We start from the raw sequence: 144,179 nt of genomic DNA on the forward strand, positions 1-144,179 counted from the left end.
AAAGTTAGGACAAAATTTCATATAGTTTTTTGAAATTTTCAAAGTTTTAGATTTTATTATGTGAATAAATAGATGTGACTATTGGATTTGTATTCTCAAGGGGTTTTGGTGACCCTTGGAATCTCATGAATAGAACACTTTTTGGCTTGCTTCAATTCTGTGTTTACCTTGTTCATGTAAACAAATCCACAATACCGCATGTTCTCACTCAAGTGTTGTCATTCAAATCCATAATTTGGATCAGTGGTATTAGAGAAAGTTCGCTCATGTATGTCATATCACACATAATCAACATATCAAAGATTGGGGTTGGAAACAAGGAATCCTTCAGACTACCTTCCTTTGAGATGCACACGATCGCAAATGGCTAAGTTGGAGACCGACAATGAAATTAAAGTGTTGGTTGCAAATGCATTAACAAAACAACATGAAGAAATGATGGAGCATTTCAAGAAAATGTTGGAAAGTCATGGGTCACAAGAAAACATACCATTCATAGGGTATACACCATTCAAGGTGCAAGTGAATTTAAATATACCCACATTTCAGGGAAAGATTGATGCTAATGTTGTTGATGATTGGGTTTCAAAATTGGAAAGGTATTTCTCTATCAATCAGTTCTCAGATGAAGAGAAAATAACTTTTTCTCTTCTCAAAGATAAAAATCATGTGAAAGATTTGTAGGAAGCGAAGTTAGCATCCAAGGCAGCAAAAACTGGCAGTACTTTTATCTTTGATAAAAAACCCACATGGGGAGAATACTTTCCAGTGGATACATATGAAAAAAAATATATGCAGTGGCAATTGCTTCGATATAAAAAGGACCAAACTGTGCAAGAATATACTAATATGTTTCATGCTTTAGTAGTAAAGATTGGTATCAAATATTGTGAGAAGCATCGAGTTATGAAATATCAGATTGGACTTCATAGGTATATCCAAATTGAAATGGAATTTCTGAACATAGAGACTCTACCTAGTGCATATAAATTTGCTACAAAAATTAAGGAGAAATTCAAACAGAAAGGAAGGAGGGATAACTTTGCAAACTATGAGATTTTGCCAAGATCAAGAGGTAGTGGAAAGCACAAATAAGAGACACAAAATAGATAATAGGAATAAACTGTATTCTATCAAGATGCAAAATATGATCAACTATATCATTACAAGATATAGATTGATTGCCTGTACAAACAATATAGATGAGCCTGCTTATATAGGCAAGGCTAGGGATATGTGAGCACACAAACATGACATGTGGCTCAATAAGAAACAAGAGTAGGCAGGAAATAGGTGTGGGTAGGTAGGAGAAATAATATGATAGTCCACATGAGGCAGATCACCCACTGACTATGGAGTGTAACAACAAGATAAGTCCACAAAAGGTGGAAATTCTCTGACACACACTATCCCAATATGGCACAAACACCCAAGTGTCTCATACCCAAACTACTATGAAATGCATGTACCTAAGTAAACTTAAGTAAGGTGTAATGATATCCATGATAAATAATTATTTACACCAACACTCCCCCTTAAGCGCAACTTAGGTGAATGCACTAAAATCTACAATGCAACTAAGCAATGCAAGATGGGTCCTGGCTACGAGGCCATGTTAAGTACCCATGTACAAATGTAAATGCAATCTCCCATAAAGCAGGGAAAGAGAGAAAAACCCAATGGGAAAAAACCCTCCCCCAAAAAGAGAGATGATGAAAGCACACAATGCTCTCAATGATGAATGAGAAGAACAAAACCTCATATGAGGAAAAAGTCGCCCCCCATAAGAGAGAAGAAGAGACCATGAAGACCCTCCCTCAATGTCGAATCTCTTGCAAGGATGGTCCAATGATGCTGACCAAAATACCTCCCCATAAGAAAGAAAGAGAGCCAATGCTGCACCAATAATGTCGAAGTGTGATAAAACCAGGTACCAAGTTGATGATGATGAATCACTCGTTGAAACAAAAAGAAGATCAGGCATGCAGACAACCTGCTATGAGCATCATCTAGATACTCAGAAATAACAGAAATGTTGGTACAATCCAAGTCTCATTGGAGCCATGCACAAATGTGTATAATCTAAGTCTCAACTGGAGTGATGCACCAAGTCTCACAACATATTTCTAATCTATGTGTACAAGAGGATTACATCAAATATATCAACAATGACAAGATACAAAGAGATGTGGCACTTTATGATAGTGTGAGTACAACATTTTTCATGAAAGAGCATACATCATGATAAAATATTCAAATGTGGAAACATGAAAATGATGCCACCAACAAAGAAGCCTCGTAGAATACTACAGATGAAGATGCCTCCAAATGAAATTTCACCAAGAGATATAAATGAACAATCGACCCCCCATAAAAAGATCATGTTGGCACTTGCAAATAATAGAAAAGTGAACTTCTGATTTAAACTTTACAACTTCTCAAAATGAGATATAAGAGACTTCAACAAATACTGCTAGTGATCTAAACTGAGATCCAAGCAAAATACAAGTACCAAATATGCTAAGAATGGCCAAATACTAAAAGTACAATTTCTACTCAAAATCACCGCAAACAGATGGCATATGATGAAAGTATATGAAAAATTATGCACTTTCAAAAGAAATGGCACCTGAAAAGGAGTCCATATGAGCCCAAATGAAGCCTCCAAAGTTGTAAAAATTAGGATTTCATGATTTCTAAAAAACCTGTATCCGAAAATCTGAAAAATCCTACACCATTATATAGATCACAAAATTCTACCCCAAAACAAAAAAAATTGCTCCAAAAAAGGAGTCTGGATGAGTGAGCTATCGCTATTTGAAAATTGCCCGCAAAATTATAATTTCTAGAAAATTTCCGTCGTGGTTTCAAACTTCAAATGCCTCAAAATTTGGCCTCCGAGGTCCAATTTGGATTAAAAAAAGGCAAAACTAACTTTATTGGACCTCCTCAATCCAATGGTGACCTCATATTTCACCCATCAAACTTCAATAATAACCTGCAATAGAAAGCTCCAAAATGCAAACCCCAAATAGCATCAAATTTCTCTCAATTGGCAAGCCAATGACACTCTAATGGTTCTCATACCATGTGAGACATGGACCAGCTCTGATACCATGTGATATTTTTCCAAGATCAAGAGGCAATGGAAAGCACAAATAAGAGAGACAAAATAGATGATAGGAATAAACTGTATTCTATCAAGATACAAAATATGATCAACTCGATCATTACAAGATATAGATTGATTGCCCGTACAAACAATGTAGATGAGCCTGCTTATATAGGCAAGGCTAAGGATATGTGAGCACACAAATGTGACATGTGGCTCAATAAGAAAAAAGGGTAGGTAGGAGAAATAATATAATAGTCCACATGAGGTGGATCACCCACTGAATGTGGAGTGTAACAACAAGATAAGTCCACAAAAGGTGGAAGTTCTCCTATAGACACTATCCCAATATGGCACAAACACCCAAGTGTCTCATACCCAACCTACTATGAAATGCATGTACCTAAGTAAACATAAGTAAGGTGTAATAATATCCATGATGAATAATTATTTACACCAACACAAACAACAGATGGAAGGGTGAAGGTGGACAAACTACATGGAAACAAACCTCCAAGGAATCTTCTCCCAATTCACCAACGAAAAAGACATGGGGTATGAAGAAGAAGCGAGAAAATGGTATGTGGTGTGAATTCCATAAGAGTCCCTCTCATAACATAAAAGATTGCAGAACCATAAAAAGCTTAATGATGGAGACACATGAGGACAAGGCGGAACCTAAGGTGGCATAATTTTGCACAGAAGAAAGTCATGAATAGGTCATTGAGGTTGAGCCATATGAAACGGTAGCTACTACAAAGATATTACCCCAGGAGGATGAGGAGAGATTGTTCCACTCACAGATGTGGGTTAGAAGAAAAGCCCTGCACTTTATTGTTGGTAGTGGAAGTCAAAAGAACCTAATCTCAGTAGAGACTGTGAAAAGATTGAATCTGAAAACAATAGCACACCCGCAAACCTATTCAATGGGATGGGTAAGTCAAGGGAGAGATATCCAAGTGCACCAGCAGTTTTGCCTGTCATGCTCTATAAAGCCATTCAAAGATGAGGTAATCTATGATGTGGCTCATTTAGATGTTTGTGATTTTCTGTTGGGACAACCTAATATGTACCAGCACAATGGTGTTTATGAGTTCAAACCTCGCAACGTGACAATCAGATTAGGTGATTAAAAATATTGAATACCAGAGGTAAGCCCTACATACACTACCTCTTTGATTAGTGCTAAGCAATGTAAGAGGTTGGTTGCCAAAACAGGAACATTCTTATTATTGATGATTTGTTCTGAAGAAGAGAGAAAGTCAGTATATAATTCCCGTGCCATCACAAACACCACAACCCTACAAAAAAGATCAATGGATCAAATTTTGACAAAATATGAGAAACTATTTAAGTTACCAACTGGGGTACCTACACACTTCCAAGTGAGACACACTATTGATTTGATACCAATAACTCCATTGCCTAATGAATTAGTCTACCATAGATCAGTATTCGAAAATAATAAAATTAAGAGGCAAATACAGGAATTGATTGAGAAGGGACATATCCATCCAACTGCATCACCCTGTTTTAGTCCCATTGTTCTGGCAAATAAAAAGGATGGAACTTGGAGAGTTTCTATTCACTATAGGGCCTTGAACAAAATTTTAGTCAAAAATAGGTATCCACTTTCTCGGATAGGTGACCTCTTGGACCAGCTTAGAGGGGCCCGCTTCTTCACAAAAAATGATTTGAAATCGGGATACCATCAAGTACCAATTGACACATCTAATGTGTGGAAGACAACTTTCAAATCTAAAGAGGGATTATTTGAATGGCTAGTGATGCCTTTTGGTCTAACAAATTCCCCAGTGACATTCATGAGAATGATGAACGATATACTGAGACCATTCACTGATTCCTTCGTGGTGGTATATCTAGATGACATACTCATCTTCAGCAAAACTTGGGAGGACCATTTACAACATGTGGAAAAAATTCTCTCAACTTAACAAGATCATGGGCTTTATGTAAACAAAGAAAAGTGCTCCTTTGGTATATAGAGTAACATATACTTAGGACATGTTATTGACAGTGAGGGTGTTCATGTTGATCTGGAGAAGATACAAGTGATTAAGGACTGGCCATCTCCTAGAAATCTGACAGAGTTATAGAGTTTCCTCGGGTTGACAAACTTTTATCGCAGATTTATGTTGGGGTTTTCCCATTTGTCTTGGCCTCTAAATCAGTCATTACGGAGGGGAACACAAGCAAATTTTAAATGGACAGGTTCTCAACAAGAAGCATTCGAGGAGTTAAAACGAAGGTTATGTTCTGCACCAATTTTATCTCTTCCTGACCTACAACAGTCATTTGAAATACAAACCGATGTATCAAAATATCCCCTAGGAGCAGTCCTCATGCAACATGGTCACCCAGTTGCATGTCATTGTTAGAATTTTTATGATACAGTGCATCAGTATACCACTTACGACAAGGAAGTGTATGCTATTGTTCAAGCCTATAAATAGTGGAAACATTATATTTTGGGTAAGGAGATTGTCATCCACATAGACCACAAACCTCTTCATTTTTTGCAAACACAAGGAAAGTTGTAGAATGATCGACATCAACAATGGTTAGCCTATCTTCAACAATTTCATCTCAATATTTGCCACAAGAAGGAAAGAGCTAACAAAGTAGCAGAATGTTTGAGCAGTCCTCCGATTGCAGCTATAAGTATAGTATTGGACTCCTATGGTCATCAAACTGAAACCTGGGCTTTCCTATATGAGAATAATGTTGAATTTGCAAATGTTTATAATCAATTGGTGAAGGAACATCAAGTGAATAACTTATATTTGCAGGATGGAATGCTTTGTCACCTTGGCCAAATCTGTGTGCCCAATGCAGAACACAAAAAGGTGATATGGGAAGCTCACTATAGTAAGGTTGGTGGTCATTTTGGCATAGGTAAGACTACTACTATACTTCAGAGGAATTTTTATTGGCCAAAGTTGAGAAATGATGTCATTTCATATATTCAAGCTTGTACCGCATGTATTATTGCTAAGCCCACCAATCGTAAACTTGGCCTATATTCACCTCTTCTTGTTCCTGAAAAATCTTTGCATTCAATTTCTATGGACTTTATGTCTAATCTTCCTACCACCAAAAGAGGCCATGATTGTGTGTATGTTGTGGTAGATAGGTTCTAAAAAATGGTAGTAATACTGGCTTGTAAAAAAACAATTTCTGCAGAGGACAATGCAAAGCTTTTCTTTGAACATGTTTGTGTTCATTTTGGTCTTTCGAATACCATTATCTCAGATAGGGACAACAAGTTTCTTAGTAAGTTTTGGTCTACATTATGGGAAAAGATGGACACATAATTAACAAAGTCTACTGCTTTCCATACTCAAATAGATGGCCAAATAGAGGTAGTGAATCAGATGATCATTCACATCCTACGCATGTATCACTCAAAAAATCCCAACACATGGGATGAAAGTCTTCCATATGTTAAACATAGCTACAACAGGGCAATTCACAGTTTGGCTAGTCACAACCCATTTGAGGTTTGTCTTGGTTATCAGCCACTTGCACCAATGGATGTTGCCATACCACTTAATCCAATTTGGTTCCATGTGTTGGTAGGGAGGAAGATAAGGCAACCTAGTTCATTGATAGAATTCATCATCTGCAACAACAAGTTCATGAAATCTTGGAGCATACCAATAAGAAATATAAGGAGAGACATGATGATCATCGTACTCTTCATAATTTTCAAGTCAGGGACAAGGTGTGGTTGCATATCCAGAAGGAACGATTGTAGGGTCTCAATAGGAAGCTTCGTCCTCTGTGTTATGGGCCATACACAATCATAAAGTATGTTGGTGATAATACTTTTGAGCTTAATCTACCCCCATTTTTGGGTCTTTATCTAGTCTTCAATGTGGAATTCTTGAAGCCATATTTTCCTCCATTATTAGATGTTGCAGATGTGGCAAAAATAATTTCCACTATAGAATTAAATCTAGATGCAACCTCTCCATTCAAACACTAATACATTTGGACTAGATTTTCGACTGAGGTTTCCGATGGAGAAGGTATATTGTGGTCAAATTTGATTTTTTTTGAAAAAATGCCCGCATTCATCATAATTCCGATAGAAATTTCCCATTTGGTTTTGACGAAGAAGGCATGAGCAATGAGCATTTTCTTTTTTTCAAAAAATTTCTCGGGTTTGTCGTAATTCCAATGACAGTGGCCATTACAAAATAAAAAAAGAGGTGGGGAATTCATTTGTGAATTGCAATCCCACTTATGCGTCCATGGCGACTTCAACCCCCAAGAACATCAAACCCACGTCGAAGGCAATCCTGCACAGGAGGTAGATTCAAATTGCCCTAGTTTTTAATTTCATGTTGCAAAAAATATACCTGTGGTGGTTAATTGTCCTAGTTTAATCTCATAAAACCATAGAACTGTGATTGAGGAGTGAGCGTTCAATTTTGTAGCAGCAATCCCTTCCTCCTGTATACGCACGTGTTGATTGTTCACATGAGATCACATCTCTTTGTTGCATTGTATCAAACAATTCACAAGCCTTGTCCATGTTTCCACATTTTGCATTCATGTCAAGCAGGGCATTTGCAAGTACAACACCTAACAAAATTCCTCTATCTGTTATGCTTTGATGGATGTCCATACCCTGTTCCAAAGCTCCCATTTTTGTACAGGCAGGGAGGATGGTGGCAAAGGTTGTGGAATTTGGCTTTATACCTTCCAATTTCATTTCTTGAAAGTGTCTAAAGCCTTTTTGACAAATACATTTTGTGCATATCCAACAATCGTTGCAATCCACAAGACAACATTTCTTTCAAGCATTCTATCAAATAGTTCACGTGCCTTGTCTATGCTTCCACATTTTGTATACATGTCTACCAGAGCAATTACAACTACAACATCTGACAAAATTTCTCTATCCTTTATGCTTCGATGAATGTCCATACCCTGTTCCAAATCTCCCATTTTAGCATAGGTAGGGAGGATCGTAGCAATGGTCCTGGAATTTGGCTTTACACCTCCCGATTGCATTTGCTTGAAAGTTTCTAAAGCCTTCTCAACAAATCCATTTTGTGCAGTTGCAACTACATCTGACAAAATTCCTCTATCTTTTATGCTTTGATGGATGTCCATACCCTATTCCAAAGCTCCCATTTTGGCATAGGCTGGGAGTACACTAGCAAACATAACCAAAGAAATGCAATGATCAGCTCCAAAGACATCAAACCACTACTAACAAAACCAAGAGTCTAAAATATGATAGGGAATAGTGAGAGCTGTCCTGAAACAAAATATTTTATTTTCAATTTCAACTAAAACATAATTACTCAGCCATTTAATGTTATTAATAAGTGTTTAACTTATGAAAGAGATAAATGGTTGGCCACAAGTACATGAGTTAGTAAATGCACACAAATAAGTGAATTTGATATTTAAAACTATCTACAATAAATTCAATTCTTGTCCATTAGTCATTTATGTTTGCAATAAGCATCTTTCTTTGTTTTTCTTAATCTTTATTCATAGTTATGTGCATATTTCACATTCTATAATTAGAATATCAATTGCTATGGCTAAACACTAGCATGATGTTTGTGTTGTGGTATAGATGCATGGAAACATAATTATGGGATTGCTATATTATAGAGATCATAAATATAGATATCGCATATTAGTTCTAGCTCTTCTTGGATTGAGTCTAAAGTTGACATACAGTCATAAAGCCATTATTAGCAGATCTATCCATTTCTAGTAAAGACAATTGAGAAAGTCATTTTGATACTGAGAGTTTCTTATCTGTTTACCTATTGATCATTATTAAGCCATAATATTTAGGTCTATTTATCTCTCTTGCAAAACCTCTGTAAGTGTCCTAGATTGTCCCTACTACTCACTCTTCAATGAAATAGTGGAGTTCTAAAGATTTGTTGCACAAGATGGTGTTGAACATATCAACAAGGCTAGCATGGAAGGCATGTTCAAGATTCCACTTGTACAACTTACAACAAATGAGTTATTGATAGAAGAAATTCTTGAAATAGGAATACAATCGAAAGACAAGTAAGTACATACAAACCTCCTTAGTTGAAAGTAAAATCTGTGTATAAAAAGAGTACATTGAATCCTAATCCATAAACACAATAGAGATACCGATGGAGACTTAATTGGATGTAGCATATCGCACCAAAGTTGTTAGAGTATGCTAAGCTAGTACATAATGTTTCCTAAAGCCACATTAGTATTTTACCCAAATCATTATCTACCAAAACTAACTATAGTAATCCTTTTGAGGATTCATTTCATGGTGCTAGATCTTCATTTAGTTCCACTTCTTGTTGTAGAAAAGAACAGTTATTTCTTGAGGTAGATGAATATCACATCAACAAAGGACAAGACCCTTTCTAGAATATAACAAATTCTACTCCAACAAAAGATCATGGGGGTTTTACTAGAGATATTGAATTAGAGATAGAATTCTACTACTACATTAAAAGCATTGGCATGTTCTTCATTTATTGATGTAAACTTTCTATGACGCCACCACAACCAACAAAGGTGTAAAAAGTTGTTTGCAATGCATGGATTTTTTGGATTGTCCTTTGAGAAAACAAAATTAAAGTATGGAATCCAATAAGATGCTCTGTTCACTGATGATAATTTCTTTTTTCTTGCCTGTGAAGAAAGACCATGTCAGACAATATCAACGAACAAGAAAATAAGGAGACAGTTGCTAGATTGTGGTCTAACTTGAAAATAAAAGGTGATGGAAAATGTTATTGTCCGTGCAAAATTTGTATGGGGTTAAATACTAGAAGACTTCTAATCAAAACATCAAAGAAACATTGTAGGCTGCATGGTCACATTGAAGGTGGACATGATTATCATCCATTGGTAATTTTTTCATTATATCGTGGCGACAATTTATATACATAATAAATCACATGATGATGAGATCATGATCATGGTTTATTTATGTTTATTAATTTTATATAGGTCGAGCACCCTAAAGCACATGGTATGGATCAACACAACCCTGAGAATATGATTTTTGAAGTGGACGAACATGGAGGTGTGACTATCGAAGCTAAAGATAATGATCCCATGGAAGATGTTGATCATGAGCCAAAAAACATAATTGAAGATGATGGTACAAATACATTGATCCATGACTCATTTAGTACTCATGTAGTTGATCATGATGATGAAGATGACCTTGATGTTGTTCATGATGTCCCTCTACTTGAGAAGGCATCTGACGCCCTTTACAAAGGCTCGCAGGCAACTCTTCTCTCCGCTGTATTGTTGTTGGTGAACTTCAAGGTTATGAATGGTTTATCGAACGTAACAATGTCACATATGTTAAGGTATGTCATATATGTCATAATAAACTCTGAATCATGTTGTACCATTAATATTCTTTATTATAACAAATTATATTTTTTTGCTATAGATTGATAGGTGAGTTTTTGTTACCACCATCAAATATTCTACCTCGCTCATACTGAGAATTATTTGCCGTTATGAAAGATATTGGAATGGAGTATCAAGCAATGGATGCTTGTCCCAATGATCATATTATATATCACAAACAACATGAATATCAAACTGAATGTTTTGAATGTCATATCAGTAGATATCGAATAGATCAAATAACAAAAAGGGTTCCTCTCAAGTTTCTTTTCTATATTCCCATTACTCCACATATGCAACAATTATTCAAGTGCACTAGCTTGGCACAATTTATGGATTACCATGCACGCAATAGAAGTCGAGATGACATTATTCGAATACTTGCGGATGGTTCAGCATTTCTGGACATAGAGGAAAAGTGGCCACACTTTAAAGAAGAACTTCATAATCTCGGGCTTTCATTGGCAGCAGACGGTGTCAATCCATTTGGAGAGATGAGATCTATTTACTCAATGTGGCTTGTTTTTGTTATCAACACTAACATTCCTCCATGGATGTCAATAAAGAGGGAGCACATAATGTTGGTAAAGATTGTTCTAGGTATTTTATCATTTAAATATACTCATTTAAATTTAATTATGAATATTGCAGTAAAATGGTCATAATAATTATGTAATGTTTTTATTCATTCGATTAGGTAAGTACCAAGTTAAAGACATGAATGTATATATCGAGCCTCTTATCAACGAGTTGCTGGAGTTATGGAATGGTGTCACTATGTATGAGATCTCTAGACCAATAGGACAAAGACAATTTCAATTCCATGCGATGCTTCTATGGACAATACACGATGCCCCAGGGCTAACACATTTTTGTGGTATGTTATAGTTTTTAAGTTGTGCATGAACATTATAACTCAAAAAATTATCATATTTAATCCAATTATACATTATCTTGTAGGTCTTCAAACAAAGGGAAAATTTGCATGTCTTGTTTTTGGTCCAAAGATGAAATCTCGTCATTCAAAAAGTTTAGGAAAGCAAGTGTTTGATGAGTATAGGAACTTTCTCTACAAAAATCATAAGTATCGAAATACTGAAAAACATCTTTTCAATGGGAAAGAAGAGAATACATCAAAGCCACAAAGAATGACACCTCACCTGTGGAAGTTGGAATATAATAGAATTAATCGCCAAGGTAATGCCATTCCATCTATTGGTTTGTCATAAAACATCTTTTCTATTTTGTTTTGTTTACTGATGATGTGATTGATGATCATGAAGGTCATGAAGGCATAAATGACCACCTTCCTAAGGGAATAAAAATTTATCCCCGACAATTTAGTAGGTTGCCCTACTACGAGCAGTTACAAATTGTTCATTTGTTTGATAGTATGCATATTGGAAAGAATATAACAGAGACAGTATGGAAATATTGGATGGAAGGCATGACAAAGAAAAAATTGTCAAAATATGTAGTGACATTCAAGATTCCAATCATGCAATGATAAATGTCATTCAATCAAATAGCCATAGAGACCAGATTAATATAAGTGAGCTTCCTTGGTTATTAATGGACCAGCAAAGAAATGCTATAAAAGAAGTCATACAAAAAATTTGATTTCCCACAGGATTTGCTGTGAACATAAACAATCTCATATCAAAGGAAAGTGAATTTGGGCCAGGGATGAAAATGCATGATTGGCATACCTTCATTAAGGTAATTCATGTTCTTGTGTTTTTAGTATTTATTTAAGTATTGCGCGTACGTGTACTTTTCATTATGTTACAAAAAAATAAAAAGATAATTTTATAATTGTTGCAGTACGTTCTACCTCTATCTCTCCTAGACGACTTCGACAATAATGTCAAGCAAGTCATATATGATCTTGGAAAATACATGAGGTAAGTAGTGATATTTGTTTAGTTTGTTGTATAGATATTATATTTGAGATTTGTTTTACTTGTTATGTAATATATTTTTTTATGTCTTGAATACCTTGTAGGTGGTTGTCATGTAAAGAAATCCATAAAGACGATATAAAATATTGGAAGAGAACAATTCCTCATTGAATGTGTGAAATGTAAAAGTGTCTACCTCCAGCTTTTTTCAATGCACAAGAACACTACCTTATACACCAAGTTGAGGAGATTGAATTGTGTGGACCTATACACACTAGGTCAATGTGGATGGTTGAGAGACACTTGAAATTTTTAAAAGCTTTGGTTCAACAAAGAGCACATCCTGAGGGTTCTATGGTAGAGGGATATATGGTATACCAAACTATGGTGTACATTTCTGAATATCTTCCTAAGTTTGCAGCAAAGATCCACATGGATCGCATTTGGGATCCCAACTCCATTAACAAATTCGAAGGGGAGTACTTGACAGGGAAAGGTAGATTGAGGAAAGTGAGAGGTAATTATAAGATGTTATTGTAATTAATTAATTCTTAATCTTCAAAATAAATCGATTGTAAGACGTCTATTTATTTTTTGTACAGTTCGTCGAGAGTGGGATGCACTACATTTGTATATTGCAAACAATCTTGATTGGATGACAGTATGGATTGAACGTTGTCAACATTCTGGACGCACGTTAACATGGGAAGGTGTGGCTTCATTGGTTAAAGAAGCACATCGTAATGGAGATTCCAATGTTACGCAAAGGGAAATTGATTTAGCATATGGTTTAAGAGATAAACAGGTACGTATAAATTTATTAATCATCCATATGTTTATCAACTCACAATACAATAAATTTTACATGTTTGACATATCGCAGGTCAAACATCACAACGCTATGTGCTGCAATGGTCATAAATTTTGCATAAAAAGTTGGATGACATGAAGAAAACTTGTGATTCTGGCATCACTGCAGTCTTTTAGGTGACAAACATTTCATCGAGAAATGACATTCATCCTCAACATTCTCAAAATTGATACTATGGCATTTTGGATGATATACTTGAGTGTGACTTTAATTCCTTCAAATTAGTTTTGTTCGTCGTCAAATGGTACAGGCTACAATTGAATAAAAATGATCCTGATAGAACTGTTATTGAACATGATAATGGTTTTATAATGCTAAATATAGGGTGTCATTTGAACCAGTTGGGGATGAGCCCTATGTTCTTCCAAGCCAATGTGAGCAAGTATTTTACTTAGAGGTTCCACATAAACCGGGTTGGTCAATTTTTGTTAGACATAATCCAAGAGGAAGGCCAATAAAGTATAATGTGATGGAAGAAGAAGATACCGAAGAAGTAGAAGATGAAGTGGATGATGATCATGATCGACAATTTCTCAATGATGATGAAGAACAAGAAGAAGAAGAACAAGATGATGATGATGATGATGATGATGATGATGACGGTGATGGTGATGGTGATGGTGATGGTGATGGTGATGGTGATGGTGATGGTGATGGTGATGGTGGTGATGGTGATGGTGATGATGGTGATGATGATGGTGAAGACATTGATGATGATGATGATGATGATGATGATGACAACGACGACGATGACGACGATGATGATGATGATGATGATGATGATGATGATGATGATGATGATGTTGGAGATTTTTTATTACCTATGTGATGGATGGTGATTTATGATATGTATGTGATGGATTACATGTTTATGATGACACATGATATGTGATGCTAATTGTGATGCTCAATTACATATATGATGACACATCATGTGATGCTTTTGATGCTTATGATACGTATGTATTTATTGTTTATCAACTTACAAATGTAGTAATTCTTATGATGCTTAATTCATGGTGTTGATTTCAGGTATAGTTCCTGTGTGATGTTGTCACCCTTGGTGGGAACAGGTCGTTGATTACAGACATTATCAACCATTTAGTTGAGGATCTTGCATAGTCTACATAAAGTAAAGGTAAGGAATTAAAAAATTTACAATGATTTTGATGACAAGATCTTTTTATTATTTAATACTCTTTTTGTCTACAAAGTTCATGTTGTGTACTATGTAATTTCGCCAATGTTTTTAATACTTTTTCTTTGTCACATGTCGACATGGATCCATCACATATCGCAGATAGAGATGTAGCTTGTGACACTTCTACCGAGTAGGTAAACCTCATTGTAATTGTACAAATTAGATAGAAGCAAACTGTTACATTATTATGTTCTTTTTTTTAGTGATTTATACTAATTTTGTAATCGTTAATGATATTCTTGACACAGATGGATGTTTGGGGAAAGGGAAAGGGAGTTGCAGTACCTGAGCACCTTTCTATGGATGTGGAATCATTAGGGTTAAGCAATGATGACCTTGAAGATCCCATAGACCTTGTGAAATTCTTTTAAATGCCTCTTATAAAAATTAGAAAAGAGATTGTTGCTTTGGTATCCGTGCATCCTACCACTGATGAGATACAACAGAGGGTGGAATTATTGTTTAAGACAACAGAAAACTTGCAAGTAAGAAGTAATGAAAGCTTTAATTATAACAAAAGTTCAATAACGGTTTATATTTTATTCTCTTTTATATCATTAACTAGAATATGTACGTATTATTTTTACAGCAATTTTTCTACCCTCATGAAAGTCGTTCCCATGATTAGGGTGTTGCAGGATCTTCAGGTGATGACGATTTTCTTGTATTATCACTTGCTTGGCTTATCACTCTGAGTACCCAAAACACATCATACTTGATACTGTCAATTTTCAAAATAAAGGTTCATCCTTGTTTACAATTCTTTCACTTTTCATATATTTAATGTTTGATATATTTAATGTTTGATATATTTAATGTATTATTCTTTAGGTGCTATCAATGTTACTATGCAAATTCCGCCACCGCCTCATCAAAGATCACCCTCACCTGTATTGCTGACTGCAATGTCAGCAACACGTAGCATGCAGACATCCTCTAGTGCACGTCATATTGGCCTGCCCACTGTTGGTAGATCCCTCTTTTGCTCTATCTTCTATCATGTGTTTATTTCCCTTCAAGCATTCTTCCTTGAATTCTAATGCCATTTCATAGTGGATTCATTTTTTGCAGGAGGAAATGCACATGAGGATGTGCCAGAGGTGACTACTGTTGATAACATACCATCATTTCTTGGATCTTCTCATATCGCTAGTACGGGAACATTGCAGGCCACATTGATGGTGAGCGACGAAGAAATGCTTCCCTTAAAGATACAAAAGATTCCAGGTATTTTAAAATTATTATTATATATACTCTAATTGTAATTTACTTTATGATCACTCATTTTGGACTAATGATCCCATGAATTTTTTGCAGGCAATGATATTTTCTATAAACATCTTAGTGACATTGCATTGCTAATATTTGGGCCCACCATACGTAAAAGGTGGTACCTATATCAATCTGAAGAAATCTTGCTTCCAGCCCCTATTTTTCTTCATCAGTTATCTCATATAGGCTTTTGTATGTAGAATTTTCTCGGACCAGAAACTCTATCTGATCTTGTTTCAGTTTAGCGACATCCAAATTTAGTTTGGTTGTTGTTTTAGGGTCAGTCTTTCCAACCTGCTGCACCATCAAATGTCCAAAAGCTTCTTCTATATCAACCAATATAGGTCTTTTATTTTTGGGATAGATAGCCCATTGTAGAAGAGCCTTCTGATCTGGATCATATCCTGATCCTCTAAAGAGTTTATCAATCTCTTTTGGCATCATTTGCCTACTTGGGTCGTTTTTCTTGAGGAATCCATCAAACAACAAGGTAGAGTTCATGTCCCATCCAGAGTATAATAGCACACCAACTTCCTTAAGCAACTGTCTTCCCTTCTCAGGTGTCATTTCTCTCATTACAAGACCCATCTCCTCTTGTAACTTTTGAAGCTGCTGCTCTTCTTCACTATTTCTCATGTTATTCCTAATTTGAGATCCTTTATGTTGATAGAGGAATGTGGTGAACTCCTTGGAAGCAATGAAGTCACTATCAGCAATGAAATCCTCATTCTCCAGGAATCTATTATTAGCCACTAATCGGACATTTAGTTGTCCTATTGCCAAGTCTATCGGTGTATCCTCTTCATAACCAGGGGGGTAATCCTCTTTAGGAGTGAATAGAATGATGCTATATGTGGAAGCAGGAGACATATGAACCAAAGGCTCTATATTCCTAATAGTATCAATGTAATCCCTAAAAAAATGAGGGAGGACTCCCTCAAGTATTTCTAATTCATGCTCCACAAGTTTGATGGACAACTCCAAGGGGTCTTCAATCTTTTGTAGCACGTTCTCATCCATTTTCCTTCTAAAAATCTTACATTTATAAGCCTGCATTGCTTTCTCAAACTTTATTCGCTTGACTCTAGCCTCTTCTCTGCCAATGTTCTTAATGAGGTCATCCGGTAGGTAAGATTTATGCTCTCCAACCTTCAACTTTTTTGATGATCGGGCTATCCTTATGTATCCTTCAGGATCGAAATTGGGCCTTGGATCCCCCATAGCCATACCATAATAATCTAATTTTGTCTGCAGCAGGCCATAACTCTTTGAACTTTTCACAATAAAATCTAAAAATAGTAACAACCCAAGTACAATTGATTGTTTCCCATGGCTTGTCAGATGTTTTGTACTCACTATTAATAGTTGCCTCACAATTTCCAGACAAGCCACTCTGTTAGGGACTATAAGTGGTAGTAAGTATGGTCTCCCTTTAAACCCATATACCCTGACTTGTGTGCAGTCTGAAAAACAATACCAATTTCCCCAATTGTGTTCAATTGAGGGATGTTCAGTGAAATCTTTTGGTCTTAGGAATCTTTGAACCTCTGGTGCAAGGGCATGATCGCATAGGCATCCCAACAGTCTATATAATGGCTTGACAAAGAACTCCTCAAAATGCCAATATTGATTATTCGCATACCTCTAGTCCCATGAAGAAACCCATAGTTGCACTAGTTTTCTCATCACAACATTGTCATATGTCCTGACACATAACTCTTCTGGCCATAACCCTTCATCTTGGCCCACATACAATAGCATATGCATAAGTAAGGAATATTTCTTGAAATGAACATTGATGACATCCCCCTTTAACTTTTCTAACCCATGATTCAAAACCTCAACCAAATAAGCAGAAAAATCAAAGAAGCAAGCTTCCTTAGATTGCAAATCGGCATGAATGACTATGGCTGCAATATCCATCAAAGGATGGGCTTTTATCCCTAGCACTTGGGCAACACAGTAATAGGTATACTTGAAATATGGATGGAAAGAGTTGACATCATAAGGAGTTTTGTCATTCTGATCTAGTGGCACTAAGGACCCTGCATTCCTAGGTCTATGTATAGGGAGTCTCCACGTTTTGTAAATGTGCTCTAGGTTAAAATATTCACTTGTTAACTTCTTGAGGTCAATCAATTCTTCAAATCCCCAATCCAACTCGGACACGATGTCAATAACCTCCTTTCTGATTGTAAGAATTGGTTCACCCATGTAGTTATATATGGTCCTGGTTCTAGGGTCATAATTGTTTGCCAATGCCTTCATGAGCTCCACATTCACGAATACATTAGCCACAACTAACCTTCCTAAGTTCAATCACCATAAATTGTTGATAGGTCGAGGGGCAACTCTTCTATTGTACCCATATATGAATAATTCATACCCTCTCAATTCTGTCCATATGTCTCCAAGATCCTCAAACTGGTCCTCCAAGCCTTCCTCATCAGCTCTAATCTTCTTGGACCTCAAACTGGATGATGGGCACTAGTCAATCAGGTCCTGGGCCAAAGAACTCCCTACCCTTTTCTGTCTTTTAGGTTTTTCTTCTGTAGTGATAGGTTCTTTTCCCTTTCTGGTCTTATTAGTTTTAGATGATGATTCCACTTGAATTTTAAAAAAGAGGTCTGTGTGCAAACAACTTACTTAGAATTACTGAGCTTTATCTATGAATTCGCTCAATTCCTTCTTTCAGTTCATCACCTGTGAATTCCTTAATGCTGTGTGCTTTGATGTTGATCCACTACTTATGGCATATTTAATCAGTTAGTAATGGCCATTTTGGACAACGGTCACTCGGGCACACATTCAAATTTAATGGCGATGTGACCTTTCGTGGGATTTTTTTTCTGATTTTCATGGCAATCAATAATCATTTCGATGAGGATATGTCTTTCGATCATTTGTTTCTTTAGTCCATCGATCTCTTTGTTTCTATTGACAATACTTTTGTTTCGAATATTACTTCGATCAAGTATTTTTTCCCTTCATTGAAATACTGTATTCGGTCAGTATGGCTATCTCCTCATTGAAACATATCTGATATCCATCGGGTCTTATGTTGAAGAAACCTTGGGCTTCAGTGTGCTCCTTTATTTTTCCATTGAAATACTTCTTTCATTGATATCACTATGCCCTGTCCATGAATGAGTCTATTATCTCACCGATAAAGCTACATCGACAAAACCACGCATATCGAGAACATGCCTTTTAACCTCCTCAAAACCTATATCCTCATTGATATCTTTTATCGATATAGCTTCCTTTTGTCTGATCGATATTATTCTTTTAATGAAAACGCTCCTTTCGGTGGGTCCTTTTTATGTTGCACCGATAGTATTATTTCCTCAAGAACTTTTCCCGTTGATGAAGACCCTCTCTGCTTTCTTTGATATCTTTTGACGATGAAGTTATTATCTTCGGTGAGTCCTTTCTGGAATTCATCGGTGTTTCCTTCCTTCGATGGCTCTTTTATATCGATGAGACATCACTAGGTCTCATCCATCTGAATTCAAAAGGTATCGATGAGACCCAGCAATGTCTCATCGATATAAAAGAGCCATCAAAGGAAGGAAACGCCGACATCAATAATAATTATTTTTTTTGATAAATATTATCATCATCAAAATTATGACGACTACCAAGCTTTTGATCGACGATGTAATCAGCGGATATACAATGTCAGTAGAGTCCATTGGATTGTCGTATTTCTGATGGGTATGGCATTGTCAACTAATCTGATGCTGAGTTTTCGACGGTTGATTTTGTCGGCACTAGGAAGAAAATTTGTCGCAAATCCGACAAACAGCCATTGGAAATTAGCTCCGAATGTACTAGTGAAATGTGATCAGATTATGGAAACCATAGTGAAAACACTCAAACAACAACAGATCTATCTGTACAAAGTGGTTTGAGCAGGGCAGATTGCTCTACAAGGAAAGTGGTTTACCAGGGAGGAGATTCAGTTACGTTTTCCTCATCTCATTCAAGGTGTTGATGCAATGGGGCCCATTTCTTTTCAAGGGGTAAGTAATGATCCGAAGGAAATTTGAAATATTGAAACTAATATTTTCCATGTTTTTTCTAGTTTTTCTATATGTTAGTATTTGGCATTTTTGAAGGCCTTCGGGGCATTTCCAGCCTTTGAAACTTTGGCCTATCCCTTACAACATTGTTGTAGGTAGTTCTTTCAGGACTTCACCTTAAGCTCTTGGAGACCTTTCCAACAAGTTAAATGACTCGTAATTTTGAGTTCGGAGTAGAAAGTTATGCCTAGTTAAAGTTAGGACAAAATTTTATATAGTTTTTTGAAATTTTCATAGTTTTAGATTTTATTATGTGAATAAACAGATGTGACTATTGGGTTTCAATTCTCAAGGAGTTTTGGTGACCCTTGGAATCTCATGAACTGATATATGTTGAATTTTTGAAATGAATAGAACACTTTTTGGCTTGCTTCAATTTTGTGTTTACCTTGTTCATGTAAACAAATCCACAATACCATAGGTTCTCACTTAGGTGTTGTCATTTGAATCCATAATTCAGATTAACAATAAAAAATGGTGTTACATTCTTCGTTGCCCCACTCTTCTATCGTGTTCCATGTTATTTTCTTTTTTTGTTAGTCCCAAAAATTCCTCACTATTCCACTTCTTTACCCCCACCATTCCACTGTCTATTTCCCCCATTGATAACTATCAACATTTGAGAGTTACAAGAAAAAACCATTTGGAGAAGAGGAGTCAACATGTCAAATAAGAGCCAAAACTTAGCAATGAACACAAACCAAACAAAATAACAAAAAGAGATAAACAAAGGAGTAAATGCTCCTACATTAGATTCCCCGGGCAAGAAAAAAAACCGTACGCTCTAATGCATGAGTTCATTAGCAAAAATGATTTTGTCTTTCTCTTCTTCCAGTGTTTCTCTGGAACAATTGTCATATTTTTCCAACATTGTTTCAAACTTATCTTCTCACCATAAATTAAGTGACATTCACAATTTTTTGTCCACCTCCTAAGTATTCTTGCTCACTTAACAACACATAAATTGATACAAACAATTTTATGAAACTTAAAGATTTCCATATCTTCTTGTCTTTATCATCTTCCCTTCAACTACATCAAAATCTATTGCATATAAATATATTCTTACTATCCCTTTCTCTCATTCACATTTTTGGACTCTTACCATCCCAAATGAAAATAAAAAATCATTTACATAGCATGCAAATAAATTTACCTCTTGATTCTTTAGTTATAATTGTATTATCTCTAGACATAATATTCCTATTCTCACCTTCATCAACCATCTTTTCTAGACATTGTTTTTCTATTGCCAACATCTGCAACAATAAATCATCTTTGTCTTCACCATTCATTGCAACGTCTACATACTCTTTCACTACAAGAATAGTTCAATCTTTTGCATTCACAATTGCATCTTCTGTGCTTTTGGCAACCTCTACCTTTGTTACAACTTTTGCTTCTTCCTTTTCAACTGTTCCTTTTTCCTCTCCACTCTTCATGCCTTTATCATATAATGATTTCAATGCTCACTCTTGCTTCTCATTTCTCTTTTCCAAATTCTCATGTTGTCATGCTTCTAACTTTTCCAACCTCACACTTATATTCGTAATCATGAAGTAAATCTTCCTCTTTCTATTCTTTCCCTATTTTTCCCATACCACAAGTCTTCTTACACTAATATCCATCCTCCTAATTGTTGCAATCCTTTGTACATACTCGACAATTTGCACTCACACTTCTTCTCTCCTCTACCCGTAGGGCCTAGCATAGACTGCCTCCATTTGACATTTGGCCTACATACTTTGAACCCTTAGCACTGATAATATTACGATGACAACCTATTCCAAACACCAACAAATGCAAACTAATTCTATCTACAATGGAGACTACAACTCGGAAGAAAGAAATCAAACTCTTAAAGTAACAATAATTTATAAAATAACTAACTATTTGTAGAAAATGGATACACATGAAACATTGTCACAAATCAGCAAAGAAAAAACCCAAATTTGAATGATCATATTTTTGTGGCCACACTCAGATAGATGTCTAAAAACATTAGTTTGTAATATTATTATCACATAAGATGCAAAAAAAAAGGTATTCCTTGCCATTGGAAGTGAATTCACTCTTGTGGGGAGGGGGGGGGGGGGTGGAATCAGAGTGATAGAATTGTTTTCTGACTAAATAAGAGTGCACAAATGAACCCCATCTTTAAAAAATTATGAGAAGTATATGGAAAGAGGGAATAAGACACTGCTGAAGATGCACAAATAAAATTCATAAACAAATCATATTAAAATAATTCTAGCATTGTTCCATTAGATTGTGAACATACTAATTTGAGCTTTTGAATAGAAACAACAATTCAGCCTTGCATGAATGAACACATTAACATACAGACAATGATTAAATAAAGACAAACTAAAATTATTAGAGCATCACTTTTGCATGATTAGAATGAAGAACATAAACAATCATCACATAACACATATACTTCATCAGTGGAAAAACCCTCATGGGGTATAAAAAACAACTTGAACCTGTATCCTTTATTCCAAAATAATCATCAACTGATTACAATGGTGGAGTTGATCTCAACACCTCAAACCAATCCTTTTAACAATAGCACGATCTGAATTTGTAATCAAGAATGGTCCTACAAATGCATTATGTTTGCAGTCCTATTACTATACTTGAATACAAATAAATGATATTTTTCAATGAATCTAACACAAGACCACTAAATTTATAGTGTCACTGAAAAATGCCTCTATTAGAAACAATATTCTTTTTTTTTCAAAACAATGACAATAGAGGTTTTCAATCTTTTTCAATGCTATTTAGAATGATCAAAACCCTTGTTAAATGCCTTCATTTTGCACTATATTTTTTAGTTTATCATAGAAACTTTTACACTTTAAGTATCATTAACTGTCAACCCGAAAAGAAATAATAAACTCTATTTTATATCATCTTCGAACTAGGGTTTCAGTAGTTAGGAGTCTCTCTTTCTATTACAACTGCATGCCCCCTTTTTTTTTTAAAAAGGAACATTTTAAAAGAGTAAAAGGATCAATTAACACCGAGATATTTCTTTCTCATATTTTTAAAATCAAAATCAGAAAAGAGTAACCCAATCTGAAATGTTACTAAACCTTTTTCCTTTTTCCATTAAATCAAACATCAAAGAAGGGAAACGACATTACTTCTATCACTGCGGTTGAAAAACAAAACCCATAAAAACACTGGTTTACCTCCACTTTCAACTCATTGCTAGTCCACTTAACAATTGAGCATCCAGAGTAGACAATCATCTTAGGAGCCCAACAATATCAATAATGCTTTCATGATCCTGTAATACAGAACTATCATGGCGACTAGGGTTCAAAGATCCCTTCAAAGAATACATATTTAACATCTCTTTGTTTCTCTTATTTGAAAGACCCTATTTTCTCAAAACACATAATGCTTTCAATTCCACACCAAAAGAATTCATTTAATGACATGTCATCGCACTAACATCACGTGTCTCACTAATTATAAAGTTGTCAACAGTATGAGCTCTATTTTTATCGAAAAAAATGTCATCTAAAATGTGATGAAAACCATCTTCAAAAACATATGGTAAGTCTCACAAAATAGACATGTGCTTTATTGACAATATAAAAGCATAAAATATAATAACATCTGCAAGTGGCATGACCATATGTTTCAAAGAAAGAGAGAATACATATAACCAATGATGACTTAATTAAGTCAATGCCACTCTATGTCTTACAATGTGATGGCGAAATGTAAGAACTGAGACAAGCATGCCATGGTGAAGTAATCATGCTATATGAATGAAAAAGAATAGAAGCAACATATTAGCAAAAACTAAAGTTGTCATGAACTATATTTTCAATAATATGTTATTAGGAAAATAATGTAGGCTTTTTATTATGAACAGAAATTGGAGTGAATATGAACAATTATTTCGATGATAATGTAGTTTGTATGCAAATGATAAGAAATGATTTATGTACTTTACTCATGCAATATGCAATTAGATGGCTAGTATTATCTTTATTGGGGATCATCATTACTAATGAATTATTGAGTGCAAGTAATGCAGGAACATGCAAACAAAAATGAAGGCGAGAACAAGACTCGGGAAGAGTTGTTTTAGCTTATGACTTCGGTAGACTAGAGGAATCTTACAAACCATAATAGAAAAGTTTGTTTGTTCATTTGTGACTTCGCCAATGCATGATTTTGAATAAAATGATATGAGTAATTGGTAATCGTTACATTGATTTCCACTATAAAAGTGAAAATTAGTTGGATATTTAGAGTTATGAAATATATCGACTTAACATCCTTATTAAAGATGATTTAGTGTTTCTAGCATAAGATAATTCAAATATAATTTTTACTTATGATTGACGTGCTTACAACTATATGGAATTCGTATGCATGAATTTTCAATAATTGTTTTATGTCATATTTTAAAGTGATTAATATAATTTTGTCAATTCGAAATGATAGGTTTATAAATACGCATGTATATATATTATCATATTTATTTTAATCCTTTTTGCATTAAATTCAATAAAGTGAAATGTGATATATATAAAATTAATTTATTATATATATATATATATATATACATCCTATTAATTTACTAGATTGTCTTTGTAATATATATATGTCTTATATATCAAAGTCGTGTTTTTATTATTAAATGTTTTATGCATCATATAGAAAACATGGCAGGTTGGGTTGGTTATCTACTATTATAAGTCGATAGTCAAGGTTGGTTAGACACATAGTATCCACGACATATCAAAGTCTGCAGTTAACTTCCATGACCCACAATAGGTGACTTGGTAGTTAATTCCCTCTTCCCATGGTGTTAGTTGTGAAGTCGATAGTTAACTCAAACTTCTTCATGATCCATGGTGAGAGGTGGTTGACTCAGCTCTCCACGACTACAGAGAATGGTAGTCAAAGTCTAAAAACCCATAGATGTGTCGACAAGGTAGATAGATAAGAGGTAGGAAGATCGGTGACCAATTATCATGCTTCGTTGGTTAAACTGAACTCTTGCTAAGTCTAGGAACCTGTCAACCATAGAAGCCAGTTTCATTGACAAATATGCAACAAGTAGAGTTCTAAACTAAGAGAACCTTTAGTTTTTACATAAGGTGTCGAAGTCATGGCTAGGTCTAAGCCAAAGATGTAGCAGCTAATGTAGAGGGAAAATAGTATAAGTAGTAGCAAAGGCTCGAGAAAATACACAGAGGAAGATAGGAAGAAGATCAAAAAGGAAGAATGATAGAAGATCGACAAAAGAGATTAGAGAGGAAATTTTAGAAAAGAGATAGAAAGAAGAATAGAGAGGAAATAGAATAGAGGAATAGTAGAAGAATTGACAGAGTATTGTGAACCATCATCCAAGAGAGGAGTAGGTAGATTTGAGGAGAAAAGTGAGACCTTCACCTCAAGCCATAACAAAGCATAAGGAGGTAGGATCTACTTCTATTTTTGGTCAATATGCATTTAGAAAGGATAGTGAGAAAGTCGTAAAATAGTGCAATGGTTAGTAGAAAGGGGTTTGATTAAGACATTCCATGATTAGATTAAATTTGCTTTAATATTCTTTTGAATAGTCATATAGGGGAATACATTATGAGGTTCATGGGATGAACAAGACTATGAACATGCATGTTAACTATTAAAGAATGGTATTTAGTGCTTATGGGTTACAATAATTAATATTTTAAAGAATGTATACTCAATATAACTCATTTATATGAAAAGATTCATACTTGCGCTACACCTTCTTTTATTTTAAATTTAGTTGATTTACTTTTTTCTTTAGAAATGAAATTATGTTTGCTTATCAAATTTGTGTGATAGTTAATCAATGAAAGATTGTTTTCATATATGTGTGAATGTACTTCCATGAAAGAATGTTTCATTTATGAACGAAAGTAATAGGAAGGTTGTTAATTCTATTAGACAAAAAAAATGTTTTCTTTATGACATTGTATTCTTGATTTATATGAACCCAGCTAGATAGGCTTGTGTATGGGGAAAGTTACCTTCCGGGATGGGTGCCAATATGGAATCCTAGAGAGAATAGTTTTCTTTTCCAAACTATCTATTTTTGCTATGCATGGCATTAGACTCGGGTGAGTAATCCAATTGAATAAACCATTGAAATAGATGGAGTTATTTTATTTAATCTCTCTACCATATCCTTGATTGATATTAATTGTTTCTTAATAGAATTAGAAAAATGAAAATGCTTGTATCATCTAGGCATGCACCAGATTCCATCTTGTCTTTCAAATTCTTTTGCTAAGGAATTCATGCAAGGTCGGGTATTCTTGATTGACCAAGAATTCCAAGGAAGCATAAGTTTAAAGGTTGGGCAAAAAAAGATCCTGGTTCTTGTTCTCATCTTCATTTGAAGGACTGAATTGAAGTGACTCAGATTCAAGATCAATAGACACTCTCTCTTTATTTTATGTTTTGTTTATACTTATGGCAATAAAAATCCTAAGCATGGTATAAAGATATGTAATGAGATATTTATACATTTCATTGTTTATGAAAATTTCCTTATCTTCTATTGAAATCTATTATTGTTATTTCGATTTAACAAGATTGGGTAAAATTTTAGAATGAAATAGAATTATTATCTGATTTATGAGTTTGTTTATGAATAAAGAGTATATTATGTATGATTTGGATATAGAATAATTTACGTCTTTACAGAAGTGAACTATATACCTCATGCACCTGCAAATGAAGAAGTCACCATGAGCTTGTGATCTGCACAAGTACCAGAGCATCAATCCCCCAAGAATGTCACATCTGAAAGGAAGCACTGCACCAAGGCAGAAAAGGAAACTAAATCATGTTGAATCATAAAGAAAGTAATCTGAGCCATGACAACGTTGTCATATTAGCAACACTATCACATGTCACTTGAACATATCAACCCATCCAAACTGATAATACCAATGATGAACCAAACTGATAAGCCAAGTTGTGAAATCAAGGACAAATGACAAAAGAAGGGCAACAAAGTCCCCCTTTGTACTTGATGGCAAAACCAGAGCCAAAACCAATGCCAATACAAATAGCCATTTGTAATAACAATGCCAATATAAATAACCATCGATAATAACAATGCCAATGAAACCAAAGCCATAGCCAATGCCAATACAACTAACCATCTATAATAACAATGCTAATGAAAGCAAAGCCATAACCAATGCCAATACAAATAACCATCTGTAATAACAATTTCAATGAAACCAGAGTCATATAACCAATGCCAATACTCCACCTTTTTGTCACAAGGACAAAGGGTGAATCAGAAAAAGATAGAGATGAACAATAAGAACAACTACAAGATATATCAAGGAGCTATCAATATACTATCAAATACAATAGCAGGAGGCTACTGTTGGAAAGTAAAGCTCCCCCTAAACCAAAGAAGAAATTAATGAGAACTGAGATTGAGAGGCAACTCCCAATCATAACCAAAGCCTTTCAAATACTTCTATAGCCAAGGGATTTGTAAATATATCAACTACCTCAGCTTGAGTAGGAACATACTATAGGGTAACTTCATTAGCCAACACTTTTTCATGAAGAAAGAGTAACTTAATAGCAATGTGTTTCATTCTAGAGTGCATAACTTGATTTTTGGACAAACTTATAGCACTAGTATTGTCATAGAATATAGGAATAGGTCTGTCAACAGTAATACCCATATCCAAAAGTGTTTGAGTCATCCAAAGCAACTGAGTATAACTAGATGTAGTAGCAATATATTATGCTTTTATTGTATAAAGAGAGATACAATCCTATTTCTTGCTATGCCATGCGACAAGACAATCACCAAACCCAATCGACATCAATATAAGCCATTAAAGTAAAGTTGTCATTTTTACGATACCACAGGACAAAACCAAGAGTACCCTTAATATACTTAAATATTCTTTGCACAACTATAAGATGAGACTGTTTAGGAGTAGATTGGAATCTAGAAACCATACAAACTATCTATATTAAATTGGGTCCTGATGCAATTAAGTATAAAAAACTGGCTATTGTTGACCTGAATTCAATTTGATCAACATCGGCAGATTCATATGCTTTAGAAATTTTATAGCTAGTGACCATAGGAGTACTTATTTTATTACGATCAGCCATTTGAAACTGTTTTAACATTTCTTTTGCATACTTTGTTTGAGATAGAAATATGCCATGTTCATGTTGAGAAACTTGAAGACCAAGAAAGAATGTTAGTTCACCTAACATTGACATTTCAAATTCAGATTTCATTATCTTGGAAAATTTCTGAGATAGTGCATCATTATTGCTACCAAAGATAATGTCATCAATAAAAACTTCTACAACTATAACATCATCACCATCTTTCTTGATATAAATATTGTTGTCCACACTACCTCTGATGCAACCATTTGCTATCAAATGTGAATCCAACCTTGAGTACTAAGATCTAGGAGCTTGTTTAAGACCATAAAGGGTCTTTTTCAAGCTATAGACATGATTAGGTTTGTCTTGAGCAACAAACCCTTCAGGTTGTTCTATATGTACACCTCCTCTTTGAGAAAACCATGTTAAATTTTTTGAAACAAGAGTATGCTAAAATATTTTAATTAACAATGCGAGCAATAGGTGAAAAGGTTTCACCAAAGTCAATACCTTCCTATTGAGAATACCCTTTACACACAAAACATGATTTATTTTGTACTACCTTGCCACACTCATCCAGTTTGTTCCTGAAAATCCATTTGCCGCCAATTACATTTCTATTATCATGTCTTGGCACTAACTCCCAATTTTTATTTTTCTCAATCTGGCTACATAGCTTTCAACCAACAATCATCAATTAAAGCATCATTAACAATCTTAGGCTCAAAATCAGTTACTAAACATAAATGTTCAGCAATTTGAGCTTGTTCATCAAGTTTGGCTCTTCTTCTTGTTAATATTCTTGCATCTCTAGCTCCAATAATCAGATTTTGAGGATGCCTCTTGGTAATAATCCTGGAGGGTGTTGTTAGGATTCCCACAGATACTGAGAGGTGGGGGATGAATTAGTATCTAACCGGTGAAAATATTTTCTTAACTTAAAACATGTAGAGCATATCAATAATGTATACTAGTAAACATAAAGTAATGCAATAAACAAAGATAATAGCAACCACATGAAAAACACACCATAACACAGTAGTTTAACGAGGAAACCTAGTGTAGGAAAAACCTTAGTGGGATTTGTGACCGACAATATTCACTTACTGGCCAATAAGAGAATATTACTGCTACAATAGGGGCCTACACATATAGGAAGGCCAAGTGCCTAGAGCTCACTGCTCAATTACAAAATGTGAAGTCTCGCTGACTTACAAAATGGATTATATAAATCCAATGTCTTGTACTACTTCAAAATAGCATCTACTATGCCAGATTCAGTACTGCTTTATAGCTCTACTTTATACATAAACCCTTAACCTATAATTCGCATAATAGGTCTGCCTTATTTCGCCTAATAATCTCCTTCCATCTTTTTACATTATTACTACAATGTTCTACAATGAACTCTTATATATATGAGTCATTTTACAAATTTTCAAGTCAGCTTACAATGATTTTACAATAATTAATAAAATATATTACAAACAAAATTCTTGTCGGCTTATGTGCTGGTATGCTTCCTTTCACTGTCGGTGTCAGTGGTCTGTGTGCCTGTGTAGAGTCTGACCTTGCTAGTGCTGCTATCATAGGATTGTAAGGTTGCCATCAATGAAAAAACCTTCAATCACCTACAATGTCTCATTGGAGTGTGCATTTGCCAACAATCTCCCCCTTTGGCATTGATGGCAACACTCATGAGAAAAATCCATAAACTGTCATCCAAAAAGAATCTGGTGGAATTGACTTACCAAAAGTTTAGTACCACAAGAATATTTGTTACCAAAAGAATATGTGTACTCCCCCTAAGTTGATGAGTCATTTGCTAATTATTTTTCTCATTCCACTACTCCCCCTTTGGTATCAATGACAAAGGTTGTCAAAGTGTCAATAGAGTGTGGTTTCCTATTTCATCCTTGTAACCAGTTGGTTACAATCGGAAAAAGATCTGCCAAAACTAGATTCAGGCTCTCAATGAAATTTTTTCTATCTTTTATTGTGGCCTCTGTCCTCTGAACTGTACCAGTGAGGTGTTGCATTTGCTCTACTGGTGTTTTCTGTCCTTGAATCAAAGCATTAGATATTTCTTTTCTTAGGGAGGCAAGGTAGTCCAATTTTGGAATTAGTCTCCATTTAAGATCTTTAGCCTTACCTTTTATTCTTTCTTTTTCTCTTTCCAATTTTAGTAGTTCTTCCTCAAAACTTGTTATTTTCTGCTCAAAAACTAATAATGAATCAGATGAATTAATGAAATTATCAACTAGTTGATTTATTTCTTCCTGTATCTTGCTGATCTTCTAGTCTATATCAACTGTTAAAAAGTTAGTTTTACATGTATCCCTATACAAAGTTTTGAATTCCTTCAGTGTACTACATAGTTCCGGTAGAAGTGTGTCAAATTGCCTTGTACACTTCTTTATTTCCTCTTCAAAGAATTTGTGTTTTTCTTTCTCTAATCTCTCCTTGAATGCTTCCTCTTTTACTTGTTCAACTATCATAGTGTTGTTAGTAATATACTTAGACAAAGTGTCAAGTTGACTCAAAGAATATTTATTATCTATATTACATTTAGGTGCTATCATTTTCAAAATTGGAATGGTATCATTTATTGCCTTGTATGCTTGTAACTACAATCTGTTATTTTCTTTATGGAATCCAAAAGAACTTCTGTTACATTAGTTGGTTTGAATTTTACACTTGAAGGGCCAACACTCTGTATTCCGCTGATGGGAGCAATTTTCTTGCTTATGGTGACCTCTGGTAGGTCAGTTTGTGTTTCCATTTCTTTAAGAAAAGGTTTGTATTGCTCGGTTGTTTCCGGTGGCATTGAATCTGTGTGAACCTGTTGCTGAGAGGGATCATGTTGCTCTGAGTGAGCCTGTTGCTCTGCTTGTTTCTCAATGTTATCATCTATTGGTTTACCTTCTGTATTATCTGTTACCAGTGGCTCACTAGCCATATCTGTTTTCCCTATTGAGTCCTTATCTACCAAATATTAACTTTCTAAGTGTCAACGTCAACTGTGTATAACACTTCAGAATTGGGATTTGTGTCCTCTTGTGGAATCTCCATACTCTCACTAGCCGGTTGATTGTCAGTGGTAACTACCGGTGGAGTATCCAGAGCTGGCGGGGATAGATTATCTGTTATTTTTATGCTAGGTGGTCCACCAACCTTGCCTTTTCCCTTATCCTTATCTTTTCGGTAAACTTTGATGGGTTTAGGGTTTCTATATTCTTCCTGCTTTTCCTTCTCTATAGGGAATATGTCCCATGCATTAGCAGTTTCCTCTACAACCTCATTTACTCTACCAACCATAAGTGCTATATGTCGGTGTGCAGTTGAGAATGCTGATCGGTTAGCTTCTGAGATTAGATCATCTATCTCTTTTGGTGAGTTGACTTGGTATACAACAAGTAGTTTTTCAATTTTTATTTTATTATCAAGCTCTACAATAGCTTTCCTTCTAGCTTCAAGTCTTTTAAATAGTTCTACCAGTAATTCATCCACAACTTGCATAAAAAATTTCTTGTAAATGTCCAAATGTAGGATTACACTATTTTCAACTTTTTCTTTGTCATCAACTGATAATGAATCATATAATTTGTTGATGTTCTTTAGCTTTCCATCCTCTGTTATTTCATCTAGAAGTTTGTCAATTGGAGCAATGTTTTGTTGAGTCTTTTTCTTGGGTGTTAAGTTTTTCTTCTTTGGAGTTATCTTCTTAGCCGGGGGCCTTACTGCCTGTTGTTTTTGTCTGGTTCTTCTAGGAGAAGGTGTAGATACCAGTGAAGGTTCTCTTTTTCTCACAACTCTTTTAAATGCAACTGGCATATCACTTTCCAAAGAAGTTGCAACCAGTGAAAGGTGAGTTTCAGGTTGTAGTGCTTGTAACTCATCTTCAGTAATACCGGTTTGTTTAAGTACATCTTCCTTGATAGCCTTAGCCTACCTAGATCCTCTTATAACTATTGCTTCCAACTTCTTTACCCTTTTCTTAGATTGAATTTGGTTCTCAATAGTCTCTGCACTACCAAATACCTCTTCTTTAGGTTCCTTGGGTGCTTCCAGAAGGGCTTTTGCATATGTTTCAATTATGTGATCATCAGTTTCATAACCCATCTTAGTAACCCAAATTGTTCTTGGGATAACTACCTCCATCCAAATTTCATCCTTCTTAATTAAAAAATAGATTTCATCCTTATAATTATTTCCAATTGCTTGTGATAATCTGACTCTATTATTCATCTAGGCCTTTAATGCTTGAAAGTAGTCATTTATGTTCTTTTCTTTGTTCTCTCCCATGTTATTTAGTAAATTAGATAGTTGTTTGCCTACCAATATATCAAAACCAATATTTTTGTTACCAATATCGGGCACTTGTTTTGTTATGTGTAGCATTAAACAGACAAGTAGGTTTCCAAATCTAAATGTCCCCTTTTTGTCTTTCTTTATCTTTTCGAGATTGTCAATTAGTTCATCTTTAAACCATTCACACACATCTATTTTTTTGTTATCTTTGATCATATCATAGGCACTCTTTATGCATAGGCTCGAGACTGAGCCTGTTTGCGTGTGTGGTTTTGTAGCCTAAAATCATGCTAATGAATCTGACATGCATGTCAGTTACATCATTTACCCTTAAAGATCTCTTATCAAATGTCACACCTGTTAGGTTAATCACTAGGTCATTTGAGACCTTCTTTGTCTTATCAGGTCTGTTATTGGTGGAGGGTAACCCTATCACAACTTTGACTGCCTCTTTAGTGATTTTGTGAACTGAGTCTAACCAGAAAAATGCACCATGTACCCTGCTTAGAACTATCCTTATAACTTCCTTAGGGAAATCTGGAATACTTAGAATTTCAGTGAATCCTAGGGTTTCTACTATTTTGTGCTCAGGTTTAACATTACCGGAATCATCACAAATTACAGTCTTATACATGCTCTTGATTTCCTCATCACCTAATTCTTCTATGTGAAAATGAATGTACATTCTAGGGTCTTTAGCAAAAACTACTCCTTTAGGGATTTGAGAAAAAGCACCAACATTGTCATCTTTCTTAGCTATTTCGGGAACTAACTAAAATACGGGTCTAGGGCACTTGATTAGTTCGACTATAGTAGGGTTTGCTATGAATTTAGGAACAGATGAAGAAACCATGATTATAAATACCTTTATCTACCTTAGGAATGATTGCTTGCTGAATTGCTTCACTTCTCTGCTCGAAATGCCTTTGCTCTGGAATTTTCATGCTCTTCGAATGTTTGAATGCTCGTTTAAGTGAAAATGGAGCCAAAACACTGATTTATAATATTAATTTTGCCAACCACCACATTCAAAGCTTATCGGTTAAGTAATGACTTAACTTATCTGTCGGTATAGAAGTAATTTCAACTTCTCACCATCAACCGAGGGACTAATAGCATGTTTCACATTTGATTGCCAAACCCTCAAGGGAATTTTCTTCAGTTAGATGAAGAGTCTCTTGCTGGTGGAGTGTTACTCTGTTCTGCTAGTGGAGGAGTATTCCTATCAATATTTAGTTCTGATTTCCTGATCCATTGTTTTGAGAATTCCTACTTAACTTCTTCAACTTTTTCTTTTCCTTTCAAACTAGGACCTTTCTTATTTACTGGTGAGGACTTGCTTCTACAAAATTTTGCAATATGTCCAATCTTGTTATCGACATAACAAGTCACATTATTTTTCTGAATAGCTTTCCCATATCCTATGCCGGTTTGTATTCTGCATTGATTAGATAGATGTCCAAATCTTCCACAAATATAATATCTTACATTCATTCTGCAATTTCCAGAATTATGACCAAATTTGTTGCATTTTGAACATTGATGGGTGGGTGTATTGGTATTCTGATATTTTATAGATCTACATTGATTTTTTGTATGACCATACTTGTTATAGTTAAAGCATTTACCATTAAATTTATAATCAATAGGTTATCTTCCCAATTTGCTATGATCCTGTGTGTTTGCAGTATTGGAGCTTTCACCAGTTTGAAAGCCAAGTCCACAAGTGTCACTATTAGGTTTCTGATTCTTCAACAAGTTACCAAGTTCTTCTGAGCTTTTCTTGATTTTTTCTTTGTGTTGATTTGTAGTATCCAGTTCTCTTTCTAAGATTTCTTTCTATCTCATAAGTTCATTTGAGTCATTCTGTGTATGCATCAAATCATTTTCATAGCTAAGTCTTGTGTTCTCATTTGCAGCATCAATTAGTCTTCTAGTCAAATCTTCTTCATTCTTCTTCCTATCTTCAATTTCCTTATAAAATCTCATAGTCATATCCTGCATCTCATTCTTTGTTGTCATGTTCTCTTGTTTCAGCTTGTTTATCAGATCACTAAGAGTTTCCTTTGCATCATTCTCATTTTGCATCTTTTCACAAAGTTCTCTTCTCTTATTTCTTGCAATGGTAATATTTTCTTGAAGTGCTTGAATAATATCATGTGCTACCTTTATATCATCTTCAAGTTTGATATTTTTTAATTTTTCTACATCATAGTCTGAGAGAGCTGCTTCTAATTGCTTCATCAAGTTTTCCATCTCTACCAGTGTCAAGATCTTCCTCAAGTTGTTAGGCTTCTGAAAATAGAGGACCAAGCTTTGATACCAATTGTTAGGAATCCCATAGATACTGAGAGGGGGGGGTGAATCAGTATCTAACCGGTGAAAAGATTTTCTTAACTTAAAACATGTAGAGCATATCAATACTGTATAGCAGTAAACAGAAAGTAATGCAATAAACAGAGATAATAGCAACCACATGAAAAACACACCATAACATAGTAGTTTAACGAGGAAACCCAGTGTTGGAAAAACCTTGATGGGATTTGTGACCCACAATATTCATTTACTGGCCAATAAGAGAATATTACTGCTACAATAGGGGCCTACACATGCAGGAAGGCCAAGTGCCTAGAGCTCACTGCTCAATTACAAAATGGGAAGTCTTACTAACTTACAAAATGGATTATATAAATCCAATGTCTTGTACTGCTTCAAAATAGCATCTACTATGCTAGATTCAGTACTGGTTTATAGCTCTTCTTTATACATAAACCCTTAACCTATAATTCGCATAATAGGCTGCCTTATTTCGCCTAATAATCTCCTTCCATCTTCTTACATTATTACTACAATGTTCTACAATGAACTCTTATATATATGAGTTATTTTACAACTTGCTAAGTTGGCTTACAATGATTTTACAATAATTAACAAAATATATTACAAACAAAATTATTGTCGGCTTCTATGCTAGTATGCTTCCTTTCACTATCGGTGCCAGTGTTTTGTGTGTCGGTGTAGAGTCTGACCTTGCTAGTGCTGGTGGATTGTCTTGCCGGTGTCATAGGACTGTATGGTTGCCATCAATGACAAATCCTTCAATCACCTACAATGTCTCATTGAAGTGTGCGTTTACCAACAGGTGTAGATAGAGGTGTTGTTGATTTATAACTTGATGCATTCTCTTGCTGAGAGTTATCTGCTACAGCAAATTCAGGAGATCTTCCAAGTGCTAAAGCAGGCTCCTCCTCAACATCCTTATTATCTAGAAACACCTTCTCATCAAATGTGCCATTTATAGATTCAACAATCTTATTCAGCCTTATATTGAAGTATCTATAGGGTTTACTATGTGTAGAGTATCCTAAAAAAGATACCCTCATCTGATTTAGATTGAAAACTGCCCAAATTTTCTTCATCCTTTTTGATAAAACATTTACAAACAAATTTTTTTAAGTATTTAATAGTGGCAAAATGACAATACCAAATTTCATATGGAGTGAAATTAGACTTCACTCTAATTTGCACTCTTTTTAGGATGTAGATTGTTGTATGAACAACTTCTTTCTAGAATCTATGAGGTAACTTGGCTTCATCTAACATTGTTCTAGCCATTTCTTTCACAATTCTATTCTTTCTTTCAACAACCCCATTCTGCCAGGGTGTTTAGCATACTGCCTTTTTATGCCATGATTTTCACAATAATCAATGAACTCTTGAGAGGTAAACTCACCTCCTTTATCATATCTCAATCATTTAAGTTTAAAATTTGATTCCTTTTCAACCATTTTGAGAAAGATTTGAAATCTTTGAAAGGCCTCTAATTTGTGTCTAAGCAAGGTTACCCAAACCAATGTTCTAGTGTAGTCATCAACAAACAACATGAAATATTTTTCACCATTGATATACCCTGTCCTAGTGGGACCACATAGATCATTGTGACGAGTGTTCCTTGGATTTAAAACTCACTTTGGTTTGCTTGCCTTTCATTCACCTTGAACAAACAACATTGTTAGGTTTACTTAGCACTGGTAAACCTCTTACATTCTAATATTTACTAATTCTAACCAGATTCTCAAAATTTATGTGGCCCAAATGTTTGTGCCACAGCCAATTTTCCTTGACTTGACCCATAAGACACATACGTTCATTTCTTTCATGATTGGATGAGTCAACAAGATTATATATGTTACCATGTGTCCTTAATCTTGTTGCAGTTGTTTTATCATACATAGTTTTGATTGCACAATCTTGTGAGTTAAATGAGACACTATATCCATTATCACTGATTTGGCTAACACTTAAAACATTATGTTTAAGACCTTCTACATAATACATATCATGAATAGGTGTATCATCATTAAGAAGTAAAGACCCTCTATGTTTTATTCAAATCCATGCATTCTCACCAAACTTTACAAATCCACTAGCATAGTCTTCAAGTTTTAAGAACTTGTCTTTATCCCCTATCATGTGGTTGCAGCAACCACCATCAACAACTCACAAATTTTTCTTATTAGAAAGAAAAGTAGTTTGAACAAGCATGGATTGTTCTATGTCATGAACAAGTTTGGGTCTCCAAACCTTTTCTATAGTAGGGTTATTTGGTTTGCACTGTCTAGAGCTATGACCAATAGAATTTCATTTAAAGCACCTGATTATACTGGGAAGCCCAAAAGATTATTTGTGACCAAAATTTGGTGGTCTAGACATCATAAATTAGCATGTATTAACTTTGTGACCAAATTTGTTACAAAAGAAGAAATAACCATTGAAGAAAAAGTTGAATCTAAAATTGTTCTATTTGTATCCACATGACTAGTTTTTGTTACCAGTTGTCACATTCTGACTAGCAAATTTTGAACATTCACCTGGGTCATCAAACTGCTTTTGTTTTCCAAGCATATTATACAAATTAATTATTCTTTTATGCTCTTCCACTTGCTTTGTAAGAGAACCTACTTGTTGCTTGAGTGCTTGAGTCTCCTTTTCTTTATCAACAAGCAGTGATTTGAGATTCTCTACAACTCTTCTAGAGTCATATATCTTAGTTTGCAAAGAGACAGTCACATTATGTGATCTTTTCTCTTGAGCAAAAAATTATTTCTTGAGTTTTTTAATCTCTTGAAGGGCACAGAGCAGTTCAACTTCAAGATTTATCTCACAATTTTCTTGATTTGACTGATTGTTCATTTGACTATCAAACTTACTGCTTAAATTTTTATAATTTTCAATTTATGTCATGAATAAGGTTTCACCTTCATCTCCTAAAGAGACGTATGGCTCATCGTCAGAGTCCTCTTTCCTAAATAGGATCTTTTTCTTTTTGAGATTATTGAAGTTAAATTTATTTTTAGGACTGAAGACCTTTTTCCTGTAATGTTTTTCAGTATGATCATCATCAAGGTTTTGATCAGCATTAGGACATTGGGCTACAAAATTACCAGCCTTACCATAGTTAAAACATTTGAGTGGCATTTTTCCTATATATTTATGTTTAATCTTTCTCACTAGGAGAGTCTCTAATGTGTCAGATAGGTCTAATTCACTATCAATAACATCTTTCTTTTTAGTTTTAAAGGAACCTTCTTTCAATGATGAACTTGCATTATCACTTTTCCTTGCTCTCATTTCAAAAGTTGTTAAAGATCCTTGAAGATCATCTAAGGTAAGCTTATTAATTTTTTTCTTTTCTTCAAGAGCTAAAGCCTTAGTCTTGTATTTAGGTAGTAATTTTCTAATGACCTTTTTGACCACAGTGAATTCATCAACCTCCCCACCTAACCCTCTCATGCCATTTACAACTTCATCTATTCTCAATAAATATTCAACAATTTTTTCATCATCTTTCATTTTCATTTCCTCAAACTGAATTTTTTAAGTCACAATCTTTGATTGTTTAACCTTTTCATTTCCTTGATAGATATTTTCAAGTTTTTCCCAGATTTCATGGGTAGATTTACAATGCATGATTTTAACAAAGACATCTTTTGTTAAACCACACAAAATTGCATGTTTGGCTCTAGCATTCATTTCATATTATTTTTTTTCATCAAGAGTATTAGGAATGGTAGAAGGAACAGTGTACTTGGTACAAAAAATGTTCCAGACATCAAGATCTATAGAGATCAAATATGTTTCCATTCTGATTTTCCAAACTAGATAATCAGTTCCATCAAACAATGGAGCTCTAGTAACAGAGGACCCCTCTTGAACATGTGACATGATCAAGACTTCCAAGACCGGGATCAATCCTAGGAAAGACCTAAAGCAATACCCTATGCTCTAATACCACTTGTTGGAAGTGGATTCACTCCTAGGAGGGAATCATAGTGATAGATTTTTTTTCTGACTAAACAAAAGTTCACTAAAGAACACCATCTTAAAAAAATTGTGAGAACTATATGAAAAGAGGGAATAAGACAATGCTAAAGATACACAAATAAAGGTCATAAAAAACTCATATTAAAAGTATTGTAGCATTGTTCCATTAGATTGTGAACATAATAATTTGAGCTTTTGAACAGAAACAACAGTTCAACCTTACATGAATGAACACAATAACATACTGACAATGAACAAATAAAGACAAACTCAAAGTATGAGAGCATCACTTTTGGATGCTTAGAATGAAGAACATACACAATCATCACATAAAACATATATTTACTGAGTGGAAAAACCCTCATGGGGTATAGAAACCACTCAAACCTATATCCTTTATTCCAAAACAATCATCAACTGATTACAATAGTGGAGTTCAACTCAACACCTCAAACCAATCGTTTTAACAATAGCACAGTCTGAATTTATAATCAAGAATGGTCCTACAACTGCATTATGTTTGTAGTCTTAATACCATACTTGAATACAAATAAATGATATTTCTCAATGAATCTAACACAAGACCACTTTTCAAAACAATGATAGTATAGATTTTCAATATTTTTCAATGCTATTCGGAAAACTCAAAACCCTTTTTAACTGCCTTCATTTTGCACTATATTTTTCAGTTTATCACATAAACTTTTACACTTTAAGTATCATTAACTGCCAACGTGAAAAGAAACAATAAACTCTGTTTTATATCATCTTCGAACTAGGGTTTCAATAGTTAGAAGTCTCTCTTTCTGTTATAACTGAATAGCCCCTTTTTTTAAAAAAAGGAACATTTAAAAAGAGTAAAAATATCAATTAACACCTAGATATTTCTTTTTCATATTTTCAAAATCAACATCAGAAAAGAGTAAACCCAATCTGAAATGTTACTAAACCTTTTTCTTTTTTCCATTAAATCAAACATCAAAGAAGGGCAACGACATTACTTCTATCACGGTGGTTGAAATACAAAACCCGTAAAACACTCCTTTACCTCTGCTTTCAGTCCACTTAACAACTGGGTGTCCAGAGTAGACAATCATCTTAGGAGCCCAACAGTATCAATAATGCTTTCATGATCCTGTAAATGCAAAACTATCATGGCAGATAGCGTTCGAAGAACCCTTCAAAGAATACATATTTTACATCTCTTTTTTTCTCTTATTCGAAAGACCCTATTTTCTCAAAACACATAATGTTTTCAATTCCGCACCAAAAGAATTCATTTAATGACATGTCACCACACTAACATCATGTGTCTCACTAATTATAAAGTTGTCGATAGTATGAGCTTCATTTTTACCAAAAAATATGCCATCTAAAATGTCTTGACAATTGTCTTCAAAAATATCTGGTAAGTCTCACAAAATAGACATGTGCTTTATTGACAATACAAAAGCACAAAAGATAATAATATATGCAAGTGGTATGACCATATGCTTCAAAGAAAGAGAAAATACATATAACCAATGATGACTTAATTAAGTCACTATCGCTTTATGTCTCATAGTGTGATAGCAGAATGTAAGAATTGAGACAAGCATGCCATGGTGAAGTAATCATGCTATATGAATGCAAAAGAATAAAAGCAAAATATTAGCAAAACTGAAATGAACTATATACCTCATGCACCTACAAGTGAAAAAGTCACCATGAGCTTGTGATCTAAACAAGTACCAAAGCATCAGTATCCCAAGAATATCACATCTGAAAGGAAGCACTGCACCAAGGCAGAAAACCAAACTTAATCATGTTGAATCATAAAGAAAGTAAGATGAGCCATGACAAAGCTATCATATGTCACCTTAACATATCAAACCATCCAAATTGATAGTGCCAATGATGAACCAAACTAATAAGCCAAGTTGTGACATCAAGGACAAATGACAAAAGAAGGAAAACACTTGCACCATTGATTCCCTTCTACCTTCCCTCTCTCCTACCCAACTCCTCGCAGCAATCGATGGCACTTGCTTCTCTGTATGATCATTTTTAAAGTAGAATACTACTCACTCCCTATTTTTTTTTCCATTTGGTGTTCATTTACTCTAACCTAAGAAATCTCTCTCTCCCTTTGTTCCAACGATAAATCTGACGATAAATAAACGGTGTTTCATTATTTACTACCCCAATCTTCTTCCATGTTCCATTTTATTTTCTATCTTTTTCAGTCCCAAAAATCCCTCATTGTTCCACTTTTTTACTCTCACCATTCCACCGTTAGTTTCCCCCAATGTCCATAACTATCAACATTTAAGAGTTGCAAGAAGAAACCATTTGGAGAAGAGGAGTCAACATGTCTACTGAGAACCAAAACTTAACAAAAAACACAAACCAAACAAAAGAACAAGAAGACAAAAATAAAGTGAATATTGTAGCATCATAAGTTAAGACAAAAAAGCACATGTAATGGATTATTTCTGTAAATCTATCCACTTGTTCAACTATGTTAAATTATTGTATCAAATTGTGTAGTTGATACATACATGATTTTTTTAAATGAAATGAGGATGTATATAAGTTGTTGGGATACTAAATGAAAGAGTTATATAAGAATGACTTAGATATTAAATAAAAATGGGTACATAGAAGAACCCAACTACCAAGTAAAAAGATACATAGTTTGTACATTTTATTTAACAATGTGACATTTAAAAGGTTGCATTTTTGTCATTAGAGTTGTGCAACTTTATTGGTACTTATGGCCCATTACTAATGGGGCATCGGTGCATGTAAGTATTGGTCATTTTGAGGTAGTTGTAGTGCACAATTATTGGGGCATCGTAAAGTGGGTATTAAGGAACACTTTAAAATGACCACTTTTTGACTTTTGCATGCACAATGGATCCCATATCATGGGCCAATACTACTCAAAGGTCAAAATAATTGCTGGAAGCATCAAGTCACATTCAAAAATAACAAAAAATTACCAAAATCTAATATATTATTTAGGATTTATGAGCGCACAAAGTCAGGTACTGCTAGTATGCTTCCCTAAGTCAAAAAAATATTTTGTGTAATTGTAGATTTTGCTATCATTATGAACATGGTTTATATCAGAATATAGCAAAGAGGGTATATGGAAACATGTAAGTGTATTTTTTATTATTGAACTAGGAAGAACTAAATGGCATAACAATTTTAGTTAAGATTTTTAATAGTCTAAAAATTTATTGAGATGCAGACTTCCAATAATGTATTTTTCTTTCAGGGGACGAGAAAACATACTATTTTTCTTTCAGAAGATAAGAAAACATACGATTACCCAAGTGTGCATCAGATTATCAAGAAGAAGAAGCAATTCCGAATGTGACAAAATTGTATTTGGAAAGGAACATAATAAATGTCTTTATAATATCACCATTACACATAAAACCTTCAAATTCTCATTTTATTACGCCGAAGGCATCTCCTATTTGAAATGGACTGCCTCTATTTTCAACATCTATGGTTGGTATCATCTCTAAGCCTATGCAAGACGATTGAAGGCATCAGAGCCCTCCATTATTGTTGACGGATTTTAATTATTTGCAAATTCAAACCTGTGCATCTAAATGGGCATTGGACCGAAGCTGAACGATTATCCATTAATGCATAAAAGTCATAGTTTCATCGTGGATAAGACCATATTGTAGCGGCCCCAAAAAATATCATCAACAGATTTGAAAGTTTCCAAACAGTGCAGGTTCAAATCTGTTTTTGTCCGTTAGATTTTAGATATTTTTGTTGACTGTACTATTTTCGTTTCTTACAATTCTTTTAATGCAAACTAATGCAGTTCCTTTGCACGCGTCCATTATGTTTTGCATCGATGGTTGTGCTTTTAAAACTGGCAAATACAATTAACTTTTATTGGTTGATTGATTCACGATGTTCAATACCTTTATCTGTGTTTTTTATTTGAAAGTTGTTCAAAAGCAATGGTGCCCAACGTAGAGAAGAAGCCCATCAAATATAAGACTACCAAAGAGAGGAAAACAGAGGGCGAGAAGACTCCCATAGAAAGTAGCTGAGAAGAAAATGGCTCACTTTATAAAATTTAGTGCCATTTAACGAGATTGAGTGTTGTCAATTTGGTAGAGGCATTTAGTTTGGATTATTGGTTGTGGGAGTAAGCCCCTTGTCTTGCAGTTGGCTCTGAGTTTTTTTTGGTTATGTTTGCTTAGATCTTGAAACCCCTTGTCAAGTAGTTTTGTATACATTTATTCCTATTTCTATTGGCAGATCTTGGGGAATAAGATTTATAAGTACTCTCGTATTTGTGGGAAAATTTAGTGTTTTTGACTAACACCGGTGACCATTCACTGATAGCTGTCAAGAAATGTCTGAGAGGAAGATTACAATTTTAATATTCTTAGAAATAAAGATGTTGTTACGAATTATTCTAAATTCTAGAAATTTGTGTTTATATATGGGTATTATGTGATTTTTATAGGGATTTAGATAATATTGATGGCTATATTTTATTGTTAAAATAAAGAAACTTTTGTTCTATAGTTCTATGTACATTTATTCTTTTCTTTTTTTCTATATAGCTTTCAATTTGGTGGTCACTTATAATCATCATAATTTACAATTTTAATAATAGTTTTCTCACTTTTTTACATATATTATGTGTAATTTGTATTGGGAGTTAAACAATTTTGATGGTTATATATTTTAGAATTCTAAGTTAAACATATTGGTGGTGATGTGAAAATATGTATATAGGTGTCGATTGTATATTCTAGTTGTAGGTATTGTATCTTTGGGTTAAAAGAGATTGACAATGATACGAAAAATGTGTATATTGGTGTGAATTGTAAATTATAGTTGTCCGTATGATATCTTTGTCTAAGTTAGAAGAAAGATTTAATTTTTTATGTTTTTTTATGAGAATGGAAATATCTTGCAAGTCATGTAGGTTTTAGGACACCTTTTATATGAAATGATGTTTAAATATATTTATTTGAGGAAAACTTATTTGATATTAGGATTAAATTTGTTGGAAGGGTGAACTCTTGTCTAACAATAGAAATTTAATTTGGGAAAACAAATCACTTGAAATAAAAATTGAATCTAGGTTAGTTGAGTCTTGGAAAGGAAAAAGATGTGTAACATATGAATTGAACTTAAGAAAAAATGTGTATATCTAAAGAGGTGAATTATTTAATTAATGCTATTATACTTCCACAATCCATGCCTATATCATATGCAAGCTTCTAGATTTAATTGAGTGCAAGATTTTAATCATCAACATTTCAAATCACACTCTGTGAATTATTTAGTTATTGTAATGAAATTTATTATCTTCCATAAAAAATGAAATCAAGTTACTTTCAAGGAGTAAGCCCATTTACCACTCAACTACATTATGTAATCATGAATTGACATTTAAAGAATAAGTTCTTATAATTATGAAAATTACATGCCTATACTTCTTTTCTATATATTTTTTAACAACTTCAACGAGAGTGTTGTGAACACAATGCTTAGCTTAAAAATGGCATAGTCTTGCCTAAAATTGGTTTATGACATCCTATATCTTGATCCCTTCCATCATTGATTCCTATGGATTTATCTATGTTCCTTAGACGTGTTCTTCATTATCGATCAAATATGTCAGTGTGTACTTGAAACAAGTCAATTCTATAGTCATGAATATGAAACTTTTTTTTATAAATAAAATATTTAAATTATTGTCTTGTCAATCATTTTACAAGTCATTACTAGCTAACTTAGCACATTTTATGTTAGTTTGTGTGCTTTCAATTGAAATCATTTAAGAATTATCAAGGAGCATGCTAGAGTTTTATTGGTACGGAATTTATGAGATAATATTAGAAGCATTTATTAGGAAGGTATCAAAGAACAACATCATAGATTTGTTCTAATATTTCTTGTTTTCTTAAGAATTTTATTTGAAATATGCACAAAGTGGATTCATAGAAAATTTCGTGGAAACTTTCAAAGAAAATGCAATGAAGACGTAAAAAGTTGGTCCCAAAAAAATCTATGCTTATCTTCTCCTTAATTGTACCTTAATTGTACAAAAATAGAAGATCTATAATAAGATATGACATCTACAATAAGATCATGGAAGAAGATTTGTTTAGATGTTACTTCCCTCTGTTTCTTACGTCCTCTCTTTTTGTTCTTTATATCTCTCTATTTTTTCCTCTATTTGCTTAACCACCATTCCTTTCTCTATTGCAAACATAACAACAACCTATTGGTAATAGATTTTGATTGTCTTCCTCGTTCAAAGGTTTTCTCTTAGTTGTATTTCAACTTTTCTAAGAGTATGCATCCTTAATTTCAAACTATCACTTCTTTAGTGAGATCATTTTGCAAAAACATCATTTATTAAATGGCCTACCAATTGACCTCATGTATTGCACAAATGTATATTAAAAATATACCATTTTTTCCTTATTTGACCTTTAGACCATTTCAGCATGCTACTTTTTTATGTCAAAAACATATATTTATTTGAAATGGCAAAGCTAATTTTGCAATGTGACAGTTCCTAACATAGCAGAGGCATCCAAGACGATCACTGTTAGTTTAAAAATGAGTAGAGAAAACACATAATAATGAATCAAAAATAGGAAAAAGAATAATAGACACAACAAAGAACTCAAGACACAAGATTTAGTGTTGTTCACCACTAAGTGGCTACGTCCATTAGAAAGGCAGGGAGAATTTTCATTAACCAATATCCAATACTGCACAGTACATCATATATGGGTTGCACACAACCATTTATATAAACATATCAAATATGAAATGAAGATTCTTCTGAGGAAGACAAACAACCATGTGACTGTTGGGCTTTATATACCCAACAATCTCCCCCGTGAAGTCCAACCGGTATAGCCTGTAACATTCCCTGCATCTCCATTCCATGGCTCCTACTACAACCAGCTCTTGGGAAGATTTTAATATTGCCAAACTCTGTTCATGAATAGTGTGAATTAATCTTCTCCAAGTCAAATTAGAGTTAAAAACATATTCTCTAACTAATCCATCCAGTAATCCATAATCAGGAACACTACTATCTACAAATGCATAGTACACTCCTCCATCAAAGTCTCTTTCTCTTGTGCTCCCCCGTAATAGAATATCTAGAAGATCACCATTATTAGATTTTAATACCCAAATATAAAACTCTCATACAGGTGTGAATAGCCTACAAACATCACTCCCAATTCTCACGGTTGCCTCACTGCCCACATCTAGAACATGCTGACTCTCATTAGGCCCCATGACATCCAACATAAACAAATCAAATGAATCATTACTACTGCAATCAAACTGGCCAGATTGGAACCCATGTTCCCTCTTCATTTGACCAACACCAGATGCAATATTCTTATGCAATTGGGCTGCCACGAGATATGATTTTGAGCTTCCAGCTACAAACCTTGCACCAACGGGCTCCATATCAAATGAATTTGTTATATTTTGTGCAGAAACTTGTGGAGTACCTACAATCAATGCATTCCACTCTGCCTCTATTTTTGCAATCTAGAGCAATAAATCATCACTCTTTTGTTCTTTTTGAAATTCATTTTCCTCAAAGACCTTATCCTCAACCTTTTCGAAGTCTTCTGGATCTTGCGCAGCCTTGAGCCAGAGCCTCTCTCCCGCCTCCATGAGCTCTATAATCCCTGCGCTCCTGGGATATTCAATCTCCAAACACCCCGAATCTTCTTGTGGATTCTTTCCACCAAAGAAAGACTTTCCTATCAACAAGGCATACATTTCTGTGAGGAAAGAGTCCTCTGTTAGGAGCTTCCCATCACTTTCCTCTTGCTGAAATATGGTCTCTTCAAAAAAATCCCATTCTTTCTCAAAGTTATACTTTCCAATATTCATGATGCAACACAGAACCATCAACTTCTGGTCCATAGAAATCAGTTTGTCTGTGAGTAAGATATTCTCATCCTTCAACCTCATAAATTTTTCTTTTTCATAATCCTCCTAAGTCTTGGTCTCAACTTCCTCAACTTCAACCTCACTCACTTCAACATCCTCCTCTTCAACATCCTCTTCTTCAGTCAAATCCAGAAAATCTTCAAACAACGAATACTTCAAACCCTCTTCTTCCTCAGCCGAAGTCTCATTTTTCTAGCCATCCCACCATTGAACATGGCATTTTGTTTTAACTTTTGCTTGCACAATTTTACTCTCAACTGAGTCTAAATTTGCAAGAAAATCTTCGATGACTGAATCGGTGTCATCATCTTTTGGCTGCCTTTTAGCCTTCTCGAGAAACCAACAATTTCTTTTGACATGGCCTCGCTTGCCACAATACCAGCAACTAATTTCTCTAACTTCGAACTTCTGCATTTTCTCGAGAATTTTCAATCTTTTATCTATCTACCTTTCCATCTCTGCTCAAGCACTTCACCTAAGCTCTCATACCAATTGCTAGTTTAAAAACGAGCAAAGAAAACACATAATAATGAACAGAAAACAAGAGAAAGAATAATAGAGACAACAAAGAACTCAAGACACAAGATTTAACATGGTTCACCACTAAGTGGCTACGTCCATTAGAAAGGCAGGGAGAATTCTTATTAACCAATATCCAATACTACACAGTACATCATATATGGGCTGCACATAGCCATTTATATAAACATATCAAATATGAAATGAAGAGTCTTCCGAGGAAGACAAACAGCCATATAACTGTTGGGCTTCATATACCCAACATCACACCACTCTGCCTCGTTGGATTTCGTCCTTTTTTCCTTCTCTCTTCGCTGAGTTCAAGTCTACTTGCACTCGGACGGTACTAACGATAACTGATTATTTTGTCACAATTTGGCCTGTCTTCCCATTCCGTTTACCTGAAATACTCATTACCATCATTTCCATTTACATGTAGAACGTTGTTAGATGTACGATCTCTTCTGCTGATTTTTTTTTTAACTTTGTTCCCTACCCACCACTTTTTTTAGGTGTACATTAGGCATAGTGTGAACAGATCATCACACGCCAGTTTTTCATATAGTGGTGAAAGTTGAAGGTTATCCGCCGACCAAGCATCACTGGCCAAATCAGTGCCCATTTTTCCTCACTGGTGTGTAGGTGCAATTCAATCAATGCATTATATAGAGTTCGAAGTATATGGACACATTCTGTACAAACAAACAATCGATTGCGCCTTATCTCGCCAGTTTAGTGTCCTCTGAATTAATGCATTTTATAGTAAAATTTGTTTGATTTAAACCATATATATTTTGTCTCAAATGATAGGTAATGATTATTTAGATATTGAATATTTCGATGATTATAGAGGTGTTATATGGTCTGTAATATAATGTGTTTTCCTGGCATATGTTTTCTAATGACAGGTCATAAGAAGCCAATGATTCAAGGGATGGATGATAGAAGTTCTCAAGTCAAGGCTAGAAGCATTTCATAGACAAACATGGCCTGTATGTTATTATAAAAATCTTCTTGTTTCTCTCAAATTAAATTCAATTTTATGTGAAAATATAATCTCTAAAATTCAGTTTTTAATTCCCATTCAATTCTCATTCAGTCTGCTTTTTTTTCCATACCTATTAAGATTTCTCAAATTTAAGATAGATGAAAACAAACCAGGCTTTTAAAGTCATAAGATATATTGAATGATTAAATGATACACTCAATTAGATATAGAACACCTTTGTCATTTGTTCCATCTTTTTAGGATTTCGTTACTTGACCATAGCATTCTACTTTACAGATTTAATTAAATTCTACATGTGTAATTTATTTGGAGTTTAATGAGAATTTCTATAGGTGTTAATTATTTGGAGATTAGTAAATTTTAATTAGTTATCAATGCATCATCTTAAATATTTTGAGAAAAAAATATACATCTGAATTTTTATTATCTTTGTAAAATTCATTTCAGTCATTATCTCACTCTAAATTTTCAAAAAATAGATATTATCATCCACTGTATTTTATGAACAATATCTCTATGGCCAATTTTTTAATTTTCAATTGAATAAATACATATTTTAAATAATTTATATGTTTAATATATAAATCTTATGTATACATTCCTCATTCAAGAGGTTAAAAATAATAGATACACTCAATTAGATATAAAATGGTTAAGAAGATACCAGCTTAAAACTGCACATTTAATATAAACTCTTAACTTAACATTAAATTAAATCAAAATTTCAACAAACTAATCATTCATAAAAGTTTAATATACAAACAACCTTAATCTTTTGTACACGTAGGATGCGTTATGCCATTAAACATAATGACAAGAGAGAAATCAAAATTTCAAGAGTCATATATAAACTTTAAAATACAATTAACCTCAAGCTTATAGACAAGCAGCTACATTACGACATTAAACACATGATAAGCGAGAAAGAAAAAGATCCATGGCACAGGAAAGAGACACATTATAAGTAGGAACCTTCTTAAAGGACTGACAAAAGATATTAGTAAGCTATCATCGAAGCCAAGAAAATATGTGACAAAGCCAGCGATAACAGAAGATAGTGATACTACCAACACTACAAGACATAAAATAAACCTAAATACATACTCGCTATCATTCTATGGAAGCCAAAAAAAAGCCATCCTTCCCAACTTATACTGTACCAGCTAAAAGTTAAACCATACTTATGTATAACAACACTGAAAAAATGGAGAAAACGATTACCACCGACCACGAACTACAGGAAAATACTCAGAACAAGATATTTTTTCTCGCTTTTCCGGTGGAGGAGGAGCTCTGAAGAGAGGCGTTGAAGAAAGCTTTGCTGGAACGCTTGTAAGCCCAGCTTTCCTAAACACCCACAACTTCCTGTTGTCGTTGGACCAGATTATGCCATTCTCATCTTTATATACCTCGATAGGGGGGAAATCAGAGGCCTTTATCAAACCCTTCTCCATTTGCTGGAGAACCACCGTCAAAGACGATGGTTTAGGTATGGTTTCATAGCTCTTGGTGAAGTTCCGGGAAATAGAATCTTGACTAAATCTCACTTCTTGCCGATTCACGTTCACTTCCTCAAAACTCATCTTCCCAGATTACCAAATCCTACTCAAATTTCCTAATTCGCCTTCGTTGCAGACTTTCAGACCAACCTTGCAAATTTATAGAAACTCGAAAAGGGCGGTTTTTGAAGAGTAAATATGCATCAGTCATTCTTGTCTATCCAAGTTGCTACTTTAATTATTGACTCTGCTTTGTGTCAAAATGATATTGCATCGTATTCTGCTGTTTCCATTTTGAAAAGAGGAAAGATACATGGTGTACCTGGATATCTCTTGTGACGGTAAAAAAAATGGTATAATTGCTACTTATTTTTTAAAATACCATGTGCTTGAAGACATCTGTGAATTCATTCTGTGTACTACGATGCTCTTTCTAATCTTGTAAATTTACCAAAAATAAAACTCGTTATTCAACATTCACGAAGAATTAACTGGCGCCTTCACTTATAGGGTTAGTAGTTCAGCAGAGGACAACAATTACACAATTTTATCAGTATTTACTAATTGTTTCAACATGTGAGACAAATCTAATGATAACTCATCTCTATTCATAATATTCCAACCTTGCATACAATCAGAAACTCATTTTGATGTTTTTAATAAGATTTTATATTATATTTGAAAACTTTTTTAACATTCAATCAAAAATAATATGGGTACCATTTTAGTTTCATTTATAATGATGATGGAGCCTTGCTTTCAACAAGACTTTGATCCATGGTAGACTCATTAAGAACCATTACACTAGCACACCAAGAGTCTATTGACCTTATTTCATTACTTAAATTTTAGTAATAGATTGACCTCATTTCATTACTTCAATTTTAGTAAAAGACAATAATTTGCAAATGAGAACATGAATCCACTTCTCCCCATCTTGCTTGATTACAAGTATTTCACAATCATGTTGTTGTTTTATGTTATGGGTTAGGGTTCAAGAATGTGGCTATTTTCCTAATATTTATGTAAAATTATATTTTAATTAGTAATATTTGTATTATTCATTAATGATAAATAATTTAATTGGTATTTGTGTTGATAGTTTTGAAGAAAATTAATTTAAATAGAAAAAATATTAAAAGAAAATGTTTGTTTCTTAATTTATTTTTGTATTTGATTTGAGATATTATTTTGATATATCGATAGCATTATAATTAGTGGATTTTTGTGCAATGCCAAGCTCAAATATAGCTTTGTTTGTACTTAACTCTGCTTATTACTTATTCATGTATTTGTGTGCATGCAATCATAATCTAATTAAATTATTTAATTGTTAGTTGTTAATATTTTCAAATCCACGACCTAATTTTATTCCTAGCATTGATCTAACTTGATTGTCTAACCCAAAGTCACATTTTTATCGGCAGGCCATCCTTGCAACCAGGATCTTCATCCACGTACATGCCAAATTAAAATAAAGCATTTGATTCAACTACCCTCCTTTAGCATTGTAGTCTCAAGCTAACTACGCACCAACATTTTCTATTTTGTGTTATCTCCGTGCACAGATAGATATTCATTTGCATATACTTTATATGCAAACAATAGAAAAACCATCTCTTAATGCAAGGACGTTCAAGAACAATTATTAGCATCTTATATTTTAAAATCAAACATAAGATCTAACACGTGAATTACTTAGCAATCATTCTAAAACCCTAAGAGTGTGAAAGACAAATGAAACATCATCATAGATCAAGTTCATTGTTATGGAATGAGGTGAAAGTCGTAACTTGAATTCAAAATTTTAAATTCAACTTAACACATAATAGAAAATAATATTGTGCTTCTAATTTTCATTCACAACTATCTAGAGCATCATCATATTTCTAAGGTGCATAAATCTCATTGTCATTATCAATTGGCATCCATTCTATTGTCACAAAAGCCATGTAATCTCTATATCTTCATTTACTACTATTTATAGCATGATTGTACTTTCTACTTAACATTTTCTAATAAATTACACACCTCTATTTACTCCTAAATTCCCAAGCTAATTTGTATTTAGATATTTATAATACTTTAATTAACTCAAGGTTCTTCATATTATTTATTATTTTATTGTACCTAAAAAACTTACCCAGCCTTATCCTATAATTAGGATTTTAGATTTTTAATTTCAACAACTTTTCAAATATAATAAATTTCATTTTTCTCTTAATAGTCATTGATACATCTATATCCCAAGATTTTGTGTTCTCTTGCCTAGTTTATCTCTGCCTAGTTTATCTCTTCTGAACCTGCACACCCTAGTTTGTAATTAGGTTTTAATTTGCATATTTAAAATTTAATTTAATTTGGGGCTGACATTCCAAGCCATGAAAAGTTGTATGTCCTTCTTTGATGTCATTTAATTCTTACATCTAAGGTTTATACACTTTTATTCTTGTACCTTTTATAAAGCCTAGATCCTTACATAGAGCCTTGTTGTTCAAGCTATAAATCACCATAGTCTTCAATTCTTTTCCTCTATCTATGATTTCATCATTGAAGATGACATGTTTATATATTTTGTATATGATCCCATCATATTTTATTTACCTAAAAAAAGGTATCATACGAATGAGATCACATTATCCATGGATACATTATACGACCACATATTTTCTTTTCCTTCATTTAGGGTTTTTATTATCATGTTTTCATCATTAATAAATACCCTTACTTCTCTTCTCCATGGTTATGGCATGCTGCTAACTATTTCACCAAATGTGATTAGCAAAATACTACATTAAAATTGGTAGTATATTTCTTACAAAATAATATTATAAGTAGGTTTTATGTGTCTACATTAGTTACTATATATAATGGTTTGTCAAGCAAGGTTTAAGCCCATGCATTATTTAATGATATCAAATTTCCAAAATTCATAATTCGATATGATTCTAGATTTTTGGATTCAATTGTGTAATATTGTTTGAATAACGTTTTGAAACACACTTTATGATCCATCATCAAAATACAAGAGAGATGAGAAAAATAAAATGGATGGCTCACGCAGTATGATCCAAAATATTATTCAAAAACTATTACACAATTAAATCTAAGAATCTAAACTCATTCATTATACCAATAATTAATTAGCACCAAAGAAGGATGGAGAATGGAGTATGTCTCTTGATTCAAAAGTCATTAGTAAAATAATAATAAAAGATAGTATTTTATTACTCTAAATGTATGACTTAATGTATTTCTTAGGTAGAGCTAACTAATTTACAAAGATTGGTTTAAATGTGTTATTAGAGGTAAATGTTAAAAAGTGGTATATGGATTTAATTCTTGAATCAATTTTACTAAACACTTAGGGTCAGTGCAAGAAGTTGAGTCAACTTTTTGGTTAGAAAGTGTGTGTTTTCCCTAATTTTTCAGATTTTACCATATTTGAGCCGCGTTAGTAATACAAAATATAGCACTCGGAGTCTAGTTTCCAAATATGTAATTTTTTTGAATACTGGGATAATAGAAATTGACTTTTAAAAGGGATTTCTAAAAATTACTTTTTAAAAATATTTGTTTCAGGACCATTCAACCAACACTTTTATTTGTAACACACTAAATACTGATGAGCATATTTTTTTGTATTTTTAAAAAAATATTTTTTTTGTTATTGGCCCTAATTGTCATTTTAAAAACTTGTCATGTACAACCCACATAATTTGACCTAAACTTATCTTTTTTTGAAAAAAAAAAATTTAACTAGAAATTTTTTTGGTGTAGATTAATGAAATAATTTTTTTCAAAACACATTAAAACAAAAAAGTTATTAAATAAACAAAATCAATTAATATTTCAAGTTTATCGACTAGATTGAGTATAAATTAATTAAAAAATAAAGAAAATAATAAAATTTGTAAAACAATTATATATTCAGAATCTGCACAGTGTAATCTGAAATGGGTTTTAATTTCGTCAAAAAATTCTCTAATAATAGACATGAAAAATTTGGTAGAAGTCGGTATTTGAGCATGTCATTGATACAAGCTTGCACTTCCAGGTCCAACTCTAAGGTTTGGGCATTCCATGCCTTTCTCGAACCTATACCCGATGTAGATGGTAGGCTCTATTTTCAAAATTTAAGAAACGGGGCCTCGTTTTAATAAACGAGTCCTCGTTTTGAAAACATGGCCCCATTATGTTTTTTACTTAAATAACAGGGGCCCGTTATATTTCTAATCAGAAACCTTATTTTTATTTTCACCTTTCGTCCCCAAAGCATAACTGGCCCCTGTTCCTAGAGGCACGCTTCCCAATGTGTGCACTTCCCCCTAAGTGGGACTCATGTTTATGCACTTGTCCCTTAAGTATTGCATAGTATGATACATATGGAGAATAAGGTGATGAAGGGAAAAGTTAAAGTCATGTACTAGAACATTAATTTATTATCCAAGAGAGATGGAGAATGGTGTGTTTGCACTGATTTGTCATCCATTAATTAAATAAGAATAAAGTATATACTCATATTACCCTAAATTAATGACTTAATGTATTTCCTAAGTAGACCTAAATAACTTGAAAATATATAACTAAATAGTAGATATCACAAAATCCAAATTAGATAAAAGGATGAGTAGAAAAGTGCATTCAAGAAAAACAATGGGTTGTACAAGTGGCTCATTATGTCATTTGAATTAGCTAATACACTAAGAACATTCAAGAGGCTAGTAAACAAAGTGTTGCAACCATTTCTTGGTAAGTTTATTATATTTTGTTTGCATGAGAACAAATAAATAGAAATTGATGCATTTGAGATAAGTTTTATAAATATTGAAAGGAGAAAAATTCATAATCAACTTAAAAAATCTAGTTAGATGACAAGAGGGTTAATGTATTTGGGCTTTGTATTTTTTCAAAAATAGTTTGTTGATAAAATCTACAAGGTGAATATTATTATGGAGTGGCCATAACTAAGGATAATCTTTGATGTAAAAAAATTCCATAAAATGAGATTTTACAAAATAATATCTCAAAATAATAATCATAATAATAATAAATGTAATAAAGATGTTTTTTAACTGTTAACGTAGAAAGTTATATAATAATCAATTCCAGTATTGTTAAATTTTAACAAGGTATTTCAAGTGGATTGTGATGCAAGTAGAACAATGATAGGTGTTATGAGCCAAGAAAGTAAGTCCATTGCATATTTTAGTGAGAAGTTAAATGAAATAAACAAGCCTTCAATTTATGACTAAGAATTTTATGAAATTTTAAATCACTTACAAACTAGAGGCATTGTTTACAACCTAAAGAATTTGATATATTCATATATCATTATGTGTTATAGTCTATCAAGAACCAATATAATTTGAGTGAAAAGCACAAGAAAAGGATTACTTATTTAAATATTCTTGTTTTAATGTGTGAGAGTAGTGGATCAAATTTGGAAGTCAATAAATTTAGTAAAAATGTTTTCATAAATGAAATGAGTAATATATAAGTGGTTGGGCTTAACTCCATAGAGGAGATGTATATGTATGGCTCAAATGTGAGAAAAAATGGGTAGCATCTAGAGGGGACACCATCAATAGACTTAAGAAAAATTCCATCAAGAAAAATCAAATGCAAAATAGGAAGCTTAATAGATGGTTGACACCGATCAGATTTTTGATTGAGAAATTCTTATACTTTATGCTCATGCATCTATATAAGGATGAAAACATGCTAGTAGACAATATTGCCAAGAATGTTGCTAGTGGGACCTAAGGGGTGGTGTTGGAAAAAGGTAGATTGAAGCATTATTTGAAGTATAGGTGATTTGATTATAAAGAGAAAGGAAATTATGAAGTGGCAAGCATTTATGTAGGGTTAAGACAAAGGAATTAATAGGGAAATGGGGGATCATGTGATATATGGCAAGGGAAAAGTCATGGCACCCCATCTAAATTTAGGTGATGTTTCCATTATGATTGGTAATATAGTTTATATAAGAATTGTGTGAAATATCCAAAAAACACATTATGAAGGTTAAGTGGTGGATTGGGAAAGATCAACCCACATGGTTGAAATCACTAATTTAAAAGGCAAATTGAGCTTTCATGAAATCTACACAAGGAAAATTCCTATATATGGTTGGAAACAGTGGAAAATGATTGATTTTGAGTTGCTTGACTTTGCAAGTTGACGAAAGAAGAAATTTGGACATGTTGAATCTACTTGAGTCGTCCAAATGGCATATGTCCTTGTTAGTGGAGGTATTGTTATGCCCTGCATATCTATCCCCATCATTTTTCTTTGATTTGAAAATGTGGATCCCCATTTTTTATTTGTTTGTTGTTGTTTTCTTTCCTTCTTTCCTTTTTTCCTTCTTCAAGATTTCGGATTGCCGAAACCCTGGAGTGTTGTGTTCTTTTTTTTTTCATTGTCTTGCTTCCAAATCCCAAAAACTTTACATTGTCTTATTTTGTTTGTTTTCTTTATTTTAAAGCCTCGAGGATCTCGAAAGTCATAAATCCTGGGTTCTACATGTTTTGTCTTGGTTAGGAGATTTTGGGATCCTAGAATCCCGAAGTGTGATGGTCATTCTTGTCCTTCTATCCCGAGACCTCAAAGTTCTGAAATCCTGGGTTCTCTATCTTTGTTTTGTGTTGTACCTCAAAACTCAAGAGTCACAAAGTGGCCTTAATTTGTTCTTTTCAGAGCCTCGAGATCTTAGAACCTAAGAATCCTGAGTTTCTCTGCAAAGTGTGTTGTTTGTTGACTTCGGGATTTTGGAGTCCCAAAACTCCAAAGTCATATGCATTCAACTGGTTGTACAATCACCTGAAGGGGGTATAAATAGTGGCCAAATGAGTAGTTTCAACTCATTTGTGTACTCATTCATTCCAAAGTTAGAGCTCTCCCTTTGCAATTTTTTCCTTCCACTGTACGTGTGTTTTCGTTCGACCTCCCTTGTCCAGGTTGGTATTTTGGTTTTCCATTGCGTTTTTCTCTTGTTTAGTGTTTTTTCTCACTTTCTTAGCTTAGGTTTTAGATTAGATTTCTTGTTATAAATAAATTTTATTTTTATTGACCTCTTAGAATTTGGCCTTGATTACCCACTTCAAGATTTTGGGTCCTTGAAATCCTGAAGTTTTTGATTTGCACAATGCCAGACCGTTAGAGTTCTGAGGTTCCTTTTTGCCCAAATTTTACCCACTTCAAGATCCAAAAACTCAAAAATCCCAAATCTTGTTTTAACAAAGAAGTATATCCTCTTCAGGGTTTCGGGACCCTGAGATCCCGAAACCCTTCGCGCCTTAGGAGCATAACATCTTTAGGATCTCAAAATCGCAAAGACATTTTTCGAACTGTTATGAACACTCGAGAACCCTAGAGTTCCGAAATGGATTATTTTCATTCTTTTATCTACTTTGGGGTTTGATAACCTTGAATTGAGTCCTTGTTCCATCTTTTATACCTCAGGATCCCGGAATCCTGGAATCTTGAAATTCCTTATAGATGGTTCTTTTATACCTCAAAACCCTGGAACCCCAAAGTTCCAGATTCTATTGTTTTTTTCTAATGTGTGGAAATTGATTATGTATCTTTTCTTGCTGAATAAAGAAGACTTTTGGAAGCATATACATCTAGCCAAAAGAAAACTAGAGAAGAGATAAAATTGGAGAATAATTCCCCTACGATGAAGTATTAACACTAGGGGCAGACACTAAGGTAGGTCACATTGAGATAGATGACATTAGAAACGAAGTGGCCCGAAATAGTTTAGATGCAGCATATATAATAATCAAGAGATCTAGATTAGTTGAAGTCACAATCTTCTTGCAGGCTGTGCAATCTCTTGAGATCGTATGAATTCATAATAGCTCAACATTATGATCAGGAGATGAGAAAATATGTAAATGCAGTTCATAATGTGATAGTAGATCTCTCATCAGAAATTATTGGGATGACATTTGGGATCCCTTGTAAGAATGAGGTTCACTAATCTACAGAAGAAGAGGCAACCTCTATATTCCATATGAATGCTTCTATTTACAAATGTCACATCAATGAAGCTTGGCAAGAAAAACCTAGAAAGACAAGTTTAAAGGCAGCATATATCCTGAGGGTAGACTTCAAGGACGCACCAAAGGATTTGGTAATTATTCTAAGCCATGTCTTCAGTAAGATAAATTGCTAGCATTTTCATTTGTGGATGTTCCACTATGTGCACAAAATCCTAATAGATCAAGAATATTTTTATTGGCCACATATTATCTCTAATAATCTTCATAAACAATTAACTATAGTTTTGAAAATAAAGAAGTTTTTCATGACTTCTTATGTCATATGGGTAGTAGCTCGAGCTAGTAAATACCTGGGTCTAAATAAAGAAGGCAAATTGGGAGAAGAGCTAGGGAAGAAGAAGGTTTGGGAACATTAGACTCAATTACTCATCACACAAGATAAGTTTAATTTCAAGAGGATAAATTATGCATTCATATATGCTGTCATATGCAAACTAATGAGTGATGCAGGGTATAGAATTTCACCAGAGGCTATGAAAATGATCAAAGAGTGGGGTTGTTGGTTCCTAATTCAAAATCAACGCTCTACTTACATAAGGGTAAGTGGATTTGGTGGAAGGCCTTTCCTCCTTCCTAGGTTTTGTAGTAACAAAATAATTATTCTTGATTATACATGACATATTGTGGGGTTGCAATCACTCCTAACCCTTAAACACAAAACTGGGGTCACCTTCCCTATTTCACTAGAGTATTATTCTTGTCAGAATTTGCAAGTAGCTAAGGCAGTTGGACAAGAGTTGAAGGACCTCATTTTAAAAGAATTGAATTATGCAAGACAGAAAAATGATCCTTTGGGTAAACAAAAGCAAATAATGCCTGTTGCATATACAGGTCACTAGACAACTTTGGAGGATTTTTGGGCAGACATGCATGATAGTTTTGAAGTTCGTGAGAGAGGATACCATAGATTAACAGTTCCTTTGATTAGGAACTTTAAAATAGAAACCAATCTTACCTAGGATCTTAGAGATGATAGAGATATATTAGATCCAATATACAAGGAAAAAGAGATTGATAAGAAACCACTCTCTCTCTGGTGGTCAGATCAGGAATTTGTTGGGTTTGAGGATTAGGCCAAGCATGAAAAAAGAAAAGAAGAAAGGAAAAGCTACTGACAATCCTCAAACCAAAACAACCAAGTATTATACTAAAAGGATGAGATCATAATCAAGAAAAGTACTCCTATTGATCCTAAAACTGTTGCACCAACAGTTGATGATCAAGAGCTCATGAGGCAGTTGGATGAGAAAATGAAAGAGTCTCAATTGCTTAAAATAGTTGTCGAACACAGGATTACCACTCGATTAGAAGTGATCCCTCAAGCTTTTATTCATCTCGTTGTTCCTACCATTGGAATGGCACTAGGATAGAGTATCGCACATACTGAAACCATTGAAGAACAAGTCCCTCATGTGATACAAACACCAACACCTGCCCCTATTCGAACAAAAGAGTAGGTAATTTTCATAATATTAAAATCTATTCTGACCAGGATGATGAACCTATTATAGTGATTTCTCAGAAGAGAAGGGGTGAAATAAATCAAAGGAAGCCCAATATAACTCATGAAACACCCAAGGCTCAAGAAGAACCTATGATTCAAGTGTAGCCCATGGAGGTACATGTACATATTATGGAGGAGGATTAATTGGATGAAAGGATGGTTCTCACTCCTTTCATGAATTAGACAAGGAGAACCTACTAAGACAGTTAGAGGGAGGTGAGTAGAAATAAATGAATGAATCAGAAAGGGTGTTTGGAGAGGAAGTTACTAAGATATTGGAGGAGCTAGTTAAGCAACAATAGCTAACTCTTGATCAGGTTCTTCAAGCAAACCTTACTCAATAAGTAGCTCAGCTTCAACAACGGTCACAGAATCGTCCACTTCAACACGAACAACAACAACAACAAGAAAACCAAGAACAACATGTAGAGACCCACAGGATCATTATGGAAATAATAGTACACAGAGAGGAGGAAGACACAATGGTTAAACTTTACTTTCAAGAATAAGCAGATAGTTCACTAGTAGAAATATGGCAAATAAATGACTAAGTGACTAAATATCTTAGTCATGACAACTAAAAATGATTAAATTCTAGTTATTTTTACAAGAGAACTATAAATGATTAATTCGGTCATCGGATAAGAAACACAACTAAATAATTAGTCACACAAAAAAAAATGAATAAATAAATGACTATTACTCTATAGTATTAGTCACAAAAATCAAAATGACTAGATAAATGACTAGTACTTCTATTGTCATTTTCTACTTTCTTATTAAACAGTTATATTATTATTTTAATTTAAAATTAAAACTATTTTAATTGTCTTAAATTAAAAATTAAGACAATAGAAACAACAAGGGGTAGAGAAGGAATGGGAGAAGTGAAATTGCATATCTACTTGAAAATTGGGTATTACACCTCTTTCTACCTACAAATAAGAAACAAGTATGTGTTTAAACAATTTCTGGACAAACTGTGTATGGATACTGATAATAAAATTACATGTACTGATCCATGGGCCTCCACCATCTGATTTGGGCAACATATCCACTTCTTCACTGCCACCACTCAATCGCCTACAGTCAAATCTAGGTAATTTTTGTCTCATTATCAAAAAAAATCTTCTCTTGTAGGATTTCGTAATCAAAGATATCAATTTTTTTATCATATCAAATATAATGTTTCATAATATTTTTGCAACAAAAGAGTTTCAAATGTAGGATCTCCGCGGAGGAGTTCTCGACAGGCAGTTGTGGCCGCGACGAAAAGTGGGAAAGGGAATGGCGAGGGTATTGAAAGAGCCAAGGTTAGTGGCGATGGTGTTCGTCGATGATGAGGGCATTTGGTTTCCAAACTCCCCTGCTCCTTACCCATCAGTATATCCGTGGGTCCAAGCAACTCCATATTTCTCAGCCTCCGAGTAATTGCACAAAGATCCTAAGAGGAGACAACCAATGACTCATGCGACATGTTTGCAATCTTGGACTCCAGAAACCCTATCTCCATCCTGAGCTCATGCACCCGCTGAAGCACAAACACCCAAGAATCTGTATCTTCCTTCTGAATCAAGGAAAATACATCTGAGATGGGCTCCAGAACAAAATGTGAGGCACTATTCATAGTTAAAACGACGAAGGTATGATTTTCTTATATTTTGTTTGTATTAGACTTTGGCCCAGCATTGTGTTTTCTTCTCTCATGCCTTTTCAGTTCTCTGCAAATGTAGGCATTTGTCTTCCTTGTGACTTTTCACTTCATTTCTTATTGTTTTAGGCTGGGAGATGAATCGGCTAAAATGAAAGACATAAAAGTTTTTTAATTTCTTTACAACTTCTAGCAATGGTATATGTTCGGAAGTTTCTGGAGCCTTCCAACAAACCCATTTTTCTTACATATCCTCTAATCAATGTGTTCCATAAGACAACATATCGATTAGGCATTTGGTCATACATTTCTACATTTTTCATAGAGATCTGTTAGGGCAGCGAGGACTCCAACATCTGTAGAAATTCACCCATTTATTCAAACCTACATCAAATTGTAAGGGAGATTTTGCAGAAGCAGCAAATTGGGTGCATTATACACTTCTCTATTGCATTTGAAACATCATGATGACATACCTTCATATTCCATGCACTGAACTCAATACCCTCGAAAGAATTGGATGTTGAGAACACTTGGATGAAGGGGCCATAAATTGATTTCGAAAATGATCTATATACGTTTCAAAGACCCTAATTGAGAGAGAACCCCCATACAAAATTTAGCAGATTTCATATAGTTTTATGGTGCTTATCTATAGCATAGGGAAGAGGACATTAGCCATAGATCATTGATTACAATCCAGTGAAGCATTGCAGGAAGACAATAGGTAAACGCTTTATTAAGCTAAGCTAAAGATTAGTTATGTTGTTTCTATTTAGTTGATCGAAAATTATAATGTTGTTCAGATAGATTCCAGTCTTACAGAATGAGTATAGTCTAATTTTATCCTTTCAATTCTATCCTTTTGTTATTGCATAACTGTGGTATTTAAAAATTATACACGATGAGAGCATTGTAGAATTTTGAGCCTGATCTATCCTCTCTGAACCAGCTGATTAACAAAAATAATAATAGAGAGTGAAAACAATAACAACAAAATAATAAATTGCAAAAAGAAATCACAATTCAGAATAAAAAACAAAGTGCCATGTTTTTGGAATTGCACACACCAATTTCTTTTATTGCAGCATAATTAAAAGAATACAAAGCTTACATATTTATAGATTAATGTCTGCTTGTAAAAGCAAGGTCTCTAAAAATAAAACACACACTAAAAATAGAGAGCATGCATAGCATGCAATATTTGCATGATAAATAAAACAACTATTAACTAAATTAATCTAGCTACATGATGGTGTATGGTGGTGGAGTCTAAAAACAGTTTGAGTTGCATGGAGCTGCATGCTCGAGCTGCATCAATTATCAACATACTCCCCCTTTATGTTGAGAGGTCTCACAATCTTATCTCGTAGTGCTATAAACTGATCCTGGGTGTTGATGTGCTTCAATCCATGGTGCACGTTAGCTTTTATCGCAACTATGGTAAGACTTTTAAGAAGCCTCGCCATCCATATGAGAAAGAATGGTTGGATGCTGAACTAAAGTTAGTTGGAGAGTATGGTCTCCATAACAAAAGAGAACCTTGGAGGGTTTAGTATGCTCTGATACCACTTGTAAAATTTTGAAGCTCGCCTATACTCTCTGAACCATCTGATTAACAAAAATGATAATAAAGAGAGCAAGCAATAACAACAAAATAATAAATTGGAAAAAGAAATCACAATTGAGAATAAAAAACAAAGTGCCCTATTTTTGGAATTGCACACACCAATTTCATTTATTGCAACATAATTAAAAGAATACAAAGCTTACATATTTATAGATTAATATCTGTTTGTAAAAGCAAGGTCTCTAAAACTAAAACATACACTAAAAATAGAGAGCATGCAATATTTGCATGAGAAATAAATTTTTTTTAACTAAATTAATCTAGCTGCATGCTAGTGTATGGTGGTGGAGTCTAAATACAGTTTGAGCTACATGGAGCTGCATGCTTGAGCTACATCGGTTATCAACAAGCATTTGCATGAAAGTGTAAAAAGTCAATTCCCAACAAATCCTCTTGTTTGTGTTGACTGACCCATGTGGTGCCTTTCCTTTAACATAATTTGTCAATTAAATAAGCTTCCATATCCATGCTTTCGAGTCTCACATGCATCTTTTATCATGGTGATGTTGTGGCCTTTAGTTTTGCACCCCATATGTGGTTTTATATTTTGCGTTTATGTCTTTCATGGTAATAGCAATTATCTTCCTCTATGTTCAACTAATGTTCCAAGCCTCCATATGGCTATACTAGAGAAGATTGTAGAATTGTTTGACAAAATATTCTGATCCAAGTCCAATCTTACAAGCTCTCCTACCTATTTCCAAGAGAAGCTAGATCAAGTTGGCTTTTCTACAAACAAGTGGGAGATGGTAGAATGAATCCAAATTCAAATTTTTGAGAAAGTAACTCAGCCAAGGTAAAAAATTGTTTCCCTAGGATGAAGTCACAAACCTAATTTTCCACTAAACCATGGGCCATTATCCTAGACAAAATCACATTCTGTTATGGATTTGAACCAGTTTCTTCTAAACCAGTTTACATATTATTGATCCGTTCAAACCTGCGGGGTTGCAAGAGGCTTCTCTAAAATGGCCTATGTCAGTTTTGACGACTCGGAGCCATTTTCAATTGATAGGATTTTTTCGCCTACTGTAAAAACTGTCAGTTGCATGCAATGCAAAGTTGTAGGATATGCTAGAATTGATTTGGTTCATTATGTGCACAAAATGACATCATGAGCATGTCTAGGTGGGAAGGTTTATGCTAGGCATGCTCCTCTCATGCATCCGAAAGCTTTAGAACGTTGAGAGTCATACCCTACCGGTGTGATCTCTCAAGTGCCCCAAGTCCAAAGAATTGTCAAACTTTGACGGACTATTTCTTCCAATCCAGAACACATATGATCCATCCATTTGAACTTGTGGGATCACGTGAGCATCCTCTACAATGGCCAATCTTAGTTTTTGATGACTCAGAGCGATTTTAAATTGGTAGCATTTTTGCCTACTACAAAAACCGTTAGTTGCATGCAATGCAAAGTTGCAGGATAGCTAGAATTGATTTGGTTCGTCATATGCACAAAGAAACATCATGAGCGTGTTCAGGTGGGAAGGTTTATTCTACTCATGCTCCTCTCATGCATCCAAAATCATCAGAATGTCGAGAGTCATACCCTACCGACGCGATCTCTCAAGTGCCCTAAGTCCAAAAAATTGTCAAAGTTTGACAGACTGTTTCTTCCAATCTAGGATACATATGATCAATCCATTTGAACTTGTGGGGTTGCATGAGGCTCGTATACAATGGCCTATCTTGGTTTTTGATGACTCAGAGCCATTTTCAATTGGTAGCATTTTTTCGCCTACTTCAAAAACCATCAGTTGCATGCAATGCAAAGTTGCAAGATAGGCTAGAATTGATTTGGTTCGTCTTGTGCACAAACCAATGTCACGAGCGTGTATGTGTTGGCAGGTTTAATCTAGGAATTCTCCTCTTGTGCATATAAAAGCGTTGAGAGTCATACCCTACCGACGCGATGTACAAGTTGCTTGACAATGTTTTTTACAATAATGACAAGTTTTTCTCAAATTGTATCTAGACTCAATCTATAACCCCTATGACCCGATAATGAATCAAATAATTCTCCATTATTATAGAATAATCAATAATTCTCATGATTGACCTTATCACATCATATTAACTCAAAACATAGTCACAAAACATAGACACAAAAAATAGTCACAAAACATTGTCACATATTATTCAAAACTTTGCCTCTAAATATAGTCAAATTAGCTCTTGGCTATTTGAATATACAAAAAATGTCTTACAAATCATCTCATGGGCTTTTATACAAAATTTGGCATTACAATATGTGCGATTCAGCTCATCACCATTTTAATATACAAAATTTGGCATCTACATATGTACAAATCAACTCATTGCCATTTAAATATACAAAATTATGGCCCTATTTACAGATGATATTATTGCAGTTCTTTCCTTTTGGATTGTAGTCTGAATCCCGTTGTAAGTAAGTGAGACTTCCCTAAGGGTTGTAGCCTTTTGGGTCATTGTATTTGAGCAATGAGATCTAAACAGTGTGCCTAAATGCACGTGCATTCCCCATTGTAATATTTTCACATACTACTGCATAGTATCATCTTATTGTGGGTAGGTTCCCACTGTGGTTTTTCCCTTAACCGGGTTTTCCACGTGAAAATCTTGGTGTTGTGTGTTGTGCTTTCAATTTTATTATCTTTATTATTGTTACAGTTTATCAAATCTGAATTTGTGATTAAGTTTGTAGATTCAGTAAAAACCGATTCACCCCCTCCCTCTCTCAATTTTTTCATTGTCATTGCCAACAATTGGTATTAGAGCTAGAGCCTCTGGAAGAATCTTAACCACTTGAGGAGATTCGGGATGGCAACTAGAGGTGTTATCTTTAAGAAGGAGAGTCTGATATTTGATGGAAGTAACTATGCTATATGGAAGAACCAGATGGAGGTGCATTTGAGATGTCTTCAAGAATATTATTGAAAGATTACAAAGAATGTCTATTATGTTCATTAGAATGGGCCAGTTACTGCTGATGAAATCAAGGAAGCTAAAAAATAACATCAAAGCGAAGGAAGCATTACTTAGTGCCTTGATTAATTCAGAGATGACAAATGTAATAGGACTTAATATGCACATGAGATCTGGGAGAATCTTGAGACCCTATATGAAGGAGGAAAACAAGTGAAAGTTGCTAAGTTGCAGAGTTTGAAAAGAAAGTATGAGATGTTAAAGATGGGAGAAGATGAGAACATACACTCTTTCATGGCTAAGGTGAATGACCCTATCCTAGGTATCAAATGTGTTAGTGTAACCCTTGAAGAAGATTAAATTGTTGCTAAGGTGTTGAGATCATTGGGTAAAAGCACAAAATTATGTCACATTTCAGGCCAACTTATCAACACAAGTGAATTTCAATAATTCTAATTAAAAAGTAATTTTAGTCAAACAAATGGTCTATAGAGATTCATTATAGCTATGTTATATATGGGCCACAAATTTTCCAATTGGAATTGTCTACTAAATTTATATTTTATACCACTTTGGGTCTAATTAAAAATTTTATTTTATTTTTTAAAAAACTTGATGTTTCAAAAACTCTTACTCTTAGATATAACATTTTTTTCAAAATATAAGAGTACCCTTTTATAGATCTATAAGTGATTTTTCTAAAATATATATCTTTTAATATTTTAGTTAGTTTTTATATTTTATATTTTATTTTTATTAAAAGTAGGTCATCAACACTAAAATATATGGTTGATTATCTTGTGAAGAAAAAATATTAAAATTTATTTAAAATTTTTGAAAAAAATAAAAGAACAAGAGAAAAGAGTTTATGTCAAGATGATATAATTCTTTTCTAATTTCGATAAATAGTCAAGAAAAAAGGTAATGCTGAATGGAAAGAGTTGTATTTCAGTACACGCGACTTTTTAAATTTATTGAAAAATATATATACATAAAAATAGTTAAAAATATATTTTTACTCTAAAGTTTTAAGTTATCAATATACACAAAAAATTGAAAAAAAAAATGTAACATTTACTATATAAAGCGTGATGCCTTGTGTAACTTCAATTTCAGCATTTTATCAGCAACTAAATTATAGTGTTTACTTTATAAGAAAGTATATTCAAATAATTATCGTTAATATTTTAAAAATTACAAACATAAAATACATAAAAGAAATATGCATTTTATTAGTTTACATAATTTTAAAATTTAAAGCTTATATATCACTTTCTATTGATTCAATTTGAAAAGTTGAATCAGTATTGGCCAGTTACTTTATAAAAGTGTGACACGGTTTTGTGCTTTTACCCATTGCCTCATGCTTATAAAAATGAGGTAGCTATTATTGATGAGATTCAGATTGTGACTAGAGTAACATGTGATATGCTAGTTGGGAAGATTGTTGCTTTTTATCTGAGCGAGTTTGGAGAATCACATGGAAACTCTAAGACAACACTTAGAGCATCATCATTTGTATCCAGTAAGCACATATATTATTCTAATGAGTGAAAAATATCCAAATATGCAAGTGAGAGAAGAGAGATGGAAGAGAAAGAAAGGGAACTATATGAGCTTGAAACCTTGATTTTCCAAAGATTTCCTAAAGGAGTTGGTAAGTATGATGTAAAATTACCTTTGAAATTTTTCTCTTGCAAGAAGATAAGACATTTTGCTTCTAGATGCCTAGAGAGAATGGCTTAATATGACAAGCACGATAAGTTTGACAAGCGTGATAGGAATGATAGATATGAGAAGCATGAGAAGTATGATAAGCCTTACAAGCCTAACCGAAAGTATAGAAATAAGAAGAACTACTATTATGTTTCTGATGAAGGTGCTACAGATGAAGAATCAAAAGGAGATCAAGTTGCATTTATTACAATTAAGGAAGATGGACCTATACCTATTGATTCCACTAGTTGTGCTATTGAGGAGAAAGCTTTAGTTGCTAAAGCTAAGGAAAGAGATGAATGGGTGATAGATAATGGTTGTTCACATCATATAACTGATGATAAAAGAAAATTTGTGAGCATGGAAAGGTATGAAGGTAAAATACTGATATTTGGAGATGACAAAGCCTGTGTGATCCATGACAGAGGTTCTATTTCTCTTGATGGTAAGCATAACACTGAAGATGTCTTGTATGTTGAAGGTTTGAATAATACTCTTTTGAGTGTTGGACAGATGGTTTATAAAGGTTATGATCTACAATAAAATAATGATAAATGCAAGATCCTAAATGCCTTTGGTATAGAGATTGCATATGGAACAAAGACTGAAGTTAACATTTTTCATTTGAATGTCACCGAGAAAAGTTGTTTGATTGCTCATATTGATGAAAGCTGGTTGTGGCATAGGAGAATGTGTCATGTTAACTTTCATTCAATGATTAAGAACAACTCTACACAAGCTCTTAGAGATCGGCCTAATATTGTTAAGCCTGCTAATCTAGTATGTAAAGAATGTTAGTTGAGTAAGTAAACAAGAATTTCTTTCAAGAGAAAACAATATGAATCTGATGGATTTCTTGATCTTGCGCATATTAACCTATATGGACCTAAAAATATTATAAGTGTGCAAGGTGATAGATATTTTATGTTTCTAATTGATGATTTTTCCAGGATGATGTGGGTTGTCTTTTTTAAGGAGAAATCAAAAGCAATGGACAAATTCAAGATATTTAAAGAAAAGGTTGGGACTAAATCTAGATTGAAGGTGATGTGTGTAAGATATGAAAGAGGTAAATAATTCTATTCTGGTGAGTTTGATTCAATCTGTGAGAAGAATGGGATTATAAGACAATTATCTTATCCTAGAACCCCTCAGCAGAATGGAGTTGTTGAAAGGAAGAACAAAACTATCTTAGATGCTGCAAGGACTGTGTTGATTGAAGTGAATGTTCTAAAGATCTACTGGAGAGAATTTATTATCATTGTTGTTTACACATTCAACAGAGTTCACATCAAAGGTGATACCGGTAAAATCCCTTATGAGCTATGGTTTGGTCATGTTCCTACTATGAGATATTTTAAACTATTTGCTAGTAAATGTTATATCAAGAGAGATAAGGATATAGGGAAGTGTGATGCTATAAGTGATGAAGTAATTTTCTTAGGATATTCAACAAAGAGAAAAGCCTAAAAGTGCTAAAATAAAAGACTGAGGAAGATAGTGGAGAGTGCAAATGTGAAGGTGGATGAGAACCTTGGAAAAGAGATTAGGGCAAGTGGGTATGATGATGGACAACATGTTGTTCTAGCTCCTATTCAGACTGAAGAACCAAAACAAACTGATCTGGTAGAGACAGTTAACCTGGATGTTATTGCTGGTGAAGAGGTGTAGGAATCTAAACATTATGCATTGAAGGGAGCTGTGGATTATAGTTTGTGATATCTGAGGAATGATGATTTCATGCTCTGTTCTTATACTAGTGTGGATTGGGATGGTGATGTAGATGACCGGAATAGCACTACCAGTGGAGCATTATTTTTGGGTAAGAAACTAGCTTCATGGGATATTAAGAAACAAGATTTAGTATCCTTATCTATCGTTGAAGCTAAGTACATTGTTAATGCTAGTAATTGCACTCAAGTAGTTTGGATGAAGCAAATGTTAAAAGATATCATAGTTATCTATGATGAGCATACTATTATATACTATGATAATTCAAGTTCTATTAACATATCAAAGAATCTAATGTAACATTCAAAGACTAAACATGTGTCAATCAAATATCATTACTTGAGAGAACATGTGAGTGAAGAGAAACTGAAGCTAGAGTATGTAACTACAAAGGAACAAATAGATGATATTTTTACTAAGCCTTTGTCTGCAGAAACATTTGTCTATTCGAGAGATAAGTTAGGAGTATCAACCCCTCCAGATGAGAACTAGATGCATTGAGTTGCATCAATCTAGTGGATCTCAGAGCCTTATCTTTCTATCCAGATTGATGAGATGGTGTTGCTCCTCTGGTGGAGTAGTCCGTGTTTTACGGGAAGAGACTCCTAAGATTCATGTTTTTTATTTATGAGGATCTTTCGTATTGCTGTCAAAGGAGGAGAGAGATCATGTGAAAAATTTATTTATCTCTCTTGATCTTAGGGGGAGTTTGTTGGTGATATCTTGATTCTTTTCAATGATTGTTTTTTGCATTCATACAATGCCAAAGGGGGAGATTATTGGGAGATTGTTGGATATTTTTGCTGCTAGGATATTTTATTATCATTGATATCAAAAGATTCCTATGATTTTCTCCGTTGATCAAGCAGATTAGGAAGATCTTATGATCCGTATTTGTGGACTTGGTGCTTTGTAGAGTTCAACATTTCCTCTTGTATATTCCCATGTGATCAAATCTTGAGCTGATATTTTGGAATATTGTTTGGGATGGTCTTTTGTATCTTTATTTCAGATGGTTTATGATTTGGTGCTCTGCAAGTTATCTTTTTTCATGATAGTTGTTGATTGGTTGTCTTCTTGAGTTTTCATATGTTGATCGATGAAGATTTGATAAGTGGTGTTGGTGTAGCTATTACTGATGATTATAATGTTCTTGTTGGTCTTTCCTAATTATGTCCTATTTATTTTGGTGATTCTCATTGATCGTTGTGTGAGATATTGGTGGTTTTCATGAACTGGTGATGATTTTTTATGTTATGTGGTTTTCCTGATGGTGTACTATGTTGCGATTGATCTTGGCATAATTTTTGGTGGAGTGGAGCATTTGGGAATTTGAATTAAGACCATGTTATGTCATGTAGATCATTATACTGCTCTATTGGTTGATCATTGTATAATGTGATGTAATTTTATAATTATGAGTTGAGGGTTTAGTCGACCTTGTTGCCAAGGTTGATGAATTGTATGTACATGTGTTATTGTCATGTGATCTAGGTATTGAGGTTGTGTATACATTATTAGAGAGTGGTGTATGTGTGAACAAGTGATTCATCCTTTGACATTGTGATTGAGAAGAGATTGGTGTTACAGAGTAGACATTTGTGCTTAACCAGAACTATTATCAAGCATTTTCAGATGTTATTATTGCAGTTCATTCCTTCCATATTGTAGTCCAAATCTTGTTGTAAGTCAGTGTGACTTCCCTAAGGGTTGTAACCTTCTGGGTCATTGTATTTGAGAAATGAGATCTAGGTAGTGTGCCTGAATCCATGTGCATTCCCCATTGTAATATTTTCACATACTACTATAGAGTATCATCTTACTAGGGGTAGGTTCCCACCATGTTTTTTCCCTTAATTGCATTTTCCACATCAAAATCTTGATCTTGTGTATTGTTCTTTCAATTTTCTTATCATTTTTATTGCTCTAGTTTATCAGATTGAATTTATTATTAAGTTTGTAGATCCTATGAAAAAAAATTCATTCCCCGCTCATCTTAGTTTTCTTCATTCTTGTTGCCAACATCTACTTCCCTCATTATCCTGAAGTGGACCACTTTGAGTATTTTTTGTCCGAGTGGCTTATTTTGTGTAATAATACTTATTTTGTTTTATTTGACCCTAGATTAAGTTTCTCAATGATCTATCTCATATTTAAGCAGCATGGATGTATGAGTTGAATGTAGTAGTCATTAATGCAAATTGTATGAATTGATGAGAAGCATATGTGAATGATATGCAAATTAATTTGAGATTGCAGAAGTATAGAAGTCGAAGCTTCGGAGGTGATATACTAAGTGAGACAGTGTGTTGTCATAGTGCTGATTAATCAGATATATTTAATCCATTTTTTCAAGGGCAATTTCATGTTTAGGAGATCCTTCTCATTTTTAGTTCTATTACTTTATTCATTTTTGATTAAGAATGAGTCTTTTGGAAGTAGATTGTATGTTGCCTTTAAGTAGTGAGACTCGGTTGTGCAAGTCCTTGTATCTTTCCCTAAGGTAGTGTATCTTAGTCTTGGAAGTCTATCAGGTGTTGTTACTCCTTGGTAGTGAGCATAAAACTTTATTATCATTCATATTCATATTGTGAGTTAGATTCTCACTATGTTTTTTCTTTTTTTAGGTTTTCCAATTAAATCTAGTGTTCATGTGTTGATAGTTGATGTTCACATGTTGTTACTACTATGTTAGTTGACGTTGTTCATAATTAATTTGTTTAGAAGTTCCAGACTAATTCACCCCCTCTCTCAATCCTATCATGTGTTCGACATTTTAACCTAAGGGATTTCCTTTGAATATCATTTAGGTGAGAAGATTTCCACTCATGAATCAAGTAATAAACAATATGATTTTGATATTCATAAAGTTACACCTCATATATATTGTATCAACAAGAGGTCAAGCAAGCTTTACTATCAACCATAGACTAGGTTAATGTTTGGCCTCTCACCAATCCCATAGGTTGCATCATATTCTTGTAGGCATGTAACCCACTTTTATTAGTTGACTCCCAATTCATTATACATCAAGAGTATTTTTACACCTACGTCAATTACTATGGCATATATTTTACTCCTTAAAATTTAATTCCTGAATTTCTTCACTACTCTGACAAGCACATAAGCCTACTATTATACATTGAGGTATTTGAGATTTGCATTATTTAATGAGGTTCTCATGAAAGAAATGGATCTCACATCCATGGGTACCTTTTTTTGGGTTAACATAGTTACACATGTATGTGCAGATGCAAAATAATAGATTAAAAAGGGGAGATTATAGTTCGGCCTTACTCGAATAGGCCGTTCCAAAATAGGCCTTTTAATTTATATAAAAATTTCCTTTGCCTCTTCAGTCCATTCAATTTTTGCATCTTATTTTAAAATAGAATTGAGAGGTTTGATAATTTCAACAATCCTAGTGATGAATTTTCTCACATAATTTATCTTACTAAAGTAAGACTGGATCTGTTTCTTACTATCTAGGTGTTGGATATTTAATATGGCTTCTAACCTATATGGGTCAATGGTAATCCATTCTTCTAAAATAATGTGCACAAGAGATTTTCCTCAGTCACTCCAAACATACACCTCTTCAAATTAAAAGAGATGCCATACTCTCTATAGCTCTAGAATTCCTTTCTTAAATTAGAAATGGGATCTTCCCTTTTCTTGGAAAACACCATCAAATCATAAATGTAGATGATGATAAACTTATTGAATAGTTCCACGAAGACCACATCCATGTCTCTCTAAAAAGTATCTCCAACATTAATCAACCCAAAAAGTTTTCTTGCATATGCAAAGACCCCCCATTTAGTGCTAAGAATAGTTTTTAGTTTGTTTTCTTGCTCCAACATCATCTACTTATATCTAAAAAGGACATCATTTGAGAATCATCAACTATTTCTATCACCTCATCCAATGAATCCATAGTATAGTTTTCCTTTATTAATACTTTATTTATCTTGTGAAAGTCAATGCGCCATCTAGTTTCTTTATTTATATTTTACAATGGGATAAGGTTTCTCACCCATGTTGAGTGCCTTATGGGGACGTTTATTCTCACGACCAACAACTTATTGACCTCTTGGTAGATGAAAGGTTATGTCAAGGTATTCATAGGCATTTGCCTCTATTTGAAGGGCTTCACACCTTTCTTGAGAGTAATTGTGTGGCTAATAATAGATGTATCATAGGTCTTCATATCCTTATAACTACATCAAATAATGTCTAGACATTCCTTCATATTCACAATTATCTTCTTGTTCTCTTTTGGAGTGTAGGATTTGATAATGAAAATATTTTTCTCTTTATCAACTTATCCTTGGTTCAATTTGTCACATTTTTTCCCTTCAACAACCATGGATCTCTTAGGGGAATGCAAATTATCCCAATCAAAGATTCTCTTTTTCGTCCATATTTTAGGGAAAGGTATTAGTTTTTAGATTCATGAACCCTTCAAGATCAATTTAAACTTATTCTAAGTCTCGCTAATCTATTATTTGAGATGATAAAACTTATATTCTACTGACGAAATCAATGATATACTTATCATTATTGATAACTTAAAAATGAGTGACATTATTAGTGATGGATAGTATTAAGACTAGCTCTACTACAAAATTCTGTAATTCATTAGTCAAAGTGGGCTATAGGGAACTAGCGGTTTGAGCTAAGACATTAGCTATCACATTTATGGATTTGGGAATGGTTTAGGTATTGAACAAGTCAAATATTTTATTCAGTTTCCACAATTAGTTGTGGTAGCTTCCCAACCTTGTACAATATCAATAATATTGTCCTTTTACTTGGCTCACCACTAGCTCAGAATCACCAAAGGCCATTATTTTCTTAGCACTTTTTCTTATGGAAGTAAGGAGACCATGTACCAAAGGTTCATATTCCACCATACTATTGGCTCAATAAAGCTAACCTATTTTCTGCAATAAATATTTTATTTTTTATACTTAACAACTTGAAACTGGCAATAGCTATTTGCTTGGACCTAAAACACCATCGAATTTGAGGATCCAAATTCGACTTTAAGCTTCTCCCTTCATCTCATCATTTGGAATTTTCTTCTTAGGATTGTATTTTTCACTTCCATTGAAAACTCATTCAATGGGCTTTCCATTGTTCTTTAGTTCTTTCATATCCTTATTTCCAAAAAACTTAGAAGATTGTAGTTGTTCTCTAAAAACTTAATGGATTTCCACTTTAAAACAAAATCAAATGGATTTTGAATAAACACTATTATATACATGCCACTAGGAAGTGAGAAGGAAATACTCTATCATAACCTCTTTTTTCACCATTTAGGTTCTTTGTAATGGATCTCACTAAATGTTCATTAAATATCTTAGAATATTCTTCCTTTCTTTAAATGATAGATTAATTTGATTCAATGTAGTGTGACCCATCATCCTCAGATGCTTGCAACACCTCAACTTTTTTTTCTTGTGGGATCAAAATTTCATAGGAGGCCACTTGGTAGTAAGGACCCAAATAAACTTTTGGGAACAAAACTTCATTTTTGTGGTTGTACTCTATAATAGTGTGCTTTATCCTTGGATCCTTTTTTATCCTTATTTTATTTAGGACCCCTTTCTAGGGTAACCACATGCAAGATAAATTAGTGGCCATGTACCCATTCAATGTTTTAGACCAATCATTGCTAAGAAGCATTCCATATCCCTCAAGTATATCAATATATTGTGAATGGAAGGGTCAAAAATTAGTTGCATATGGATATTGTTCAACTCTTCTTTGACTACCACCTCATTTTGTCAAATTGGGTTACTTTCCTAGTGGACTTAGCAAGAGTAAGACATCATAATGTACATACTGGCAAGCGGTGTGATATTTCTTAAGGCACTAGAGTTAACTAGATAGTTATGTTATTTTTCACCAAACATTCTTAATATTAGAATAAAACGAGCGATTTAGATCTTTCCTAAGTTGGGTATATATCTAGAATAGCTTACCATTTTATTTTTAAACTTTACAAACTTCTATTTAACAACCTCCTCATTAGCAAGAATATTTGTTTCTTTTGACTCTTGACATATTTGAAAGAAAGAATTCCTCATTTGAGGGGATTTCATCAATTCAATTGTATAGAGAAAATTTCATTTTCTTGAAGTCCTCTACACCATATTAGTCAATTCTCTCCAATTTGGACTAGCCTGGCTCACCCATGAAATCATGTTAGTCATTACTAGGAGGAGTATAAGATTTAGGTAAATCAGACTTGTTAATTGTTGTTGGATCTGAGGGGAATTCGAAATTGTTTGGAGAGATAAGAGAAGCCAAAGGGACTTTTTTCTTATCATTCCTTAAATTATAAGGGGCTCTTCTCTATTGTTGATATGATTTCACTTCATCTACTTTATTTTTAAAAATATTTTATCCCTTCGTGGGAAAAACAAAACTATCCAACATAAAGTGATGTCATACCCACTATTTGGCTTGAATTCACAAGTGAACTATTGCACTTTGATATGTTCCAATTCACTTTGGAATATGCTGGCCACTATGTGGAACTCCTTAAAATTTAACTCCAAGTGTTAATTAGTGTCATGCGATTGACACCAACTAGACATTGATTCTTTTTCAAGGTAAACTCTATGTAGGGGTTCTAGGTCTCTTAAGGCCTTGGCTGGTAATCCTAATCAGGTTCTCAATTCCAGTGTGGGTTTTGTAGATAAATATTTTGATTATAAAAATAAATCAGTTCAGTGGAGATTTTTCACATTTGGTAAAAAATATCCCAATTTTTTCTTAATTCTCTTAGGATCTTGAGGTGCTACACTCAACATTTTGTGAAGAGATGTTTTGGAGACAAGAACTAATAGATAGGAACTCTCAATTGTGGAAAAATAGCTTGGGAGGAGATTGGAATAAAATTCATCACTAAGGTATGATGTAAAAAATATTGATTGATACGATGGATTTGATTAGCTATGTCATACTTTAAAAAATGGTTAACAAGACCTACTATAGATTGCCCTAAATCTCTATTAACTTTGATGGCATGTGTATAAGCTTCTATGAGATTAATTGGGGTGGAAGTGGCTCTTCTCACTAATATAGATGTGAGGTTATCCAAGGATAAATAGTAAATTTGTTGGGCAGGCTGATTTATTTTAAGGTAGCGATCTTGTAAGTAAGTATATGTTGTATGTAATCGATTATTGAATTAGCTAATCAAATCATTATCTTGTGACTTGATTTCAATAAACTGTGTATATAGATCTAAGGGATTGATGGGAATCATAAATATAGATAGGAAAGCATCTTTTAATATTTTCCAAGAAGTGATACATCTCACATGCAAATGAATGAACTAATAAAAGACCTCTTCTCCTAGAGAATAAGAGAAAAGTTTGCATGTTACATCATGATGCTCTATTATCTAGTTATACAATGAACCTTGAAAAATCTTTATGTTATCTTCAATTGTTCTATTGTAGTTTTTAATATGAAATTTTGAACAAAAACTATCCGCATTCTCGGACATATTATGATCTACAAATAATTTAGATGGCATGGGATTACTCGTGAACCAGACCATTCCTTGATTTACACATTGAGTTGGGACTATTTGAGGTTGAACTAGTTGAGTACTGGGTTAGAGAGACTAAGAAAAGGGTGGCAGGACCTAGATGATTAAATGTTTCATTTCTTCTATTTCTCCATTGAATCCATGACTTTTGTTTTCAAAAAAACTCTTCATTTTTTTGAAGTTTCAACGATTGCACCCTCAAAGAAATCACCTCCCAACAATCATCCTAGGAATAAAGTTTACTTTCAATCTTGTCCTATATAGCCTCTAGCTTAATGGAAAATGGACTTTTTCTACTCAAAAATATTACAAAAGGAGCACCTATTCCATCCTTTCACTTTATAATTTAATTTTTTGAACCACACGGAACATGGGAGTTCAATTTATCTAAAAAATCCACTATTGTTCAACCAAAGCTCTGAAGTTTGGATAGAGAGTCCACATGATTTCATATTTATTCGAATAGGGTCATTTCTTAAAACCATCCTCCTAGGAAAGAACAATAGCATTATGATACGGTCCAGTCTTAGGAATGGATCTAAGAGAAACGAAGTCAACATTTGTCTAGTTCTTGAAAACCAAGAATCTATAAAGTCTAACTTGGATGAGATTTTATCCCAATCTTCTATTGGACTAGGTGAATTTGGATCCTTATAATTTCATGTCCATAAGACCAGCCATGGAAATGAAGTCTTAAAGGTCATTCATACTATCAGAATAATCCTCGGGGCCCCCAAACTTCTCAGATAAATACATGAGAGAGTTAAAATCTTTGTCCAACATCCACAAATTAGAAAAAGAACTAGTAATAATGGACATTAGTGAAAACCAAAGAGAATCTCTAGGAGATCTCATATTAGGAGCATAGATATTTATAGGATTCCAGTCAAAGTGAGTCTGGAAGCTCTTCATTTTAATAATAAGATAGTTTTTAGCATAGTGAATTAAATTACCAGTAAAAGAGGTCCGATTCCATAAAGTAGCAATGGCTCCTGAAGCTCCTTCAACATCACTAACAAGGAACTCAATAGAGGGCCAAAAAGACTTAATAATTTTTAGAAACTTCTCTTATCTCATTTTAGTCTCCAGTAGCAGGAGAAAACCTTTTTTTTGTTTAAGCAACATACACTTCAATATATATTGTTTGACAAGGCCGTTTAGGCCCCTCATATTCCAAGATAAGATAATCATCTAAATACTTACCAATGAACTACTCAACATTAAGTAGTTCAGACAAGCCCTCCATAGAGGGGAACCACTACTTACTTTTTCTTTTTCATGGATTCTGAGAGACCATCTAAGGTCCTTAGTTTCCCATTAGCAATTTCCTTTGCAACATCCCTACTTATAGTATCTTTCTAAGATGGTTTGCCCACTTTACTCTCACCTCCCACATTAGCTTTCTTCTTCTTTTTTTTAGCACCTACCTTAGTGCAATCCAAACCATCTCCATCTTCATCATAGATATTCCTCGACTTACTTAAGGGAGGGGTAGAAGAGAACCCAAGTATGTGTGAGTTTTCTTTTAAATTAATAAAGACAACTCCCAATTTCTCCTTATAGATCCTACCCCTATCTTCTAGATTAATATTCTCCTTATTTGGGCTTAAAGTTCTTGTAATAGTTTCTTTTTCTTTTCTCTTGACTTTGATTGACAAAGAGTTTGTTTCTAGTATAATAGAGTTATGACTCAAATCAATGAGCATATCAACTCCAGTATTTCCTTCTTTATCACCATAATCTATCTATTTTTTCTATGGAGGAATATCCACTATTCACTATGGCTCCAAACTCGAGATCAAATTCATCTCCACCTAAGAGGAAGAAGTCATCAGGTCATACATCTTCTTTTTATTATCTTTTATAAGGCTATTTTCAATCTCCACCACTATGGGAACAGACTGGGATTTGGATCCATCCTCTGATTGAGCTATATTATTCTTCAATCCACTATCTAGGTGTAGTGGTTGATAAGGGGAAGCAATGAGGTCTTGTTATTTTTTGCCCGACTATTTTTAGCATTTATTACTAAAATATACAAACTTTTTGTAGAATTGATAGAAGGCTTTGGCATTTTCATATTCTATGGTTTGGACCCAAGAACCAAACCTAGAAAGGAGTGTAACTTGGGTCAAAAAATAGTGTTAATAGCCACATTAACATAGTCCTAGCAAAGAGGATCCTAGACATGGATTGCATGATCCTATCCACAATGATGAATTTACCTAAGGAATCAACAATCTCCTCAGATACACCCAAATTCCAATACTTAAGGGGAAACATAAGGAGAGAAACCCAAGTAGTTGCCACCATCCCTAAATAATTCCAAGGGTCCAGACCCAGTTTGCACTTGCATAGGGATAAGAAAATTTGAAAATTACTCGCACAAGTCCATGGGTCTTCTATGAGAATCTTAGCCATATATTCTTGATTAACAAAACTAAACAAGAAAAGACCATTTGTCATTGCATTAATAGAAATGCTACCTTTTAGTTTTCACCTAGCATTAGCCCATTTTATAACCTAATCTATAGTAGCTCAAAAAGCCAGATACCTAACCCTAATTGAGAATCTTGGCTCAACAATAGCAGTATTGAGTAACACATCGGGAAACTCAAATTGTTGGTCTTTTACGATACAGCCTACCAGAGGAGCCGGTTGCTCAGGGCTTTTACCCATTTTAGGGAAACTTTCCCCTAATAGAATCTAGCAGGTTCCTCATCCCCAGAAAAACATTCAAGATGGTACTGGGGCAAGGACAAATATTGGATATCAACCTTGACCGAAGTGTCAGCCTTTTGACTATGAACAAAATAATCCATAGAGGTCACATGACTATAAACCCTGTGAAGTGGGGACTCGCGTAGGAGGTCTCTTTGCCATTCCCATCCAAAAAAATATAGGCAATGGAGGAAGCAAAGAAATAGCAACATGTCAAACCCTAATAGAGAAATCCCTAACTAATAAGAGTAACATGTTAATACAATCCTCCAATGTTACCATCCTCCAAGATATGAAGTAATATAGTACTAATGCACTATAAACACCAGGAGAGGGGTCATTGATAAAACATTCATCATCTATTGATTCATCATCTTCAATGAAAGTAAACTTGCCTACATATAATTCATCTTTGAGGTTCCTTTTGAGAAGATCACTTTCTTGAATACAATAAAATTTACTGTGTGTCCCTTTTTCTTACAATAAAAACAAGTATTTTCTCTTATGTTTTTAACTATCCATTTATTATTGCTTCATGAATATAGTGCTTTATGCTATAGATGATCATCTTTTGTATCTTCTTTTATTGTCTTTTCTTCTACTAGAAGGGTTGAAATCATATCTTCTAGATATTAGGAAGTTATTTGACTAACTATAAAAATAAGATTATTGTATTTTAAAGGAAAACTATTTAACAAGATGGCCTTAGCATCGTCATCATCATCTACTCTAGCCTTAAACTCTACTAGCTGCCTAATTAAATATCTCAAATTACTTATATGGTTTGACGTTTTGATTCCATCTTCCATTTTGAACCTAAACAATTAAGTTTTACAAAGAACTTTGCATTATTTCTCCAAATAATTTATTGAAAACATCCCAAATTTCTATTGATGATTTATCTAAATCTACATGATATAGTGCAAAGTCAAAAAGTGCAAGGTCAATAATAGCCTTCACTTTATCATAGTTACTACTTGTGTCCAATAACTTAGTTGCATCTATAGGATCTTTTTCCTTTCCACTTACTATTCTTCATAAATTCATTTTCATCAATTGCATTTGAATTTTCATTCTCCAAGTATAAAAATTGAATCCTGAATACTTATCCAACACAATTTCCATTTTACAAACTAATATCAACCTACTTCAAATCCTTCACAAATCCAAAACCTAAATACAATTGATTAAACTTTACCACCATTGATAACAACAAAATAGGACCTTGTAATATGAGATTGTCTTCACCAATATCGAAACATGCATAATTGAATCACTCCATCTTGTAAAAACACAATACCAACAAGAATCTATTGGTCCAGCTTTGCACAATTGCACATAATCCTCTGTTGTTTACCTTCAGTATCTAAGACTCTATTAGATATTGTTTCTCACTGCACCTTTGTAATTAACTTGTGGTCTGAGACAATTATCGAAGCACTTGATCATAGACACCGTTACCTTTTTTTCTCCTCCATCAACTAAAATGTTATCTTTCATTTTTACAACCTTAAACTTCACCAATCAAATGAAAGAAAAACAACTTAGATGCAGCCATCTACCACGTAGGACCCAATATTTGGCCACAAGATTTCACTCTACTATGTTGAAATCTGCGATACTCTATATAGCTTCGATGCATTTAATCCATCCTTCAACATATGTAATCCATCCTTCAGTGACTCTCTTTTATCCTCTTCACACGTCGTCCTCCTCTATCTGCTGCCAGTGTTTCACACGTCCTTCGTTCTAACTTCCTTCCATGGTTGTTCTCTTCATAACTCTTCCCTTACATTGCCACCAATAAATTCAACTAGTTCATATACGTATTAACGTAGATGGTTTTACATTCTTTCGCTAGTCTTTAGGTTTCATCCATCACATGTCACAGATCTCTTTCTCTTCTAGCCACCTTTACGCTAAACTATATCCGTCTCTGCACATCGTCTTCAGTTGTCTCTATCTCAAATTAATGGCATTTTTAAAATGCAACAGACGCTTCTATATTCCCTTACATACCAGTATACCACTACCGCAAAGAGAACCATTCTTTCCACATACTGCTAGGCATTACTCTAATACCATATTAGAGCGAGATACGTTAATATTCCATGTCTTATTTGATGTAATAAGGCAGATTTATACAATTGAGAAACATTTAACGTAGTTGATAAAACTGTTAGCTAACTACCTTAAACAACAATGTAACTTTAGCCACCAATTGAGCCTCATACAACTCTAATTTACCACCTATCATCTATTCTAAATGTCTTTTTGAATACCGATTTTAAACCAGTGAACTGCCTCCCATTGAGGAGCTAAACTAGGTCTCAAGTCTCACAGTTGTCCAAGTCATCCAATTCACCTTTCATGACCTCTAGCAAAGTCTATTTCTCTACTAAATAGAAGGCCTCCTTCATTGGCCTCGGAGCTTGTTGATAGAAATTCTCATGGATCTTCATAAAATATTGTATTTCTTTATTTTTTTATTACTTCTAGTTCTAGTACATAAACTAGTTTTTGTTCTTTTAAGATAAAGTTTATTAAGAAGAATCTTATTTTGGTACATTTTTCTTATTTCTCTTTCACAATTAAAAGGTGATAGTTTTTTTAATAAAAACTCAAGAAAATAAAATTACAAAGACATGACCTTATCTAGTATCTAAAACTTTCTTATCAACCCTAATGTATTTTGTATTTGATATACTTTATCATTATTCTAATTTCTCATTGCTATCCATTAATCTCATTTCTCCAAATGATCATCCATATTCATCTTCAAATGTTCATACTCTATGTCATTAAACTCTTTTATCTCTATATGAAATGTTTTAGTCATAATCTCTATCACCAACATTAAAATTATACAAAAAAATATATAAAAATGAGGGCACTACAACAAAAACCCTAATAACACTCCAAAACTGCATGTCCCCCTTTTTAATCAATCCAACTAAAATCTAATAAAAAATGGTGATAATCTAGGTGAAAAAACTATAAGAAAAATATTCTTCAAAATGTTGACAAACTCATTAAAATTGATATAGTGTGAATAGAAATTCAAATAATATAATAGAGATAGCCTTCCTGATAATTACCTATACAAATCAGATATCCCATTTTTATTTGTAATTTTCATTTAAAAATATATTATATATTACATATTATATAATATATAATATATTATTATATTATATAATATATAATATATTATTATATTATATAATATTATAATATAATATATTATATAATAGATATTATATTATATATATTATATTATATAATATATAATTATATTTTATAATATAACACAATACGTATTATATAATATTATAATATATTATATATATTATATAATATATTATTATATGATATTATAATATAATAATATATTTTATAATACGTATTTTATAATATATTATTATATTATATATATTATATTATATTATATATATTATATTATATTATATATATTATAATATATTATATATATTATAATATATAATATAATATTATATTATATATTATAATATATATAATATATAATTATATTTTATAATATAATACAATACGTATTATATAATATTATATAATATATTAATATATTATATATGTTATTTTAAAATAATTTAAGTATAAAAATTGGATATCTGATTTTATTGGATATCCGATTTTCTGAGACAAATATATTTCGATAGTGACAGCCCGTGAGTCATTTTTAACTCACGGGTTGTGTGATTTTATCAGAATCCGATATCCGATGCACTTGATATCTGGTGCTTTGGCAAAAAATTGCTAAAAAATAGATTGAAAGGTAAGAATTTTATCGTTTTCAATCATTTTCATTCATTTTTTGTATTTTTTGTTAATGTTTATTTGATTTTTCATTGAAAATATGGTTTTTTTCATGAAAACTAGGTTTTTTTAAATCAAATACCTAATTGTTTAAATTTGTTAACTAAATTTAATTGTTTACATTCAATTAGGTTAAAAATGGGGGATAACAATGAAAACACTGACCAACCACAACTGCAACAACCAAACCCTCATTTGCCAAACGCCCCCTCAATATGGGATTTGATTGCACAAAATTGGAATGAATGGAGTAGGATTGTAGAAGTATATCATAGGATCCCTCATCTAAACCCAATGTTTGATCGTCTCACATCGATCATAAAGACTATGGAAACCATGACTGAGGAGCACAATGTCGGCTTCTTGTGGTGAGATTCTATGAGGGAAAAATATGCAGATGGCTTGTCGTATAAGGATATCAAGGATCTCGAGATATCCAAAGCTGAAATCGCCTCATTGTTTGTCATTGCCCACACTGGTCAACCCGTAGATGCCAGAAAAATAAAACTTTCTATTGAATGGTGCACAAATGATGGGATTGTGAAAAGCTTTTGGTATCATTGGTCGGCGGTTTTTGACAAACCACCCAACAACAATCTTTGTATCCCCTTCTATTTCATAAAAAAATTGTATGCTGAGTTTGTTTTATGCAAACATGTGAACTACTTTGACATCCAACCTTTCCAGGGTGTAGGTTTAGGTATGCCCCAAAATAAACCTGGGACACTAAAAGTAGTCTAGGGCCCATATGTCCCCCCTCCTCTTGTTGATCACCCACCTGCACTGCAACATCCTGATATCATTTGTGAGGCAGCATCATGGACCATATCAACTATTAACTCTTTGAGTAGCCTTTTGGTTTCTCAGGTTGCGTCAGTAGCTCAGCCTACTCTTGATGGTAGGGGTGCATCTGGTGGTGTTGACACATCATCCTCGGCTCCACACATATGCGTGCCCCATAGTTGTGTCATGTGTGGGCACGTATGCTTGGTTCTAGTTGGATAGCTCGTAGATCCTCCTGTGGACACTGCAGATTATGAGGTGCATGAGATGCATGATGCACCAGATATTATTACACAGACTGGGGGATACCCTGGGGAATCCTCACATGCTAGAGGTGAGGAGGTACCATCATCATACATTGATAATGTAGTGGTAAGATTTGTATTTTCACAGTTCATGTTATATTTTAATAAAATATTTATAATCTAGATAATATTAAGTACTAATTTTTATTTACATGGTCTATTTAATAGTTGATGACTGAGAATGGGTTGAGACAGATTCAGGAGGGCACCTTGTCGGCCATTTCATTTGGCCTTGATAGCTTGACGGTACATATATTATTGCATCTAGTCGTTTGTATTTTATTGTACATACATGCTCATCATTTATATTGGTATTAATTAGATTATGTAGTAACTTGCATGTATATCTTATTTTACTCTTGTAGGGTCACAAGCAGCACGAGTGCGGGGCAGTGTGATTTAGGATATGGTAGTGCAGTTGGAGACAAGGGAAAGGTAATTGAATGCAAATATGATTGAATGAATAGTTTAAATAACTTATAGTGATTATACATGTCCAGACATAGATTGATAGTTTCATATTCTTATTGTGTGTATATATACAGAGAATTCTTGGCTTCACATCCTTGATGACTACACCTAGTATACCTGAAGAAGAAGAAGAAGAAGAAGAGATGCCTCAAGTAGATGTGTGTTTATTTTATTTTTTGATTAGTACAAATAATTTGTTATTATCACTGACAATTATATGCTAACTTGTATCAATGTCATGTTTCTGAACATATGTAGGTTGTGTATGAAAATATTTAAAACATACCTCCTCTACCAAAGACATACATCAAGAGTCCTACAAAGCTGAAGAGAAAATGTGGAGATGAGGTAAACATGAATAGTTCAATTATAGTTCATTTTTATGTCAACTTTTCGAATGTGAATTATATAATATAGCTAATATTAATTGTGGTTTGTTTTTCTTGTGTAGGATCCTTCAGAGCCGAGCAGTACAACGAAGAGGATCGATTTTGATGATCCATCAATAGCTTAGGATGTTATAGATAGTTTTGGGATGCTTACATGTCTAGTTGGCATGTATATTTTGTATATGGACATACATTCACGTATTTAAACATACATTTTGTTTCAGTTGGCGTTGCCATATTTGTGTATGGACATACACTTGTAATCATTTGACATTTTTATATAAACAGAAGTTGATATTCGACCATATAAATTGTTGCTCATCTGTGCGTGGTGTTATCATGGAAATCTTTAATCTTCATTCCAATAATTAACAATGGTTAATAATGGTTATTTAATGAACAATACAATTAATTTCATTTCATCATAAGTGTTGTTTGTATAATGAACAATATAATTCATTTAATGAACAATACAATACAATTAATTTAATGAACAATACAATTTATGAACAATACAATTCATTTAATGAACAATACAATACAATTCATTTAATGAACAATACAATACAATTCATTTAATAAACAATACTTGATACAATTCATTATTACCCTATGCATGGTCCTATTTTTCCCCCCACCTCAGTCAAACGTTCAGGGTTTTATTAGGGCAGCAATTTTTCGGTTGGCGAAAAAATCGTCAGTCTCACTCAATCGAATGTTGTCGCATGGCCAATTTCTCGTTCAACTCATCGTGATGATGAACCATCAGCTCTGACATGTCTAGTTAGGAATTATTACCCTATGCATGCTCCTATTTTGGCCCCCCACTACGGTTGAATGCTCAAGGTCATACCCTACCTATGTCGTCCCTTGAGCGCCCTAAGTGCTCAAAATTATCAAACTTTGGCTGGACCTAACTCAGAATTCGTGGCACCTATGAATGATCTGTTTGAGCCTACGAGGCCATGAGAGGGGTCCCTACAAAATCCTATCTCGGTTTTTCAATTTTCCGTACAATTTTATTAGGGCAGCAATTTTTCTGTTGGCAAAAAAATTATCAGTCTCACTCAATCGAATATTGTCGCGTGGCTAATTTCTCGTTCTTCTCATCACGATGACAAACTGTCGACTCTGACATGTCGAGTTAGACATTATTACCCTATGCATGCTCCTATTTTGTGCCCCCACTCGATCAAACGCTTGGGTTCATACCCTACCGATGTCGTCCCTTGAGTGCCCTAAGTGCTCAAAATTGTCAAACTTTGATGGACCCTAACTCAGAATCCATGGCACCTATGAATGATCTGTTTGAACCTAGGGGGCCACGAGAGGGGTCCCTATAAAAGCCTATCTCGGTTTTTCAATTTGCCTTACAGTTTTATTAGGGAAACAATTTTTCTATTAGCAAAAAAATCGTCAGTCTGACTAAATCGAATATTGTCGCGTGGCCAATTTCTCATTTTTCTCATCATGATGATGAACCATCAGATCCAACATATCCAGTTAGGCACTATTACCCTATTCATCATCCTATTCCCCCCCCCCACTCGATCGAACACTCGGGGTCATACCCTACCGGCATCATCCCTTGAGCGCCCTAAGTGCTAAAATTAAATATAAACAAGCATTACACTGTAGACACATAATGATCATCAATATTTCTATGTATTGTATATATAAAATTACCATTACACTTGCATGTGACATCCATGAAGGGATATGCAAACTTGATTTTATTTTCATTATCAATACAACTACACCAATGTACTCATGTACAGATACATGGACATTATCATCAATATATCTAAACCAATTTGCTCATGGACATTGTATATCATCATAACAATGTTACATCAATTCACATCCATATACAAATACAACATCCCACTTCATCTGCATCAGACATCCTCATGTCCTAAGAGAAAAGCTTATGTACAACAATGCCTGCATATAAATGAAGACCAAAATAAGTAACCTTTTTATGCGGAATGAATGTGCTACAAGAAATAAATTATACCACTTAATACGAACTAGTTTGGAAAATTATAAATAGATCATTTGAAACATTTTTAAGATGCACAAGATTGTATAATGATGAAACTTACCAGTTTCTCTGCAAAGTATACAAGCATATGTTTGAAGAAAGATGCATGTTGATTAAAACCCTTCTCACTGCATTTCTCTGCAGGGTTGAACATGATGGTAGATATGGTCATCTCTAAATAGAAATACATTCACTTGACTTAATGTTTATGCACAAAATTTTATCTCATTAATGCACAAAGGAATATGTACCATCACCAAGAGAGGGTCTTGTCAACGGTGAATGATCTAGCATGAACCTGTATTTTTAAGAATTGTTAGTCTACACATAAAATGCATGGATGAACATAAAGTCTTCATCATAATCACTTCAACTGAAATGAATGATAATAAATGAAAAGGTCAGAGTATATAACACAAAAATACGTCCCTTTGAATAATATCAACAAAACCCACTATGTTGATGCAAAAATAATAATATGATATTATTGTATATCATCAAAAAAGACCTACATGAGCATAAAGGTTTTGTGATAATTATATCATCAAAAATTCTCAGATAGTGTTCTCTAATAACAAAAATTGTAAAGCTCATCAAATGCATGATAATAAGTCATGTTGCAAAAATACGTCCCTTCCGATTCTATCATGTACCCGCTATGTGCATGCAAAAATCGTGTTGCCAAAAAAAAATGTTCATTAATATACACGTAACAAACTTGATCATTAAGGTTTAATGGTCATTGTTTGCAATTTAAATGCATGATAAAAAAAATAAGGCACCATTAAAGACCTACTACTCAAGTGTGCCTGAAGGGTCATCTCTTTGCTTAAGAGTATCCAGTATTGCTTCATGATCAGTAGTAGTCACTGTTCATAGCTCTTTGGTCTTCAGTTTTGCTTGATGCTTCAACAACCTGACATTTGTAGCTATAATAAGGTGTGAATACATTATAATGGTTTTGTGTCTCTCATAGTCTTCAAATGCAGGTATTCCATTCTTTCTAATCATGTATGTTCACAACCAAGTTCCCACAACAACAACTAAACCTGTAGGATATTTGAACCCATCATCATTTGTCACTGGTTGTGTTAGCTTTTGTTTTCCCTGTACACATCGTGCCAACTAATATTCTGACCTCTCTTCATTCCCTTGCGGTGGGACAACTATAAAAACATATCCTAGCTGTACAAGATCTGATACACGACCATACTCAAGTGAACTTTCCATGTCATCATTTGACAAGGATATTGTTTGAGATAAAGGATCTAGATAGTGGGGAACCCACGTATCAACCCACTCACTTGACTCGCATTGATCCCAATCACACCAAATACAACTCTGACAAAAACAAGCCAATGCTCGTGTCCAAATGGTCCATGTACTTGCATCTAAGCTAAGAAATGAATGCATGTTTGAAGAATCTTTAATTGTTTGACAATCCAATCTATCTCCCATTGTTCCCTCCTCAACCAACCTAAATAATCCACTCATTGTTGAATTAAGAGTACCTCCATGTGACAATGTTGAACTATACCAATCAACAATAGAACGTGCATCAAAGAAATTTGTACCTGAAATCTTCAATTGCTCCTTAACTAGAGCTCTCTTCAAACATGCACCTGCTCCATCATGCTCTCCCTTCCCATGCCCTGCCTCAAAAAAACACCAAATATGAGGTATACGCCTCTCTACATGCATTCTACTCAGCCAATAAAACATACAGCCATTCTTGAATTGACCCATACAGTTATCTGACCATATTATATGTCGGTCAATTGCAATATCTTTCTCATGCAAGAACTCAAAAAAATTCTCAAAAGAATGTTGCACATACTCAAAGGAGTGTGATCTATCATCACTCATATAAAAATGATATTCCCTGATTATCTTCTTGTCCTCTCTTGTACTATCAGGAGCATGTCTATATATAATATGAGTAAAAATAACAGTCTAGACTGAATTGTAGTACTGAGACTGTGCCTCATTTGGTGGTTGCAATGTATAGTTCTTTGCAAAATCAACCACCGATACAATAGTGCCAATCAAGAAAGAGTTCTTACACATCCTAAATTATTGATCCAACCACTGAGACCTATGGGTGTGCCTTGCATACTTGTAAAAAATATTTTCCTTAAACTCCAAAATAAAATCAGCAATACTCACTTCTCTTGAGACTAATTCGCATCTAGAACCTTCACCTCCACTCTTCAAAGTATATTTCACTATCTCGTATATTGTTTTCTCAAAATAATTCTTTCCAAACTCGTGTTCACTGCCCTCATGAAAAAATGAAACATACTTTGACAACCCACCACATTTTGAGCACTTCTCATTCAAACAATCATTTCTATAGAAATAGTAGCCATCATCTCTAGGGAATAAAAATAGATCTTTCAAGTCTCTTGATGATCTCGGAAATAGCATTGCACCACACTCCTGCAACATCTCATTAGTATGCATCGTAGAATGAATATGACATAAAAGTTCATGGTATATTGAAAACTCCACATGGTACTTGCAACAACAAGTATTGCGAATCTTAAGAGGAACACAATAAAATGGTTTCAAATATTCAAAGGCCCTTTGTGATATTTGCAAAGTTGGATGTAATTCACAAAAAAATTTGTACAACATTGTTTGGCTTGATTCTAAGAAATGTTTGGGATGCGGTGTGCGGTCTCAGTTGCCGATTCTAAATTTCAAAACGTCCTTTACATTGGGTGACACTCTAGAATTAGAATGCCAAAATTGTTGAATCTCCTCCTTCACATTGTCAGACAACTTTCTATCAACACGTGGAAGCCTCCTACCAAATGCCCATGTATCTTGTTGAAGTGGATCGGCAAGTCTTTGTCTTCGTGCAAGTGCTCTATCCAAAGTTTTATGGTCCATGTTAAAATCAACATAAGTTTGTCTCATTGGATGAGCCTTCCTCAATTGATGGCTTACTAAGGAGGTTGTAATCACTCTTCAAGTGGCTCTCTTATCTCTTTCTTTGGTATTCTTTCCAATAGAATTGAGAGCATCAAATAGATTTTTTGTAATAATTTAATTTCTCTCCATCTTCTCGTTCATACGAATCTTCAATTTGTTTAGCAATGGTCTCATCTTTATCATATTTAGAAATTGAACAAAGAGTTGGCATTGCTTGGTAAATATCTTATTGCTAAAATTTTGGTTGAAAAGTTGTGTAGCCCACAACCGAATGGTTCTTGTTGACCTCTTGCCTTCGAGATTTGCAATAATGTTCTCATCAATTTCAAATAACCATTTTGGGGTTCTTGAAGGTCTTGAATTTGGAATTTGTCTTTCATCCATGAGAGGGTCTTCATTTCTAAAGTAATTAGGTGTTACATATGGTTCACTTGGTTGAGCAATTCCACCTTCAATGTGAAATTTTTCCACATTTTCACCTCCTATGTCAAAATTTTCCACATGTTGAGCATTTTCATTATCACTTTCAACATTTTCAAAATTTTCAATATTTTCACTTTCAAAATCTACATTTTCATTTTCAATAACTTGTGGCACATTTTCAATTTCAATTTCGTCTTCACTTGAAGTAACATTAGCAATATTTAACATACCTTGTCTTCTCATCCTATGACATTCTCTATCTCTTTCTCTATACACTTCAATTTGGTCATTTGAAAGTTTTGTTTTTCTTTTAGACTTCCGACGACTACTACTTCCCATTTCCCTCCACACATATGCTCCTACGTGATTAACAATGTATGTTTTCACTTTAAGAATCTCCCAAAAGCACAAATTTGTCTCTACCTATCTGAAAACCCATGATCCACGATATAAAACAAAATATACAAATTGTGGGCCATTGGAATCCACAAATTGGCCCACAAGGATTTTTTTTCTTTTTTTTGTACTAAAATTGAATATCCGATTTTAATGTACAAATTTGTGGTCCCCAAAATTTTTCTCCTTGACTCCTTTTATTTATTGAAGTGCCACATTAATAGCGATGGCAAAAATCCAATATCAGATTTTATTAGTCATATTTCAGAGAGAGAGAAGGAGAGGGAGAGAGGGAGAAAGAGAGAGAGACAGAGAGACAGAGAGACAGAGAGAGACAGAGAGAGACAGAGGGTGGGAGAGAGAGAGATTTAGGGAGAGGGAAAGAGTGAGAGGGGGAGAGAGAGAGAGAGAGAGAGTGTTGCCTTTTATTTACTGAACTACCACATTAATGGCGATGGCAAAAATCTGATATTGGATTTTATTAGTCATATTTTATAGAGAGAGAGAGAGAGATAGAGAGAGACAGAGACAAAGAGAGGGAGAGGGAGAGAGACATAGAGAGAGAGAGAGAGGAGGAGAGAGAGAGAGAGAGAGGGGGGGAGAGGGTCATATGGTGTCCCATGAACCCTTATGACCACTTAAGACACCATATGACCCCTAAGGACAACATACGACCCCTTATGACACCATATGGTGTCATTAGGAGTCATATGGTGTTTATAGGCATCATATGGTGTCCTAGGACACCATATGACCCCTTGAGACACCAAATTGTGTTGTTATGGGTCATATGTTGTCCTAAGGGGTCGTAAGACACCATATGACCTAAAGCGATGCAATATGGTGTTATTAGGGGTCATATGGTGTCCTAAGGGGTCATATGATGTCTTAAAGGGGTCATATGACACAATATGACCCACTAGGACACAATATGACCCATAACGACCAAATATGGTGTCTCAAGATGTCATATGGTGTCCTAAGGGGTCGTAGGAAACCATATGACCTCTATGGACACCATACGACCCCTTATGACACCATATGGTGTTGTAAGGGGTCATATGGTGTTGTAAGGGGTCGTAGGACACAATATGACCCAAAGCGACCCAATATGGTGTCATAACGGGTCGTATGGTGTCCCAAGACACCATATAACCCCTATGGACACCATAGGACCCCTTAGGAAACCAAATTGTGTTGTTAGGGGTCATATTGTGTCCTAAGGGGTCATACGGTGTCCAATGAACCCTAATGACCTCTTAGGATACCATAGGACACCTTAAGACACCAAATCATGTTGTTAGGGGTCATATTGTGTCCTAGGACCCCTTAGGACACCATATGACCCCTAACAACACGATTTGGTGTCTTAAGGTGTCCTATGGTATCATTAGGGGTCATATAGTGTCCATAGGGGTCATCTGTTGTCTTGGGAGACCATATGACCCCTAATGACACCATATTGGGTCGCTTTAGGTCATATTGTGTCCTAAGGGTCGTAAGACACAATATGACCCCTTAGGATGAAATATAACCCAAAGCGACCCAATATGGTTTCATTAGGGGTCATATGGTGTCCTAAGAGGTCATAAGCGTTCATGGGACACCATATAACCCCTTAGGACAACATATGACCCCTAACGACACAATTTGGTGTCTGAAGAGGTCCTATGGTGTCCCAAGACACCATATAACCCCTAATGACACTATAAGACCCCTTAAGACACAAAATCATGTCGTTAGGGGTCATATGGTGTCCTAAGGGGTTGTAGGACACAATATGACCCCTTAGAATACAATGTGACCCAAAGTGACATAATATGGTGTAATTAGGGATCATATGATGTCGTAAGAGGTCATAAGGTTTCATTGGACACCATATGACCCCTTAGGACACCATATGACCCCTAAAGACACGATTTGGTGTCTTAAGGGGTCTTATGGTGTCGTTAGGGGTCATATGGTGTCTTCAGACACCATATGACCCCTAATGACACCAGATTGGGTCGCTTTAGGTCATATTGTGTCCTAAGGGGTCATATTGTGTCCTACGACCCCTTAAGACACCATATGACCCCTAACAAGATGATTTGGTGTCTTAAGGGGTTTTATGGTGTCATTAGGGGTCATGTGGTGTCCATAGGGGTCAAATGGTGTCTTGGGACACCATCGGACCCCTTAACACACCAAATTGTGTCGTTAGGGGTCATATGGTATCCTAAGGGGTTATATGGTGTCCCGTAAACCCTTATGACCTATTAGGACACCATATTGGGTCACTTTGGGTCATATTGTGTCCTAATGGATCATATTGTGTCTTACGACACCTTAGGACACAATATGACCCAAAACGACCCAATATGGTGTCATTATGGGTCATATGGTGTCCCAAGACACCATATGACCCCTATGGACACCATATGACCCCTAATGACACCATAGGACCCCTTAAGACATGAAATTAGGATTTTAGGGGTCATATGGTGTCCTAAGGGGTCGTAGGACACAATATGACCCAAAGCGATCGAATATGGTGTCATTAGGGGTTATATGATGTCCTAAGAGGTCATAGGGGTTCATGGGACACAATATGACCCCTTAGGACACCATATGACTCCTAACGACATGATTTGGTGTCTTAAGGGGTCCTATGGTGTCTATAGGGGTCATATGGTGTTTTCGAACACCATACAACCCGTTATGGCACCATATTGGGTCGCTTCGGGTCATATGGTGTCATAAGGGGTCCTATGGTGTCCATAGGGGTCATATGATGTCATACGACCCCTTAGGACACTACATGACCCCTTAAGACACCATATTTGGTCGTTATGGGTCATATTGTGTCCTAGTGGGTAATATTGTATCATATGACCCCTTTAAGACATCATATGAACCCTTAGGACACCATATGACCCCTAATGACACCATATTCAGTCGCTTTGGGTCATATGGTGTCTTACAACCCCTTAGGACAACATATGACCCATAAAACACAATTTTGTTTCTTAAGGGGTCATATGGTATCCTAGGACACCATATGATGCCTATGGACACCATATGACCCCTAATGACACTCATATGTTATCCTTAGGGGTCATATAGTGTCCCATGAACCCTTATGACCCCTTAGGACACTATACGACTCGTTATGACACCATATTAGGTCGCTTTGGGTCCTATGGTGTCTTAATCTCTTTCTGTCCCCCTCTTCCCTAATACCTCTCTCCCCTAATCTCTCTCTATCCCTCTCCCCTAATCTCTCCATCTATCTCTCTCTCCCCTAATCTCTCTATCTCTCTCTCTCCCTTCCCCGTCCCCATCTCTCTCTATCTCTCTCTGTCTCTCTATCTCTCTCTATCCCTCTCCTATTCTCTGCCTCTCTCTCTCTCTCTCTCTCTCTCTCTCCCTCTCTGCTAATCTCTTTATCTCTCTCTACCTTCCCTCCCCTCCCTCCCTCTCTCTCCATCTCTCTCTCTCTCTCTCTCTCTCTCTCTCTCTCTCTCTCTCTCTCTCTCTCTCTCTCTCTCTCTCTCTCTCTCTCTCTCTCTCTCTCTCCCCCACTCCCCCCTTTGCCTCTCCCTCTCCCTAATATCATATACTAATTTATTTATAAATTAATATATAGATATATTAATAAACAAATCTAGTTAGAGAATTTACTAATTAAAATCAAATATCTGATTATATCGAATATCCAATTTTTGTAGTCAAATTTTCAAATTTCAAATTTTGGCTTGGGAATGCTTTCGTATTTGGCTTGGAAGTGACAAGCCTGGAAAGTCAACCAAAAAAAACGTATTTTTTAGTATTCCTTGATTTTCCAGACTTTACACTGGTGGCTAACGACTTTTTTTGTAGCCAAAATTGATAAAACAAAAAGGTTTTTTTAAGGACGTTCCCAAATTTCCAACAATATAAGGCTTGCCTTATTTTGACTTTAATAAATAATTATTATTTATTTTCTAATTAAATTCTGACAATAGTCCTGATTGAAAAACACTCATAACTTTCAAACCGTACAACATTTTTTTGAATCTGAAATATGCATCACATCCTATGCTTCATCTACTATAGGGAAAAAAAATAAATTTGTCATATCTGGACATGAGTCTAATACTTATATTATAAATATTATAAAAAAATATTATAATTTTACTATGATTAGGGTGGTCAAACATACGTGTACTTATTTTTTTCCTGAAATTTTACTACCACTACATTGAGATTTGAAATTTTCATCAAATAGGATTTATTTTTTCCAAAAAAAAAGTAGTAGCTTAGAAACTACATTCAATTTTATACATATTCTCTTCTTACATATTTTAAAAATAATGTTCACAACTTATTCGAATTTTCATGTCAAGTTGCATAACTCTAATTTTCTGAAATTTCATTGCCACTTAAGGGCCTGCTTTGGCACACCATGATCCTGCACATACCCATAATTAATCTCTAAAAATAAAATTATATCAACACAACTACCTTTTAATCCACTATTTTCCAACACAATAATTCTATAACCTTTAAAATAAATAAATAAATAATCCACTTTTTGAAAGCTTCAATAAATAGTCAAATGCATACACGATAGCATACATTGTATTCTAAACAAAGTGCCAAAACCATGGACCCATTTTAGAAACCCAAGATGATCATTCATATCCAGAAATATTTTTATATTGCATATAAGGAAAGAAGCACTGTTACAAAAAAAGAGTAAATGGACTGTCTACTTGGACCAGAGGCCCAAATTTACAAAAATATAAACAAATTATCTACTGAGAGTTATACATAGAGATATACAAATTTGTATATAGGAAACTATAATGCTTAAATACAAAAAAGAGCAACTATGCTCATATCTACCAGTGGGATATCATAGCAGTATATGGTCCTGTGATAGATCTACCCATGTAGTCCATCCCCTGGGACGCTCCATCTGCACAACTTTCTTTCCATCCAGTAGTTCTGTGACTAGTTGGATCTGATTTTTAACAAAGTCTCTAGCTTTGGCAACCTCTAATCCCAGGCACTCTAGTACTAAGTCAACATCCTGCTTCCCTCTTGTTGCATGCTTCCATTTATATCCATTTTCTGTTGGCATTTCACACTCTAATGGTAGTTAAAGGTAATTGAAGGTGTTGTCATTGATGGCAACCTTGCAATCTTATGGCACCGGTAGGCACTAGCACTGGCAGACTCTACACCAACAGATAGTTCACCGGTAGTGACAATAATGTTTACCAACACCCTAGCCGATAGGATTTTGATTATTGTATTTTGTATTTAATTGTAATATCTTTTTGTAAGATGACATGCCATATTGTAATAAGACTCATATATAAGTATGAGATCTTGTAGATCATTTGGAAATACATAGTGGATATACACATAGAGGATAGACATGATGGATATGTAGATTGAATAGCAAGATAGAATTTGTATAAGGGTTTATGGTTATTGTATGAGCTTAAACCGGTACTGAACCTGGCATAGCAAATGCTTTTTGTAGTGGTACATTATATTGGATTCTCATAATCCATTTTTGTTAGTCAGTGACGCTTCCCTTTGTATTTGAGCAGTGAGCTCTAGGCAATTGGCCTTCCTGAATGTGAAGGCACATTATTGTAAGTAATATCCATTCATTGGCTAGTGAGTGAATATTGTGAGTCACAAATCCCACCGAGGTTTTTCCCACACTGGGTTTCCTCACCAAAAATCTTGTGTTATGGTATGCTTTCTATGTTGTCTTTATTGTTCATATTTACTACATTATTTCTTGTTTACCGGTACATTGTTTTGTAATGAAAAATACTTAATAAGGTTAGAAAATTTGTTAATAGGTTAGATACTGATTCACCCCCCCCTCTAAGTATCTTTGGGACTATCATCAATCCTAGCAATTGGTATCAGAGCCTGGTCCTTTATTTTCAAAAGCTTAATAGCTCGAGGGAGATTCTAACACCGGTACAATTTGAAAGTTTGAGAAAGCATTTGGAAGCAGCTCTTGCAGACTTTGATGCGGAAAAGTTGAAGAATATCAAACTTGAAGATGATCTGAGGACTGCACAGGAATTCATTCAAGGACTTCAAGAAAATCTCACTATTGCTAGAAACAAAAGAAGAGAACTTTATGAAAAGGTGCAGAGTGATGATGATGAAAAGGAAACTCTTAATGATCTTGTGAACAAGTTGAGGCAAGAAAACAATGCTATGAGGAATGAGATGCAAGATATGACTATGAGGTTTTGTAAAGATATTCAAGACAAAAAGAAGAATGAAGATGACTTGACTAGGAGACTCAATGATGTTGGAAATGAAAATACAAGACTCAGTCATGAAAATGATATTTTAAAGATAGATTTGATGCACATACAAAATGACAAAAGTGAACTTATGAGATAGAAGGGAATCTTGGAAAATGAGTTGGCTATTGCAAATCAACACAAAGAGAAATTCAAGAAAAATTCAAAAGAACTTGATAACATGTTGAAAAATTAGAAACCTAATGGAGACACTAATGGACTTGGATTTGAAGTTGGTGAAAGCTCTGATACTGCAAACAATCATGATCACAGTAAACCGGTAAGACAACCTAATGCTTACAAATTTAATGGAAAATGCTTTAATTGTAACAAGTATGGTTATAGAGAAAATCAGTGTAGATCTAGAAATAATCAGAACACTAATGCACCCACCGATCAATTTTCCAAATGCAATAAAATTGGTCATCATTCAGAAAATTGTAGAATGAATGTAAGATGCTATATTTGTGGAAGATTTGGACACTTATTTAATCAATGCAGAACACAAACCAGCATAGGATATGGAAAGGCTATTCAGAAGAACAGTGTGACTTGTTATGCTTGTTACAAGATTGGACATATTTCAAAATTTTGTAGAAGTAAGGCATCATTGGAAAATAATAAAGGACCCAGTTTGAAAGCCAAAGAGAAGGTAGATGTAAAGCAAGAATTTTCAAAACAATGGATTAGAAAGAGAGATCAAAATGTTGATGATACTATTCCTTCACTGGTAGAAAAAAGTATTACTCCACCGTTAGGAGATTCTTCATCCAACTGAACTAAAACCTTTTGGGGGTATGGCAACAAGTTCAAAATCATGCAATTTTACCCTTGGTTGATGGTAAGAAGATGAATTTCTTCTTTATCCGCAGATGTGTTAAGTTTCAATTAACTGACAGGTACTTATTGTGGTTGTTGAAGGAAAAGACATTATAAATCAATGTTTTTCCCTGTTTTTCATTCACTGAGCATTCAAATTTCCTAAGAGCATGAAAAACCTGAGCGAAGGCATCCTTAGCGAGAAGTGAAGCAAGATCTTTCAAGCATCCAAACCTATCAGGTAGATTAAGGTATTTATCAATGGCTTCCTCCTCTGTTCTAGAATTCATTGCAAACCCTATTGTTATAGAACTAGTTAAATGCCCTAGGCCAGTTTTCAAAATTATCCTCGAGGTATCGAAACAAGATGATACCCTAGGAGCATTTTCAAAAATCCCTAAATGTGTTGCATATGCAGAAGACACTAGAATTTACATACATTGCCACATTGAGGAATTAGGTTCTGAGGAAATCATGAAAATGTACAAAAATGTAATCTGTGATGATAGTGGAGTTGTGAAACCTGAACATAAGGTTATTGAGACCCTAGGTTTTGTGGAAATCCTTGACATCCCAGAATTTCCTAAGGGAGTTGTAAGGATTTTTCTTAGTAGATTTCATCGTGAATTCTTTTGGCTTGATTCCATTCATAATATCACTAAGGAAGTAGTTAGGGCATTACCATCCACCAATAGCAAGGCAAATAAAACTAAGAAAGTTTCAAATAACATAGTGATGACTTTAATAGGTGCAACTTATGACAGTAGATCCCTAAGAGTTAATGATGTAAATGATGAGAATGTTAGGTTCATTAGCATGATATTAGGATACAAAACCACACATGCTAACCGACTAAACTCAGTTTCCAGTCTATGTATTAAAAGTGTATATGATATGGTTAACAGTAATGCTAAGATAGATGTATGTTAATGGTTGAAAGATGAGTTGATTGACAATCTGAAGAAAATCAAAGGAGATAAGAAAGGTACTTTCTATTTTGGCAATCTTCTTGTATGCTTAATGTTATATCTTACAAAAGAGGTTCCCGATATAGGCAAGAAAGACTTTGGTTATGACATATCAGTAGGGAAACAATTGTCAAATATATTCACTAGTATGGGGACAGACAAGGACAATAAAATAATAGAGTACTTTCAAGCCTTTAAGGCAAAAATGAAAACAAGGGAGAGATTACCACAAAGCATTTTAGACAATTATCAAAAAGAAATTTGTTTTGTAATCAAGAAAGATGGGATCTGGATGGAGGCAGTTCTTCCTAGAACTATTTGGGTAACAAAAATGGGATATGAGGCTGATGTGAACATAATTGAAACATATGTCAAAGCCCTACTTGAAGCCCCTAGAGAACTGGAAGAAAAAGGTTTTGGTAATGTTCAGACTATAGAGAGTGATGTACAAACACTAAAACAAAGGAAGAGAAGAGAGAAATACATCAGAAGTGCAACAAAGCAGGTAAAAGAGATAAAGGAAAACATAATGAATATCACTAGTATCAAGGAGAGTGACTTAGAAGGGTTATAACTGGAAGCTCATCTCTCACCGGTTGGAACTTCATCAGACAGTAAAATGCTTGCAGAGTTTAAAAGAGTAAAAAGGAATAGAAAACCTTCATCGATACCCTCTCCTACACCTACGAAGGAAAGAAAGAAACAACAGGCAGTGAGCCCACCAGCTAGGAAGCTGACATCTAGAAAGAAACAGGAAAAATGCTTCATTCCTCCACTTGACAACCTACTAAATGAGATAACAGATGATGGAAATTTATCCAATGTAAGAAAATTATATGATACATTTACCAATGAGGAGAAAGAAAGTGTTGAAAATAGCATTATCTTACATCTTGATATTTATAAGAAAGTTTTAATAGAGGTTGTAGATGATTTGTCTAGTGATATATATAGGCTGTTAGATGCTAAAAGGCTAGCTATTATGGAATTTGACAAGAAAAAAAAGATTGAGAAACTACTTGTTGTACATCCTGTGAAATCAGTTGAAGAAATTGATGAATTTTTAGTGAAGCGAATAGAACAATCTTTTCTAGCAAACACCGACATATAAATCTAATGGCTGGCAAGGTAAATGAAATCTCAAAAGAGACAATAGATAAATGGGACATATTCTTTGTTGAGAAAGAGAAACAAGAAGAATTAAAAAGACCTAAATCATTCAAAGTATACCAAAAGGATAGAGATAAGGGAAAAGGCAAGGTAGGTGGACTACCTAATATAAATGTGATAGATAATCTACCATCACCTTTGATTTCTCCACCGGTACAGTTTGACAATACACCGACAACTGAGAATGTGGAAACACCACATGAGGACACAAATGCTGAGTGTGAAATCTTGTATACTATGAACATAGATACTCAAGAGGTTAATATTATCATTGACAAATAAAACACTAAGGAAAAGAAAAATGATGTTGCTACTGAGCAACCAACTGATAATGTTGAGATTGGATCATAGGGAGAACACATTGAGATTGGGGTTGGTGAAATGGTTATTGACAATACTTTCAATGCAAGCACTGAAAAACTAACAAAGACAGAGATACTGGTTGTTGAGAATACAGAGAAACCAATTGAGATACCAGTAGTGGATAACATGCAGATGTACAAACAGAGAAATAGGTAGTGGATACGACTAAAAAACCATTAGAAAAATCGACTGAAAACACTGTGAAATAGGCAAAGATACAAGCAGAGAAATAGGTACACACAAATAAAGTGCCACCAGCATGTACTGAGAAGCCTAAACCTTTGCTAATAGAAATGCAGGCACAAACTGACCCTCCAGAGGTCAAGACAAGCAAAGTAATTGCTCCTATCATAAGCACTAAAATTATTAAGGTAATTGGACAATCATCCAGTACTTCTATGACAGAATTTAGACCCACAAATGTGACTGAAGTACTCTTAGATTCTATTAAGAAAATTACTGATTGTAATGCATTATCTTATAAGGCTATATATGAAATAATACAGATTCTTAAATTGATTGCACCCAAGTGTAATATATATATATATAATAAGTATTCTTTGACTCTGTTAGACACATTGTCTAAATACATCACCGACAATATACTAACTATAGACCAAATAAACGAATCGATATTTAAGGAGAAAATGGAAAAGGAAAAAGAGAAATTCTTTGGAGAAACAATAAATAAGTGTACAGAACATATTGATACCCTGTTACTGGCACTGAACAAAACCATTATGAAGTTCAAGGAACTATACATAGACACTTGTAAGACAAATCTTCTGACAATGGATATCAATAAGGAAATCAGCAAAGTGCAAAAGGAAATTAATTACATAGCTGACAATATCATTGGTTCATCTAAATCAATATCAGTTATTGAGCAAGAAATTGCTGGATTTGAGGAGAAGTTGGAAGAGTTAGAGAAGGAAAAGGAAAGAATAAAAGGAAAAGCAAAAAAACTTAAATGCAGACTCAATCCAAAGTTGGATAACCTCATCTCTCTATGGAAAGAGATCTCTGGGGCACTTATTCCAGGACAAAAGCCACTGTAAGAGAAAATGCATCATCTCACCAGTACTATTCAAAGAAATGAGGTAGCATTGAAGGATAGCAACAAGTTTACTCTGATTTTGAACTTGGTCTTAGCAGACCTATTCCAAATTCTAACCAACCGATTACAAGGTTCTAGCTGAAAACTGCACTCATTTGACAGATTTTTGAAACTTGCAGAAAAGATCATCTACGTAGGGGGAGCACACAGTTTGGGTAAGATTTTTGGATACAGATTTTGGATTTTTCTCATGAGTGTTGCCATCAATGCCAAAGGGGGAGATTGCTAGCATTACACACTCTAATGGTAGTTAAAGGTGATTGAAGGTGTTGTCATTGATGGCAACCTTGCAATCTTATGGCACCGGCAGGAACCAACACCAAAAGACCCTACACCAACAAATAGTTCATCAGCAGCAACAATAATGTTTACCGACACCCTAGCCGACAAGATTTTGATTATTGTATTTTGTATTTAATTGTAATATCTTTTTGTAAGCCAACATGGAATATTGTAATAAGACTCATATATAAGTATGAGATCTTGTAGATCATTTGGATATACATAGTGGATATACACATAGAGGATAGACATGATGGATATGTAGAGCGAATAGCAAGGCAGATTTTGTATAAGGGTTTATAGTTATTGTATAAGCTTAAACAAGTACTGAACCTGGCATAGAAGATTCTTTTAGTAGCAGTACATTATATTGGATTCTCATAATCCATTTTTGTAAGTCAATGAGGTTTCCCTTTGTATTTGAGTAGTCAGCTCTAGGCAGTTGGCCTTCCTGCATGTGTAGGCACATTAATGTAAGTAATATCCATTCATTGGCCAATGAGTGAATATTGTGGGTCACAAATCCCACCGAGGTTTTTCCCACACCGGGTTTCCTTGCCAAAAATCTTGTGTTATGGTGTGATTTCTATGTTATCTTTATTGTTCATATTTATTGCATTAATTTTTGTTTACCGGTATATTGTTTTGGAATGCAAAATACTTAATAAGGTCAGAAAATATGTTAACCGGTTAAATACTAATTCAACACCCCCCCCCCCCCCCCCGCCTCCCAATATATTTGGGACTATCATCAATCCTAACATTGTCCATCTCATGAAGATACATCTTTGTGTTTCCATCATTAATGAACTGGATGAATTTATGTTTTTCAATATTCATTGTCACAGATACCTACAAAACAATTCGGGGAAGGGTGAGTCTACGAAAAGAATCAGTAAGGGCCCTACCTATGCCCTGAAATTTATCTTTATTTTTTATTTTCCATATGTACCATAAAATTTTAGTAGTAATAACATGCCAAAAGAGATTAGTGTCTTTTTTCAGACCCTTAATATATCCAGTTATAACATCAAGCACAATAAATTGGCTAGGGATAGAAATGCCAAATAATAACTAGATTTCTCTGGTAATGCTACATTCAAAAAAGATATGTCTAACTGATTTAGGAACCGTGCAAATATCATAGCTATTATGGTCTTTTCTGAAGGGCAGCCTATTGACAATCATAAGCCATTTATAACACTTTTCTTTGGGAACAATGGGACTACTCCATAATCTTTCAAAGACCTTCCGCCATTGTTTAACTGAAAAATCTGCAAACCATAACTTATTAACATGAAAAATTGTGGATTCATCATATGTTAGAGTTTTGTATATATTGATAGCTTTAATATTAGATACAGAAACAGTATTATTCCACAAAAAATCCTTACAACAATCAATATAATTCTTGCACTTTTTGGGCAATTGAAGTTTCTCGCATGCTTTTTCCAACATGTTATAAGTCTGCTTATGGGAGACTTGCAAGTTAAATTTATTTCAGAGGACATCCCAGCCAAGAAGCCTATCATCCTCAATAATGTCTTTAAAGAAGCAAATGTCTTTTGCTGCACAAGCTTTAGCAGAACACCCCTGCATAAGTGCAAGGGGTTTGGAAGAGTACAAGAGGTTCCACCAAATAGACCCTGCCTCCATGAACTAGCTCATTGTTACTGACTCTAGTATTGCTGATGAAAGGCCTAATACTCTCATAGGCCTTCCAGATAGACTTGAAGACATTTGAGCCCTGTACTGAGACTACAAAGTCTCCAACCACAAGGTCACAAAAAGGTAGAAATTTCCAAGATTTGTCCTTTTTCGGTACATCCCTTAGGATATTATTCCTGATCAGAACCTTCTAGGGTTCATTTCCATCAAATGCCTAGAAGATCCATTTTGCCGCAAGAGCAATCCCTTGGATTCTCAAATCTTTTAGTCCTAGTCCTCCCAAAGTCTTGTCCTTGTGACACCATTCCCATCTCACAAAATGCATCTTTTTATTACCTTTTCCATCAGACCAAAGGAAGTTCCTAATGGTTTTTTGAATTTCTAATGTCTAATAATTGGGGAACATCCATTCTGAGAAATAGTAAATGTTGTAGGAAGATAAAAAAATTTGACACACGTGAACTCTCCCGGTGAGTGAGAGATACCTATTATCCCATTTATTTAGCTTTTTATCTATCTTGCTTCTAACCCAAAGCAACATTTCTTTGAAGGATGGAGAGATGGAAAAATGAATTCTTAGATATGTGACTTATCTATTGGCCTCCCCATTGGACCCCAAATTGTTGTAACCACTCAGGAGGTCGATCCTCCCAGGCAAGCATGGTAGATTTTCTCTGAGAGATTTTAGCTCCTGATATTTCTCTTAGGAATTTGATTTTTCCTTCCAGCGCCTCCATATTCAGTTTGCTGAGTTCTATGAAGAGTGTCATGTCATAGAAAATTGAGCATTAAAATGAGTTCCTTACCATTAAGAAGTTTGATCCCCAGTATATTAGGAGAAATGGTAAGGTATCTTAGAATGTAATATATATCATCAGAGGCAATAATGAAGAGAGGAGGGGCTAGGGGGCAGCCTTGTCTAATAGATATGCTCAGAGTTATATTATGTGACAGGGAACCGTTAACGTCCACCTAGGCCAAAGCATCCTTGAGGAAAACAATCACCCATTTGCAGAATTTTTTTTGGAAAACAAAATGATTCTAACATGATCAGAATGAATCTCCATTCTGCCATGTCATATACCTTCTCGAAGTCTAGGAGAAACATGGTCGCATTCTGTCCTGATGTCTTCACCTATTCCATGACCTCTCAACTAGTAATTAGATTTTCAAGGATATATCTTCCTTTGATAAAACCTGTTTGCGTGGAGCAAATGAGCTTAGGTAGTAAATTCTCCAATCTGATCACAAGAGCTTTAGCCAATATTTTGTAGGATACATTAAGACGTGTTATCGGTCTCTAGTTTTTGATAAGGGACTTGTCTCCTTCTTTGGGAAGTAGTTTAATAATCCCACTATTAATTCGTTCTCCTAAGGAACCAGTATCAAACACCTCAAAGTAAAGCTCATGCAGGTCTTGACAAACCCAATCCTCATTAGCTTTTTAGAATTCTATAGGCAGGCCATCCGGGCCCAGGGTTTTATCATTATTCAAACTTTTAATGGCAACTTTCAGCTCTTTTACTATAATGGGACCCCTCAATTCCTGCACATCCTCAATGGTAATCTTAGAGGGGTTAATCCTTCTGCATTTTTCTCTAGCATCCTGGGAGTTAGTGGAATCTTCAAAGGTGAAGAGACCTTTGTAGAATTCAAAGAACACCTCCTTGATATCATCCAGAGCCATTAGCTCTTTGTTATCTATCCAAATCCTATTAATTTGCTCTCTACATTGTTTTTATTTCAGCATATTGAAGAAGAACTTAGATCCTTTGTCCCCGAATTGCATGTAGTGAGCCCGAGCCCTAATCATGGCGCCTCTAATCTTAGTTTGTTGGTGATTCCCGAGATTATACCTAGCTAAGGCTACTTTTTGAGATAGTTCAACATTACAAGGATTGTCTTGGATCTCTGCCTCGCATAGGTGAAGGTTGTCAGATAGGGTTCTCTCCTTACACCTATAATCCTTAGCTTTCTTTTGTCCTATGGTTTGCAGAAGCACCTGCCAACTATTGACATTCTGATTCCATCTGTCAGCACTAGAGTTCATATTTTTATTACTCTTGTTAAACAACCTAACAATCTTTACTGCACTCAAAACATCCAGGTCTTTTAAAAGATTGGAGTTTAGGATGAACTTGTCTTTTACAAGTCCTTGCCACTCAAAGGAGTCTTTGAGCCTAATCTGCGAGATGATAAGATGGTGGTCTGATAATGAGGTCGGATAAACTGTCACTGAATTGCCATTCTTGTCAAGTTCAAAGGAGAAATGCTCTCTGTCAGCGTAAAATCTATCCAACCTACAATAGATCCTATGTTTGCCTCTCTGATAGTTGCACCAAGTGTACCAAATTTCAATGTTTAGCTTCTTATTGTAAAACAGGGTGTCAAAAAGTTTCTTCCAGCTTTTCATTCTCTCCCAGTGTAATTTCTCCATTCCTTTCCATTCCATAGGGACACCTCCACTTTTATCTTCACGATCTTCAATCATGTTGAAGTCACCCCCAAAAATCCATGGTATATCCAGTAAGGCAAAAATCCAATCCCACATCTCAGTTCTCTCCTTATAATCATTGGAGGCACAAACTGAACAAATGTCGAATATGGTACCATTGTAGTCTAAAGAGGCCCACACCACTCTGTTACACGACGAGCATCCTTGGTTCAATATGTGCTCCTTCCATTTGGGGTTGATAAGTATCCCAATACATCCTCTACCTCTATCATGCTTTGAGAAAACCTTGATAGAGTCTTTCCATATAAACTCTAGGTTGACTTCTAGGGTAAACTTGATAGCCTTGAGTTCTTGAAATATAACAAAGTTTGTGTTCTTATGCTGATTGGCAAACTTCCTGACAATCTGCTTCCTATGTGGAGACTCCCGACCGGTAATGTTCCAAGAGATGTGCTTCATCATTACAAGATGTATTATTTTTATTCTTTGGATGCCTTAAACTTGTTAAAGCATCTAAGGAGATCTTTCTTCTCCTCATTATTCCTTCTATTACTGGAACCCCTATTTTTAGATCCCAGAGGTCTACCTCTTCTTCTTCTGGGAAGCAACTCAGGTTTCTCGTTATCCTTTGTCCATTCTCCTTCTTCCCTTATGCACTCTTCATTTTGATCCTCATCCTCAACCTCAGATGCCTTCCTATTGTCACCCTGACCGGGGATTTCTCTGGTCTCAAAATAGGGATTGAATGCCTTCAACCTATCTGGAGGGTCTAAGTTAACTGTTTCACTAGCTAAGAATTTAGCTTCACCAGCCTTAGGGTCAAAAACAATGACCTTGATCACACAGGTGTCCTCTAATTCAACAAACTTCTTTGAGGGAAGGACAACAATCATATCAGGGGTGAGTTTAGGGATGATGGAGTTCAAGACATTTGATGAGTCAACCTCAAAGGAGACATCCATGTCTATCGAGCTTCTATGGGGAGCTTCATTTACCATCCCAAACCAGGTCCCTCCCTTAGCCAACTCACCAGTCACATCATCTCTTTCTTCAGAATTCTGATTCCCAAGGTTGTTCAAACTAGAGGCTAAACTCAAGAATTTCACCTCTGGGGGAACCTCTTTCACATCGTCATCCAACGACAATATTAAATTGCTATCCACAAATATTTTATTTATAGCATAATTCAAGGTATTGGGTATATTCGCCCTAATTTTTTCCAAGGCTAACTGTTGAGAAATTTTCCTTCTTTTTTTCTTAGGGTTTTCCCCCACAACCTGAAACCCATCCTGCAAAACTTCATTCATCTAGTTTAGAGTGTCTAAGATCATAGAGTGAGGTGTGGGGTCAACTTCAGAATTACCCAAGTTGAAGTTTTTATCAAGCTCCTGGGATTTAGAGTTTTCCCCAGTTAAAAGTTTATTGATTTTTTTACTAATGGCATTAAGAGTTTCCATGTTCGGGATATGCTTTGTGTGAACAGGGGGCGGGTTGTTAGATTGACTTTGGGGTTTTCGTGCTCCTTGAGTTTATTAATAATTGGGCAATTCTTACAAATGTGTCCCTCTTTTCTGCAGACAAAACAAGCATTTACCCCACCAAGGACTTCAATAGGGTATACAACAGTTTCAGATTCTAGGTTAATGTTAACCATTTTGGGGAAATCACATCCCGGGTTGATTGAAATCAAAGCCCTAGTGTCCAAATGAGGAATGAGAGAGGTCGAGTTATCCACCCAGATAGCCTTTCCTATCAGTTCAACAATTTGAGGTATAAATCTCCACAACAATGAAGGCACATTTTGAATGAAAACCCATCTAGGGCACGAAAGTGCGAGTATTTCCTCATTAACGGCTTCTGGTGACCATTCAAGGGCACAAAATGTGCATTTTCCAACAGTCTAGTATTGTTTATTGAGCACCTCTCTTTGCATTTTATGATCCTGAAAAGAGATTACAAACAAACCTTTTTGAATGAGTCTACAAACTGAAACCAGATAACCTAGTTTAATACTCCAAACATTTCTAATCCAATCATCAAGAAATTTACACGTAGGACATTTATCTACATCTACAGTCGCAAAGAAAATAGTTGTATCTTTAAGCCTATTCTTTTCAATGTTAATTTCTTTGCACATTAACACATTGGGGGAAATGGAGATGGAATCCTGAGCATAGTGAGGGCCCTTACCTTCTCCACGAGGGCTGCCATTAAAATTACTAACAAACCTCACACCTTCTACGACTGGGAGAGAGGAAAGGTTAACGACATCTTTGAAGGATTTTGGTTTTAATGACGCTCCTTCATTAGGTTTTTCAGTGCCTCCAGAAGAGCTCTCCATCGGGTCGCATTAACTGCTCGCACAGAGAAGGGAAAGGTGACGGCGGAGAAGGACACGAGGAAATAACCTGCATGTGAACCAAAGCACCCACTAAGCACTTACCTACATGGACGAGGACCAGAGTACTCCCCCACATCAGTGATTATGGCCCTGCAACCCAGAGTCCAAACCCTAGGTGCAGTCAGTGTTGCAGAGTGATCACTTGTCATAAATGACAATTCGCCTATCCAGACATAGATTACACATGCAATGGCAAAAAAGTCTCCTGCACCACACCTATGAAATCTCTTCAACTAGTATGTAAGTTCTATCATCTCTGGATTCTATCATAGCTTTTCATAATCATACTCATTCAAATATGCTCATAGAATTGTCAGAATTCCTCTTACACATTGTCAAAGGAATATTTTGTTGATGTCTTACACATTGTCTGGATTCTATCATAGCTTTTCATAGTCATACTCATTAAAATATGCTCATAGAATTGTCAGAATTCCTCTTACACATTGTCAAAGGAATATTTTGTTGATGTAATAATTTTTTCATAGAAAGGAAGCCATGTAAGGCTTGTTTACAGTAGTCATCCAACGAGGCAGGAATCTTTCATTAGCCGTTTAGTTTGACATTACACAGTAAAAGGGGGAAAGGTGGAAAATTTCCAAATAATGGAAAGCTACTGATTTGCTTCAAAACTAGATTATACGAATATTGGGTAGACTTGAAAAGAAAATTCTAAAAGATTTTTAATCAATATAGGTTTGGAAATGAACGTCATAAAAGCTGATAGAGTCAAAATTTCTATAATTATAGAAAAAGAGGTGAAAAAATAATTGAAGAAAATGTGCATTTTTTTTTCTGTCTTATTGCAATTCTACTCTGTGAATTCAACTATTATTCTTTAGTTTCCATATTAATCTTTCACAAATTCTTTAAAAACTATTCTGCTCTTCTTTTAAAAAGTGTGTAAATAAATTTGGACATGATGTTCACTTTACACCCTGTATATTGAACGGCATAATATTTTAGCTATGTGTATAATCTCCCAAAAATTGATTTCATCTGCATTAAATAAGCGTTCAATACAAAAAAATTTAGATTGTTGCGTACTCTATACGACTCTGATCTGCTAGCCTAAATAAGCCTTTCATAATTTTTTTGATTTGCTGTTTAATTCAAATGGAACAGAAAGCGCAAGAGATTTTTAGGAATGTTTATCCTTGTGCTTCCTGTAAGATTCAACGAAGAAAGTGTGGAGATAATTGCCCACTTGCTCCCTATTTCCCACCAAATGATCCGCACAAGTTTTTACTAGTGAACAAATTATTTGGATCAAGCAGGATTCTCAAAATCATTCAGGTGTAGAACATATTCCTTTTTAGGGTTTGGGAAAAGATCTCATCTGTAATCATTGCAGGATATTCCGGGTGAGAAAAGAGCAGATGCAGTAAACAGCATGGTATACGAAGCAAGTGCGCGAGTGGTTGATCCAATCTACGGCTGCATTGGTGCAATTTGTCGACTGCAGAAACAAATATTAGACTTGCAATCACAACTGGCAACAACACAAGCAGAGCTCCTGAATGCGCAGCTAATCTTCTATCTCTCACTACAGGATTTTATAATGCCGGTGAAATAGGCTCTTCATCGGAAGTCACCCAGAATCACATAAATGTTTTCCAAGATGATCTGGATCTGTTTGGATTGGAAGACACGATCTTCTCTTTTTAATCACCTAAAAAAAATTCTTACAATATGTCCATCTATTTTTCATTCCAATATCATCAATCCTATAATAATTTTCTTACATCATGTCCATCTCTTTTTCATTCCAATATCATCAATCCTACAATTTTAGAATGTTTATAAAAATAAAATGTGATAGACGCACTAGTACTAGGTAATAGATTCTTACATCATGTCTATCTGTTTTTCATTCCAATACCATCAATCCTACAATTTTAGAGATTGAATGTCATTATAAACATCTTACAATTTTAGAGATTGAATGTCATTATAAACATCCTACAATTTTAAGAGATTGAATGTCGTTACATTTTTATATAAATAAAATATGATGTTGCATTAGTATTATATGATGATTGAGAAATTCAAACTTGCATATTCATTTAAAAAAAAAATTATTTGAATTGCTATTAAAAAATTAATGACATGCCATTAAAAATGTGATATAAGAAGTGTGTTATAACTATAAATGGCTATCACAAATATAAGCTAGTTTATAAAAACTAATGAGCAATAATTTGGTTAGAGAACAATTATATTAATTTTGATAAATTTAATAATATTTTTTAATGATTTATATCTTTTTTACAACATCATTTATAAGATAGTTAAAGAACAAAATTCTCATAAATATTTTATATGATAGATAAAGTGATCATCAAATTCGAGGTCTAAGCGTGTCTCTACTATTAATGAACTTGTCCTATATTTATTATTATATAATAGCATTTCCAACCCTCAAGATTAGTCTAAGACACAAATAGAGAGGATGCATAATTCAATTGCAAAAACATAGATAAAAAAGAAGAAATAGAAAAGACTTTTAGTTTGTTTGCTTTTTAAGTATTTTTAAGAGATAGTTTTCTATGCTCAAAGAAGATTAGTGATGATAACACCTCTACAAAATTAGAAATTTGACATGACAACTCAAACAAGATAAAACAAGTGTCACATAGTGGGAGTACTTGCCTTGTTAATTTGTAGTTGAAATAGTAATTTATTAATTGTAATTAATATATTATTTAATTTATTCTATATTATTTATCTTTCTTGTTAATTTGTACTTGAAAAAGTAATTTACTAATTGTAACTAATATATTGTTTAATTTAATTTATTTTGTTTTATATTATTTATCTTTCTACAATTGTGTTGTCTTAAATGTATAATTATAAAATATTTTGTGAATAACATAAATAACTATATTTTAATTAACCATAACCTTAATACTAATTAAATCCTAATCCTAAATATACATGTTGAAGATAAATTCAAAAATGTCTCAAAATATATTATAGTGTAAAAATTTAAGGTTATTTATAATGTCAAATATAAATTAAAAATAAGACCTTTTAATGAAGAATAATAATAATAGCAATCTAAAAAAATCACTCCATCAAACAATTAATAATTTTTTTTTTAAAGTGACAAATAACTATTAAAATTAATGATAAAATATATACACATTTTAATTCCGGCTATATAGTTGCCACTAAATCCATTTATTTTGGATTTCCTAAAAATCCCCTCTATAACAACTAAATTGAATTTAGCCAATAAGTGTAGAGAAAAATAATTTTTGTAATTTATAATGTTAAAAATTGCACAACTAGGATTTGGTAAATAAAAAGATTGAAAAAATTAATCTTCCATGGAAACATCTAATATTATGTTTGGAGATTTTTTTTTTGTTTAATTTCTAACATATATTAAAGGCTAGTGCAATTCTAGTTAATCTATACGATGTAATTAGCTACTCCTTTAATATTATTCAAATATAAAAAAAAAGTGACTAGTACTTGTCTTTGTTAGTTTTCTAATTAATTGTAATTGTAATCTTAATCTTAGATGCAATTACAATTATAAATTTAATAAATTAATTATAGTTATAATTTTCTGAGTTTTTTAATAAATTAATTATTAAAAGTAATTATTATTATTTTATTTTTATAATATATTAAGTTTATAGTATATTAAAAATCTACAATAAATTTGTTGTAAATGTAATATATCAAAATATATATTTTATAAAATTGAAAGATTTATTAATAATATATTAATTGACAATATATCAAGTTGTCAAAAGATTTCATGTAAACTTTTAAAATATTTTAGATTAAATAGATATATTCATATTGTAAATTTTATAAATTAAATAATAATAATAATTTCTTTTAATGATTAATGTATTATAAATAATTAATCTTAAAATCCAATTTTTTTTATATTAGAAATCAATAGAATCTAGAACAAGGAGGCCAGGCCTTAGCAAAACATAGCTGTCACCGCCACAGGACAACAAAAACCAAAGTAACAATAGGGTGCTTAATACACACAAAAGAGTACTAACAAACAAATTGCATCATGAGAAGTAAACAAAAGCATCAAGAGAGTATGTCGTCATGGGGTTCAACCCATGTTGCCTATCCCTAAGGTCCTTCCATCCAAATAATGCTCTTCTGACTCTGAATTTGTGCCAACATCTCAACTTGGGCGAAGGAGGGCTCCCTATTATCTTTAATTTTGTTGTTCAGTTTCTTGAGAGGCTCCTCAGAGGAGGATAGGTTGTCCTTGTTGCACCTCCACCCATAACCATCCTTCATCTCACTAATGAAAATGGTGATGTGACCATCCTCGAGGAACCTCAGGAGCTTGTGCTTCTCAACGTTCATAGTAGATGCAACCTACACGATAATTTTGAAGAATACGAGTCTTCGAAAGGATTCAGTAAGGGCCCTGGCTTGGCCTTCAAACCTATCAGCATTAATAATTTTCGAAATATACCAAAGAATATTAGTAGATAAATTAGACCAAAAGATATTAGCATCCTTTTTCAATCCTTTAATGTGCCTAGAAATAATTTATATAGTATTCACAAGATTAGGGATAGAAAACCCAAACATTAACCGGATCTCCTTAGCAATGGAGCAATCAAAGAAAATATGCCTGCCAGTCTCAGCAAGTTTACAAATAGAGCACAAAACATTATTATCATAATTCCTGTGGAGAGGAAGTCTATTAAGTATCATAAGCCATTTAAAGCACTTGATTTTTGGCTCGATAGGACTTTTCCATAGCATGCTGAAGGTCTTTTGCCACTGCATAATAGGTAGATTAGAATACCATAAAATGTTAACATGCTTAATGATGGAAGCCTCATAAGTTAAGACAAAGTAAAAGTTACGAGCCTTAATTTTAGCAAAAATAGTACCATTAGCCCATTTAAAAGATAGAAATCTATGAGAATCAGCATCACAGTCTTTAGGAAGACCAAAATCAATACAATCCTTCTTAATCATGTTGTAGGTTCTTTTTTGAGCAGTGGGGAGGTTAAATTTTGAGCTGAGATCTTCCCACATGATAAGAGTATCATGTTCCAAAATGTCGATAAGATATTTGATCCCTTTGCTGGCCTAGGCTCTAGCTGAGAATCCCTGAGTAAGGACCAAGGGTTTGCCAGTGTGGAAGAGGTTCCACCAAAAGGATCTCTTGCCATGAATCAGGCCACCATTGTTGACACTAGTGTTGACCAAAAACCCCCTAACATGTTCCCAGGTTTTCCAGATAGACTTGAACACACACGTGCCCTGGATAGAAATGGGAAAACCACATGCCACAAGGCTGGTGAGAGGTAAACCCTTCCAAGACTTAGCATTCTTAGGGACAACCCTCTCAATATTGTGTTTGATTAAAACCTTCCAAGGTTCTTGACCTTCGAGAGAATGGAAGATCCATTTAACCGCTAGGGCAATACCTTGGATCCTATGATCCTTTAATCCAAGGCCACCAAGAGATTTCTCAATATGGCACCAGTTCTAGTTAACAGCGTGTAATTTATTATTACCTTTGCCATCAGACCAAATGAAGCATCTAATATCATTTTGAAATTCTAAGATCTGATAGTTGCTAAACATCCAAGAAGAGGAGTAGTAGATATTATAGGAGGAGAGCATTTTTTGGCACACTTGAACCCTACCAGCTAGCAAAAGGAATCTATTATTCCATTTACTAAGTTTCTTATCAATTTTCTCCTTAACCCAGAGTGACATATCTTTGAGGGAAGGGGACACAGAGAAGGGAACTCCAAGGTATCTAACAATTTTGTTAGGACCACCCCATTGGTAGCCAAGGTGTCCAAACTGGTCAGGGGGGTGATCCATCTAGCGAAGGAAGGTAGACTTGGTCTGGGAGATTCAAGCTCCATAAATTGACCCAAAGCATTGGATTTTAAGGTTAAGGTTATCCATGTTTTGATTGGTGAGCTTAAGAAAAAGAGTCATGTCATCGACAAACTGAATATTCATCAACTCATTATCATCAGGTAGCCTAATCCCATTAACCTTTTGGGAGAGGGAGTTATCCCTAACGAGGTAGAATAAAGTGCCAGAGGCAATAACAAAGAGAGCAGGGGCCAAGGGGCAGCCTTGTCTAATGGATCAAGAAAGCATAATGAAAGAGGAGAGGGAGCGATTAACATGAATCTGAGAAGAGGCATCTTGAAGGAGGACCTTGACATTAGTACAGAATTCACTAGGAAATCCAAAGGCTTCAAGCATTGTAGTAATAAAGTCCCATTCCACCCTATCATAGGCTTTCTCAAAGTCAAGGAGAAACATAACAATTTCTTGACCAGAAACTTTAGACCATTCCATGGCTTCCCAACTTGTGATGATATTTTCCAAAAGATACCTACCTTTAATGAAGCCAGTTTGGGTGGGGTAGATAAACTTGGGCAAGATCTTTTTCAATCAGACGACCAACATTTTAGCTAGGATCTTATAGGACACATTGAGAAGGGTAATGGGTCTCCAGTTCTTAATGAGGGGTTTGTCACCATCCTTGGGTATGAGTTTAATAATGCCCTTATTGATAACATTGCCAAGGGAACCCTTACCCAAAGCCTCATTGTATATATCAAGAAGATTAGAGAAAATCCAGTTGAGGTTGGCTTTATAGAACTCAACTAGGAGCCCATCAGGCCCCAGAGCTTTGTCATTGTGGAGGGAGTTGATGGCTTTCTGAATTTCATCAATTGTGAAATTTTGGCTAAGGAGGCAAGATTCCCCCCCGAAGATCCTACAGGGAATGATGGATTTGCATTTAAGTCTGAGGGCCTTGGCAATCTTAGAGTCTTCAGAGGTGAAAATTTTTTGGTAGAAGAGGGTAAAGGCTTCTTTAATGTTGTCCAAATCAACAATTTCTTGATTATCAAAAAAAAGTCTATCAATCTTTTCCCTGATTTGCTTATGTTTAAGCAGATTAAAGAAAAACTTGGAGCCTTTATCGCCAAAATGGAGCCAATGGCTACGGGCTCTAATCATGGCCCCCTTGATCTTAACTTGCTGATGTAATCTATGTGCATCCCTAGTTTTGGCCACTTGGTTGGCAAGGTCAGGGCAAGAAGGAGTCAACTCAATTTTATTTTCAAGGTGAAGCAGATTAAGATTAAGAGTCTTTTCCACAAATCTGAAGTATTTGGCCCTTTGTTGACCAATAGTTTGCAAGAGTTTTTGCGAGGAAACAACATTATAATTCCACCTATCAATATGAGAAGCTAAGTTCTTATTATCCTTATTTAGGAGTCTGATGAGGTTAATGGTAGCAAGAACATCAAGATCTTTCAATAAATTAGTGTTAAGAATGAACTTCTTAGGCCCCACCACATTAGCATGGTAAGGATTTAGCAAGTTTCATATAAGTAGTAATAGGGTGGTGATCCGAGAGAGTAAAAGGCAAGACAAAAACAAAATTGCCATGGTTACTAGGGATAAATGAAAAAACATCTTTATTGGCATAAAAATGGTCAAGTCTACAATAAATTATATTACAACCTTTTTGGAAATCGCACCAAGTGTTCTAGAGACCCCTTGTATCAGCCTTATTACCAAGAAGAGGATCAAACAGGTTTTTCTTAAATTTCATTCTATCCCAATGAGATTTTTCAAAGCCTTTCCATTCAAAAGCATTGCCCCCCATTTTATCATCACAATCCTCAATCATATTAAATTCTCCTCCAAGGATCCAAGGAATATCAGGTAAGGATGCAATCCAATCCCAAAGGGCACTTCTTTCCTTATATTCATTGGATGCATAGATAGAGCACACCCCAATGAGGGTGTTGTCAACATTAATAGAGGCCCAAATAGCTTTGTTACAGGGGGAGCAACCCTTGTCAGTAATATGGTTTGACCATCTAGGGTTAATGAGTAGTCCAACACCACCTTTACCCCTGAGGTGATTGGAGGAAATTTTGATGGAGTCTTTCCATATGAAATTAAGGTTAATATCCAAGGTAAAATTAATAGTTTTAAGCTCTTGAAGCATCATAAATTCCAAGTCTTTATGAGAGTCCAAGAAGGGTTTAACAATCTTCTTTCTATCTGGGGCTTCCAACCCTCTAACATTCCATGAGATGTACTTCATGGTAAACAAGGGGGGGGGGGAATTATGAGCGCTTAGCAGCATGAAGGCTACTATCTCAGGTAGGGAAACTCTTGCCCTTCTTCTTCTTGTCAGAGGGGGCCTTGTTCTTTGAGTCCACAGGGTGTCCTCTTCTATTGGGTTTGGAACAACCCTCAGTTTGATCATCATGGTCTTCACGAGAATCATCATCTCCTTGAGAGACATTTTTAGAAGGAGGTACCATGTAGGTAGTAGGCTAGACCGGGGTATCATTCATTGCCATCCAAGGCATTTGTGTGGAGGATAGGTTAGAGGGAAAAAAGATAGAATTTCTAGCAGCCCTAGTATCAGTAGTGATGACTTGAATCACGTCATCAACATCAAGCTCTTTGAAGACTTTCAGAGTCAAACTCACACTAGACTCACTAGTAATACCGATATAGGGGGAGGGATCGATGAAGTCGAGGTTATCAGAGATGCGACTAGTCCTCAAGGAAGTCACAAAGCCAACACCCATATGGAAATCACTAGTGCACCTATCGGGGGTTTCAAAGTTATTAATGGTACTCTTAACTTTTGAAAAACTAGCATCAACTGCAGGTGGAGTGAGATTGACATTATTCTGAGCAGGCTTAACATAGACATTATTAGAGCTAATCTTATCAATGGCTAATTGTTGCACATTCTTTCTTTTGCACTTCTTAGACTTGTTTGTAACCATTTGATAACTAGCTTGTTGTTTCGCACCCAGTTGTTCTATGTTATCTGTGATAGGGGAGTAGGGGGGGAGCCATATTGGTTTGAGATCTTTTAGGGTACATATCTGGTATGGGTAGGTCAGGAATAGATGCAGGGGTGCTGCTCATGATAGGCTGGACCACAGGGGAGGATGGAGCTATAGGGTTAGGGGGGGACCAATGTTATCTGTATGGGTTCTCTGCGAGTTCAAACTTGAGGATTTCTTATTAAGAATAGAACAATTTTTATGGACATGGCCATCTTTTTTACAGAGGAAACACGCATTTAAACCCCCTAAAATTTCCAGAGGGTAGGAGAAGATTTCTCCCTCAATATTGAGATTGAGAATATTAGGAAAATCAATCCCAGGTTTAATGGAAATGAGCACTTTGACATCGAGATAGGGCATGAGCCATGGAGAGTCATCCATATGGATGAATTTACTAATCGGTTCCACAATTTGAGGGATAAATTTCTACAAAAATGGAGGAATGTTCTTGATAATTACCCACCTAGGGCATGACAGAGCCAAGATTTCTTCAGAAATCGCCTCAGGAGACCAACCTAGGGCATGAAACAAAGTTTTACCAATAGTTATGAAACCAATCATCCATAAATTTTTGAGGAGGGCATTTATCAGCATCCACACAAGCAAAAAAAATTGCAATGTCTTTCAACCTGTTTTTTTCAGTAGCAATTTCATTAGCCATAGAATCATTAGGTGAAATGGAGATAGTGTTGGAGTCGAGGCCAAGGTCCATACCATCTAGACTTGCTCCACCATCTCCATCGATGGCAACAAATCTGGCATCTTGGTCAATTACCGACGAAACCCTACCCACGGCTTCACTGAAGGTTTTTTTGGGTTGCAAAGGGGGTTGGGAAGAGGTAGGAGAAGGATGACACTGAGGGTCTCCATCCATTTCCACCTCCATTAGGGCAGACAAAGATTCACATGCAGAAGAAGCAATTAAAATGAAAGACGCAAAGTAAATAAGAGCATTAAATGAAGAGTATAAGGGAGAATTGTCTGCAAACCGTGTGAAAGAGGGAGTCCTCCTCTAAAACCACTGAGTGTTCACACACCTTAATCCAGCTTTGATAATCTTCTTGTGTCAATCCTCTTGTTGGATTTCGGCTTCACGCAATTCGCCATTCACGCCTTCGCTGTTCACACTCGGTTTTTGCCCTTCATGCAGAGCAAAGAGATTAATCCATCACGTAGAGCATTCTCACCCTTCACGTAGAGCTATGGAGTGGTAAAAAAATGGACAACTTTCGTCCTTCATGTAGAGAAAACATCATATGGTCAACGATATTTTCACGCAGAGCAGATCGTTGCACTTTTCGTTCACATATCCAATGAATCGGTTATTATTTGCAGAGCAGACCATTGTTATTCGTAGAGCATACCCATCTTTTTATTCGTAGGGCAGACTGTTGTTATTCGCAAAGCAGAGCATTTTTCGTTCACCGGTTATTCGCCAAACAAAAAATTCAATTTTTGAATAACCACTTTTCAAATATATAATTCTCATCATTAAAAATTCATAAACTAAATTCTATTAATATATTGTAAATTTAATAGATATAAAAATACTAAAATTGCCTAAAAATTTTCAATAATAACGATTTAACAAAAGTTCATGGCAACAACTGACCAAAAACAAAAAAAGTTCATTGCAACCCATTGCAATAGTACTAGCCTAACAACAATTACTAATAAGACACTATAGTTACAAAAATATGTCAATTTTATAAAGAAATAGGACACTATAATTACAAAAATATGTCAATTTTATAAAGAAATGTCAACTTTGACAACCTAATATTGATATTTTTATTTTGAATTTTAAATTGATGCAAACTAATGAAATAATAAAAGAAAGTTATAAATATTTTTTATTAATTGAATAAAAGCTAAATATTTTTCTCTCTAATTTTATTAGTTCATGTAGATTACTTGAAAAATATAATGATATATATAAAGTCAAATTTACTAAAAATGTCATATCTTTCATTGAATGTCAAATTTTGTATAGTTTTTTTATTACTTTAATTTTTAAAATACCCTAATGTTTGATTATAAAGTGTAAGAATAAATACTCAAAAAATTATAAGAAAAATATCATATATGTATGTATGTATGTACTCTAGACTCAGTTTAGGGCTGAAGTTGATTTTTTTATTTATTCAAAACTAGAGGTTAAGTTGTCACATAGATTATTTCAAATGAAAAGGTTTTGACTAGAACCTTCCCAACTAAAAAGGTTTCTCCTATAAACTTTGATCTAAATTTAACCTCAATTCAACTTTGGTAGTAAAAAAATGGCATTTTTGCGTGAAACTTTTACCATGTGTCACATAGGTACCATGTGGTTTTCGTAAAATGAGTTTTTACCTAAAACTATTTAAGGAAAGATTTTTTTTTTTTTTTCCAAACTATGTTGTTGGTCAAAAGTATAACAAAAATGTGTCTTTATCCCTAGTGTTTCAAAAAGAAAATGTTGGATGAATATTTAGAATTTATCAATATAAAATAGTGTTATTTTTAATGGAGATGAAGCCTCCTATTGTAATCTATACATAGTTAACATATAATTTATGTGTGTAAAAAGAGTTAAACTAGAAGCATGATGTCTAAATTTTGATATGATATTGAAAGCCTTTCATATTGTAATTTTTAGTTCATGAAAATATACATTTTAAATTTGAACATATGCTATTTGTTTTAACTAGCAATAAATTACTATACATATAAATACTCTATCAATAGAGACAATACAATATTTTGAGATCTTTAATTAGTCTTCTATGATATAATGCAGCGATATGATCCTCATTAAGAAATTTCTTAATCCTGTAGCATTCTTTTATGAGCAAAATTTGTATCACAAAACTAAAAATAAACTAGCACTTACATCAAAAGAAAGTGCAAGAGTTGCACTGATAGTAACACATACATTAAATAAAAATATAAAAAGATAAAAATGAATAAAACAATGATAATTATTTATAGTATATCACTATAAGCATAAATCAATAGTTAAGATCCTCTTTGTAAATCTCTTACAATTCTTCATTATAAACAAAAATTTATATCATAACACAATAGAAAAAGTCACTCAAAATGAAACTAGAAATTCATAATGTTTAAATCCATTATGTGGGAAGGATCAAATCTAGGACACACCTGACATTTCCTCTAAATCCTTTTATTACTATTAGTAATATTAAATGATTTTTCTATTATTAATATGTGGCTAATAATATTTTTATAGACAACGATTTCCTTAAAAATGAAAGCCAAACATATTTCTTAGATGTGTTTGGGGTTACAAAAATAAAATAACTTTTAAACATTTTTTAAATATAACAAGGTGTGTCATTTGAAAAATAGTTTTTTTAACATTTTATTTTTAAGATTATTAATAGTTGTTTATTAAAATTGTTTTTGTTTTATTATTATTTTACAATCATTAACAATGTACAATATAAAGTCATTTGAATGATAACTATTTTTAATAATTAATCGGATATTTTAAAAAAACAATAAAATTTTTAATCAATATTTTTTATCAAAATTATTATTTATTCTAATAATTGTTTATAATAATTAAAATTAAAATTTTAGGCACAATTTTTTTAAAAACATTGCAATGACCTTAATCTAAAAAAAAAATAACATTCTTTTTAGTTTGGTCTTTTTAAGTTTGTCTTAAAGTTATAATTTTAGCATTAACAATTTTAATATAATTATTTAAATTTGTAATATTTTATTTTAAATTTTTAATAGTTGTATAGTTCCGGATAGAGTTGTTGGACGATTTCGAATAACTCGCCATCCCCCCATCCATAGATAAGTTTTCCACTGCTGGCTAGCATGTGACTAGGGCTACATCTCGCTCGTATAGGTAGGCTAGGCTCAAGGAAGGAGAGAGAGGAAACTGAAGCAGCTATACGAGCACCGAAGGTAGTAGTTGGTTAAGCATACCTATACCTAGTAGCAGTGAATGATCTGATAGTAGACTATGTTGGTTCATCAATTTATTATGTTGATCCAGTTGTTTAAGCATACCCAGATGCACCAGTACCAGCAATAGCATAAGAAACGGGAGAAGCAAAGGTCAATACTCATGATCCATACCTTCGTGAGCATGATCCAGATCTTCCATATCGAGAGCAAGATCCAGCTTATGCATTTAGTAATAGAGATTAAGAGCCAAATGTTCTATATCGAGATTCTAACCCATATCCTTCAGACCCAAAGTTAGATAGAGAGCTTGAAGCAAATCCAGTCGCCCCTTTTTTATAATAGTAGGGCAGTCGCCCGAAGGGGGCTGTTGAACTAAACTCTCGTAGGTACAACTAAAATAGCTCATTTTGAACTATCAAGTCCCTGCATAGCGGGTGGGAGTTATAGTTCTATCATCCACCCACCCATCCAGCAAAATAGTAGGGGCCCCCTACCCAATGTCTAGCAGTAGCTAGTGTTCTGATCTATCCTGGCATTACCATATCTCCATTGAAGCTAGTCCCTAGTACCGCCAAAACATGCTTGATCAGGTTTTCCCACTCATCATGATAAAGGGGAGAGGGCTCGAAAGAAAAACAAGATAGAGGTAGGGCCATGTTAAGGGGTTTTTTATGGGAATAAACGATTGCCCTACTATCTATAGGTAGGATCTCGCGTCAACTATTACATAGATAATAAGACTGACAGGTTCCTTCAGACCGTTTCTCGGACCATAACATAACTGCCAATCTTATCTAACATTCGACAGAAATCATCGAAAATTACGTATAGATAGCATCGAGCATAACTCGGTGAGTCGCGGGATTGGATCCTGATGCTCTGCGCAATGCACAAGGTTAGCAAATGAAAAACAACACAAGACACAAGAAAATCGTTAGTGTTAGTCAATCAAAAACTAATCTAAACAAGCATATCAAAAGAGATACTAAAATCATGCTAATATATCTAACAAATGAAACAAAGATAATAAGACATCTCCAAATGCCTCTTAGCATGCTCTTAGCTCCTTCTCCCTTGTTCCTCTCCTCTCCAAGTTCCAAAATAGTGTATCTCTCAGCAGCTTTTTGCACTATGGATGCTTATGGAGGATTGAGATTTTAGTATTTTGCTCTAAATGTAAAATGAAAAGCTAAAATACTAGATGCTATAAAAATGATTGATTTTAACCAAAATAACAAGATTTTAGTTTGTTATGCTAAATGCTCTCTAAAATGCCTATAGGTTAAATGCATACAAGTTTACAGGATCTAGATTATGAAGAAATGGGCTTTATTTATAGGAAAAATGGAGCAATGGATGGTTGAGATTGAGTAATCTCAACAAGGGTCAGGATTGAATGGTATTCAATCCATGTGAGGACTTTCAACCCAATCCCATGTTGACAAGTGTCACCATGAGGAGGCTTGAGAGGAGAGATAAGGAGCATTAAATGCTTGAGGGGACATGATGGTTACCCTAGTCAAAGAAATAAATGCTTTGAAGAGACACATGGGTTACATGAGGGTTAAGTTAGGGGTCAAAGTCCTTAACCATGGGTGTAAGTGGAATTAACCATTAATGGTCATGTAAGAGCCATAAGTGGTTTGGAAGACTTTAGAGGTTAATTTGTTGAACACACAAAGCATTAATTGCTTTTCAAAGACTTTGGAGTCTTTGAGAAGTGACTCCAATTTGCTTAGGAATGTGACAATATTTAGGGGATGGATTAGGTTAATTAGGAAGGGTTTAGAAGAATCTAGAAGGGGTTTAGGCATGCAAGTGGATTTTGTAGGAAAATGCAAGTGGGAGGAATTTGGGTATTTTCAATTAAAATAAAATCATTTATTTCAATTAAATGGTGTAAGTTGCATTTGGATAAATATTTAAATAAATATTAATTTATTTACATGAGAAAAAGAAGATAAAGCATTAAATGCTTGAAGACTTTGAGGGAAACCATTAAAGGCTTAAGAAGACTCTAGAAGGAAGCCATTAAGTTTGAAGACTTTAAGAGAAACCATTAAAGGCTTAAGAAGACTCTAGAAGGAAGCCATTAAGTTTGAAGACTTTAAGGGAAACCATTAAAGACTTAAGAAGACTCTAGAAGGAAGCCATTAAGTTTTGAAGACTTTAAGGGAAACCATTAAAGGTTTCAAGTGGGTGAGGATAAATAGGATTTTAAATAAATAATTTATTTAAAATAGTTGTGCAACTTGCATTTGTAGGAAAATACAAGTGGGTGGAGGATAAAGGTGATTTAAATAAATAATTTATATAAAATAGTTGTGCAACTTGCATTTGTAGGAAAATGCAAGTGGGTGGAGGATAAAGATGATTTAAATAAATGATTTATTTAAATGTGAGAGGTGGGATTTTGGGGGATTTAAATAAATATTAATTTATTTAAATGTGAGAGAAGATTTAATTAAATAAATATGATTTATTTATTTAATTAATGGTCTGAATTTGATTAAGTGAATTAAATCAAATTAATTGAATAATTTATTTAATTAATTGGATAAGAGGGTTAAGATGAATTAATTAAATATATTAATTTAATTAATTATTGATTGATGGCTAAATAATCAAATAAATACTAAATATTCATTTAATTAAGTGGACAGATTTATGTGACTACATTTGCCCCTCTTTGAGACGGTGCGGTTTTATCACGTCGTTTCAAAGAAAGAAAAATAGGTGTGAAGAAATATGCCCCATAAATGTAAATTTAATGGGTGGTATGCCCCCTTGAGAGATGGGCCAAATTTTTTTGAAAAATTGGGCGATCTCTCGAAAAAGAATGAAAAGTGGAGGGGAGGTAGAATAGAAGAAATTAGAACTAATGATGAAAGAATGGGAGAAATCGGAGTGAAATAGAGAAACAACAAGCCAGTGAGTACTCGTAGGTTATGCAGGAGATACGATGCAAATGTGGTGTTGTGCTTTTGAATGATGCTATATAATTGATCAAAATGGTTGGACAATCTGGTGCAATTGGTTAAAGTGCTCCGATCAAGTCAAAGCGTGATAGTTGATGCCAGTTGGTCGCTTGGATAGGATAAAGTTTGAGTAAGTGAATCAAAGTGACCTGATGTGACTTGGACAATTAATGTAATTGCCTGATGAAGTCAAGGTATATGAAGCAAAATTCTCATTGAGATGTAGACAATTGATGTAATTATCTGTTGGATTGTGTTTGATTGGTTGATCAATTGATAGTGTGTGCGTGTGATGGATGGTTGTGGGGAATCATGGCAGCCCTGTTGAGACTAGGTCATTATGATAAATGCCTGATGTAGTCTAGGATTACCATGATCGATTACCTGTTGAGACCCGAAGATACTTGATCAAAGTATCTGTTAATAGTCTACGTGTGTGTGAGTCGAGGTACCTGTGCAAAGAGAGTAACTTGCTTGGCTTATTGGATGACTTAGCATAGGAAACACAATCCTTCCTATTTAGAGATGGATGGTGATGAACGTGGCTTGATTGGGTTGATGGGACACGATGAAGGGATTATGGTTATTTGATGATCAAGATAGGGAGGGTGGGGGGGAGTTTGATGTTAGATAGAAGAAATGGAGGACCTATGACCGAGTCCTATGGAAGAAGATGAGTAAAATAGAGTATGCATTATTATGACTATGTATGCATGATATGCAGCTATTATGAATGTATGGATGGATGGAATGCAACGAAATGCAATATATATAGATGAGATGAGATGATGATCCATAGTGCTCTATTTTCATCATTGAGCTTTAAAATGTTGTAAGAAAATACAAGCAACTTGACATAAAGATTCAAGATGACCAAAGTATTTCTTACATGGATTTGATATAGCAAGTTAATACAAGCAACTTGATATAATAGATCAAGTTGACCCGAGTATTGCTTGCAGAATAGACAAGGATTATCTCCTTTCATGCATGACTTGGATTGTCCTCCTTGATCTTAGGTTGATCATATCCTGAGACAAGTGCATACCGTAATAAGAGATAAAACCTTTATCCAGTTTGGATGAGGTAGGAGGAACCAAAGAAAGAGCATTGTACCTACAAACAAACAGTATATACATAAAGAATAAAGAATATGGATCCTTGGTAATGGTTCATGCTCATATGGTCGAGTTATACACTGTAGTCAGCAAGCCATAGTGATCTATGACTGTATTTTTGCCTATGATCACATAGCTTAGTGAACTTCCCACGTAGACACCATTAGTACATGCCCCAGAAATTCATCGGAATAATGCACCGAAGATACACAAACAATGCCATAGGAACCTGATATAAATTACTAGCCCATAAATCAACCAAGTATTTGATAGCTTAACACAATTTTCTTGTCAAAGAAAATGTGATTTTGTCTTTGTTTTGGTAAGGAAGGATGCATCCTTGTTGAAGATAGTTTGATTGTTTTGGTCAATTTGAGAAGTGATCATTGTGCGAGGATTTTTTTCAATGCTTGTTTGGTATATGTGCAGATGAGTATGTACAATTTGTTGGCATGTTTTTGTGTGATTTTTGATGTTTTTTGATGTTTTTGGATTTTGAATTGTTTTGAATGTTTTTGGATTTTGAAGTGTTTTGGATGTTTTTGGATTTTGAATTGTTTTGAAGGTTTGTGAATTTTGTGAGATAGTTTTAAATGAAGAACTTTAATGAATCACAAGACAATGTAGAATCCACTTCCATCAATAGTTTAAGGGAATTTCCCCCAGATTAGACATGACTATGAAAAAGCGGGATGCCAGATGCATGAAGTACTTTCTCTGATTATAGATTAAATAACAAGCCAGGGTTTAGATGGATGGATGTGTGTATGCACTGAATATGATCGTAACGAGCCTAAAAGATACTAGAGCCATTGTCTTTATGAGTGGCACCTGTTTGCCAAGTTTTCACCATCGCACTTACCCAAGGTGTCATCGGAGTGTTTGTTCACCGTTTGGATGTATGATTTTTCTTTACTTTTTGGATGTTTTTGTATTTCTTCAGGACATTTTTCTGAATGTTTTTGGTATTTTCTGGTATGCAAGGGAGCCTGATGCTTTGTACAGCTTAGGTATAAAACCATTTGAGGTGCATGTTGTTGATTGGATCTGCGAGCGATTCTCCTTCTGATGTAGCCAACTGATATGCCCCAGACCCGAATACAGCAGTGACAACATATGGGCCCAGCCAGTTTGATTCAAACTGGCCCTGGTGTTCTCTTTTTGGTTGGTTGTGAGGATTCTCTCGGAGAACAAGATCACCTACGTCAAATCTACGAGGTCTAACTCGGTGATTGTAGCTTCTACTCATGCGCTGCTGATAGGCTTTGAGATGGTTGTATGCAGCTTGTCGCTTCTCATCAAGTAACTCTAAGTCTTGGAGACAGGATACTCTATATGCTTCATCATTGATGAGACTGTGCAAGGAAACCCGTAGTGATGGTATCTCAACCTCAATAGGTAAGATAGTTTCGGCACCATAGACCAATGAGTAGGGAGTTGCGCCTGTAGGGGTTCAAATGCTAGTTCGATAGCTGTGATGATGGACATGGGTACACCATACCGACAGATGATGTAGTTGAGGATGAATGAGGTGATCTGCTTGCTGGTGACTTGGGTAAGTGGAATACCTTCGATCCACTTTGTGAAATATTCGGTGGTGGTAATAATGAATTTATGGCCATTGGATGAAGATGGATGAATCTTACCCACAAGGTCAAGGCCTCATTGACAAAAAGGCCATGGTGTTGTGATTGGTTGCAGTTCCTGGGCTGGTACATGTATCAGGTCGCCATGAACTTGACATTTCTTGCATTTTCTGACAAAGTAGTAGGAATCTTTTTCCATAGATGGCCAGTAGTATCCATTGCACAGGAGTTTCTTAGCTAGTGACGGACCACTTGAGTGAGTCCCACAAATTCCTTCATGGACTTCTTCCAAAACCTTTGGTATCTCACCTTGTTCTAGACATCGAAGGAGAGTGCCATCAAGATCGCGGCGGTATAGGGTTTCAGCAATAATGGTATATCGAGCAATTTGGCGAATGAAGGTTTTACATTGGTTATTCAATTGGTTGGGAGGAAGGGTGTGATCACGGAGATAGGTGTAGAATTCACCATACCATGGGGATTCAGAACTGACAAGGCGACATATCATCTTGGATTCGAGGATATCATAAGCGGGAATCCAAAGCTGTTCTACCAAGAACTTGTAGCATGTTGAATTCTGTGGAAGATCTAGGAGAGATGCGATGGTAGCCATGGTGTCAGCAACTCGATTCTGATCTCTTGGTATCTACTCAAAAGTGATAGTAGTAAATAATGTCTTTAGATTGTCCACCATTTGCTTATATGGTATGAGTTTATCATCCTTGGTCTGATATTCATCTATTGCTTGTCGAATGACTAGTTGTGAGTCACCATATACTTGTAGTTCTTGTAATTTCCATTGTACGGCTAGCCTGAGTCCTGTGATCAAGGCCTCATACTCTGCTATGTTGTTAGTGCATGGAAATGTGAGCCTGTAAGACTTCAGGATGCTGTCACCTTGAGGTGTGATAAATAGGATGCCTGCCCTCGAGCCATGTCTAGTGTATGAACCATCAAAGTATAGCCTCCATGGTTGTGTTGTTGTGATCATGAATATCTCTTCATCTAGAAAATTAGAGATGAGAGGATGATCGCTTATGAGTGGTGCATCGGCCAACTAATCTGCAATGACCTGCCCTTTGATAGCTTTACGGTCCACGTACTTGATGTCAAATTCACTTAGAATCATCACCCATTTGGCCAAGTGGCCTGTCAATGCTGCTTTGCTGAGTAAATACTTGAGTGGATCAATCTTTGCAATGAGTTGTACTTTGTGTGTTAACAGATAATGCCACAGTTTAGTGGCTGCTAAGATTACTGCTAGGCAAGCTCGCTCAATAGGTGTGTAATTGAGTTCATAGCCAACTAGTGTTTGAGAGATGTAGTAAACAGCACACTCTTTTCCTTCTGTATTATGCTGTGCCAGTAGTACACCCAATGCTGTACTTGTTGCTGAGATATAGAGTAATAACGGTCTACTTGGATCCGGTGGGATCAGCAATGGTGGATTCATGAGATAGTCTTTAAGCATCTGAAATGCTTGTTGGCATCGGGTATCCCACTAAAAGCGGATGTTCTTGTATAGTAGGTGTGTGAATGGGTGACACTTATCAGCCAATTGTGCAATGAATCTTCGGATGGATTGAAGCCGCCCTTGTAATGTCCTTAGCTGAATGATATTCTTTGGAGGTGGCATGTCCATGATTGCTTTTACCTTTGCTGGGTTGACCTCAATACCTTTGCTTGAGACAATGTATCCTAGAAGCTTCCTGGAGGTTACTCCAAAGACACATTTCTTTGGGTTGAGTCGAACATGGTATTGTTCCAGTCTATCAAAGATTTTATCTAAGATGTGGAGATGCCCTTCTCTGGTGAGTGATTTTGCTAGTAAGTCATCAACATAATCTTCCATCATAGTATGCATCATGTCATGGAAGATGGTGGTCATTGCTCTTTGATAGGTCGCTCCTGCATTCTTTAGCCCAAAAGGCATTACATTCCAGCAATATGTGCCCCATGGACATGTGAAGGTTGTCTTATGTTGATCTTCTGGTGCGATCTTTATCTGATTGTATCCTAAAAAGCCATCCATGAGTGAAAGCATGGCATGCCCTACTGTCAGATCCACTATGATGTCGATATTTGGTAGGGGGAAGTCATCCTTAGGACATGCCTTATTCAGATCTTTGAAGTTAGTACAAATGCGGATGCCCCCTTTTGGTTTGCCGATAGGCACAATGTTGGAGATCCATTCTGCATAATCAATTGGTCTAATGAATCCAACATCTAAGAGTTTCTTGAGTTTTGTTTTGACTAGCACTGCAATCTGAGGATGCATCTTGCGAAGCTTCTTCTTGACAGGTTTGGCTCCTTCTGCAATGGTGAGGTGATGCATGACTAAATCAGGATTAAGCCCAGGCATGTCTGCATATGACCATGCAAAGTTGATATGATGTTGTTGAAAGAACTCTATAAATTTAGGTTGTTCTTCAGAGTGAGAAGAGATGTCAGATGTATGAGATGAGGATTTTCAGGAGTCCCCACATTGTATTCTTTGGTTTCCTTGATGAGAATTGTTGATCGTTCCTGTTGTGCACTAGCAGGAAGAATGTCAAACCCTTCATCCTCAAGCACCTCAGAGAGGTTTTCACCACTGGATACGCTTGTTGGATCAAACAGTGCCACAGTGTGGTTTTCACTGGAAGATCCATGTTTTATCATTATATTTTTGCAGCTGAAGGGTTTGGCATCCACCCCAAAGTACGCTACGCTATTAAGTTCAATGGCGAATCCAACTTTGTGATCCCCGCTTGGTAGGTTATCCCTTAATTCCAAAAAGTCAATGATGGCCTCATTGTTTTGGAAGAAGTCAAGACATGGGGGATTTGGTTGGTTCCATTCAATGAGTTCAAGGTGAATTATGGGCATTACTTTATCAATTAGGTTAAGTGTGTTAGATGTATCAGAGAGGGTTAAGACGTTGTGGTGAAGGTCAGTAATGTTACTCTCCCTGTCAGAATCAGGCGTAAGATGAGACATAGGGTCTGTGGAAGATGTTTCCAACTCAAGAATCCAAGAAGTCTTTATCTATGCTTCTCCGTAAATAGGGATGTCTTTGTGTGGTGGAGGTAGTGATGTGTCTTCCTCATCTGAAGTGTTAAGCTATATAGAATCAAATTCCCACTCATGTGAGTCGATCTCTGAGTCACTTTCCAGCATCTGATTACTATACCATACTAGGATGTCCTTTGAGTTAAATACTGCAGGTGTGATTGGTTGATGTACCTTTGTAGATGAAATGATGGGTGCTGCAGGAAGGTTGATGGGGATTAACGAATCCAATACAGGGAGTATCAGTAGTGTTGACTCAGTTGCTTCTACTGGAACTATTGGTGCCATAGATGCTGCTGCGGGTTCTGGTACAGTTGCTGCTGATGATGGGATTACTGGTTCACTTGGTGGGATGAGTGGCATTGGTGATGGTTGTGTTGGGATTCTGAGCCTCGATGGGGCAGTTGTGATGGTGCTCGATGTTGCTTTGATAATGAAAGGTGTCCTTTTTGCAGTAGGCTGACATAATGGTTTGCTGGGTTTTCCTTTGAATTTGAGTTTAGGAAAGATCTCTTTTTCAAAGCCTAGGCCTGTATTACCTTTGGGCTTGAATTCCGGTAGTAGAGGTTCATGTCGTCCTTGTTTGTAATATCTCAAAGCACTCTGACCATCATACCCCATTCTTTGCATAATGAGGAGACCTTTGCCATATTGATCCATAGGAAGCTTAACTTGCGGTATATCAGTGGTGATGGGATCTTTATAGATCCATTCCGCTAAGTCCTCATCTTGGGTTTCTTCTTCTTGACTCTTTCCAAGGATGAAAAGCATCAAAGCACATGCTGGCATGATTAGTGGTTGCTGGAGTAACTGTTGTGGTTTACCATGTGTTCTAGGAGAAGTGGGCATTTGTCCGACACAAAAGAGTTGACTCAAGTTGTATTCCCCAGGACCTTCCTCTACTATTTTCATTTTAAGCTTTTCTTGCTTTGGTATAGTGGTGTTCAAACTGGCAAGAGAGGTGGGACTTATATATGATGTGGAGGAAATAGCTTCTCTATTATTAGGAACAGTAATCTCTAGTTGATGGCTAATATTATGGCAATACGCAAAGGGATTTGCATCCCCCAAGATTGTGATCTCTACACCATTATGTGGGAACTTGATACATTGATGGTAGGTAGATGGAATGGCTTGCATGGCATGTATCCAAGGTCTTCCTAACAATAGATTATATGGCAGAGGAAGGTCCAGAACCTGACAGATAATGTGCTTTACCACGGGGCCTACTCGGATTGGTAGTACCATAGCTCCTTTGGATGAACGCTCTCATCGTCATAGGCTTTGATTGTGATCTTCTTGCGAGGATCCACTGATTCTATGGCATATCCCAATGCTGTGACCAACTGTAGTGTACAAATATTCAGGCCTGCTCCATTATCGATCAAGACTCGCTTGATCCTATGCTGATTGATAAAGCCTTCAATGTGTAGCGAAGCATTATGAGGTTGCTAGAAAGAAGAGTTGTCACTTTCGAAAAAAGTGAGACAAGGTAATGACTTTAGACTTCCAACCATGGCTTGAAATTGGTCTGTATTCAGGTTTGTAGGGACTGACGCCTCTTGGAGTGCTTGATCCAAGATAGTTTTATGAGATGGCGATAGGCGCCATAGTTCTAAAATGGATATAAGCTAGGCATTTTGTCTAATTGTTCCACAAGATTGTACTACTTTGGGATGGAGGTGGTGCCTTGTGGAGTTGCCTTTATGGTGACCTTGCCACGTTGTGTAACAACATTGCAATTTGAGTTGGGATTTTTGAAGGTTATAGTTGCAACTTGTTCACTGCCATCATACAGATGATTTACAATGTAATTATATGCAGCCTATGTATAATCAGTGGTATCAGTGCCTTGCCTAGAAGTGGATGGACCCCTTTGATCTTGTGATGGAAGTGGATTTTTGAACATCAGATGATCATTATTTGTTGTTTTTGGGTCATGCCCTTTTATTTCAATTTCTCCTTGGTCAATAAGATCCTGAATAAGATCTTTCAATCGATGACAATTACTTGTCTTGTGTCCTCTCCCTTGGTGGAAATCGCAGTGTTCAGTATCTCGCCACCATGCAGGTTTGACTTGAGGTTCATAGTTTGATGTTTTAGGGAGAGTGACCAAATTTTGAGAAATGAGTTGTCGCAATACTATTTTAATGGGTTCCCCTAAGGGAGTGTATGTGCATTTTTGTTTTTGCTGATGAGGTCTTGGTTCATCATGAGATGTGATGTGACCTTGATTGGTAGGAACATTTGTGTTATTTTGAGGTGGAGGATTCTGTCTTGCAAACTGAACCACAGATTGTGCAGTTTGTATAGTCCTGGCATCCACAACCCCATCCTTGATGATATTCTTGTTTTTGTTCTAGAAGCTAGGTTTATCACTATTGAAGCATGGGTGAGGACTATCCTTTGGTTCATTAAAGATTTTGATGAGTCCTTTCTTGATGAGGGCCCACTCACATTTCAAACCCTTGGTGATCATATCATTAAAAGAGTCTGTGTCTTTGACATCCAGGTGAAATTCCATTTCTTCATTTAAGTTGGAAATGAATATTTCCACTAGTTCTTGTTCAGGTAATTGAAGAGAACGTCTGCTAGACATTTGACGCCATCGTTGCAGGAATACTGAGAATAGTTCACCTGGTTTTTGTTTAGTGTTGCACAGATCAGCCATGGTGACGTCGCGTTCAATGTTATGAGAGTAATGAGCTAGGAATTTCTGGATGAGTTCCTCAAATGTTCTAATGCCACCTGATAGTCGGGAAAACCATGATGTGGTTGTTCCTCCCAAGCTTTGGGGAAAAAGGCACATTAGGTAGGTGTCTTCATATGCCACTTCAAGGCAAGTGGAATGAAATTCTTTGACATGATCACGAGGATCTCCCTTTCCTCTATATTTTTCAAATTTGGGTGTTTCGAATCCTCGTGGAAAGGGTGGCATATAAAGATTCCGATCAAAAGGATAGGGACAAATGTCATTGAGTGAGAATTGGTTAGTCTTGACACCACTATGAAGTTGTTGGGCGAGATTCTCAACTTGTTGCCACAACATCTCCATTTCATTTGGAGGAGGAGGTGGTGGGTTACCTCAAGGAGTGTTATATCTGATGGGATCTCTACATCTTTCCTCTTCATGGTGACTTTGTCTTTCTGATGCCTGTCTTAATTGGGCAAGATCAAAGTCAGAGGGGAGTTTTGCTCCTTCTTGAGCGAGCTTTAAAAAGTGAGCATCCGCATTGCTCCTAAGTATTTCGTCAAAAAGTCTGTTAAAGAGAGGGTTATGCTAGCCCCTTTCTATTGTTGCAGGAGTAGGAGTACTTGGGTTTTCATCATTTGCATTTCCTCCAAGTGCTTCTTGGAATTCATTGAGATTTTCCTCTTCTTCTTCTTCCATTTCTATTTCTCATTGCCTTGATTGTGATCGGGTTTGGGCCATTTTGTTTACAAGCTTTTAATGAAGTTGTGTGAAAAGGATGATGAGTTCTTAATGAGAGATTGATGGTTGGTGAATTTTGTTGCATGTGGATCTCTAGCACTTTTAAGGTAGATGTAACCAAAATTCCTTCTTTGAATTGCTTGTTTGTTTTGATAAAATTTGATGTGATAAGGTGTAGAGAAATCTGAGATGTGTTACAGATTTAACTACCTAGTAATGAGAGGATTCACTCATGAACTAGTTCTAACCTGCGTAGATGTGTCTCTTAGGATGAGCTTATCCGAGATGTAGAAACAATCTAAAAAGTTATGTGATGCGTTTGATTCAAGCAATATCTAAAAAGAGAACTTTGGAGCAAGAATCTCTTAATGTTTTGAGAGTTGGAACAGATTGATGATGGAGTGATGATGTATGAGTAAGATAATGGATGAAAATGTTTTTAACTTCAATAAAAATTGTGTCACAAATGGGACAAACTCTACCTCTTCTCTTTCGGGTGTTGGTGGTATTTCTCGAGCTACGTTGTATGTGATACAGACGTTTGGGAAAAAGTTGGGATTCATCTTACCTCCTTGGTTTTTATGATAATTCAGAGCTCTATATTGCATAAAAGCTCTACGGTTCAGTGATTCTGAATCAAATTCGTTTGTTTTTCCTTGGAGGTAGAGATGCATGTGACTCAAAAAAACTCTATGGGAGACAAAGATTTGTCTATTTAGATAAAAGAATTTCCTTCTTTTGATCAAAGCCTTTGAGCTTAATGGTTTTCTTTTCAAGTTGATATTCTGATGATGCTTCTTCTTTCGGAAGATGTGAAGATGGTCATAAAATTTGACTCTTTTGTTGTTTGCACTTTGTTTTTGATGTGTTTGGTTGTTTTGAGAAATGTTTGGTTGGATGAATACTTTGTGTTTGGAAGTGATTTTTTCTGATTTTTCTTTGACAAGAAAACAAAGCAAGTACACAAACACAAGAATGTTGCCCCAAAGTCACAAATGAGTATGGGTCTAGATCAACCCAATCTTTGGACTTTTATATGACCCTTCCTTTAGATGTATTTTAAGGTGTATTTCCAAAGCTTGAAGTCGGCTCAATTTGCACTTGGTCTTGACTAAAATGAACACACTTCAAACACTTTTTATCCCTAAGGTCAAACGGCCAGTTGTGATAAATTTAACCCACATCTTGATATTTCTTCGACTTTGGTACTACATACCTTATGAATCCTACCTTGGCAGGTAAGGATGTGATATACTAAGTCTTGCACAAGCATAACAAATAGATGATCCCTATGATGGGGGAGTCACCACTTTTATCAATCCACAAGTGACTTTTCAAAAAGCTATGTTTCTACTCAAGGAAATATGTATGGTGAGTATCTTGGGAGCAAAACCATCTATGTTCTTACACTAAATTATATCGCAAATATCCTCAATCAATAGAACGGGTGGTCTACTACTTAAAGGTGTTTAGTCATGTTCAATGTTTTTGGACATAAGTTCAGTCTCCAATGACTCACTTAAGAGCCTTGTAACTAGTGGTGGGGCCCATTTGTCCTTTCGGCCAGTTACACTGTAGGAACAGTTATACCCAAGGCTATAGCTTTCTCTCTCACCTGATTTCTATAGCGGCTCGAAGGATTTACCGTGCGAGCTCGTTCCCAAGAGTGATCTATCTCTTGGCAGGCCTCTCTTAAAAAGATAAAAAATTTGAGTGTTACTAACACTTTTCTCTTGCACCTAGGACCACGAAAGCCAAGGGAGAGGATAGTGTGTGTTAGAAGTGGGACCACTTGACTGAATTTTTACACAAGTGTGCCAAGCATGAAAAACACTTGTTCTTTTTAATCTACCATTGCAATGTGATCTAACTATTTGGAGATGTTGCTCCAACAGTCATGGTGTTCTTTTTATCCTTCAATGGCAAAATGTGTTGTAATCTAGAAATTGGAAATCCTAGTCAACTAAACTTGAAGCACATATGCATGAAAAAAAAATCATTTTGCAAAAATTAAAACAAGTGGATTGTGTATTTTATGTGCACCAAAAATAGAAGTGTGGATTTGTAAATTCTTTTGATGCAAGAAAAATAGAAGTGTTGATTTTAAGCACCAAATGAAGTGTGTTTCCTAACTTGCAAGAAAACAAATGTTTGTTTTGTTCAGTTTTAATGCACCAAAGAAACAAGTGACCCTAACTAGAAAGCAAGGAAAGTTTGTTTGTTCAAGTTTTAAAACACCAAAATAAAGTTTGTGATTTTTAAGGGTGAGTTTTAAACCTGCACAAACAACAACTGGTTAGTAAAATCCATGTCTAGGGGGGGCTTCCACAAGCCTAAAAACTTTCATTTTTTCAGTTACAAGGTCCTTTTTACAACGTTCTGTTACAATAGTGCTAGTTTGTGTTTGAATAGAAGCACTATTTAACACAAACGCGCTAAAAGAAAAAAAAGACAGAGAAGGCAAACGTATTGAAATAGGGTCAATAGCACCAAAATAGTGTCGAAAGCACCAAAATAGTGTCAAAAGCGCTAAACTTGATACAATAGCGCTATTGTAAGAACAATAGCGCTATTGTAAGAACAATAGCGCTAGAACGCGATCAATAGCGCTCAAGCGCAACCTGTGTGACAATTTCAACATTCAAACATGTTATTGCTTTAAAAAAATAATCTCTTGGGTGTTTGGATTCACGTCAGGTTCACCAAATGATGCTCTGCGAAATGGACAAGGTTAGCAAATAACAAACAACACAAGACACAAGAAAATCGTTAGTGTTAGTCAATCAAAAACTAATCTAAACAGGCATATCAAAAGAGATACTAAAATCATGCTAATATATCTAAAAAATGAAACAAAGATAATAAGACATCTCCAAATGCCTCTTAGCATGCTCTTAGCTCCTTCTCCCTTGTTCCTCTCCTCTCCAATTTCCAAAATAGTGTAGCTCTCAGCAACTTTTTGCACTATGGATGCTTATGGAGGATTGAGATTTTAGTATTTTGCTTTAAATGTAAAATGAAAAGTTAAAATACTAGATGCTATAAAAATGATTGATTTTGACCAAAATAACAAGATTTTAGTTTTCTATGCTAAATGCTCTCTAAAATGCCTATAAGTTAAATGCATACAAGTTTACAAGATCTGAATTATGAAGAAATGGGCTCCATTTATAGGAAAAATGGAGCAATGGATTGTTGAGATTGAGTAATCTCAACAAGGGTCAAGATTGAATGGTATTCAATCCATGTGAGGACTTTCAACCCAATCCCATGTTGACAAGTGTCACCATGAGGAGGCTTGAGAGGAGAGATAAGGAGCATTAAATGCTTGAGGGGACATGATGGTTACCCTAGTCAAAGAAATAAATGCTTTGAAGAGACACATGGGTTACATGAGAGTTAAGTTAGGGGTCAAAGTCCTTAACCATGGGTGCAAGTGGAATTAACCATTAATGGTCATGTAAGAGCCATAAGTGGTTTGGAAGACTTTAGAGGTTAATTTGTTGAACACACAAAGCATTAATTGCTTTTCAAAGACTTTGGAGTCTTTAAGAAGTGACTCCAAATTTGCTTAAGAATGTGACAATATTTAGGGGATGGATTAGGTTAATTAGGAAGGGTTTAGAAGAATCTAGAAGGGGTTTAGGCATGCAAGTGGATTTTGTAGGAAAATGCAAGTGGGAGGAATTTGGGTATTTTCAATTAAAATAAAATCATTTATTTCAATTAAATGGTGTAAGTTGCATTTGGATAAATATTTAAATAAATATTAATTTATTTACATGAGAAAAAGAAGATAAAGCATTAAATGCTTGAAGACTTTGAGGGAAACCATTAAAGGCTTAAGAAGACTCTAGAAGGAAGCCATTAAGTTTGAAGACTTTAAGAGAAACCATTAAAGGCTTAAGAAGACTCTAGAAGGAAGCCATTAAGTTTGAAGACTTTAAGGGAAACCATTAAAGGCTTAAGAAGACTCTAGAAGGAAGCCATTAAGTTTTGAAGACTTTAAGGGAAACCATTAAAGGTTTCAAGTGGGTGAGGATAAATAGGATTTTAAATAAATAATTTATTTAAAATAGTTGTGCAACTTGCATTTGTAGGAAAATACAAGTGGGTGGAGGATAAAGGTGATTTAAATAAATAATTTATATAAAATAGTTGTGCAACTTGCATTTGTAGGAAAATGCAAGTGGGTGGAGGATAAAGATGATTTAAATAAATGATTTATTTAAATGTGAGAGGTGGGATTTTGGGGGATTTAAATAAATATTAATTTATTTAAATGTGAGAGAAGATTTAATTAAATAAATATGATTTATTAATTTAATTAATGGTCTAAATTTGATTAAGTGAATTAAATCAAATTAATTGAATAATTTATTTAATTAATAGGAGAAGAGGGTTAAGATGAATTAATTAAATATATTAATTTAATTAATTATTGATTGATGGTTAAATAATCAAATAAATACTAAATATTCATTTAATTAAGTGGACAGATTTATGTGACTACAGATCCATCTATGTTTCTCGGTCACGGTTGCTTATCGGTCTTTTCTGGTCCGCCGGAACTGGTGTTGGTGGTTAAGGAACCAATGACATTTGATCGTCTGGATCAATTGGAGCTATCCGTGACTAATAGCTGCTTCTCTGCGGATGGATAAACGCTGCTTACTCCATTTCCTTGGACGTTACTGGTCGTGGTGATGCTACTAGGCCGGGGTGGTAATCGGAACCCCAACTGTCACTGATGCCGGGTGAACTACTCCTCGAACTCTAGGTAAACTGCTGCTCAATTCTTCGTAGGGTATGGATTCAGATCTAGGACCGGTAGTGGACTACCTCCATACCAACCCATGATTCTGCCTACGCGTGCCCATGTGTCTCTCACTCGTCCCGCCCGAGGGTATAACCTTTTAGAGGGGGGTTGGCATATTGCTCGACGCTGTTTTGGCGTGATGCCGTGCCACAAGTGCCAGTGCAATCAAAAGGGATACGATGTAATAAAAGAGGAGAGATCCATCTCCTTCCTTCTCGGAGAAGTGACGTGTCTAAATAGCCCCTTCAACTTAGGCAAGGTTCAGGCACTTGATTGGGTCAGGCTTTTCCTTTGGCTCGATATACTAGACAGACTAGGAGAGCGTTACTTTATCAAAACTCAAGATAGCGTGATATATATAAGTTGTTTTGGTAGGAAGGATTGAAGGTATGAAAATGATTAGGGTGTTAACTCATTTCAATGTCAAGCCTCTAAGTTATATTTTAATAAGTAAGAAACTAGCTCTCCTAAGTAAGAGTAAGTAATATACTTAAGTAAGAGCAAGATCTACTAGAGTAAGTAAGAGTCAGTGATGGATCTACTCTGGATGGAAAGGGCGGCTAATAAGGCAAGCTCTCCTTCTTGTCATTAGGCAAGTAAGAGATATGCACCTATAGGCACCTATAAGTTTCCTCGCTTATGCGGAGATAGCGATGCTCTTTAACTTAAGCAGTCCTAGCCCTAGAGAAGACAAGGTTCTACCTTCCTTCATGAATGCCCCTACTATTTATATGGGCATAACTCCACTATCTCGGTAAGCTCAGAAATTCTTCTATACAAACGAATGAATGACACTTTCTCTCTCGGAAGGAAATCGGAAACTGCTATTCCTTTAAAGGCTTAGAGAAATCGGTCCATTACTCTCTCTATCCAATTAGCTCTGCTGCTATCCTTGCTTAGTCCTACCACTGCAAGAACTACGGGATCAACTGGAAAAAGGTAAGCTACTACCTCTACTGGTGCTCCTACAATTCCTGTCCTTGCTATAGGTGCTACTTCAATAGAATCAACTGCTTCAAAACCCAAATGCTTCATTGAACAGAACGGCCTACTATTCATAGGGCTCAACTCCACCCCCAGCAGAACCCCTTACCGAGAATCAAACTGACCTTGCCCAGCCCCTACTATCTATAGGAAAACCCCCTTTCTTCTTGACCATAGGACGGATGCTGCAAGACCGATGCCCACTCCAGCCTAACAACCACAACCGGAACTGCTATGGAACTACTAGTAAGCCAGAACTGCCTTAGGCAAGGAGACCCTCTCTTTTCCTTCTCTTCCTACCTTACGATGCCCTACTATTCTAAGGGTGGCACATGTATTAAAGTGGGAAAGTACGGACTGAAGGTACTACCAATGACCTATCCTGTCCTAGTCTTTACCACTTATGCTTCTTCCCTTGATGCTAGAACTGACCGCCCTTAGAATAGTAGGGGTGTTGCTACTAGATGATATACTTCTAGTAATACTAGATTGGGATCCGCTACCAAAGCTATTGGTAATGCTGAAACTACTGCCCCTACTATCCCCTACTATCTTGAGGCGGGCGTCTTCTCAACCCAGTGGATCTTATGCTTTCACTCAGTAAATGGGCTATGGATCTTGCCTAATAGATAGTAGGGCAATACATAGAATAGTAGGGGCCATCCCCCCGCCTTAGAATAGTAGGGCTAGCAGGTGTCTCGAATTTATTGATTCCCTCCCTTCATTAATTAACTTGCCACTCGAAACTAGTTAGCCATTCAAAAAGTAAATTAATGCGTTCATTAATGTGCCCCAGCCACCTCCAACATTAGCCTCCCACCCACCCCTTATTAATTCTTGCTAGAATAAGAAAGACCAGCTTGTGGTGAGTATGAGAATCCGCCTGCTATATTAGGGATTAGAATCGCGCTAGCCCTTTAGAATGGTAGGGGGCTAGAATAAGGCCCCTACTATTCTATGCTGGAATTGGAGGTAGGAATCGTCCGTCATGCCTGAATGCTGGGACAGGAGCGGAGGGTGGGCTAATCAATAGGTAATGGATGGTAGTAGCCTTAAATACTTGAATGGGAGGAGTGTTCGAAATGCATTGAAGGAGAAATCCATAAAAACTTCTCTTAAAAAGAGTACTATCAAGCTGTTGAATGAATTAAATAAGAAGAGTTGGTGGTTCTGAATAAACTGATTATGGGTAAATAAGCTCACTTGCATCATCAATCAAATCAACATAAACTGTTGCTTCTCCCACTTAACCGCTGCTCCGACCTCTGCGCTTGGATTTGGATCTACTAGCTGTTCTATTGGGGCGCCTAACCTAGGCTGCTAAGTAAGGATAGATGTGTTCTATGGGCTCTCTGTACACCTTTATCTGGACTGAGTAACAGATAGATGGCAAGACGGTAACAAGATGTGCCTTTGAATTGTATAGCTCGTGTAGAGTCTTTGTTATTAATCATTTCTAGTCCGGAGCGCAACGTTTGCTTTAAGCCCTGACATTGCGTCTCTTCATGTGTCTTGCTCCTAGAAGACATGACCTTGCTTTATATACTATGCATTGATCCTTTCCATAGCGGGCAATTTGACCAGCATCGAAGAAAGCATAGGCATCACCATCAGTTTAAGTCATTTACTCAGCAGTTGAATGGAGTTCTGAACTAATAACAACTAGCAACAGGGGACAAAGAAGCCATTGATAGGTTTTTAGTAAGTTTTCTATTTGGATGCATAGGAAGGAGAGGCAGAGGCAGGTTTAGTTACACTAGACCTAGGCTTATTACATTGGTCATACCTACACCTTACAGTAGATCTGGGACCCTCCAGCAATCCTACCACTTCGACCACATGGATGGAATCAACGAACCAATTGACGAAGAAGCCATATGCAACAAGTGTCATGTGAGCTATCTACTCTTTCCAAGTGAATTAACTCACATTACCAACTAACCACACTCACAAGGAAGGCATAGGTCGGTAACAGAAGCAAATGTAACACCAGCTTCAATAACGATATTTCGAACAAATCCATAGATACTCAATCGATACATGGGCCCAAATAGTAAGTAGTTTATCTAGTGTACCTAATGCATCCTATTTCTTTAACCCGATGAACCGCCCGATATTTCCAAAGTAGCAGTAGGCAATCGTTCATGCTTCTTCTTCGTTGGTGCTTACCTCTGTTGTTTCTTCATTCCTTCATGCAAACCCCCATAGAATTATAGGGCATCGCTATCCCAGCACCATCTATCTGCCCATCCCTGATCAATGTGGCGACTTCCCCTCCCAGTTGGATTTCAACCATGGTCCAAGCTCCTTCTTTTTTTTCCGGACAAAAAATCATGGGAACTCTAATTGCTTGCCGTTGGAGTGAGAGAATATGTGGACTACTAGCTAAGCTCATCTAGGCTAGAATAGGTGCTTCCCTGTTGAACGGATATGGGTGGATAGGTGGTCCCGATCGATCTCAAAGTGATGGGTGGATTGCTGCTCTGGTTGGCACAAAGTGAGTAGTGGTGCTCATCGGTACATGGCGCACAATAGCTACATTTTATTCCTGAGAAGGTGGGTGGAAACGACTAGGGATGAAGGCAAAAGGGAAAGTTGATAACCAAAATGAAAGCTCCTCATGGGCAAGCACATTAGCAATAGACTAGTCGTTACCACAACTTTTTGACCTCCCATTATTAGCGGTTGTTCATAGGGATGTATCTACCTTATTCTGCTTGTTGTAGGCGTTGCTTCTCCCTGGCAGTAGGGGAATAAATTTATATGGCCTTCCTACTAGTCCTGCATTCCTGTAAAACTTCCTATCTATCTGAATAGGCGTAGCACTTTTGTGAACCCTGACACATGGCTATTTTCCTTGTTCTTGAACCTTTCAAACTAACAATCCCTTCTCATATGTAGGAAGAATACATCCCCATCCAACTGAAACAATAGGGAGGGGGTTCCTTTATGTATGAATTATCTAGCTAGATATTTTATTCTACTCTTCTCGCCCCCTACTATTCTTATTTGGAAGGCCAGAGTTCATCACTAGAGAAGCTGATTTCTCATCGGCTAGGATACAAAAGCTCATCGAAAACACAAAATGGGGATCCAAGCATTCGCTACACTCTCCCAATCAACCCAACCAACCCAGCTCACCACTAGAGCAGAGGAATGAAACTATACCTCCCAATGCAGGGAACCCACCTTAGAATAGTAGGCTAGCAGGTTGATTAATGGCACTGATTCCCACCCCCATTCGCCGAACCCCTACCGATAAATGGCATGTGTGGGGCAGCAGGAACTATAGTTTCCCACCCACCCGCTAATGTTCCCCTGCAGGAAGACCCTTTTGTCCTCTACTATTCTCAACCCAATGAACTCAACATTCCCCCCCTCTGTCATGCGACGCCCCCCACCCTCCTGCCCCACACACACCTGCTAGAATAAGATTGTTAATACTAAGTTTATCTTTCAATTCATGTTAACATTATTTGAAATATATTAATTAAATTTTTAGATATATATTTTCTTAATATTTCCATTCTAATAACTTAAAAAATTAGTTTGACCTTTTTATTTAATTAGTTATTAATTTTTATTTTTAAAATTATGATATTTATCAATATTATATCTTTGATCTTTTTGACTTTGCATTCAATTTATTCTATTTTTTTTTTATATTAGAAATCGAGAGAATCCAGAATAAGGATGCCATGCCTTAGCAAATCAAAGTGTTCACCGCCACAGGACAGCAAAAACCAAAGTTACAACAGGGTGCATAATCCACACAAAAGAGTACTAACAAACTAACTGCATCATGAGGAGTCAACAAAAGCATCAAAAGAGGATGTCGTAATGGGGTTCAACCCATGTCACCCATCCCTGAGGTCCTTCCATCCAAACAATGGTCTTCTGCCTCTGAATCTATGCCAACATCTCAACTTGGGTGTAGGAGGGCTCCCTGTTATCTTTAATTTCATTGTTCAACTTCTTGATAGCCTCCTCAAAGGATGATAGGTTGTTGTTGTTGCACCTCCACTCATAACCATATACCATCTCATTGATGAACATGGTGACTTGACCATCTTTGAGGAACCTCAGGAGCTTGTGCCTCTCAACATTCATAGTAGAGGCAACCTGCATGGTAATTTTGAAGAATGTGAGTCTTCAAAAGGATTCAGGAAGGGCCCTGGCTTGGCCTTCAAACCTATCAGCATTCCTAATATTTTAAATATACCAAATAATTTTGGTATTTAAATTAAACCAAAAGATATTAGCATCCTTTTTCGATCCTTTAATGTGCCCAGAAATAATTTCCATAGTATTCACAAGATTAGGGAAAGAAAAGCCAAACATTAACCAGATTTCCTTAGCAATGGAGAAATCAAAGGAAATATGTCTGCCAGTCTCAGGAAGTTTACAAATAGAGCACAAATCATTATTATCATAATTCCTCCATAGAGGAAGTCTATTAAGTATCATAAGCCATTTAAAGCACTTGATTTTTGGCTCGATCGAACTTTTCCATAGCATGCTAAAGGTCTTTTGCCACTGCATAATAGACAAATCAAAATACCATAAAATGTTAACATGCTTAATGATGGACACCTCATAAGCTAAGACAGCGTAAATGTTACGAGCCTTAATTTTAGCCAAAATAGTACCATTAGCCCATTTAAAAAACATAAATCTATGAGAATCAACATCACAGTCTTTAGGAAGACCGAAATCAATACAAGCCTGCTTAATCATGTTGTAGATTCTTTTTTTAGTAGGGGGGTGGTTAAATTTTGAGCTGAGATCTTCCTACGTGATAAGAGTATCATGTTCCAAAATGTCAATAAGATATTTGATCCCTTTGCTGGCCTAGGATCTAGCTGAGCATCCCTAGGTAAGGGCCAAGGGTTTGCTAGCATGGAAGAGGCTCCACCATAAGGATCTCTCACCACGAATCAAGTCACCATTGTTGACACTAGTGTTGACCAAAAAAACCCTAACATGTTCCCAGGCTTTTCAAATAGACTTGAACACACAAGTACCCTGGACAGAAACGGGAAAACCACCGGCCACAATGTCGGTGAGAGGTAAACCCTTCCAAGACTTAGC

Source organism: Cryptomeria japonica, chromosome 3, assembly GCF_030272615.1.
Source record: "Cryptomeria japonica chromosome 3, Sugi_1.0, whole genome shotgun sequence".
In the NCBI taxonomy this organism is placed as follows: Eukaryota; Viridiplantae; Streptophyta; class Pinopsida; order Cupressales; family Cupressaceae; genus Cryptomeria; species Cryptomeria japonica.